The sequence below is a fragment of the Chanodichthys erythropterus genome, chromosome 16, assembly GCF_024489055.1.
Source record: "Chanodichthys erythropterus isolate Z2021 chromosome 16, ASM2448905v1, whole genome shotgun sequence".
Lineage (NCBI taxonomy): Eukaryota > Metazoa > Chordata > Actinopteri > Cypriniformes > Xenocyprididae > Chanodichthys > Chanodichthys erythropterus.
The window spans coordinates 28,090,213-28,212,108 of record NC_090236.1 but is presented as its reverse complement, the minus strand read 5'-3'; the positions used below and the strand labels follow the sequence as shown (position 1 = coordinate 28,212,108).

The 121,896-nt window shown below is 38.8% G+C and overlaps 4 protein-coding genes across 4 annotated transcripts in view; 1 reads left to right on the top strand and 3 right to left on the bottom strand.

Moving 5' to 3' along the window:
- The first annotated feature begins 13,712 nt into the window (after positions 1–13,712).
- Positions 13,713–16,571, top strand: cldn11a (claudin 11a). The gene is made up of 3 exons (XM_067363454.1): positions 13,713–14,117; positions 14,788–14,952; positions 15,799–16,571. Exons 1-3 carry the CDS (start codon positions 13,892–13,894, stop codon positions 16,053–16,055), a joined length of 648 nt encoding a protein of 215 aa, XP_067219555.1. The 5' UTR covers positions 13,713–13,891; the 3' UTR covers positions 16,056–16,571.
- A 4,843-nt stretch (positions 16,572–21,414) lies between these two features.
- On the bottom strand, positions 21,415–52,670 carry slc7a14a (solute carrier family 7 member 14a). Its single transcript, XM_067362840.1, has 8 exons — positions 52,556–52,670; positions 37,413–37,902; positions 33,786–34,022; positions 31,862–32,079; positions 31,591–31,737; positions 29,435–29,643; positions 25,128–26,005; positions 21,415–21,944 (listed from the first exon to the last, which is right to left on the bottom strand). The coding sequence occupies exons 2-8, from the start codon at positions 37,714–37,716 to the stop codon at positions 21,568–21,570; spliced, it is 2,370 nt and encodes a 789-aa protein (XP_067218941.1). The 5' UTR covers positions 37,717–37,902; positions 52,556–52,670; the 3' UTR covers positions 21,415–21,567.
- A 56,475-nt stretch (positions 52,671–109,145) lies between these two features.
- Positions 109,146–115,416, bottom strand: eif5a2 (eukaryotic translation initiation factor 5A2). The gene is made up of 5 exons (XM_067364195.1): positions 115,081–115,416; positions 113,924–114,113; positions 113,694–113,798; positions 113,366–113,497; positions 109,146–111,081 (listed from the first exon to the last, which is right to left on the bottom strand). Exons 2-5 carry the CDS (start codon positions 114,089–114,091, stop codon positions 111,019–111,021), a joined length of 468 nt encoding a protein of 155 aa, XP_067220296.1. The 5' UTR covers positions 114,092–114,113; positions 115,081–115,416; the 3' UTR covers positions 109,146–111,018.
- Positions 115,417–115,865: 449 nt separating this feature from the next.
- slc2a2 (solute carrier family 2 member 2) overlaps positions 115,866–121,896 on the bottom strand; it is a 15,607-nt gene continuing 9,576 nt past the window's right edge. Inside the window, exons 9-11 of the mRNA XM_067364194.1 lie at positions 117,481–117,582; positions 117,110–117,313; positions 115,866–117,014 (exon numbers count right to left, since the gene is read on the bottom strand). Coding sequence (XP_067220295.1) covers positions 116,811–117,014; positions 117,110–117,313; positions 117,481–117,582 — 510 coding nt within the window. The 3' untranslated portion in view covers positions 115,866–116,810. The remainder of the gene's footprint in view (positions 117,015–117,109; positions 117,314–117,480; positions 117,583–121,896) is intronic.

Here is a 121,896-nt window from a genome sequence, read left to right as displayed (position 1 = left end):
ATCATTCTGTTCTCATGTTGTTGCAAATCTTGACTTTATTTCCGACAAATAATCAATAGTAAATGGGTGCTGGGTCTTTTAAGCTTCAAAAAGGATGCAAAACTTACCATTCATTGTACAGTAATTGCATGAACAAAGGCAACTAAAACATTCTTCAAAATAGGGCCTAATTTCATCTCCTTTTATGTTATACTGAGGAAAGTCATGTATATGAATATTGCCAAAAAATACTGTTCAAAAAGTTGGGGTTGGTAAAAATTTTTTATGTTTTTGAAAGTCTACTATGTTCACCAAGGCTGCATTTATTTGATCAAAATACAGTAAAAACAGTAAAATTGTGAAATATTTTTATTGTTATTTAATACAAATATTTTATATTTTAATTTACGGAAGAGGATTAGGGCCAAGCAATAATAAAAAAAATAAAACCATCTCAAGATTAAAGTTGTTAAATTTCGAGAAAAAAGTCAAAATAAAATGTTGAGAATAAACTCATTAAATTACGCGAAAAAACTCATTACATTTCGAGAAAAAATTTGCGATAAAATGTAGAGAATAAACACGTTAAATTACGAGAAAAAAACTCGTTAAATTTCGAGAAAAAAGTCGAGATAAAATGTTGAGAATAAAGTCATTAAATTACGAGAAAAAAGTAATTAAATTACGAGAACAAATTCGTTAAATTATGAGAAAAATTTCATTAAATTTCGAGAAAAAAGTCGAGATAAAATGTTGAGAATAAACTCGTTAAAATTACGAGAAAACAACTCATTAAATTTTGAGAAAGTCGAGATAAAATATTGAGAATCTCATTAAATTATGACTTTATTCTCAACATTTTAACTCGACTTATTTCTTGAAATTTAACAACATTTTTCTCGTAATTTAATGAGTTTATTCTCAACATTTTTTTTACTTTTTTCTCGAAATTTTACGAGTTTTTTCTCGAAATTTAACAACTTTAATCTCGAGATGGTTTTAATTTTTTATTATTGCTTGGCCCTAATCCTCTTCCGTATTAATTTAACGTATCCTTGCTGAATAAAAATATTATTTTCTTTAAAAAAAAAAGTCTTACTGATCCCAAACTTTTGCACAGCAGTGTATATTTAAAAACACATTTACTCAAAATAAAATTTTAGAAATAAAAAATTACATTTCAATTGTAAAACATTTCATATAGCTGTTTACAAAATAAATATATTCTGGTAAATAAAAAAAAATTGCAGTAGGAATAGCAGAATTTCTTTTTTTTTTTAAATGAAATACTCCTGTAATGAAGAATAAAAGAGGTAAAGTAAGTCACGAAGAAAGACAGTGAAGGAAATTTCATGGAACAGGATTTTTAACGTTCACTGCCAAACAAGTGCACAGGTTACAAGCATGCACAGACTTCCTATGATAAGCACCTTAAAGTATATGAATAAATTTCAGTGTTCCCTTTGATGTCACTGCATCTTTGGGGTAAACATTGTTTGCATACCTCAGCAGGGTTGTTTCAGTAGAAATTCTTAACATGCAGCAGCCTTTTTTTTTTCCAAAGCAGAGTGTTTGTTATGCTTGGCATTGCCCACACCACGCCACAGTCTTCCAATCCTTTGGTGATTAGGCCGTTGATACGGGCTGCTTAATGACTACACCTGAGAGGTTTAGATTTAAGCTCCTGACAGTGGTGAGGGATGGATGAAGAGATCGAGAGGAGCAATTCCTCAGCAGAGTGCTGCGTCAGGGGATTGAACTGCCAAGGACGGTCAAATGCTCACTAACAATACCAACACGTTGATGTATAATGTCAAACTTACAATGTTAATCCAAAGGTTTGGTAACCTTTTTAATGGGTTTGGCTCATTTATGTCTGTACAAAGAAGATTAACTTTATAGAAAATGAATCTCAGGAGATAAATAGAAATACTTTATGCTCCCAGAGGATAAATTCAATGAAACATTTTAGTAAGACAAACCACATTCTATGAATCTGAATACAACCATTCTGTCACAGTTCTGCACTCTATATATACAGGCTTTGACATCAACACGGTGGATTTCAGCAGTGGCGTGTAAAGCAGTCACTCCTACTAGCCACTTTGGTGGGTTGAATGTTATATAATATACATTTTTCAGTTGTAGTCTTTCAAAAAGGCATCTGAAATAATAAACTAAGTGAAATATTTTCTGTATCGATATAGCGATACAGAAATATCTGAAACGCTTCCAATACTAATTTTCAGCAGAACAGATACACTTTCTTGCTCTCTCATCTCTTTGATAGCAAGTTGTTGCACAAACCCGCCTCCCCTCACTCACTTGTTTCATTTGCTCTGGATGAATATATTTGGTGTTACAGGGACGTATTGCTCATAATTTTACTCATTCTCACAGATGTTGTGCTCACACCTAAAGTATGCACACATAACGCCACCTCTCAGTACTAAATTGAGTTCTTTTTTGCTGCTTATTGCACATAAACAGTCAAATATACACACAAAACAATAATGACAAAATGCTGGTCTTGGCGAGTATTCACGTAAACACAGTCAGTTATATTTTAAGTGAACATAAACAGTTGAGAAAGAAAACCCTTGTGTAACAGTATAATGGGTCCGTGCGTCAGGTCTTAAAGGAACACTCCACTTTTTTTGAAAATAGGCTCATTTTCCAACTCCCCTAGAGTTAAACAGTTGAGTTTTACCGTTTTAGAATCCATTCAGCCGATCTCCGGTTCTGGCGGTACCACTTTTAGCATAGCTTAGCATAGTTCATTGAATCTGATTAGACCGTTAGCATCGCGCTTAAAAATGACCAAAGAGTTTTGCTATTTTTCCTATTTAAAACTTGACTCTTCTGTAGTTAAATCGTGTACTAAGACCGACAGAAAATGAAAAGTTGTGATTTTCTAGGCTGATATGGCTAGGAACTATACTCTCATTCAGGCGTAATAATCAAGGAACTTTGCTGCCGTTCCATGGCTACAGCAGTGCAATGATATTACGCAGCACCCGTGAGCCCCTGCTTGCACAGGGAACGTGCCTTGCAACCATGGAGACGTTTGTGAGAGACGCTGCGTAATATCATTGCGCCTGCTGCAGCCATGATACGGCAGCAAAGTTCCTTGATTATTACGCTGGAATGAGAGTATAGTTCCTAGCCATATCAGCCTAGAAAATCGCAACTTTTCATTTTCCGCCGGTCTTAGTACACGATTTAACTACAGAAGAGTCAAGTTTTAAATAGGAAAAATATCAAAACTCTTTGGTCATTTTTAAGCGTGATGCTAACGGTCTAATCAGATTCAATGAACTATGCTAAGCTATGCTAAAAGTGGTACCGCCAGAACTGGAGATCGGCTGAATGGATTCGAAAATGGTAAAACTCAACTGTTTAACTCTAGGGGAGTTGGAAAATTAGGCTATTTTCAAAAAAAGTGGAGTGTTCCTTTAAAGTGACAACAGCCTAATTATGAGATAATATTTAAAATATCTGTATGGCAGTTTTTTCCCTATGGCATGGATTTCAAAATCGTGGCCAGTGAAAATGCCAAGTGGCTAGTAACTTTGGAAAATCACTAGCCACAGTGGCTGGTGAGCAAAAAAGTTAATGCCAAGCCCTTTAGAAGCCATACTTCAGTGTTCAGTGTCACATGAGCCTTCAGAAATCATACTAATATACTGATTTGCTGCTCAATAAGCATTATTATTATCAATTTTGAATAAAATTGTGCTGCTTAATATTGTACTTAAAGGGTTAGTTCACCCAAAAATGAAAATTCTGTCATTTATTACTAACCCTCATGCCGTTCCACACCCGTAATCTTCGGAACACAAATTAAGATATTTTAGTTGAAATCCGATGGCTCAGTGAGGCTTCCATAGGAAGCAATGGACACTTCCTCTCTCAAGATCCATAAAAGTACTAAAAACATATTTAAATCAGTTCATGTGAGTACAGTTGTTCAATATTAATATTATAAAGCGACAAAAATATTTTTGGAGCGCCAAAAAAAACTAAATAACGACTTATTTAGTGATGGCCAATTTCAAAACACTGCTTCAGGAAGCATAGGTGAATCAGTGTGTCGAATCATGATTCAGATCGCATGTCAAACTGCCAACGGTTGAAATCATGTGACTTTGGCGCTCCGAACAGCAGATTCGACACACTGATTCAATGTGCTCCGATGCTTCCTGAAGCAGTGTTTTGAAATCGGCCATCACTAAATAAGTCATTATTTTGGGTTTTTTTGCCACTCCAAAAATATTCTCGTCGCTTTATAATATTAATATTGAACCACTGTACTCACATGAACTGATTTAAATATGTTTTTAGTACATTAATGGATCTTGAGAGAGGAAATGTCATTGCTTCCTATGGAGGCCTCACGGAACCATCGGATTTCAATTAAAATATCTTAATTTGTGTTCCGGAGATTACGAGTGTGGAACGGCATGAGGGTAATTTTCATTTTTGGGTGAACTAACCCTTTAATATATACAGTATATAAAATAGGGTTCCTCTAGCATTTTGGATGGGCTTAAACAGTAAAACTGTCACAGGAAACAAATATTCTTAGTTATTTTGCACTTTCAGAAAGTTTGTATTTACCCAATATTGGAATATTGTGTTTTTAAACTATGTATTGTTATCTCAATACATACTTAATGAACTCTCTATGCAGCAGGAGACAGAATGTACCATTACAATGTGCAATCTGAATTGTTTTTAATTTCAAGACGAAAAACATATACTGTGTCCTTTAGTGTACTTATTACAATATACACTTGCATTACAAGTGAAACAATTGTTATCAGTAGAGAGAAATATACACATGTTGCTAGCGTTTTCAGGCAACACGAGTTAATTAATAATACAGAGCAGCAGCGGAAGGAGGCAGGCAGTGTAATTTGAGTTTAATCTCTAATGTGAGGAAATGACATTCAGAGTTATTCTTACCTCAGTGTTTCCGTCCGCCCTCAACAGGAAGCTCAGGACTTACTGATGTTAAGTTTTTCTTTTCTAAATTACTTAGAGCCTTGCGTTATTATTATCAAATATTGATGGACCATCTTAAAACAAGAATATTGCTAAAATAATAAAATCTCTGAACAACCCTTCGGTTACAGGAAGCGGCAAAAGGAACTCCTTAAGAAAAACAGACGTCAGAGAAGCATGAAAAATTTTCCAGACGGTTTGATATGCTTGAGGAAAGATGTAACTTTTTTTTTTTTTCTTTGATCCGAGAATAACTTTAGTGTTGACAAGCGGGTAATGGTTTTAGGTTTGACTATGACAAAATGAACTCACGTCTTGCTTTCATATTGTGCCATAGGCTTTGGTTTTTCCTTCAGCTTCGTACGAGCTACCATAGCAAGGATTACTGTCTCAGTGGTTGACAGTGAAATATTTCAACAAGACTTACTGTATTGTCGACTACGGATACAAACCTGATACTAGGGCGCTATCTCAGAGAACCTGGTGCAATTGTTTTGTCCTTGTCAGAGTGAACAGAGAACCAAACCTTCACTGTATATGCCTTGTAGGATCTTCTAAGATTACAATGTCGCAGCAGACGTGAGAAAAAATGAATTGCAAATAAAACATTTTCCTACAAATAAAAAACGATGACAATTTGCTTATCCATTCCCTGCTGGCAGAGATGTATAATCAGACATGTGAATGTTAAGCAGAAGTCCCTGGAATAACTGTTTAGTTATCCATGGCAGATCCACATCGCTTTGTTGTCTCATGTGCTGAGCGAAACAAATCGCTGCATAATATGCAGTGGAGGATGGCAGCGGTAAATCTGAGGCTTTGAGAGAATGATGAACACACATATGAGTGCTCACAGACTCAACGGAGGAAGCTGCAAAGTGCATCCTGGGGGTCTGCCTCTAAACGCCCACTGTGCCCTCCATTAGCAATGAATCGTAGTTAGTGTTCATTAGGGCTCAGGTGCCTCTCCGCGGGTTGGTGGGAGCCACTGTCTTGAGCATTGATCATGATGTGTTTGGGAGCTGCTATCTCCAGTCCTGCCCATTGCCCACTGCGAGTTGTAAATGTGACTCTGGGAAAATCAATCGACCAAATGATTTCTTTACTAATCCTGATTTGGGTGCCAAGTAAAGGGAAACAAAAAGGTGACATGTAGAGGATAAAAGTTAAAAATCTAAACAAAACATTTGGTTTTAGACCAGACAAGACCAGAAATCATTGCAAAAGGTTGTCAATAGAGAAAGATTCAGGGGCTTACTTGTTAACCTGCCAATTTTTACCCCTTTGACTACAACTAACCTAAAAATAAAGTCATCCCCCTGTAGCCAGATTTATTAGGGTTGTTGTGGCATTTAAAGGTACAATATGTAAAATTTTTGCAGTAAAATATCCAAAAACCACTAGGCTAGTGTTATATATTAAGTCCAGCTGATTACTAACAATATCTCTAATGTTTTCAACTACTTGTAAATCATGAGAAAATCCCCATTCTAAACAGTGACACGGGGCAGTGCAGTCGCATGTCAATGACGTCAGTTACCTTTGTTACCGCCTTTACTGACGTAGAAACCACATGACAACAGTGACACTGTGGACAAATGCGGAAGTAGTGTCTAGTGTCCAGCAAACCACTAGCTTGCTTCAAGCAGTTCCTTATTAACTTCTTGCACGTTTTATGGTGGATTGCGTAACTTATTTATGGAACATAATTACTGTTTACCATCTGCCGCTGGTTCTGTCGACAAGGACAGCTCCCGTAAACTCATGACCGGAAAAGCGGAAGCGGTGCCGGCGACTGTGTCATAATAAAAGTCCCGCTGCTCGTGAGGCGTGTGTTGATCAATCGCTCCAGCTCCTCGTTCAGCTCCCGCAACACTCGGTCCTGCTCTGCTTCATACTACAGTAACGTTAATAATCGCATCCACGAACATGAGTTCTTCCAGACTCCAATCACTATTCTTTTGCACCGTCCGTTGAGATGGAGACCACATGTCCCAAGTTTCCGCTCTAAAACTTGGCGTCATCAAACTACGCCTTTGTTTTGAATAGGCTTCTAGCGACCTCTAGCGGAAAAAAATATCACAAATTGTACCTTTAACCACGTTCCTGGTTCTTTGCTTATTTTGAGTTAGACCTCACCAAATTCAGTGATTTGTTAAACCAGCGTTCACACTGATGGATGTAGGTAGTTGACACTGCTATCAATCTAATTTGCAATGTTATATGAGAACAGATTCAACAGGTTTATTAAAAATCTCAAAGAATGACATTGGACATCACTATCAGTTTTCTTCTTAATTTCTTCAGTTCGAATAAATGAGGAACAATGTGTTTTTTAAGTATTGGAGTAGACATTATGCTTGGGTGTAGCTTAGGGAAGTAAAAGTTTCTCCAAAATGAAAACTCTCATGAAACTAAGATCATTGGGTCAGCAATGACTTGAAAACATCAGGATCGGTCTGGATTAGTCCAGTTTGTGGATGAATCGTTCAGTGGTATTTGTGAATCGGTTAAACAGGTTCACCACAAAAATCTGCTCAAAGGATTAAATTAAAAAATAATTAAAAAAATTAAAAAAATTAACAATAAAAAAAAAAAAAAAAGAAGCTGCAGTCTGTAACTTTTTTGGGGTTAAAAATGATCCAAAATCAATTTTTGAGCAACTACATAACCGGCCAGTGTTTAAAAGTATTTCCTTACCTTAGCCCGATTCACAACAGTAAGCTTGTAATAATGTTTTTAATTTGAGTGGTACTGGTAGGTTTCTGCACAAAATTGGCAGACATGTTACTTGCTTGTTAAGATGATATTTTCCGGTGAAATATTTTGGTCATACTTCCAAGACGAAGAATCTGTGATTCCTGAGTACAGTATCCTCGCCGGTGCGTTGAGTCTTCAAAACATTAGATTCATCTGCGCTGAGGAGCCGCGCCGATGCACAACCCACGTAAAGAAGATAATTCCGCAAAAAACTGCAATTGCAGGTTTCAAACAGAGATGGCGACAAAGAGGCAAAACTTACGGACTGCAGCTTTAAATGAAATGTAGTAAATTTAAGTATTATGCTTTGGAATGGAGTGTAAGTTGCCCTAAATTAAAATAATGTATAGATATGGTTTTATATATATATATATATATATATATATATATATATAAAAATATATATATATATATATATAGTACAGTCCAAAAGTTTGGAACCACTAAGACTTTTAATGTTTTTTAAAGAAGTTTCGTCTGCTCACCAAGGCTACATCTATTTAATTAAAAATGTGATGCAAAGCTAAATTTTCAGCATCGTTACTCCAGTCATCAGTGTCACATGATCCTTCAGAAATCATTCTAATATGCTGATTTGCTGCTCAAGAAACATTTATGATTATTTTCAATGTTGAAAACAGTTGTGTACTTTTTTTTTCAGGATTCCTTGATGAATAGAAAGTTCAAAAGAACAGCATTTATCTGAAATACAAAGCTTCTGTAGCATTATACACTACCGTTCAAAAGTTTGGGGTCAGTAAGAATTTTTATTTTTATTTTTTTGAAAAGAAATGAAAGAAATGAATACTTTTATTCAGCAAGGATGCATTAAATCAATCAAAAGTGGCAGTAAAGACATAATGTTACAAAAGATTAGATTTCAGATAAACACTGTTCTTTTGAACTTTCTATTCATCAAATAATCCTGAAAAAAAATATTGTACACAAATATTTTGTACAATTGTACACATTAAATGTTTCTTGAGCAGCAGATCAGCATATTAGAATGATTTCTGAAGGATCATGTGACACTGAAGACTGGAGTAATGATGCTGAAAATTCAGTTTTGCATCACAGGAATAAATTAATTTGTGAAATATATTCAAATAGAAAACAGTTATTTTAAATTGTAATAATATTTCACAATATTACGTTTTTTTTACTGTATTTTTAATTAAATAAATGTAGTCTTGGTGAGCAGACGAAACTTCTTTTAAAAACATTAAAAATCTTAGTGGTTCCAAACTTTGTGTCTGTTCTGTATATATATATATATATATATATATATATATATATATATATATATATATATATATATATATATATACACACAAAATAAAAAATAAACAAATACAAACATTAATGTCCACCATAGTTGCTTATACCCTATGAAATGCGTGTACCAAAAGAGTCAGATAACTTTTGTGTTAAATAGTCTGATAACCTTCAGGAGGGAAGAGGTCCGACACAATAAGCAAATGCTAGTGCACCATCACTCACAAGAGAGAATACATTTGAATATAATGATGCATGAAATTATAGATTTATTTATAGAAGGACTCCTAGTGTCTAAATGCCATTTCGTTTGAATAGAGGCTAAATTAATGTGCTCTACACCGTAATATAAGATGAATTACCAGTAGCATACAGTAGATCAACGTTATGAGCGATGCTGATTGTTTAATAAATCTCCTCAATGACTGGTTATGCTGCTTTTGATATTGACACTTTACGGTTGACATTTTCTAGTGCACTAAAAATACCGCTTAGATACTCTTGATGAAGATGGTGAACTCTATCATTGAACACTGCATCGGAGGTAAAAACCACGTCAGTGTCAAGTCAATAACAAATCAGTTACTGCAGTGCCAGACTGAAGTGAAGACTAGTCCCTATATCTGCCAGAGGAATATTCACAAGCTGTTACTGATGTCTCTCAGCTGCTCACAACCCTACTGTCCATATATAAAGCATGTAATTCAGTAATAGAGATAAAAGCCTCAATGATTTCATCACATGCCTCCTCCTCCTCGGGTGATATAAAGATGTTCGGGTCCACCCAAGGTGCTTACAAAGCACAACTCAGTTATGCAATACATTTTGATCATCTTGCACTGTCAGACCAATGTCAGGACCCATTTCATTAGCTTAATTTTCATATTCCAATGCTGCCATGTTCCCGAAGCAAATGATGAATTACCTGAGATCTTTGTGTGGTGATTTCTACAGCCCCTCGAGGATTGACTGAATGACAGATATAGAGGAACAAGGGTGTTTCTGACAGCTTATTACATCCGCAAGCAGGGGTCTAATAAGGTAAACAAAAGAAGTCCTGCATATTCAGTGAACAGCAATGAATGCAGGAAATACCAGATGTTATCCACTTAATTCATTCCTGATTAGACAAAGAGTGTGAGGACTCATGAAATGAATTTAAAACTGCTTTTGTTATTCAGGTTATGGGACGTCTCCACAACAATGAGGCTGAACTGGCAGGAATGAAGTGTAAACTAAAGATAAGATTAGAACATGCTCAGAATATTTGGAGGTCAATATAAACAAGCAGAAGTCAAGGTTTGATTGTCATACAAGCAGACTCTTAAAAGACACTTATTTATTTTGGATATATATAAATAAGTAATATGTAAATATGTACCTGTAAATGTAAAATCTGTCTGTACAGTATGTGTATGTGTGCAGAGAGAGAGAATTTTCATAGACAACAAGTAATTTAGTGGGGAAAAATGGAAATGGTTAGTCATTTTTTCATGTTGTTTGTAATATTTGTTTGCTTGGTCAGTGGGTTTTGGTTCATTCGCTGCTGTAGGCGGGCTCTGGACCTTTGAAATAACTGAAATAATCTAACCTGGAACTACTTCATAGTTGTGCGTTTACTGGAAATAATTGCAGGTATTAATAATAAACGTCCTCCTTTGTGTTTGTCAGACGAGTCCCCCTAGTGGATGACTGAGGGACACATAGCTACTAATTACTTTATGCAGACATCTCTGTTGTGATGGTATAATCCGTTATGTGATGTTGGATGATTGTTAAGTGGACCTTTTTTAATATCCGTATGTGATGTCACATTCTTTACAAAGAAGAAGCCCCAAGAGAATGCACTGAACATCACCAAATGTCACATATAAAAGATTCAAGAATTTGTCCAGCAACCGTGTGGAATTATATTTAGAACTAGATACAGATCACGAACGAACCAGAGACATTTAAAAGACCTGCATCATGTCCCTTTTCTTTAACAAAAGCCCTTAGGCTTCAGAAAAACCAATTGAATTAGAGTGGTTCTACTCTCTTTTCTGCAACCATGCACTAAGGTCATACATAGCATCATAAGATCACAAGACCTTTGGATTTATCTGCAGCTTTCAACTGTCAACATCCAAGCTGGCAGTGATATCCGAGTCAGCTCTTTGATTTATACTCCACCTAGAAAACAGGTCCTACCAAGTCAGCTGTATAACTCACCCTCCACAGCCTGCATCCTTGGTCACGTGGATACTGTAGGGTACACCAGTACAAAACTGGAAAAATACATTTTCCAATATTATTCTGATATCTCTATATCCCCCCTCTGTTTCTTCATCTGGAATCTCAGAAAGGATCTTTGCATGCCTCTCTGATATGATTAACTCAGGACTGAGCTCTGAGTCCTTTATAGCCAGGATGTCCTTTATATTTCCACCATAGGTCACACAGTCAATGCAGTTATTTCAAAGCACACCTTCATTGAACACATTACGACAACCGCTGGTTCCTACCATAATATAAGGAACATGAGGCCAACTGTAGACATTTCATGCCTACATTAACCAGACTAATAGAATACATCAATATCTTAGTTAACTTAGAAAGGTTATCTTTAAGTTGTAAAAGTAATATATATATATACCACTAAGATTTTTAATGTTTTTAAAAGAAGTTTCGTCTGCTCACCAAGGCTACATTTATTTAATTAAAAATACAGTAAAAACAGTAATATTGTGAAATATTATTACAATTTAAAATAACTGTGTACTATTTAAATATATTTGACAAAGTAATTTATTCCTGTGATGCAAAGCTGAATTTTCAGCATCGTTACTCCAGTCATCAGTGTCACATGATCCTTCAGAAATCATTCTAATATGCTGATTTGCTGCTCAATAAACATTTATGATTATTTTCAATGTTGAAAAAAGTGGTGTACTTTTTTTCAGGATTCCTTGATGAATAGAAAGTTCAAAAGAACAGCATTTATCTGAAATACAAAGCTTCTGTAACATTATACATTACCGTTCAAAAGTTTGGGGTCAGTAAGAATTTTTATTTTTATTTTTTTGAAAAGAAATGAAAGAAATGAATACTTTTATTCAGCAAGGATGCATTAAATCAATCAAAAGTGGCAGTAAAGACATTTATAATGTTACAAAAGATTAGATTTCAGATAAACACTGTTCTTTTGAACTTTCTATTCATCAAATAATCCTGAAAAAAAATATTGTACACAAATATTTTGTACAATTGTACACATTAAATGTTTCTTGAGCAGCAGATCAGCATATTAGAATGATTTCTGAAGGATCATGTGACACTGAAGACTGGAGTAACGATGCTGAAAATTCAGCTTTGCATCACAGAAATAAATTACTTTGTGAAATATATTCAAATAGAAAACACTTATTTTAAATTGTAATAATATTTCACAATATTACGTTTTTTTACTGTATTTTTAATTAAATAAATGTAGTCTTGGTGAGCAGACGAAACTTCTTTTAAAAACATTAAAAATCTTAGTGGTTCCAAACATTTGGACTGTACTGTATATATATATATATATATATATATATATATATATATATATATATATATATATATATATATATATATATATATATACTTTTTTTTTTAAAGAAAATCTACATACTTCAATTTTAAATATACATGTATTTATTATCAATATATTTTCTTGATACATTTTTTGTAGGCCTATGTTTGAAAAACTATTTAAAGGGCTGAGTATTCTTAAGAACTTATGCTGGCAATTAATGTGATTTGTGCATATTATATGTGACCCTGAACCACAAAACCAGTCATAAGTTGCACAGGTATATATGGAGCAATAGTGATGATCGATTTTTCTTTTATGCCAAAAATAATTAGGATATTAAGTAAAGATCATGTTCCATGAAGATATTTTGTGAATTTCCTGCCGTAAATATATCAAAAATGTATTTTTGTGAGTGGATATGCACTGCTAAGGACTTCATTTGGACAACTTTAAAGGCGATTTTCTCAATATTTAGATTTTTTTCACCCTGAGATTCCAAATTTTATCTCGGCCAAATATTACACAAACCATACATCATTGGAAAGCTTTCATCAGCTTTCAGATGATGTATAAATCTCAATTTCTAAAATTGACCCTTATGACTGGTTTTGTGGTCCAGAGTCACTATATATATATATATATATATATATATGTGTGTGTGTGTGTGTGTGTGTGTGTGTGTGTGTGTGTGGGTGGGTGGGTGTGTGTGTGTGTGTGTTAGTTCTCAAAAATGATACACACAAATTGAGAATTAAACCGCCAGAGGGCAGCATATAACAAAAATCCAGCAATATCTTGACGCAGCCAGAGGCGCTTCACTGTTATCAAAGCCACCTGAGCAAATATTACTCTGAGATGTAGTAGTTAACATACTTAGCGAACTGATGAGTAATTTGTAAAATAAAAAATAATAATTATAATAATTCGTCAGTTTTACACATTATATAGGCCTACGTATTATTTAGGCTACTATAATATTGAACATGAAAAAAGAAAAGAGGAGAGTGAAAAACAAGAGATAAGGAGTAACCTTGGGAAGTGTCTCTACTCATGTGATTGGCTGACAGTTCGTTTGTGTCTGTAGTTCCACTATAAAAGGTCTGCTAACGGTACTCTCATACTGTATTAGATTGGAATACTGCGCTCCTTAAGGATCTACAACTCATCATGATTTTTACGCAATGGATTAACATATCTGGATTTTATCACCTATAAATTCCGCAAAGTATCCTGACTGGCTTTAGATTATCTGATTATCATCTATTTCAATAGGACTTTTCCCTTCTATTGGACACATTTTTGCGCACACTGTACACCATGGCAAATACTTGCTTACAGTTCACGGGTTTTGTGATGGGTTTTCTTGGTTGGATTGGGCTCATCATCGCCACTGCCACTAATGAATGGGTAGTCACTTGTAAATATAACATACACACCTGTAAGAAGATGGATGAACTGGAGGCCAAAGGTTTGTGGGCAGACTGTGTGATCTCAACTGCTCTGTATCACTGCATCACACTCACGCAGATTCTCGAGTTACCAGGTACGTGCAGTGAAATAATACATTAATTAATTAATAGTAGTAAAAGTCATTTTGAAGGGTTTTTTATTTTTATTTTTAATTTCTTTTAAGATTTTTTTTTTTTTTTTTGGTCGGAGTAAAGATGAAAATCATTACAAATTTAGCAAAATTATAAAACAGCCTAATGTTTAGCCTATAAAAAAGTATACAATTTATGTTATTAAATAAAATGAAATACATCAAATGTGAAATAAATGTAATAGGCTATTTGATCGTTTTAATATATTAAAACGTATTTAATTTTTAAATCTGATTATATTTTTTACACAAAAAATTATATTGTATTATATTTAAATTAAATTAAATATATTGTAGCCCATATATATATATATATATATATATATATATATATATATATATATATATATATATATATATATATATATATATATATATATATATATATATTTATTATTATTATTATTATTATTTTATTTTATTTTATTTTTTTACATTATCTATAAATTAGATTTAGGCTAAATACTAAAACCAATTTTTTCTTCCTCCACTATTTAAAAAAAATAAAATACTCGTAAATATTAATAATTGGATTACAATATAATTAACTGGATTTTACTATTACTATATTGCCATGAAATCGAGAATAAAACGAATCTGTTCTTTTTTTAAGCGTACATCCAGACGTCTCGAGCGCTGATGGTCACAGCATCGATTCTCGGATTGCCTGCTGTAGCGCTCGTGCTCATGTCCATGTCCTGCATTAACCTCGGAAGTGAACCAGAAAGCGCCAAGAACAAACGATCAGTGTTCGGTGGAATCCTAATCCTGCTGACTTGTAAGCATGTATTTGTTTTTGTTAAATTAAAGGGGTACAGAGTGTAATATGACCTTAAAGGGATAGTTCATCCAAAAATGAAAATTGTCATCATTTAGGCTACTCCCCCTCAAGTAGTTCCAATCCTGTATAAAATGTATAAAATGAACACAAAGGAAGATATTTGGAAGAATATTTGTAACCAAACACATCTCGCCCCCCATTTACTACCACAGGATAAATACATACTATGGTAGTAAATGGGGGGCAGAGATCTTTTTGGTTACTGACATTCTTCTTAATATATATATATATATATATATATATATATATATATATATATATATATATATATATATATATATATACACACACACACATTGTGTGTGTGTGTTCAACAGAACAAAGACATTTCTACAGGTTTGGAACTACTTGAGAGTGAGTAAATGATGACAATTTTACATTTTTGGGTGAACTATCCCTTTAAGGTCATATTACACTCTGTAGGCTACACTTACTAACATGTCCACTCATTAATCTGTAAATTTATTTAGATGTGTGCCAAACAGACAGATACAGGCCTACTACTGTTCCCATATAGAAAATGCATAATAATTGGACTTGGAGATAGATTTCTCTCTCCTCCTCCCAGAGGACCCATTAAAATCTAATTAGCCTTAAATACGTTCATGTAATAGCCAGATTTCCTTTGAATGAGTTAAATCTGTAATCAACAGTAAGAGTCAGCTGTTTAACCCTTTTGAGTGTATCTTTTGCTCTCCCACTTACATTTTGGTCAAAATGTAAGCAAAATAATACTAATTAAAGAATAATTTAATGCTAATAGTTTGTCTTTTTTCCCCTCAGCTTTTTGTGGCATCGTCTCCACCGTGTGGTTTCCCATCGGGGCCCATTACGAGAGAAGTTTGATGTCCTTTGGCTTCTCCCTGTATTCGGGCTGGGTTGGCACTGCACTTTGTTTTTTGGGAGGCTGTATGATCACCTGCTGTTCAGTGGACACCCCTGCCGCATACACTGACAACAACCGATTCTACTACTCCAAACAGGGCCCCGCCCATCCTGGCCCCGCCTCCACTAACCACGCCAAAAGTGCTCATGTGTGAGCTTCGGGATTACTGCTCAGATTATTCTCTTTCCTCTCTTTCTCCACTGTTTCTTGTATCTACAGTGGTGACTCTTTGGATAGTTATGGTACAGCTGAACTCCAACCCTTTGACTCAGCAGCAGGGTCAGTCGCTGGTGAAGTAACTGCACTGAAGTATTTATTGTTCAAAGGGTCTTCAGTACAATGTGCCATTTTAAGTCCTATTTTTGTAGTGGGAAATGTGTTTTTGCATTGTTATATGAATACTAACAGCATTACCAATGTAAATCTTTCAGTTTATTTCAGTCTGTTTGTACAGCGGTCTTCTCTTTTTGATTAATTTCAGAATATTTTAGAATAGCCGTTCAAACCAAACTGCACCAAAATTGGACCAAAGCAGTAACTATTTGGCAATATTATTTATTGTAATACTTGTATGCAGTTTTTATTATGTTTTTTTGTAATAAACAATATTGTCCATGTGAAAATACCTGTGAAAGTGTTTTTTTGATTATAGGTAATGTCATTTTTATAAATAAAACCCTCTATGCTGGTAAAATGAACTGAATTGCTCTCCGCAGTACTGTATATTGTGAAGCACATGGCGTCTGCTGTCAGATGGCAGGTGCAGTGCATCATCCTTAAACCTCTCATTCATTCTCACTAAAAGCACTCGAGAGACGCACATACAATTCAGGTGCCCAAGGCATGTACGTGTATCGATTTCTTTTTCTCCAATGAGGAGCTAGTCCCATTACGTCTGATGGGCAGCAATGACTGGCAGACAGCACTGATTAAAGGTTAACGGTCGCAATCAGCCATAAAGGAAGATTTATGCTCTGGTTGTGACGAGTCTCCATCTTTGTTCTCTGATTGGGGTCCTTGCACTGAATGCTTCCCTGTACACATATGGTTACAGTAGGCATACAGTCAAAAATGGCTGAATATACTGAGGATATAAGCAACATGTGAACGTTTTTGTACATTATGCAGAAAAAAAACAGTAAATTTGATTACTACAGTATGATTTATCCTATGATGGGTGCTTTTTAGATGTCAAATATTGCTTCTTATTTGTAGGTATTAACCGTTTGGTTAGAGGTAGTTTGGGGTGGAAGAAATTCAATGAAAACTTGCATTGGTCTCTACAATATTTAGCAAATGATGACCTAAAAGCAAAGGGAGAGACAGAAAAAGCAGAGATTGACCTGAGCTAGAAGGAAACAGGAAGTTGAAATGTTATGATGTTAAACCAGCCTTCGTTTGTTGCTTGGAGAGAAAAGTTTTAGGATTTCCTTTTTAAAGGGTCATGTAACACATTTTTTTTTGAGACATTAAAATTATGGATAAAGTACATAATTTAGGAATTTTTGGGCTATTTTAGTAATCCAGTGTCATGAACCCCCTTTAACATGTGCTCTATTCAGTGCCTGGTTAGAAAACTTAAACACATGATATGTTGTTTTAACTATGTAAATATGACTATACTTATCTTTAAAGTTATGTTGCTTTTGATTTCACAAAGCTATAGACTGTGAAATTAAATATTTCTCTTTCTTTAACTGCTTAGCTCACTAGCTTAGCATACCACTAGACTGTTAGCCTGCTAGCTTTATAAATCTATCATTGTTGATCATTTGTTAAGAACATGCATATAATAAAATGTGAAACTACACTTTTTATATTATATTTAATTTCAAATAAGATCACCTGTTGAACAATACAGCAGGCTACAGTAGTGCTAGCATCAGAGATAGCATACAAGATACAATTACAAAAGGCTATTTGTGAGAGGGGAGCAGATTGTTCATGACACCGGATTTGTAATTTGAAGAGAACTGATTAATGCTGGGCGTTTCATGACCCTTCAATGCTCTTTATATAATTCAGGAAAAGGTGTATCTCCATTTGAACAAACATATCTTCAATGACTAAAGTAAATCAAAGTAAATCATACTCTAATGTGGAAATACAGCAACCCTGACACACTAGTTTTAGCTCGTCTGTTTTTTCCTTGAAAAACTGATACTACTGAGCATAAAAAATGACAGAGTTGTATATTTGGTATCTGATACTCCAGTAAAAATTGTTGCTGATTAAAATATCACAGTATGAGACTGACCTTGAACTGACCAGAAAAATCTGCAATTTCCTGAATGTTCTGAAAACACAAAATGGCTTCTTACAGGAAATGTCTGATTATTTGTGCGGTGAGTTAATATCACCTTTTGCATAAAGATTAACTTTAACGCAAGGATGTATAAGTATTAAAGCAACTACTAGGGTATTGCATAAGCATAAAAGTGCAGATTATTTACATGTGTTTCTAAACATGTCAGGAAAATATAGCCATTTACCACACAGCATCAATGAATTTACCATCTTCCTTACATCCAGGATTAGCACCAGGATATTTTGCATCAGGAAAAGGGGAGGCTTTTCCCCAAACAGATGAAATACAATATAAGGACATCACATTTAAGTTTGATTCAGGCTGATGACAGATGACACAAATGACGTCCTATGAGCGACTCATAGGAATAACACATTAATGAAGACCCTCCCACAAAAGGAGTGTGCTTCAGGTTGTGTCGATGTCTGCACCATACAGACAGACGGGTCTGAACTGTATGAACTGAACATAACAACATGCTTTGAGATCTCCAAACCATATTGTACCACATCGACCACCATTGCAGAAATGATAATGGAACAGTACGTCTCGATCTGTTCATCTCATTCCTCTGCATAGCCAGCGGCGCCCCTCCCAGTATGACCATGTTTGTTTTGTGCTCAGGTACGACCCTCGGATCGCTGTTATTCTAGGCTCGCCGCTCCACCCCACAGGAAACAGAGCGGGCCTGCACCGCTTACACAAGCCACCCATGTGAGGATTTTTATTAACTCTGATTTCGGGTTGTTGTGAGACAGCCTTAAAAAGCGAAAGGAAAACCAAGAGTCACGCTTATCTGATCTGCAATAAATGACTTTCATTGTTGCATGGAAGCAATATTAACATCTCATTACACAGTGCAACGGGAGAGCAAAACCACAAGTAGAAGAAACAATAAATAGATTCTTTAAAAAAATCATTGAAACCAGAATACATCCACTTCATACCAAAATATACAGCAGAAACAAGATCAGATTTGCAAGGGAAGCCAATCTCCACATTTCCTGAACAAATACCAAACAAACTATGATAGCAGGAAAGATAGTTCACAAAGTACAAACACTGTACCTTTTCTCAGAGACAAATAACAAATAGTAGCTGACTTTAAAAGCAACAGTGGAAACATTTTTTGATTTTTTTTTTTCCAGATAGATTTTTAATAAAATATTTCTGTATGTAGATTTTAATCTTACTTAAAGGGGTAGTTCACCGACAAATGAAAATTCTGTCAGCATTTATCATCCTCATGTAACTCCAAACCTGCATGTCTTCTGCTTAACACAAAAGAAGTGGGGGTCCAAAACAACTTCCATTCATTTTTCAAAATACAGGTTTGGAGTGAATAAATGATGACAAAATGTTCATTTTCGAGTGAACTGTTCCTTTAAAACCTTGCCCTTCTTAAGCCTATTCTTATGTTCTAACATTAAACTAAATCAAAACTACTAAATCAAAATCCAAACGTCTCCAGTTATGTTTTTTAATCTAGAAAGAGGCCATTAAAAATATATGCTTTCATCACTTTTCTTCAGAAGTTCTGCTGAACCGTAAGAGAACCCACAAAACACCACCGGCGGTGGCTACGCTACCCCATCGGAGAACCTGAAGTTATGAAATGCCTGTAAAAAAATACTTCTCTTCGATATCTCACCTCTCCACACTGTTATATGGTATTCTACTCTACAGAAGTAAAATTGTGTCTTTTTGTCAGATACAGTAAACAAAGGATGCAGACTTTGGCTTGCTTTGTAAACAGAGGCCACTCAGGACGAGGAGGATTTTGAGGAGTGTACGGTGGGCAGGCTGCTACCCTCGTCTCTCAGAATGCTACATTTGAGAGTTACATCAAGTCTTTCGACGGTCACCACACATGCAAATACTCACGAACATAGTTTTACTCTGGGCCCCGTACGTCTGAACATGCTACACATTCAGCAAAATGCCACGGCGACAAAGAATCACATTATAGACCAGATGCACGGAACAAAACCAACCCAGGCCCCAAAATGAAGCTCTATGCACTGTGGGACTAATTTATGACTTAAGTCCTATTAGGACTTTTTTTTTTTTTTAAGTTTTAAAATATTTGGGGAGGGAGACACATTCAAATCAATACGTCATGATGTGCTCAGTGCGTGTAGGTCTTCCACGTGTGTGAATTTGAGGCCTGGCTTGGTTGTTTTTTTGTTTTTGGCTGGCAGAGCTGTAGCACAGATAGAGTTGGACTGGACAGATTGGTTAAACGCCACGTGAATGGGAGGAGGGAACAGCAGAAGAGCACATCCAGATAAAAAATTCACAACACGCTCTCCACCACATGCAAATTTCCCTCCCTTACCCTCTGTTTTTCTAAATCACTTCTCCTTTTTTTTTTCTTCAACGGACACACTGACCAGCCGAGAGACACAAATCGTACTGTGGTCACACCGTCGGTATTTACACAGAGCGGCCTGCTTGCAAGGATGAAGCGGAGTCACTGGCACATAGGATGAATGGATGGTCGGTTGTGACACGTGATGGCTGACAGGCACCTTCAGCGGGAAAACAAACCCATGGATATGTCGACATCAACAAAAAAATTACAAACAGACAAGCATGGACATCTTGATGGTCATATTTAAAGCACACACTGACAGATGAAGGCACTATTGCAAGCAAAGTCCAATTACTATTTGTGACAACCTACAGTCCAAACCTCACTTGGGCTAGATGTTTGAGCAGAAGATTTATCATATCATTCCCCATTGTATTTTATGGCTATCGTCTATCTTTGCTTCTCAAACTAACCTTTTTGTAGGCGATAAGAAAATAGCTGCTTACTAAAATAACTAAAGTGTGCAAATCGCTTGAAGTGTTTTAAGGGCCTCACAAGGGAATTTTTCAGCTGGTTTTATCGACCTCACATAAACATTGTCGAGGTTAATAGAGTTGAAGTGACCTGTGAACGGACATCGTCCTGATAGCTGAAAGATACTCGTATTGGAAAAAGCCGTGGGACTGTGATAACTAACAGGGCGGTAATAAATGCTAGTTACTGTAATTTGGTCGGGGAGGACTGTTGCTTTCAAGTGAAACATTAGATTATACATATTTAAGTGCTGAGGAGTTCACTAACATGATTATAATGAGAATTATTTTCAAACTGTAAAATTCATTTAAAACTTTTTAGGTGCTATGTGGTAAAAAAAAACCTTCTAAAAGTTAAATTCCTTCCTAAACATTCTCATTATCCTATCAGTATTAGAAAATGGCTGCAAATGAAGGAATAGGAGTAAAATAAAAACTCATTGCAGAGACATAACAACCTAGCCCAAGGGTTCTGCAGTCGTTGGCAGACGAGTACATTCAGATTACATTCTCATTCCAAAGGATCGTCCAAATCATCGTCGACCACCAGTGCCTCAAAGCCCGGACTGGGTTTGCCAGCTTTGCTTTTGGCTCTGCTGTGTGAGGAGGAAGAGGAGGTCCTGTGGTTGTCCACCCTATCCAGGGCGTCAGGCTGAGGCTCGCTCTGCTCCTGGTGTTTCGGTTTCTGGTGCCCACCTCTGCCCTCATGGGAGCCCCAGCTTTGGTAGGGCTCTTTGTCTCCAGGAGGGTACAGATCGTCATCCACAGCAAAGTTGTCGTCCACGCCCATGTCGTAGCGCTGGTACGTGCTAGCGTGGGCTTCCTCCTCGCGTGCCGTGATCTCTAGGGTGCTGTTCCACATGCCATAGCCAAAGTAGATCAAAACACCTGCAGAGATGAACACACAGAGAAAACACAAACAGTGCACATGTGCATAAGCCAATGCACGAATGGAAGTGAAAATTTAACTCAATTCATTTTTGACAAAAGATACATCAAGAAACTTAGCAAAGGATTGGCAGTGGAGACATAAGTCTCAGAGAGAGAAATTCCTGTCATGCAATAGTTTTGAACTATAAATTTTATTGTAAAATCAATATGATTGTGCTGTCATTTAAAGGGATAGTTCACCCAAAAATGAAAATTTGATGAATTTTTAACTCCAACCGTTGCCGTCTGTCAGTCAAGTAATGGGAGTGAATGGGAACACAATCTATAAGAGTCAAAAAAACATGCACAGACAAATCCAAATTTAACCCTGCGGCTCGTGACGACACATTGATGTCCTAAGACACGAAACGATCGGTTTGTGTGAGAAACCGAACAGTATTTATATAATTTTTTACCTCTAATACACCACTATGTCCAACTGCGTTCAGCATTCGGTTAGTAAGGTCTGATCTGAAGCCACCTTTCCACTGCACACGACATTCGCATCCGATTGTCGCATTTCGCCCCCTAGCGGCAGTCGCACGGAACTTTAAAAATTGGTAGTGAAGCAACCGTTACCCTCGGCTTATTCCAACCTAGCAACCACCATGGTAAACTGAACGATTTTAATGAATGTAACATTAATGCATTTATGAATATATCCATACAAAGCAAATGACCCTCAATACATCTGAAATAAAAACAAACTAGTAGATTTTATAGAGCTTCAACGTAAAAATGTATTTAATAATCATAAATATCTTTTTTGTTTTACATAATTATTGATAAACACCATTTTAAAGGAATAGTGTTTATATAATAACATTAAAGTGTTAAAATATTGGTAATTCTAACTTCGTGCTCATCGTTTTGACTAGAATACATCATATCCGGTCGGCCGGTCGCATACGGTCTAGCCGCAGAAGTTCAAATATTTCAACGCATCCGAAGCTCAAATCGGATCCGAAATTTCCGCATTTGCATATGATCGGAACTCCACGCAGCCCCCGTACTACTCACCATTGGAAATGAATGACTTCCGGTCCAACAGCTGTCGTTTGTCGTGTGCAGTGGAAAGACGGCTTGACAACGGCAGTGATGTCTAGCACTCATTGAAGTATAAGCGCGAGACATCACTACCGTTGTCAGAGCGCTATCAGACCTCACTAAGTGAATGCTGAACGCAGTTGGACATAGTGGTATTTTAGAGGTAAAAAATAATATAAATACTGTTCGGTTTCTCGCACAAACCGATCGTTTCGTGTCTTAGGACATCAATGTGTCGTCACGAGCTGCAGGGTTTAATTTGGATTTGTCTGTGCATGTTTTTTTGACTCTTAAAGATTGTGTTCCCATTCACTCCCATTATTTGACTGACAGATGGCAACGGTTGGAGTTAAAAATCATAATTGGTGTTCTACTGAAGAAACAAAGTCACCTACATCTTGGATGCGCTGGGGGTAAGCAGATAAACATCAAATTTTCGTTTTTGGGTGAACTATCCCTTTAAGGAAGAATTTCTTTAAAAAGGGTTTACTATACTTTCAGAAATATGCTCTGGTCGGAACTTAAACTTTATTAATTATAACTTTATTATTTACACAACGGCAAAAAATGAACAGGACTGAACCAAACAGGATGAAAATCAAGACCTAATATTAGCATTTTGATTTTTATAACTATCTTTTGAAACTGTGATATTATCATAGCGATTTCAGAAACATTCCACTAAAACAGGATGGAAAGTAAAAGGGAGACAAACCAACTAATATCACAATAAATAAATAAATAACAGAATTCATTAAAATTAATTCAGGGAACTTACTTTTTAGGAATGTTATAATTAAAAACAGTAAAATATATTGAGAACACAAAAACAATATATAATTACCAATTTAAAAAATATTTAAAATTTAGTTTTAAATATTTCAATTAGGCAAGGGAAAGATTTGCCAATTTATTATATTATTTAGAATTCTATAAAATTCAGTCCATGGTAATTCAGGTTTTGAGTTTGATACTTATATAACCAACATTTTAGGAAAAATATGAAACAAAACTACTGTTCAAAAGTTTGGGATCAGTTTTTTTAATTAAGACTTTTTTAAATGTTTTTAAAATAATTCTCTTATGCTCATCAAAATGGTGCATTTATTTGATCGAAAAACACAGTATAATATTGTGAAATATTATTACAATTTAAAATAAATTTTTTGTATTATAAAATATTATAAAATGTCATTTATTCCTGTGATGGTATAAGTCTGAATTTTCAGCATCATTACACCAGACTTCAATGTCACATGATCCTTTAGAAATCATTTTATTATGCTTATTTAGTGCACTTTAGGGTCAAATTCTCACTATTAAATAGTTGCTTATTAGCATGCATATTACTAGAGTATTGGCTGTTTATTAGTACTCATAAAGCACATATTAATGCCTTATTCTACATGACCATATTCTACATCCCCTACCCTACCTAAACTTAACAACTACCTTACTAACTATTAATAAGCAGTAAATAGGAGCTAATTGAGTCAAAATTCATTGTTAATAGTTAGTTAATAGTGAGAATTGGACCCTAATCTAAAGTGTGACCCAAAAACATTTCTTATTATCATCAATGTTGTAAACAGTTGTGCTGATTAATATTTTTGTGGAAACCGAGATAAATTTTTTTTTTCAGGATTCTGAAATTATTTGAAAAAGAAATCTTCTGTAACACTAAAAATGTCACTTTTGGTGAAGCTGAACAAAAGTAGCAGTTTGGTTACACTTTATTTTACAGTTCCGTAATTACATTGTAATTACTCAAATAAGTACTGAGTACTATTAATTACCTACATGCGCTTTCTATAGAGTTACAGTTAGGGTTAGGGTTTGGTGTAGGGTGTTACTTGTAATTATCTATAATTTACTGTTATTACTATAATAAGTACATGTAGTAACATGTAACTACAGCACTGTAAAAGTGTTACCATTAATTTCTTAAAAAAAAAAAAAAAAAATTACTGACCCCAAACATTAGTTTGAACAGTAGTGTATGAAACCGCCCTGCAAATCAGGAATAACCCATGTAAATAAGATGCTGCCTGTATCATCAACATGTCCATTTAAAAAAAAAATATTGAAACTCACCCACAAAGCACCATACGCCAAAACGGATCCATGTGATGGTGGAGAGCTTGAGCATGAGGTAAATATTTACAAGCATGGCAGAGGCTGGGACGAAGGGAACGCAGGGAGCCATGTAGGGCAGGCGCTTGGGGTTCTCCGGCTGCTGAATGATGATGAAGATCAAGAGCGTGATGACCAGCAGCAGCAGCACCAGCAGCAGCACGGCCCACCACTGGCCATCAGCGATCTGACCTGACCCAAAGATGATGAGGGAGCAGAAGCAGAAGTTGAGGATGAAGAGCAGAATGACGCAGCGAGTGACTGTGCGGCCGGTAGCCACAGTGGGCCGGTCCATTTTGCCCGGCAGGCCGAGCCGAATGCGCATAGTGTAATAGCGAGGCCCCAGCAGCTTCTTCAGCTTCAGCAGGTACACGCTGTCCGTCTCATCTGACTCAATGCCTGAGGACATGTCCACAGTGCCGTAGTTGGGGTGACTGGCGGTGTAGGTGGACTTGTCAGGCTTACCAATCAGCATCTCATTGTCTCCCAGAGACGGCAAGTTCTTGGCTCCGCAGGTGTTTGTGGGAACTCCTCCAAAATCATCACCCTCACTGACCGGTGAGCAGGCTTCTTTCTCGCACTCGGCCAGCACTCCCTCCTTACGCTTCGCGTTCTGCTCGGAGAGGAAGTTGACGAATCCGTGGATGTCTCCTTCGGGCTGGTAACGCAGCAGTAGCACACACACCGACACTAGCGTGTAGGCTAGCAGAGTGCCAATGGACATCATCTCGATCAGGTCCCTCAGACTGACGAGCAAAGCCAAGAGAGCAGACAGGAACCCCGACACCACACAGGCCACTGCAGGAGTCTCTGTGTATGTGCTCACATGGGCCAGGAACCTGCAACATACAGATGACATCTTCAATCCTCCAATCACAAGAAGGTAGAGGAATATACAGGCGTAAATGGGGTCTAAACCGAATTTGGATGTGGTCAGAATCACACATGACCTCACTGTATGAGTGAAAAGCTAATCCCTCCTTTTCTGGCTATCACCAGACCAAGCTCAATTTAAAATTGAACATTGGTCTGGGGAGTTTGAGCCGTGATCAACGGGCATTATTCACGCAGTTGGATAGTCCTTCAACCAATCAGATCAACGATCGGATGACGTACTTTTGCAGAGCGATGCGAAAACTCCAGACAGGTTTAGTTTGTATTGGTTTGTAGCATTGATCAGCGGTTTGCAGAAGCAGCAATGGCATCGAGTGATTTTTGCAAGTTGTGCAAAAACACATGAAAGTGAGTGTTATTTACACCCAGTCGAGCGATTTGTTTGCTAAACTAAAAAAGTCATTTAGAATCGTTGAGAGGTTAAAAGGAATTGGATTGACGGTCGTGCGAGAGACGTCATCGTGTTATACCCGCCCAGATCCATAGAAAGAGCTCTGTACCCGCCAATAGCGAGCAAGGTGGATAAGTCAGTCTGTGATTGGTTCCCGCAAAAGTGTAACAGATGCAGCAGAAATGAATGTACAGGTTTCCAGACTGAGTTGCTGGGCGAAATCAAATCGCCGGCAGATCAGGCTGGGTTTATCCAGTCTAAATCCCTCCCTGACACCTGAAAGGACTGATTACTCAACTGTCAATCAACGACTGCACTAAAACAACTGTTTTAAACTTTGTCAAATATGTGTGGCTAGAAAATTACTGTAAATGGAAAGACGCATTTATATAGAAACATTCAAAAGTTTTGGTCAGTAGGTTTTTTTTTTTTTTTTATGAAATACTTTTATTCAGCAAGGATGCACTAAATTGATTAAAAGTGAGAGACATTTATTATGTTACAAAAACAATCCAAGTTAAAAACAATTCAAGTTGGGTTGAAAATACACAAACCCAGCAGTTGGGTTAAATGTTTGCCCAACATGCTGGGCAGTTTTATTTAAAGGTGCCCTAGAATTAAAAATTGAATTTATTTTGGCATAGTTAAATAACAAGAGTTCAGTACATGGAAATGACATACAGTGAGTCTCAAACTCCATTGTTTCCTCCTTCTTATATAAATCTCATTTGTTTAAAAGACCTCAGAAGAACAGGCGAATCTCAACATAACACAGACTGTTACGTAACAGTCGGGGTGTACGCCCCCAATATTTGCATATGCCAGCCCATGATTGAGGCATTACACAAGCCAGTATTAATGTCTGGCTCTGTGCACAGCTGAATCATCAGACTAGGTAAGCAAGCAAGAACAATAGCGAAAAATGGCAGATGGAGCAATAATAACTGACATGATCCATGATAACATGATATTTTTAGTGATATTTGTAAATTGTTTTTCTAAATGTTTCATTAGCATGTTGATAATGTACTGTTAAATGTGGTTAAAGTTACCATCGTTTCTTACTGTATTCACAGAGACAAGAGCTGTCGCTATTTTCATTATTAAACACAATTCACAACATTTCTAATGATGCCCCAAAATAGGCAGTTAAAAAAATTAATAAAAAAAAAAAATCTATGGGGTATTTTGAGCTGAAACTTTATAGACACATTCAGGGGACATCTTAGACTTATATTACATCTTGTAAAAAAACGTTCAATGGCACCTTTAACCCAACTATTGTTTAAACAATATTATATAGCTGGCTTAAAATGAACCCAAAATTAAAATCAGACACATAATTACTAGAGGCAACAATAATAATCAATTCCGGTTCCTGTGTTCCTTTATTATGAGTTCCTGCCACTCATCAGTCTCCATGTTATGAGTTCATGTTTATTAGCTGTGTATCGTTAATCACTTTGTTATCCTCACTACTTAAGTTCCTGAATTTCATTTTCCTGAGTTTCATGTGTGTATCCCTGCCAGTTAGGATTCTGTTATTAAACCTTGTATTGGAAATTTAATCATCTTTGTATTTGTCTGGCTGCCTACAAACATTACGTAACACCCTCATGTCGTTCCAAACCTGTAAGACTTTCGTTCATCTTCAGAACACAAATGAAGATCTTTTTGATGACAGAATGCTGTCAGATTTCCTTCCATAGACTGCATTTGCAACTTATACTTTAAAGCTTCAAAAAGTTCAGAGATCAGAAAACGAATCCATATGAATCGAGTGGTTTAGTCCAGATTTTCTGAAGAGAATTGATAGTTTGTTATGATGAACAGATTTAATTTAGACTTTTCCTTGCATATAAACATTGATCAGCAAACATACAGTAATTCTGTTTATGTTTGCTGATCAATGTTTATATGCAAGGAAAAGTCTAAATTAAATCTGTCAACCAAACCTGAATAACGCACAAGAACAAACCTCTTCTGGAAGCTCAAATGTGCTTGTTTGAGCTTCCGGAAGAGGTTAGTTAGGTAAGTGGATATGTTTTCCGATCTCTTTATTAACTTTTTGAAGCATCAAAGTGTCAGTTGCAAAGGCAGTTGCAAAGTCTATGGAAGGAAATCTGACAGCATTCTGTCATCAAAAAGATCTTAATTTGTGTTCCGAAGATGAACGAAAGTCTTACGGGTTTGAAACGACATGAGGATGAGTAATTAATGACAGAATGTAGCTTTGCCATCATGGGAATAAAGTAAAATGTAAAGTATGTAAAGATTAAAAACAGTTATTTTAAATTTTATTAACATTTAACACTATTACTGTATTTACTGTATTTATGATCAAATGAATGCAGCCTCGGTGAGCATAACAGACTTATTTCAAAATCATTAAAAAATATTTTCAACCCAAAACTTTCGAATATATAGTGGCAGATTATGTGAAGCACAGTTGAAATTCATTTATTGCAGGTACTCAACTAAAAAAGGTTTTCCGCTCAAAACATCACAAATGTTGCTGTATTTGTAGTCTTTTAGAGTTTTTAAATCCTTTTTCATGCTTTTTAAAAAGAACCCTCCCTTTAAAAACGAATTACAAGTGGTCACATAAGATGCATTTGAGACACTTTGAGAGATGTTACTACCAAGTGTAAACGGCAGTGTATCTTGTCTGACACCTTCTGAACACCTGTGACTGGTGTACTGACGTTAATACCATGTGTAAACAGGGTGAATCATCCAAACATTTTATCAAAGAAGTCTTATCACATACCCATTATATTGGCTTTGATTTTAAAGGTCAGGCACAAAGTAGCGTTTCTTTTGAGACTGCATGATGGCAGGAGCTTATTCCTCCAACAGAGAATGATATTTAAATGGCATTTTAATCATTTGAAATGTATAATGGAGACTGATGCATTAGGAAGCATCATTACTTGACCCTGTGATTACTTTTTTTGTGATTTTGTTTTATAGTAGGGCCTACCTGAAGAGCAAACCATCTCCTGCCATGGCGTAGATGACTCTCGGCATTGGGAAGAGAGAGCCCAACAAACTGACTGTCAGTCCTGCAATGGAGCCGATGGCCACTATGTATTTGGCAGTTTGGAAGCCATGTAGAGAAAACATTTCCATTAAAGGAGCATCTGTGTCAATTTCAGTGTAAGGGACCATCAGGGTGAGAATCACACTGACCTGTGAGAGAGGAAGAAACAGAGTCTGATTCATTGACCTTTTAGCTGTGCCTTTAAAAAATGCCCTCATCATAAATGTGCCATTTAAGCTGTTAGGATCAGACTGAAATGATCAGGAACATTGTTAAAAAAAAACAAGTTTTCTAGTTTTTGGAACTTTTGGAAGGATATGCAAAGAAGCGACAGCCAGAAACAGTACAAGGTTTGACAGACTTTGACTCTCATTCTTATCATTATTTTTTTCTGGTGTTTAGGACTAATAGAATTTCTGAGAAAGAGGTTTCTGAACACCAAATAGGCATCATTAATGTGTTCATGTTTTCAAATATGAGGCGTTATAAAGCTGCAAATGTACAGAACAAGTTGTTTTTGCAGTTTAGTTTCAATAAATGTTCTCTTTTTGCTGTTTTCATAGTACAATGGACTTTTTATATCAAAAGATCAAGGATGCTTTGGTTAACCATGATACATTATGACACATTTAATGAATTTCAGTAAATGCAACATCTTTATCCGTAACACCAACACACACATATGCACACAAACACAGACAGACAGGGAACCAAAGTGCCTGGGCTAAAATTAGCCTCTATGACAACAAAATGAGATCTGGAGGGGCGAACGCGCCTAATTATCAAGTTTGCTCCTCATCAGACAGTCCTGTAGGTGTGAAAATGAAGAGCCATTTTAGTAAAGGGAATTTTGTTCAGCTAAAACCAAAAGAGACGTGAAAAAACTGGAGACAGATAAAGAATGCAAGAAGATCAAATAGCAGAAAACAGGGAAAATAGAAATAAAATGTATAGAATATATTGTTCTGAGATACAGGAAAGAGGTCTGTTGGTGAGTTAACACCCATTGTGTTACTATGACAACCTCCTACAGACAGACAGCATAGCATGGTGATAAAGCCAGAGAGCTTTTAATAAATTCAGACATGCTGCATGAAGAGAATAATCAATGACTGTCTGCGAACGCAAAGAAAGGAACAAAGAAAAGTTATGCTATAGTAGATTATCTTTTGCCATGCATCATTTATATTATATGGAGAAGTTTAAGTATAAATAGACTGCGAATTACATATCAAACTTAATAAAACCTTTTAAAAGCAATGCATTATGATATTGCGTTACTCCCTAAAAAGTAACTAATTGTGTTACTTAGTTACTTTTTATGGAAAGAAATGTGTTACATTACTTTTGCGTTACTTATTCTCATCTGGGCTGGGCTTGCTTGTTTCTTTTTTTTTTTTAAAGTTATATTTTTGGCAAATATAAAGTCCCTTTCACACCAAAAGTGGAATGAATAAGCTTCAGGCTGATCTCAAATGTGATGTTTTTCTAAAGTAATTTTTGCTTAATAGTATGGTTGAATTGGATCATCGAAGGTCAATGGAAAAGACACTGATTAATAAAGTAAGATTAAATACATAAAGGATTGCATTTCACTGTTTTTATTCATTTTGAGCAATACTGACTCTGTTTTTGTGCATGTGAGATTAGTCAAGTACTACAATAACCATCATGTTTACACACAACGCCTCTACTCTTACTCTCGATTTCTCTCAACATGGCGACAGGAGAGCTGTCGGTCAATACATGGGAAAATAAAGTAATTTGCATTACTTATTTAAAAAAGTATCTCAGATATTTTGTAGTAAATCATGTTAAATCATGATAAAGTCATGTGTTACTTTACTAGTTACTTGAAATAAGTAATCTGATTACATACCTCTAGTTACTTGTAATGCGTTACCCCAAACACTGAGTATTAAAGATGTAATTTAACAAAATTGAGGGTTAACTGGACAATCAAAATAGCCAAAAGATTTTTTTTTTAAATTGGGGTTGGGGTCTGGGGATCCCAGCTTTTCAGTGTGGTCTCAGACTTTGTTTATGGAGAAAAGAACCCAAAATTAGTGTACAAATGGTTAATGCTATATACTCACAGAAACATAGGCAGTGAGGCAGGTGACCAGAGAGGCAGTGATGGCATAGGGGATGGATGTGTTGGGGCTTTTGGCTTCCTCTCCCGTGGTGGCTATAATGTCAAACCCAATAAAGGCATAGAAGCAAGTGGCTGCACCCTGCATAACCTGTTGGACAGAGTGGTTGATTATAGCTTCAAGACAATGTAGTTTCCTCCTCAATGTTTATGCTGAGAGTTACTAACTGCACTAACGGATTGAACTTCAATAATTGATTTGAAATGTACTTTACCCCTGACCAGCCATAAGGCAGGAATCGTCCCTCGTCCCAGTTGCTTACACTGACGAAGAACAGGCCTGCAATCATTATGAAAACCCAGACCACAAGATTGATGACATTCAGCACGTTGTTGAACCCGACAGAATTCTTCACGCCTAGAGCAACTATCACTGTGACCAGGATGGCTATGACCAGGGCCAAGAAGTCCGGATACGACTGTTCCCCTTTACCTGAGGTGATAAAGGAGGAATTCACATAAACATGGATTTTGAAACATAACAAAAAAGGAATGAGCCAATTTTGATGCTGGCATTACAAAATATTGTCTGAAAGATTTAATGAGCTTAAAAAGCATTGAAGATTTATGGATATTTAGGCAAGTAGTTTGAATATTTATGGATGGATGGATGGATGGATGGATGGATGGATGGATGGATGGATGGATGGATGGATGGATGGATGGATGGATGGATGGATGGATGGATGGATGGATGGATGGATGGATGGATGGATGGATGGATGGATGGATGGATGGATGGATGGATGGATGGATGGATGGATGGATGGATGGATGGATGGATGGATGGACGGACGGAAGGACAGACAGACGGACAGACAGACAGACGGACTGAATGAGCGACTGATAGTTAGATAGATGTCTCTCAGATGATAGTAGTGAGTTTAGACAGTTTAGACAACATGACAGCAGACAGTCCTCTTTTGACCCCTCAGTGCAGTCATGAATAAATCATGTTTTTCTAAAAATATTCAGCATACTAACTAGGCCTTAAGCGGAAATGACTATGAACCATAATGTGTCAACTACATGTGTGCAGAGAGACACAGATGGAGGGATATTGGACTCTTAGAGAAAGGGGGTTGGTACAAGAAAAAGAAGAGATTTTACTGCTGTTGGCTGAATAAGATTATGTATTTTGGCACAAAATGCCATGTTTTTTTCTGGGTCAGACACAATAGTCTATATGTAATGTCTGTCTGCAAACCAAAGATGCTGTGCAGGAAGCAAATATCATCATTTCTAGAGTACACAATACCCTTATTTCATTCCTCCATCTGTACTGTAGTCTGAGGATCCACGGTAGATGTATAGTATGTCTTTTTGAGAACTAAACAAAGTTGTTGTAGGACAGGAATTTTGATGCCAAGGACCCCAAAATATCCCCTTGTGAGGGACTCCCTTCCTAAAATATATCTTATGAAGGAAGCTATACATTTTGATGTATAAAATAAAACCCATTATACAATGCGTAGAAAAAGTGTGTGATATTATAAAAACAAGTAATTTTGTTTTTATTACTTCACTGAAACCAACAATTAATAAATATTAAAATATTATTAATTCAATAAAGTGCATAATCAAGTAATTACATAATCAGCATTCATGAGGGGAAAACACATTTTTCACGATGAATATGTAGCAAAAACAGAAATATGTGAAGAATTTGCTTCAAATCATATCTGCTTTGAAAATATTTCTGTCCTAATTTTAATAGCAAATACCCGACCTATAAAAGTGCTTATTTTTTCTTTTGTGAGAGAGGTTTCTTTTTTCTAATAAGCTTTCTTCACACTGTCATTGTCACCAGACTACTGACTGCTAAAGTTAGAGGTGCCATTTCTTTTCTGCAGCACCATTAACTCCAATCTATTGATAAATTAAGCCTACTGTAACTTGTGTTGTAATTACTGTGGGTGTGTGTCAAGACTTTTAGTGTGTCAATTCAAAATTCTTTCTTTGAATACTGCAACACTCTGTGACATGAAGTCAATCAGATTTAATAACAGGCTGTCAAGTTTTTTCTTACAAAATGAAAATGGTCTCTTTGTCACAGTATTGAGATTAATGCAGGTCCCAGACGTTGATGATTATGCTCTAAACATAAACATAACAATGTCTAAAGTTCATGTCACTCACCCAGGCCATTGAGTGTTCCTATGTGGTTGATCATGAAGCCACTGATGCTATGATTGGCCAGCGAGTCAAACATGCTGCTGAGTGCACTGGCTCCTGCTGCTGTACCTATCAGGTACTCCAAAATCAGATTCCAGCCAATAAAAAAAGCCACAAATTCGCCCACCGTCACATAGCTGTAAGTATAGGCCGATCCTGTGGTTTTAGGCACGCGCACACCAAATTCAGCATAGCACACCCCTGTGGAGAGATAACAATGATTACTGTAACACCTGTACTCCTGAAGGTTTTCAATAAAAGCATGAACACCTCTAACTGGTTGCTGTGATGGAAACATTGATTTTTTTTTTTTTTTTTTTTTTTTTTGGTTGGAGTGGCAGATCAATTCTCAAATGTAGAATCCGTAGAATCCCAGAGGGCCAGATAACAGGAGGGAAATCCCTCTTTATAGGCCAGATCCCTGTAAGCCCCATTACAGTGGAAAAAGATAAGGATTATCTGTTTTTACGTTCAGAATCAATATGTACTTTCTAACATCAGTGCTATAGAGCAGTACATAACCCGTTAAGTTGACATAATGTGATGTATTTCTGAAGAAAACATGATAAAATATATAGGACAGCACTTGAATTTATTCACTGAGAAAGGATTTGATGGTGAAAAGTAACAGTTCCATATCAGAATGGAGCCAGATTGAATTAAAGTTCAATAAAACAATGCAAAAAAATAGCTGTTTGCTTTCTGGTTAACCACTGAATGCCATCAGAAAAGAAGATGTATTACAGAGCAAGTTATTACATTTTGATTAAAGATTATGAAGACAAAGTGTTGTTTGTTTTCTTTGGAGCAGATGAATAAATCACAATAAAACCAGGAACATGCATTAGGAAAGTAAATAGTATTCATTTCAATTTCATATTGACTTATACTGTAAGTTATCCGTTTCTTGAGACAGGTTACAGATTTTATTGTGATTCTAATTTGGTTAATTTCAGGTGTTCATAATGTTACAAAAGATTTATATTTCAAATAAATGCTGTTATTTATTTTTTTTACTTTCTATTCATCAAAGAATACTGAAAAAAAAGTTTCCACAAAAAAAATTAACCAGCAAAGTGTTTTCAACATTGATAATAATAAGAAATGTTTCTTGATCATCGAATATTTGAATGATTTCTGACCCTGAAGACTGGAGTAATGAATTACATTTTAAAATATATTTAAAATAGACAAGCGTTAATTTAAATTGTAATCATGTTTCACAATATTTCTGTTTTAATGTATTTTTGATCAAATAAATGCAGCCTTGGTGAGCTTAAGATTCTTCTTTCAAAAAAAATCTTACAGACCCCAAACTTTTAAATATCATCTGTGGCATATATCAAAATTAAAGGGGTAGTTCACCCAAAAATTAAACGATCCCTTAATTTACTCACCCTCAAGCTAGCCTAGGTGTATATGACTATTTTCTCTCAGACGAACACAATCAGAGTTATACTGAAAAATATTCTGGCTCTTTCAAGCTTTATAATGGGAGTGATTTTGAAGCCCACAAAAGCGCATCCAACCATCATAAAAGTAATCCATACGGCTCCAGGGGGTTAATAAAGGCCTTCTGAATCTATGTGAGAGCCTTCTGTGCCTTATAGGGCTGGGCAACAAACTCAAGCTCCTCTGACATTTCTCATTAAAGGTGTCCTAGAAACAAAAATTTAATTTACCTCAGCATAGTTAAATAACAAGAGTTCAGTACATGGAAAAGACATTCAGTGAGTCTCAAACTCCATTGTTTCCTCCTTCTTATATAAATCTCATTTGTTTAAAAGACCTCCAAAGAACAGGCGAATCTCAACATAACACCGACTGTTACATAACAGTCGGGATCATTAATATGTACGCCCCCAATATTTGCATATGCCAGCCCATGCTCCCAACATTATGAAAGGCATTAGACAAGGGCAGCGAGTATGAACGTCTGGATCTGTGCACAGCTGAATCATCAGACAGATGGAGCGATAATAACTGACATGATCCATGATAACATGATATTTTTAGTGATATTTGTAAATTGTCTTTCTAAATGTTTCATTAGCATGTTGCTAATGTACTGTTAAATGTGGTTAAAGTTACCATCGTTTATTACTGTATTCACGGAGACAAGAGCTGTCGCTATTTTCATTTTTAAACACTTGCAGTCTGTATAATTCATAAACACAACTTCATTCTTTATAAATCTCTCAAACAATGTAACATTAGCCGTTAGCCACGGAGCATAGCCTCAAATTCATTCAGAATCAAATGTAAACATCCAAATAAATACTGTACTTACGCGATTAGACATGCTGCATGACGAACACTTTGTAAAGATCCATTTTGAGGGTTATATTAGCTGTTTGAACTTTTTTTATGTTGTTTAAGGCAAGTGCGAGCTCTTGGGGCGTGGAGCACCGGATTTAAAGGGCTACACACCCTGAATCGGCTCATTTCTAATTATGCCCCAAAATAGTCAGTTAAAAAAATGAATTTTGAGCTGAAACTTCACAGACACATTCAGGGGACACCTTAGACTTATATCACATATTTTAAAAAAGTTCTAGGGCACCTTTAAAAAATTATCATGCTAGACCTCTCATTTGTGACCAGTGTTTTGTTTTGCTCTATCCTCGGCACTTCTGCATTTGCCAATACAACATGCGTCGGGGCAGAGTTCACTCTTCGGCCAGAACTAGACGTCGCATAACGTTATACCAAAAGCCAGTGATTAAAGTTATGAATATGGATATTTTTCTTACAAAAATTAATCACTTCACTTCAGAAGGCCTTTATTAACCCCCATTACTTTTATGAAGGATGGATGCGTTTTTTGGGGCTTCAAAATCTAAGTTATAATTCACTCCCATTATAAAGCTTGGAAGGGCCAGGATATTTTTTAAAATAGCTCCAACTGTGTTGAAGAAAGTCATATACGTCTAGGATGGCTTGAGGGTGAACAAATTATGGGATAATTATCATTTTTGGGTGAACTAAGCCTTTAAGAATTTTTTCCTTTGAATTATTTTACTTTAAATAAAGATTCGATTTTTGTGAACATTTTGAATGAAAGACAAATAGGATAAAAAGAAAAAAAGAAAAAAAAGGTGTCAATATTAATGGAGGACACTGTATATCTAATGGCTATGTGGAATGATACAAAAGCTATCTAAACTCTGTTTCTGTGTCCATTAGTAGAAGGGTCAGCTGCATGGAAAAAAATATTCCTTTCATTTTCCCCTCCCTTTTATTTTTGGGTTCTTTATGTTGGTATCCACAGGGAAAACTAAATGGATTTTTCCTCCAACTCTATTTTGGTTGCTGCATGCTGTGCACAGCTTCAACCTGTAAACCTAATGAGCCAGTTCACCATGCGTCATCACTACACGTCAGGAGGCATAGAGTTATACATGTGTTCACTCAGCTTAAGCCTGACTCAGGATCAGCGCATAAAAAATGATGTTATCCACACTACAATAACACTACCTAGGCCGTGTTTCACTGGGGGCAGGTTTACAGGAAGATAACAGATGTCTTTTTTTCTGTGTTTTTCTCTTTTGTGTCAGATTGACTGGAACAGGAAGTCGGGGCAGCACTCACCTGACAGGATGGAGGCCACAGCAGCGATGATGAAAGACACAATGACCCCAGGACCCGCCATTTCCTTAGCCACCAGTCCAGAGACCACGTACATGCCCGTGCCTACACAGCTTCCCACTCCCAGAGACACAAGGTCCACAGTGGAGAGAACGCGGGCGAGTTTGGTGCCGTGAGCCCCCGTGCCACCTGTGCTCTCCAGCATGGACTCCACCGGCTTCGTCCGGAGAACACGGGACTGGAAGGCAAACCAGGTGGCCCCCCACTGAATCCGCCGTGGGTCCAGTTTGGCAAAGAGCCCACTCATCCTGGAGCCTGGTTATGGATCAAAGGGCTTCAAGAGTTGGGGCTGATACTCTGAGGAGGTCTGAAGAAGCTCTGGATCTTGCAGTATAGGGGGTCACACAGAAACCAGCTGTTCACTGATGTCTTTCAGAGGAGCATCATTACCAGATGTTTCCACATGACCAGTGAGAGTGAAGGTGAAGCAACGCTGTGAACAAAATGAGATGAACAGTGTGATCATTAATCTTGACAGTCATGCTTTCCTCTGCTTTCCTTATACTGCTATAAAACCTGTTTCCACAAAAATATTAAGCAGCACAACTGTTCCCTTTCGTGGGAACTGTCGACGCTGCGTGGTAACGCATTGGGAACCTTCTGCGTGATGTCGTCACTGAAGCACTCATGTATCTAGCCAATCGCGAAGCGAGACGTCAGAGACGGGTGACGTCACGGACCAGGAAACTATAAAGCACACTCGGATGCAGAGCACGCCAGCTTCTGTGTCTTCAGCAAGCGCTCTATGTTATCTTGTGTGTCTTATTTGGTGTTGTTTGTCCTGCTTATTTTTGGAAAACATTATCTCTTCGTCTGAGGACAAGAGTGTTATTGTGCACCACACATATATATATATATATATATAGTGAATAAAGACACGAGTGAAATGGCGGAAGGCAGACAATTTAAAAAGTGTGTTCACCCATGCACACGGTTTGTTCCAGATGGGGACACTCATGAGATGTGTGTTGTCTGCCTGGGGGTTGAGCATGCACAGGCAGCTCTCGAGGGGGCTGTCTGTGTTCATTGTGAGAAGCTCACCCTCAGAGTTTTAAGATCACGCCGGGCACTCTTTCACGATAAAGAGAGTGCTCCGGTCGGCGTTCCCCGCGGATCGGGTCCCGCTGTTGCTGAGGCGCAGCGGCGGCTTCATTCGTGGGGTTCGCAAATGGAGCTGGCAGAGGGGGTTGAGACGGGCCCAGCCTTATCTCGCCCTTTACCTGCCAGCCCCAGTGCCTCTTCTCAGGCGGCGGAAGCACGCGCTGCGGTTTCTTCCCCCCAGAGAGAGGCACCCGCGCTTCATCTCTCTTCCTCTGAGGAGGTTGATGTGATGAGCGTGGGGAAGAGGAACCGCCATCCTCTTCCCCAGCACATGAGGAGCTCCTGGAGGTAGTGACCAGGGCTGTTGCCAAATTAAAAATTGACTGGCCAGCAGAGCGGGCAGATACTAGACCAAAGAGTAAGCTGGATGAGCGCTTTCTGCCCGCTCGGTCACTACCCCAGCGTCGGGGTTTGCCCTTCTTCCGGACCTCCACACCGAGGTCTCGAGGTCTTGGAAGAAGCCGGCATCATATCGTGTCTTCAGCCCCCAGACCTCAATGTATAGTAACATCGTGGGGCTGAAGCAGCAAGGCTATGCGGCGATGCCTCGGGTGGAAGAGACGCTTGCGGGCCTATCTCTCCCCCGAGTCTGCATCGTCGCTGAAAACCCCGACGTTGACCACCAAGCCATTAAAAACTACATCAGGCTTGGTGGGCAAGGCTTATGTGCGGCAGCAGGTCAGGCAGCGGCATGTCTACATACCATGTCGCTCCTACAGGCATATCAAGCCGACCTGCTGGGGGAAGTGGAGAATAACGGGGAGGCCACGTATGAGTGCATCCAGGAAATCAGGATGGCAACTGACCTGGCTCTCCGTGCCACCAAAGAGACGGCAAAGAAATCGGCCGCTCTATGGCAGCATTGGTGGCTACGGAGAGGCACTTGTGGCTGAACCTCTCGGACATAAGGTTGCGTGACAAAGCCTACCTTATGGACGCGCCGCTGTCTCCTGCGGGCCTCTTCGGCGACGCCGTTACAACAGTCGTCGAGAGGTTCCAGGAGGCTAAGAAACAATCTGCGGCGTTCCAGAGGTTCATCCCCCGCAAACCAAGAATCCCTCCCCCGAGGCTGATGAGCGGGATCAGCCTCGGCCGTCAACGAGCTCCTCAGCGCACCACAGAGCGCAACAAAAGATTAGCGTGGCCGCCCGTGCTCCCCCGCAGAGAGCTTGGGGATCGGGTCGGCCCGCTCAGCCGAAGCCTTCTAGGGGGCAGAACGGACCTGCGCGCCGTTATCCTGGCCCGGAAGGCTTCGAAGCGGTCCTGATGTCTGTGGGTCAGGAACCGATGAGGGCGGCCCCCTCCGAAGGGAGCCGGCGAAAAATACATCTAAAAGCCGCTTCCCTTCGGCGCCCTCAGGGATCGTTATGCCAACCCTGCCACCCAGGGTGCGTCAGGGCGCAGCGGTCTCCACCGACCCTCCGAGGAGGGCCGGCCACTTGATTCGATTGTTCTCTGCCGGTGCGCCGCTTCAGAGCGTCGAATCAGGTGCTCAAAAAACACCAGAGGCCAGTCTCGAGAGACTGGTTCCCTTAGTAAATTTTCTGGTAGAATGGAAACTTCTTCCGAATATATCAAAATGGGTGCTGCTCACTATAAAAGAGGGTTACAAGATCCAGTTCGGGTCTCGCCCGCCCAGATTCAACGGGGTTCTTCCCACAGTGGTAACCCCCGAGCAGTCTCTGGTTATGGAACAAGAAGTTGCGACACTTTTGCGAAAAGGAGCTATAGAAAGGGTTCCTCCTCCCAGCAACCAGTCAGGGTTCTACAGCCGTTACTTCATTGTTCCAAAGAAGGATGGAGAGGTCTACGACCTATTATAGATTTACGTGTGCTAAATCGCTCAATACAAAAGCTCAAGTTCAAGATGCTGACACTCAAACAGATTATACCACAGATCAGGTCCGAGGACTGGTTTGTGGCAATAGACCTGAAAGATGCTTACTTTCATGTGTCCATCCATCCTTCTCACAGGAAGTTCCTCAGGTTTGCTTTCGGGGGCGAAGCTTACCAGTACAGGGTTCTTCCGTTCGGCCTATCATTATCACCCCGCACATTCACGAAATGCGTGGACGCAGCTCTGGCTCCGCTGAGGATCCAGGGCATTCGCATACTGAATTATATCGACGATTGGTTGATTCTAGCTCAGTCAGAGCAACTAGCAGTTCAGCATCGAGATGCTGTTCTGTCCCATATGAAGAGGCTTGGGCTGAGGCTCAATGCCAAAAAGAGTGTGCTAGTTCCAGCTCAATCCACCAACTATCTGGGTGTAGTGTGGGACTCCACCACGATGCGGGCATATTTGTCTCCCGCTCGGGTGAGTGCCATTCTTATGGCTATGAAAGGGGTGAAGTTAGGCCAGTCACTCACTGTAAAACAGTTCCAGAAACTGCTGGGTCTGATGGCGGCTGCGTCCAACGTGATACCTTTTGGCCTTCTGCACATGAGGCCCCTACAGTGGTGGCTCAGGACCAGGGGGTTCTCCCCGAGGGGAAATCCCTTTCGCATGATCAAAGTCTCAAAACGATGTCTTCGTTCTCTGACCATGTGGAAAGACCCCCGGTTCCTGTCCCAGGGACCCGTGTTGGGGGCCACTACTCGTCGAGTAATGCTTACGACGGACGCCTCCCTCACGGGCTGGGGAGCGATCATGAGTGGTCGCTCAGCTCAGGGTCTTTGGGAAGACCATCAGCTCTCTTGGCACATAAATCGGCTAGAGATGATGGCAGTGTTCCTAGCTCTGAAACACTTTCTCCCAGACCTGAGAGGTTACCATGTGTTGGTTCGTACGGACAACACTGCAGTGGTTGCATATATAAATCATCAGGGGGTCTGCGGTCTCGCCGACTATATTACTTGGCCCGTCAGATCCTCCTGTGGTCCCAAGGGAAGCTGCTCTCGCTGAGGGCAGCTTACATCCCGGGACATCAAAATGTGGGAGCAGATGCCCTGTCGAGGCAGGGGCCAAGGCCCGGGGAGTGGAAACTCCACCCAGAAGTGGTGAGTCTCCTATGGAAAATTTCGGTCGAGCGGAAGTCGACCTGTTCGCCTCGGGAGAGTCAACCCAGTGTCCGCTCTGGTACTCCCTAACACATCCAGCACCTCTGGGTCTGGATGCTATGGTACAGACGTGGCCGAGGCTGCGCCTGTACGCATTTCCCCCGATCGCCCTGCTCTCGGGAGTTCTGGGAAAAAGTACGCCGAGAAGGGGCCAATCTAATACTGGTAGCCCCATTCTGGCCAACCAGGATATGGTTCTCAGGACCTAGTGTCGTTACTCAACGGCTCCCCAATGGAGCTTCCTCTCAGACAGGACCTCCTGTCTCAAGCGGGCGGCATGATTATACATCCCCGCCCAGAACGACTGAAACTATGGGCCTGGCCTCTGAGGGGGCCAGACTCATAAATGCTGGTCTCCCAACCGAGGTTGTGGAGACCATTCTTAACTCCAGAGCTCCCGCCACGAGGAAGTTGTATGCCTACAAATGGAATTTGTTTTCTACCTGGTGCAGACACAATAATACGGACCCTGTCCTTTCTTCTGTTAGCTTTGTGCTAAAATTCCTCCAGAAAAATTCTCGGAGGGCTCATCTCACTCAACCTTAAAGGTTTATGTTGCAGCAATTTCAGCATATCATGCTCCTCTTGAGGGGAATATCTCGGTAGGTCGAGACCCCCTCGTCACACGCTTCCTCCGTGGCACACTGAGGTTGAGGCCTCCAGTGCGCACAAGGGTGCCAACCTGGGACTTGGCTGTGGTCTTACAAGGGTTAGCTGAGGCTCCCTTTGAACCATTAGAGGAGGTTCCTGAGAGGTTCCTCACTCTGAAAACGATTATTTTATTAGCTATCACTTCTCTGAAGCGGATAGGAGATTTACAAGCACTTTCTGTTGCTCCCTCTTTCCTTGAATTTGCTCCAGGAATGGTGAAAGCATTCCTGTATCCTAAACCGGGGTATGTCCCAAAGGTCCCTACCAATGTCCCAGGCCCCATTGTGCTTCAGTCTTTCTATCCTCCTCCATTTGAATCTGCGGATCAGGAAAAATTGAATCTGTTATGCCCAGTAAGGGCTTTGGATACTTATGTCCACAGAGCTGCCCTGTGGCGTAAGTCAGATCAGTTGTTTGTCTGTTATGGGTCCCCTAGAAAAGGGGGCCCAGCATCAAAACAGAGAATGAGCAAGTGGGTGGTCGAGGCCATCTCACTTGCATACGAAGCGGCCGGACAGCCCTCTCCCTTGAATGTTCGCGCCCATTCTACCAGGGGTATGGCGGCATCAAAAGCTCTGATGTCAGGAGTCTCCATGAGTGACATATGTGATGCAGCTGGATGGTCATGCCAGCACACATTTATTAAATATTATAACCTTGATGTTGGCTCCACTCCGGGGTCCTCTGTCCTGTCAAGATAACCTTGGCAAGTGCTTGAGCTACGGCTCAGTTGGGATTGCGTTCCCAATGCGTTACCACGCAGCGTCGACAGTTCCCACGAAAGGGAACGTCTCAGGTTACAGATGTAACCCTGGTTCCCTGAGTAGGGAACGAGACGCTGCGTCTCTTGCCGTACCCCTGCACACTTGCAAGTGCTTGCTTCAGACTTACTTAGAAGCTGGCGTGCTCTGCATCCGAGTGTGCTTTATAGTTTCCTGGTCCGTGACGTCACCCGTCTCTGACGTCTCGCTTCGCGATTGGCTAGATACATGAGTGCTTCAGTGACGACATCACGCAGAAGGTTCCCAATGCGTTACCACGCAGCGTCTCGTTCCCTACTCAGGGAACCAGGGTTACATCTGTAACCTGAGACGTTTTCAACATTGATAATAATAAGAAACGTTTTGTGAGCAGCAAATCAGCATATTAAAAATGATTTCTGATGGATCATGTGACACTGAAGACTGGAATAATGATGCTGAAAATTCACCACAGGAATAAATTACATTTTAAAATATATTAAAATAGATTTTTTTTTTTAATTAATAAATATTTAGCAATTTTTCTGTTTTAGATCAAATAAATGCAGCCTTGGTGAGCATAAGTTGCTTCTTTCAGAAACATTAAAAATCTTACCGACCCCAAACATTTGAATAGTAAAGTAAATATATATTTAATAAAAATATTAATATTTAATAATAAAACATATAGATATAATATCATATCTGTACATGCATTATTAAATAATAACATTCATAGAATTTTTATATAAATATGAATGCAGATAAATATGAACATATCTAATACAAATAAATATTATATAATATAACTAATATACACTTTTTCACACTAGCAGTGAAATATTACACTATGTTATACATTTCTTGAATGCAAACATATATATATTACAACTACCTATAAAATGATGTATATGGCACATGCCTATTGTTATTAAAATGTGTAATTGTGATTTTTTATTTCTTTTTATTTCCTGTGAATTATCCCAAAAAGATGCATTTGCTGTTGTTCAAGTGTGTTTCATTCACTTTTTGAAGTAAATCTAAGGCTGATAAAACATTTGTTGTGGTAAAAGCCTCTTCATGCTAGCCTAAAGGAAATGTGCTGGCATACTCACAAGAGTTACATTTATACCGCCTGATTAAATACTAATGCAAGACTTCTTCCCATCGGCTATTTACTGATCTTTGTAAAAGAAAGGCCTGTTAGCTTAGGTTAACAGATGAATGAATGCTTTCCACAACATAAAGCATGTAGCAAAATATTTCACTACCATTGTGGGTCACAAAAAAGCAGTCATGGGTATCTCTGTCTGGCTAAATGACACTTTCTCAGAGAAATCATCAACCAAATCGTGTATATGCTAACAATATGTCTCATCGATTCAAGACAGTTCTTAGATTTGAAACAGAACAGAAAATTAGCATATTATCATCAGATTTTCACATAGCCAAATTGTTTATGGCATCTGTGTCCATCATTCAAATAAGAGACCTTCTTTATAAATTCACTTTCATCAGTGTCTGGTAGCTGTAGTGATGATTCATGAGTCATTCATTTCCTGTCCATCCTGATAAAACAGTTCAAAAGGATTAAATAAATATGAAAACTAAGCTTTCATAGGTGGTACTAAATGTAATGGCTTTTTGTAAGAGTTCGTTGATTTGATATCTTGAGGGCCTCTTGATAGGAATAAGCTGAAGATAACATCAAGACCCATGTTGAACACCAATAAAATGTGCTGATGAGCCCTGGTGCGCAGCCAAATAGGAACAGACAAAGAATAAAACCCAGCCTGCTCTCGTCGGCTTCATTTCCTATCTGGCATTCTTTCTCTTCTGATCTTTTCTCTCTCGAACTCTTTCATTTTACCAACACATTTTTTTACACATCATTTTATAGTCCTTTCCTCTTCTCTTTCACCACTAGCCCAGTCTCTTCCCTTTTAACTCATCAATCCTGTCACTTTGAAGGATTTTGATGGTTTCTCTTAGCTGTAATCATACTCTCTCTCCTTTATCCCATGTCTAACTGTCTGCAGGAAGACAGTGACAGATCGCAGGGAAGTCTGTCCATCACATGGCTCCTGGCCAGGATAATGATTTGTCACAGGTTTACAACCGCTCAACAGGCCACATAGACTGGGTCTATCTCAACTAAGCTTCACCTAAATGTATGATGGATTCTGGTTTCAAGCAAAACAATAAACTGAGATGATGTCCTGCAAAATGTAAAAGTAAAGGTTATTTAAAGTTCATATGCCAGTCCATAATGTACAGTTTAAAGCTAAACAGTAACATTACCCTGATGCTGGTTGTCCCTTTAGGGTGCTAGAAGAGTATATATTCAAACCTTACCAATGACCTTATGACTCACACATGTATAAACAGTGGCCTGAGGTGCAACACAGAGCATTGATATTATTCAAAGAGAAAAGATTAAGCCATAAAGAACCTACTGTACATTCACAGCTCTGTCTGTATATAATACTTTCCACATTTATTTTATGCATTAACAGGAATATTTAAAAAAAAAAAAAAAAAATTCATGTAAGCTGAAAGCATAGTGCAAAAAATGATTTTTGCCAAATACATATGAATACTACAAACTTTATAGTTCTATTTACTTAAAGGTGCCCTAGATTCAAAAACTGAATTTACCTCGGCATAGTTAAATAACAAGAGTTCAGTACATGGAAAAGACATACAGTGAGTCTCAAACTCCATTGTTTCCTCCTTCTTATATAAATCTCATTTGTTTAAAAGACCTCTGAAGAACAGGCGAATCTCAACATAACACAGACTGTTACGTAACAGTCAGGATCATTAATATGTATGCCCCCAACATTTGCATATGCCAGCTCATGTTCAAGGCATTAGACAAGGGCAGAACGTCTGGATGTGCACAGCTGAATCATCAGACTAGGTAAGCAAGCAAGGACAACAGTGAAAAATGGCAGATGGAGCAATAATAACATGATCCATGATATCATGATATTTTTAGTGATATTTGTAAATTGTCTTTTTAAATGTTTCGTTAGCATGTTGCTAATGTACTGTTAAATGTGGTTAAAGTTACCATCGTTTCTTACTATATTCATGGAGACAAGAGCTGTCGCTATTTTCATTTTTAAACACTTGCAGTCTGTATAATTCATAAACACAACTTCATTCTTTATAAATCTCTCTAACAGTGTAGCATTAGCCATTAGCCACGGATCACAGCCTCAAATTCATTCAGAATCAAATGTAAACATCAAAATAAACACTGTACTTACGCGATTAGACATGCTGCATGACGAACACTTTGTAAAGATCCATTTTGAGGGTTATATTAGCTGTTTGAACTTTTTTTATGTTGTTTAAGGCAAGTGCGAGCTCTTGGGGCATGGAGCACCGGATTTAAAGGGCCACTCACCCTGAATCGGCTCATTTCTAATTATGCCCCAAAATAGGCAGTTAAAAAAATGAATTTAAAAAAATCTATGGGGTATTTTGAGCTGAAACTTCACAGACACATTCAGGGGACACCTTAGACTTATATTACATCTTTTTTTAAAAAGTTCTAGGGCACCTTTAAAATTGGGAACATTATGTAAAAATTATGTAACTGATTACCTCAATTTTTTTGAGTTAGCCCAACTTATTCAGGTTTACAGTGTAAATTGTTAAATATTATAACAATTTAAAATATCTATTTTCTACTTTAATATATTTCAAAATGTAATTTATTTCTTTAATGTTAAAGCTGAATTTTCAGCATCATTACTTCAGTCTTCAGTATCACATGATCCTTCAGAAATCATTTTAATATAATTCTTGGAGCTCAAAAAACATTTCTTATTCTTTTCTATCTTTTGAACGGTAGTGTATACGGCAAGAAAAGTATATTCAAAGTTGGCTGTGACATTCATGCTGTACAAGAAATTATATAATTTTATGAAACAGCCAGAAAACACAAACCAAACAGGCGGAGCCCCAGGTGGATGTCAAGTTCACCTAAATCAGTCATGTCTGTCATTAAGGAATCAAGATAATTGGGTAATTGTGCGGTGTGATTGGTAAGGGAGGAGGTGATAGAAAGTGTTTGGCCATCTGCAGGCAATGTGAGAAGAATTGATTTCCATTGTGAGATCATTGTGTGGGAAAAGAAAGTGGGCGTATTCTACAGCTTCTGTCGAGGAGGTCTGATTGATTGAACCATAATGTGCATCTGATACAAACCTGCCTACTTGTCATTATTCATATTTGAGGAATAAAAAAGCATCATAGAAATGCTTCTCCTCACTGCTCTAACTGTACAACCTTATAACAAATGTTTACTTTTTTGTTCAGTTTCAAGTTGATAGTATTTGTTCTTGTATTTCATTCGAAAACACATATGCCATCATCACTAAACCCTAAATAAAATTTTGGGACCTGGTCTATCCACACCCTAATAAACAATTCAGGAGATTTTTATTTAGCTCCAACACACTGTCACATGGTCTAGTCCAAAGAAATATGACATGCGCTGTGTCATATGGTGAAACATATTTTATCTAGAGCTGTTTTCAAAGCTAATGTCCAAATTCTGGCATCTTTTATTGTTTATATGTTCATGCTATGCAGATTTTAATGTAGCCAATTCAGACAACAGTCTTGACGAGCTTTCCTTTCTCAAATTTTATTTTGAATCACTGATATAACAATGAAAGACAGAGACTGAGAGATTTGAACCCACAGTTCCAGATGAGAAAATGACACCCCAACTACTCACCTTGCTTTCACACTACATAATTCTCTTGCTAATAACAGAGTGAATTTACAAGTCAATTTAAGTCTTCTCGCCTTCATCATTTCACCTTGTGTGACACAGCTGTTGCCTGTATTCAGAATCAGAGATGGAAATCTTCCATCCCACTGTTCTGCTGCTTTAAAATTTAACCTGAGAGTACAAGATACAGCAAAACACAGCCAAGCTACGGCTGCAGCAGATGGTGTGTAGAAATGGTGAGCAGAACTGTATTGCTCATATTACATAGAAGGATTCAGACTACATGTATTTTTTAATTGCACAGCCCTGCCAATATACATCCTGGCAGAGGGATTGACTGAGAGAGTGTTCTGTCTTCAAAATTTATTTACTGTTTTAAAATACCAGGATTAGGATACCAGTCCTTGTTGGTGGGGATTACAAACACACGTCTTAAATGTAACTGAATTATGTAAATCTAAAATCTAAATTGAGGATCAGCATCAAATTAAAGATTATAAATAATGATATACTGTCAGTCAAAAGTTTTTTTAATCTTTTTGAAAGACGTTTTATGCTTACCAAGGCTGCATTTATTGTGAAATATTATTACAATTTAAAATAACTGGGGTTTTTTTGTTGTTTTTTTATTTATTCCTCTAAAGGTAAAGCTGAAGTTCCAGCATAATTTCTCCAGGATTCAGTGTCACATGATCCTTTGAAATTGTAATGCTGGTTTGCTGCTCAAAAAAACATTTATTATTACTAATGTTGAAAATAGTTTAAAGGTGCCGTAGAACGTCTTTTCAAAAGATGTAATATAAGTGTAAAGGTGTCCCCTGAATGTGTCTGTGAAGTTTCAGCTCAAAATACCCCATAGATTTTTTTAAATACATTTTTTTAACTGCCTATTTTGGGGAATCATTAACTATGCACCGATTCAGGCTGCGCTGCCCCTTTAAATCTCTCGCTCCCTGCCCTCCTGAGCTCTCGACTATAAGTGCAGTTATACAGTGCATAAACAAAGTTCACACAGCTAATATAATCCTCAAATGGATCTTTACAAGATGTTCATCATTCATGCGGCATGCATGCATCGATTCATGTTAGTATAGTATTTATTTGGATGTTTACATTTGATTCTGAACGAGTTTGAGACTGTGCTCCGTGGCTAATGGCTAATGCTACACTGTTGGAGAGATTTATAAAGAATGAAGTTGTGTTTATGCATTATACAGACTGCAAGTGTTTAAAAATGAAACAGCGACGGCTCTTGTCTCCGCGAATACAGTAATAAATGATGGTAACTTTAACCACATTTAACAGTACATTAGCAACATGCTAACGAAACATTCAGAAAGACAATTTACAAATATCACTAAAAATATCATGTAATCATGGATCATGTCAGTTATTATTGTCCTTGCTTGCTTACCTAGTCTGATGATTCTGCTGTGCACAGATCCAGACGTTAATACTTGCTGCCCTTGTGTAATGCCTTGAACATGAGCTGGAACATGCAAATATTGGGGTCATACATATTAATGATCCTGACTGTTACGTAACAGTCGGTGTTATGTTGAGATTCGCCTGTTTTTCGGAGGTCTTTTAAACAAATGAGATTTATATAAGAAGGAGGAAGCAAACTGAACGTATGTCTTTTACATGTACTGAACTCTTGTTATTCAACTATGCTGAGGTAAATTCAATTTTTGATTCTAGGGCACCTTTAATATTTGTGTATAAATCATGTGTTTATTGTCACTTTTGTTCAATGTAAAGGGATAGCTCACCCAAAAATGAAAATTGTCATTACTTACTGATCCTCAAGTGGTTCTAATTCTGTATGTGATTCTTTCTTCTGTTGAACACAAAAAAAAGTTGTTTTTTTTAAGTTATATTTATGTGCTTTTTGTGCCTTTATTTGGAGAGGACAGTAGAGAGCAGACAGGAAAGCATTGGGCAGAGAGAGGGGGGCAGGATCGGCAAAGAACCTGAAGACGGGAATCGAACTTGGGTCACATTTGCGCCATTTGTTGGTGCACTAACCACTAGGCTATCGGCACCAACCGGGAAAAAAAAAAAAAAAGAAGTTATTTTAAAGAATGTGGGTAACCAGACAGTTGATGGCACCCACTGGAACAACATAATAATGACATATTTCTGTGAACCATCCCTTTAATTCATCCTTGCTTGAATAAAAATATTAATTAATGAAAGAAAATCTTACTGATCTTAAACTGAGCACCAAAAAATTTGAATACACCTGTTCTCTACAACATAGAAAGAAACTAACCCACTTACATAAAGTGGAATGATGCTCCATTTAATTCCACCAGATCTGACTTACTTTGTTTTTAGCATGAATAAACACATATAATAACCTTATCACTTTAAAATCACCTCACATTTCACCCGAAAACAAAAGCATGCAAATAGAACACTAAATGTAGAAACTTTGCTAACACTTGACTTCACCCACACACAGTCAGACCTTTCTTCAGGGCAGTATAATGCAGCTCCTCCCTTCTTCTTGCTTTCCCTGCTCTACTCTCCTCTCCTCCCCCTCCTTCTCTAGGTCGCTGCACTGTTACATAAACTGGCTGCTGAGTGGAGTGAATCTGCCTGGCACAAACATAACACCATTTCAGGCCATCAGATTTATTGCTATCTATTTCTCAGTTCAACTCACATAAGTATCAGAGCACATTCAGAACCAAATTAAACTAAATATAATATATATATACAGCACTCTGAAACGACTGTTTTTGCCGCATGATGTTGCTAACTGTTTGACATATAGCAACAATATGGTATTAATCAGTCAGAAGGTGTTAATTAACAACAAACACTCCCGTAAGGTACTGCGTGATGCATACAATAACAAAATCTTAAACATACAAACATTACCACTGTACTTTCGTACAATACAAAATGGTTCCTAAATTGTTGCCAGGCAGTTTACTCTACAAATACTGCACTTTAAAGAATGCATTTGTGTTTTTATAAGGGAATGAGTATTTATTTATGTGTGTAGCTGTACAGACTGTATTACGTCTCATGCTCAGATGCAGTGCTGCAGGTGGTCCTAATTGACGGAAAGCCTGTAATTGTATTACAGCATGTGCGTAAACAGTACGAGTGACATCACAATTGTGGCAGGAGCTTAATGGGAGCGAGCACAAGTGCGGCTCATTGAGAAAAAAGCAAGTCATACCCATGAAGTCTGAGTCCAAAAAAAAAAAATAATAATTTAAAAATTTAAAATACAGACGTGGCTTTTCAGGAGCCAAAACTCATAAAATGCAGTCACAGGTGCAATGATAATAGCTGATCTTTATTGGCCACTAATGTGGAAATTTGTCAAAGCTACTCTGTAAAAACAAATCATAATTTTAACAGTAAAAATGCTACAGTTAAAAAGTTTTAAACTGTACCTTACTGTAGAGTGAAAATCTGGACAATACATGTAATTTTATGGTAAAACACAGTACAAATGATTGTTTTGAGGAAAAAAATAATTACCTTATTATACTTGTACTTTTACAAAAATATTTCCCAGAAGGTCATGCATTATGTATAACATTGATTATCTTTTATTGAAATAAGAAATTATTATTATTATATATTTCTGGTATCAATTATGCACAATAATGTGTTTAATGTTAAATTTTATGTTGTTTAAAGTGTACTGCTACTTAAACTTATCTTCTGCCTTGTGAAATGATGACATTTGAGCATAAAATGAATAAGATTCAGTATAATACAGTACATTAAAATACGGGTGGGGTGCGGTGTAATAAAAACATGAGTGCACAGCAATAAAATACATGACTCAATAAATCAGAATAAATAAGCTCTATAAAAAACCGAATCAATAACACCAACAAATACATAAAGATTGATTATTCAATAAAACAGCAGATGGATAATTGAACAACAGGAATGGCAATCATTTCCGTTTCTATTTAACTGTTTAGAAATCGTTCACAAGCAAAATTACCAATGATCAGATCACTTCTAAGGAGGTGGCAAACATGAATCTCAATACAACTAATTCCTACAAAGGAAAAGATAGCTTAGATTACATATCAAGCAGGTTAAAAGTACCCTTACCAACTATTTTTTAAGTAGTAGTTTAATATCATACTAAAAGAAACTAAATAATGTATAAATCAGGACGTGTATGTTTCAGCACCATGGTCAGCGCCGCTGTATTTCACACGCCCGATTATAAACAAAGCAGCATCCATGAGTAACTGCCATCATGTCATTGGAGATTAACCTCGTTTCACTGCCTAGAGCTCCGCTATAGACACATTCACAGGCGGTGTAATCAAAAGAGGCCATTGCTTATCTAAAAACTCAGTCATTAATAATGTAGACAAGCCTTTTGCCTTTCTATTGCATAAAAAGCATGTTATTGAAATGTAGACATTCACTTGATAGCGATCTCACACCGCCCCTCCCGTGAAACACAACCAGCTGATACTAAAACAAATTTTTTTCTGCTCTTCTCGTTTTTTTTAAACAACAACAACGTGGGTTTTAATTCATTGCTGACACGCATGGTTTAAAAGATTAAAAAGTTAATTGCGAAAACGTATCGCTGTTATCCCAACAGAGCTGCTTAAAAACAACCGCTTTAAAACCAGTAAAAAAGAAACTAGATATAAAAGCTTATTTTTGCGCTGTTTTTTTGCGCCTTTAAACTGTAATTTGTTCATCTATGATTCTGATTTGGGGCTGAACGGGGTCTTGTGTACATCCTGACCTAGTGTCCTGGTTTGGTCAACACTTACCTTCCAGGCTGCTGCCGCTGTCCAGCTGTGCCGATGCTGATGTGAGGTGCTGCGGCTCACAGCAGCGCGATACGGTGGCGTAGTCCAAAGGCAGGTGGATCCCAGGCAGGATGCATTTCCGTTTGCGTATCATATAATGCTTATTATATACATTAACAATGATTTATCATAACTTAAAGCCGCACTAAAGGCGAAAAAATCATCATTGTAAGGATTAAGGTCGTCGTAGGGAGGGATACTTCACTGATGCTGCAAAAGGGACGTGTACGCTCGTGTAGTAACGCAGGGGTTAAATTATTCAGACGCTGCCTCCACGTGATACGCGAGCAAATTCATTATTTATTATCGTCGTCTACGTCAATGACGTTATGATATCATTGCGTGAGAACATCTAGCCCTTTTTGCGACAGGCAAAATTAATGATCCGTCATCATTCCTTCATCAAAAGCATGACGGGAAGGAAACAGGAAACACGCTTGCTGCATCCATTGAAAAGATGCACAATCCGGGAGATGAAAGTGACATGCTAGTACTAATATTCCTAAACCGAAAGTGCTGTTTGTTACAAGCTACCATCAGGAAGCGTTGTAAAACTAATAGATTTAAAAAAAAAAAAAAAAAAACTACTATGTAGCCTATTTAATTTTTTTATGTTTTAAATTTCGTATAGGGCTACATTTATTTTCATATCATGCATAAAATCTCCATTTAGCTTTAAATATTTTATTTCAAAATGTTATAATAAATAATAACATGCAGTACAGGAAACAAATGCAGAAATACTGAAAAACATAATAATCTCACAAAAAGTTTTTTAAAGGGTTAGTTCACCCAAAAATGAAAATTCTGTAATTTATTACTCACCCTCATGCCGTTCCATACTTGTAAGACCTTCGTTAATCTTCGAAACACAAATTAAGATATTTTAGTCCGATGGCTCAGTGAGGCCTGCATAGGAAGCAATGACATTTCCTCTCTCAAGATCCATTAATGTACTAAAAACTAATATTTAAATCAGTTCATGTGAGTACAGTGGTTCAATATTAATATTATAAAGCGACGGGAATATTTTTGGTGCACTAAAAAAACAACAACAAAATAACAACTTATATAGTGATGGCTGATTTCAAAACACTGCTTCAGGAAGCTTCGGAGCATAATGAATCTGTAACGAAGGCGGGACTCAGGTAGGGATCCAAATGCAAAGCTTTATTTACAGTGAGCGTTGTCATACAGGCAGGGTCAAACGGGAGCAAACGGGAACAACAAGGAACAGGCAGAATCGTAGTCAAGGTGCAGGCGATGGTCAGGACAGGCAGCAACGGGTCAACAAACAGGAAACAGGCAGGAACGGTAACACAGGACAGGCAGACAGGAAATAACGCTTGGAAATGCAACACTTGGGAAAACAAGACCTAGCAGTGAGGTGATGTGTGTAAGAGTCTTTAATAGTCCTGGTAATGAGCTGCAGCTGGGTGTGATGATTAGTGATTAGTGTTAAGTGTGTGCAGGTGAGTGGCAGAGAGGGTGATGGGAGATGTAGTCCGGAACTTGACAGGATTCATGACAGAATGTCCCCCTCGCGCCGTAGATGGCACAACTGGGGAGGGGGGGTGGGTGCCCTGGTACCTACAGGCAGGAGATACTGGATGTGCAGGCGGGTACGGAGGTCTCCAGGGCAGGTCCAGGAACTCAGGCAGCCATAGTGGGCCGGCGGCCTCGGCGGGTCAGGTGCCACGGGCGGCCACGGCGGGTCAGGTGCCACGGGCGGCCACGGCGGGTCAGTTGCCACGGGCGGCCACGGCGGGTCAGTTGCCACGGGCGGCCATGGCGGGTCAGATGGCCTGGGCAGCCACGGCAGGTCGGGTGGCTTGGGCAGCCACGGCAGGTTAGGCGGCTTGGGCAGCCACGGCAGGTCGGGTGGCTTGGGCAGCCACGGCAGGTCGGGTGGCTTGGGCAGCCGCAACAATGAGTCCATAAATGGCCCTAGTAGTTCAAAGTCTGAAAACGGCAGTGTCCAGGCAAGGTCCCCACCCACAAGCTCCCCACCCTCAGGTATACTGCCCCCCCCCAAAAAGTTCTTGGGGATTTCAGCGGGGTCCGTAACGGGCTCGTGGGCAAGGAGTTCGGGTGGCGCCGGCAGCAGGGCAGACGTATTAGGGAGAGCGGGCAGCTCGGTGACGACCTCCGTGTCTGTATCAGGGAGAGCGGGCAGCTCTGGGACGGCAGCGGGCTCGTACTGCTCTGGGACGGCAGCGAGCTCGGGCTGGCATACAGTTTCAAAGTCAATTGCGCTCGAGTGCATCCTCCACACACGTAGGACAGCCAGAACATAAAAAGTGAAAACAGCCCTCTTGGCCATGGCAGGACTAACAAGGAGAGTGGGCTCTGGAGCGGACTCACTGGCTGCAGCCAACTCAACGGCTGGAACGACCCCTACGTCCACAGACACCGAAGGGGCGGCCATCTTGCCCGTGGGCACTGGCAAAGCAGCCATTTTGTCCATCGCGTCCAGGGCGCTTGAGTGCGTTGCAACAGGCAAGCTTGAGAGCGTTGCAACCGGCGAGCTTGAGAGCGTAGCAACCGGCGAGCTTGAGAGCGTAGCAACCGGCGAGCTTGAGAGCGTAGCAACCGGCAGGCTTGAGAGCAAAGCGGCAGACTGGCTTGAGAGCGAAGCGGCAGACTGGCTTGAGAGCGAAGCGGCAGACTGGCTTGAGAGCGAAGCGGCAGACTGGCTTGAGAGCGAAGCGGCAGACTGGCTTGAGAGCGAAGCGGCAGACTGGCTTGAGAGCGAAGCGGCCGGCTGGCTTGAGAGCGGCGCGGCCGGCGGGATTGAGAATGAGACGGCTGGTGTATGCTTGGGAATACCAGCCGCCCGTGCTGAAATCAGCGGTGGGTCAACCACACTGGAACGTAATCCTTGCCGTTCTCTGACTGATCTAGAGACGTGACGTGGCTCTGGGCGATCAGTGGCGACGTGACATTGCTCTGGGCAATCAGCGAAGGCGTGACGTTGCTCTGGGCGATCTGCGAAGGCATGACGGTGCTCTGGGCGATCTGCGAAGGCATGACGGTGCTCTGGGCGATCTGCGAAGGCATGACGGTGCTCTGGGCGATCAGCGGCGACGTGACATTGCTCTGGGCGATCAACGAAGGCGTGACGTTGCTCTGGGCGATCTGCGAAGGCATGACGGTGCTCTGGGCGATCAGCGGCGACGTGACATTGCTCTGGGCGATCAACGAAGGCGTGACGTTGCTCTAGGTGATCAGCGAAGACGTGACTTGACTCTGGGCGATCAGCGGGGGTATGAACTGGCGTTGTTGTTGTTGTAGACGCCATCTTGTGAATGTCCTCTTTAGCGGCAGCCATTATGTGATGCAACGTGGTGTCGTGTTCCTCCGCGACACCCACGGTAAAACTAGAGCCACTCAGCTGCAATGCGAGGACAATATATTGCTCCAACGACCCCTCAGGCTGATGCAATGGCATGACGGAACTGAGCAGGTCAGATAGTCCACCGCGGAAGAATATCATGAGGCACACCTCATTAAAACAAGTTAACGGTGCCAGTTCTATAAAGTCCATGACATACTCCTCAATGGTTCTCTCTCCCTGACGGAGACACATTAATTGAGCAGACGGATTCATGATAGCTGAGACTGGAACACTCACCAAGCTGCTGGATCTGAGGATGGCTAGGTCTTCTGTAATGTAGCGGGACTCAAGGTAAGATCCATCTGCAAGCTTTATTGAAGTTAGAGTGGTCGTACAGGCAGGGTCAGAGAGGAGCAAACAGGAATCACAAGGAACAGGCAGAATCGTGGTCAAAATACAGGCAATGGTCAAAGGCAGGCAGATATCAATCACAGAAGAGGATAACAAGGCAAGGGTCAAAGACAGGAACAGACAGGAAAACAGGATAACGCTTGGAATTGACACACAGGGTAATCAAGACTTCGCGATTGGATGGTGTGAGTGAGAGTCCTTTTATAGTCCAGGTAACAAGCTGCAGCTGGGTGTGGTGATTAGTGAGGAGTGTGTGCATGGCTGTATGTGGCGACAGGTGATTGGTGTGGAGTGAACATGTGACTGACAGGGAGAATTGTGGGAAGTGTAGTCCGGGGAGTGACAGGAGCAGACTGTGATCATGACAGAATCAGTGTATCGAATCATGTTTCGGATTGCGTTTCAAACCGCCAAACTGCTGGAATCACGTGACTTTGGCGCTCAGAACAGCTGATTTGACACGCTGATTCATTGTGCTCCGAAGCTTCATGAAGCAGTGTTTTAAAATCGGCCATCATTAAATAAGTCATTATTTTGTTTTTGTTTTTTTAGCGCACCAAAAATACAGGTGCTGGTCATATAATTAGAATATTGTGAAAAAGTTCATTTTTTTATTGTAAATTATTTTTAAAAATGAAACTTTCATATATTCTAGATTCCCTACATGTAAAGTAAAACAATTTTTTTTTTTTTTAAATTTTGATGATTAGACCGTACAGCTCATGAAAGTCCAAAATCCAGTATCTCAAAATATTAGAATATTTCCTAAGATCAATCAAAAAATGGATTTTCAAAACAGAAAAGTTCAAGTTCTTTAAAGTATGTTCATTTGTGCACTCAATACTTAGCACATATTACAGCAAATGACTTGCTCCCAGCACAAATTACAGCATCAGTGAAGTGTGGCATGGAAGTGATCAGCCTGTGGCACTGCTGAGGCACTATTGAGACTTCAGATCATCTGTATATTGTTGGATCGACTGTTTCTCATCTTTCTCTTGAAAATATCCCATAGATTCAGGGGTCAGGCATGTTGGCTGGCCAATAAAGCACAGTAATATCATGGTCAGCAAGCCACTGGTTTTTGCACTGTGGGCAGGTGCTAAAGTCCTGCTGGAAAAGAAAATCAGCATCTCCATAAAGCTTGTCAGCAGATGGAAGCATAAAGTGCTCCAAAATCTCCTGGAAGATGGCTGCATTGACTTTGCATTTGATAAAACACAATGGACCAACACCCGCAGATGTCACGGCCCCCCAAATCATTACTGACTTCAGAAACTTCCCACTAGTGTCAGGGTTCTGTCACTTCAGTCTTGTTTATTTCTTGGTTTTGTGACAGAGCTCTGACACTCCCGTTCTTGTCGTGTTTTTGTGTGAGCGTACGGTCTCGAGGGTTCTCGGGGCTGTGCGCTCTCTTGTCTGCATGCCTTGTTTCATGTTGGGAGCGTGGCGTTCGGATCCCGGCACTCGTGTCTAGTTTGGTTTCGGTTTCGTGTCGGGATTCGGACACTTGCGCTCCCAGTCCTGTCTTTGTTGTGAGCGCACGGTCGAGTGTTCTTTCACTTGCCGTGCGTTCTTGTCTCCTGTTTTGTCTCTTGTATTGTCATGTTGTGTAGCACGCAGTTATTTCCACCTGCCGCGTGCTTTCATGTTGTGGTGTTGTCTTGTGCAGCACGCAGTCTGTGTTTCACGGGCTGCGTGCCCTCATGTTGTCTTGTTTTGTGTGAACACGTGGCTTATGAGTTTTCATAGTCACGTGTTCATGTCTCGTCTTGTGTAAGCACATGGCTTGTGATTTTGTCTTCATTGGCCATGTGCTTGTGTCTTTGTTTTGTTTTGGTGTGAGCACATGGCTTGTCATGTGTTTCTTTGTGCCATGTGCTCTCATGTCTATTGTCTTGACCCCGCCCACCTTGTTACCTCATTATTGGTTGATTTGCCCCACCTGTCCTCCCTCATTACCTGCCTTGTTTGCTCTCCTATTTATTCTCCTTGTGTTTGCAGTCCTGTGCTGGTTCGTTGTCGTTTATTCTGTCATATTTTTCCTGGTGTTTCCTTTTGTCAAGTCAAGTCAAGTCAAGTCAAGTCAAGTCAAGTCAAGTCAAGTCAAGTCAAGTCAAGTCTTCCCCCACGGGGTTGTTTTTGTTGTGTTTTTGTTTTTATTTTTATTGCTTAATAAATGCCCTTCTAACCTGCATTTGAGTCCTCGTCCTTCCAAACCTGACAGAACGAACCAGCCAATTGAGGACTCAGCAGAAGGATGGGTATCTTCCTTTTCCCATCTCCCAGCCCCTCCGCTCAGCTGATGGTGGATCAGCACAGCAAGCTCCTTTCTCTTCAGCAAGGGGGAGCCAGCGTGAAGGAGTTTGCTCACCTGTTCGTGTTCACAGCGGAGGGGCTCAACATCAACGACGCAGCGCTCAAGGACATTTTCAACAGCAGCCTTAATGAGCCCGTCAGCGCCTGGGAGATGGGAATGCTGGGGATTTTGTCTTTCTGGCAGTTTGTGGGGTATGTATACAATCGCAGAGAAGAAGGTGGCCTTCCCCCTCTTGGTCCACCTCCCATTCCCCTCACAAGCTGCCAGGTCCCCAGTCCTCCAATGACCTCTTCGGGGAGAGGGAGGAGGAGGAAGAACAGGTCAGCCTCATCTGCCACCTGCCCAGCAGTGGCTGAACCCACTGCAGCCACTCCAGTGGTTGCTGTGACCGCTGCAGCACCCCCAGAGCTGACCAAGGAAGCTGCAGTGCCCACAGAGGAGGTAGGCACAGTGCCACCTCCTCGCCCACGTAAACGGAGGAAGAGGAAGAAGCCTTCCTCCAACCCTCAAGGCCCGGAGGCCTTCCCAGAGCCCGCTGTAGGCCCGGAGGCCTTCCCAGAGCCCGCTGTAGGCCCGGAGGCCTTCCCAGAGCCCGCTGTAGGCCCGGAGGCCTTCCCAGAGCCCGCTGTAGGCCCGGAGGCCTTCCCAGAGCCCGCTGTAGGCCCGGAGGCCTTCCCAGAGCCCGCTGTAGGCCCGGAGGCCTTCCCAGAGCCCGCTCCAGCCCGTGAGTCAGCTCCAACCCCAGAGGCCATTCTTGTGCCGCCCAAGCGCCTTGCCCTGCCGGCGCCTCCCCAGCGCCTTGCCCTGCCGGCGCCACCCGAGCGCCTTGCCCTGCCGGCGCCTCCCCAGCGCCTTGCCCTGCCGGCGCCACCCGAGCGCCTTGCCCTGTCGGCGCCTCCCCAGCGCCTTGCCCTGTCGGCGCCTCCCCAGCGCCTTGCCCTGCCGGCGCCACCCGAGCGCCTTGCCCTGCCGGCGCCACCCGAGCGCCTTGCCCTGCCGGCGCCACCCGAGCGCCTTGCCCTGCCGGAGCCACCCGAGCGCCTTGCCCTGCCGGAGCCACCCGAGCGCCTTGCCCTGCCGGCGCCACCCGAGCGCCTTGCCCTGCCGGCGCCACCCGAGCGCCTTGCCCTGCCGGCGCCACCCGAGCGCCTTGCCCTGCCGGCGCCACCCGAGCGCCTTGCCCTGCCGGCGCCACCCGAGCGCCTTGCCCTGCCGGCGCCACCCGAGCGCCTTGCCCTGCCGGCGCGTCCCGAGCGCCTTGCCCTGCCGCCGCCTGCCAAGCTGTCTGCCCTGCCGTCGCCAGCCAAGCGCCTTGCCCTGCCGCCGCCTGCCAAGCTGTCTGCCCTGCTGGAGCCTGCCTGGATGGTCCCTCCAGTACCGCCCTGGTCCTTAGCCAGGAACCCTGTCCCGCCGGTCCCGCCCTGGTCTGTCCCGCCGGTCCCGCCCTGGTCTGTCCCGCCGGTCCCGCCCTGGTCTGTCCCGCCGGTCCCGCCCTGGTCTGTCCCTCCAGCTCCTCCCTGGCCCTCAGCTGGGACCCCAGACCTGCCTGAGCCTCCCTGGCTCAACCCTCCCGTCCCTCCCTGGTTTCCTTAAGACATTGTTTTTGTTTTGTTGACTGACTTGGCTCCCCTCCCTCCCTCCCCTCTTTGTCTTTGTGTTCTGATGTTCTGTCATGTTGTCTTGTTGGTGTTTTTTGTCTTGTGTCGTGTATGTTGTCATGTTTGTCTTGTGTCCCTCGTAGGGACGCCAGGTGGCGTCCCTTTAGAGGGGGGGTAGTGTCAGGGTTCTGTCACTTCAGTCTTGTTTATTTCTTGGTTTTGTGACAGAGCTCTGACACTCCCGTTCTTGTCGTGTTTTTGTGTGAGCGTACGGTCTCGAGGGTTCTCGGGGCTGTGCGCTCTCTTGTCTGCATGCCTTGTTTCATGTTGGGAGCGTGGCGTTCGGATCCCGGCACTCGTGTCTAGTTTGGTTTCGGTTTCGTGTCGGGATTCGGACACTTGCGCTCCCAGTCCTGTCTTTGTTGTGAGCGCACGGTCGAGTGTTCTTTCACTTGCCGTGCGTTCTTGTCTCCTGTTTTGTCTCTTGTATTGTCATGTTGTGTAGCACGCAGTTATTTCCACCTGCCGCGTGCTTTCATGTTGTGGTGTTGTCTTGTGCAGCACGCAGTCTGTGTTTCACGGGCTGCGTGCCCTCATGTTGTCTTGTTTTGTGTGAACACGTGGCTTATGAGTTTTCATAGTCACGTGTTCATGTCTCGTCTTGTGTAAGCACATGGCTTGTGATTTTGTCTTCATTGGCCATGTGCTTGTGTCTTTGTTTTGTTTTGGTGTGAGCACATGGCTTGTCATGTGTTTCTTTGTGCCATGTGCTCTCATGTCTATTGTCTTGACCCCGCCCACCTTGTTACCTCATTATTGGTTGATTTGCCCCACCTGTCCTCCTTCATTACCTGCCTTGTTTGCTCTCCTATTTATTCTCCTTGTGTTTGCAGTCCTGTGCTGGTTCGTTGTCGTTTATTCTGTCATATTTTTCCTGGTGTTTCCTTTTGTCAAGTCAAGTCAAGTCTGTTTTCCCCCACGGGGTTGTTTTTGTTGTATTTTTGTTTTTATTTTTATTGCTTAATAAATGCCCTTCTAACCTGCATTTGAGTCCTCGTCCTTCCAAACCTGACAACTAGACTTCAAGCAGCTTGGATTCTGTTCCTCTCCAGTCTTCCTTCAGACTCTGGGACCATGATTTCAACATGAAATGCAAAATTTACTTTTATCTGAAAAGAGGACTTTCGACCACTGTTCACTGTCCAGTTATTTTTCTTCTTAGCCCAGGTAAGATGCTTCTGACGTTGTTTCTGTTTCAGAAGTGGCTTGGTAGTCCTTTTCCTGAAGATGTCTGAGTGTGGTGACTCTTGATGCGCTGACTCCGGCTTCATTTGACTCATTGTGAAGCTCTCCCAAGTGTTTGAATCGGCTTTAATGACAGTATTCTCAAGCTTGTGGTCGTCCCTGTTGCTTGTGCACCTTTGCCTACCCAATTTCTTCCTTCTAGTCAACTTTGCATTTAATATGCTTTGATACATCACTCTGTAAACAGCCACCACATTCAGTAATGACCATCTGTGACTTACTCTCTTTGTGGAGGGTGTCAATGATTGTCTCCTGGACCATATCCAAGTCAGCAGTCTTCCCCATTAGTGTGGTTTCAAAGAACAAGAGATACCCGTAATTTATACTGTAGGGATGTTCATTTAATGAAACTCAAATGTAAATATTCTAATATTTTGAGATACTGGATTTTGGACTTTCATTAGCTGTACGCTCTAAAACTAAAAAAAACAAAAAACGTTTGAAATGTTTTACTTTACATGTAGGGAATCTAGTATAAATGAAAGTTTCATTTTTTTAAATAATTTACAATAAAAAACGTCTTGGGTTACGAGTGTAACCCTTGTTCCCTGAGTAAGGGAACGAGACGCTACGTCAGTGACGTGATGGGAATCCTATCACGTCACTGACGTAGCGTCGATAGTTCCCACGAAAGGGAAATGAACTTTTTCACAATATTCTAATTATATGACCAGCACCTGTATTCTCGTCGCTTTATAATATTAATATTGAACCAATGTACTCACATGAACTGATTTAAATTTGTTTTTAGTACATTAATGGATCTTGAGAAAGGAAATGTCATTGCTCCCTATGCAGGCCTCACGGAGCCATCGGATTTCAACTAAAATATCTTAATTTGTGTTCCGAAGATTAACAAAGGTCTTACGGGTGTGGAAGGGCATGAGGGTGAATAATTAATGACAGAATTTTCATTTTTGCGTGAACTAACCCTTTAAGGCCCATTAAAGGCCCATTCACACCAAGGATAATAACTATAACGATATAGGCTAGTTCTAAAAACCATTCTAAATGTAAAAGAATAGCAGAGTCCACACCACAACTATAACAATAACAGCACAGAGAAACGATATCGTTGGAATCCCTTTCAGAATAATTTTCTTCCAGCTGATGAACGATCAAAACATTGACAGCCAATCAGAATCAACCCTGCTTTGTCTAAAGCAGTAAACGACAAAACTGCAGCGTGCTTACAATAAACAGAACAATATTGTCCGCTGGTGTGGACCGGCCTTTATTGCTTAAAGGGTTAGTTGCCCCAAAAAAGAAATTTCTGTCATTAATTACCCTCACGTCGTTCCAAACCCGCAAGACCTTCGTTCATCTTCGGGAACACAAATTAGGATATTTTTTATGAAATCCGAGAGGTTATTTTATCTCCCATAGAAAGCATAATTTTTGTTTTGTTTTTGCACACAAAAAGTATTCTCGTAGCTTCATTACATTAAGGTTAAACCACCGTAGTCATGTAGACTATTTTAACAGTGTCTTTACTAATTTTCTGGACCTTGAATGTGGTAATTTCGTTGCTTTCTATCGGAGATAAAAAATTAAAAAAAACTCTTGGATTTCATCAAAAAATATCTTAATTTGTGTTCTGAAGATGAACAAAGTTCTTACGAGTTTGGATGGAATGACATGAGGGTAAGTAGTTAATGACAGAAATTACATTTTTGGGTGTATTAACCCCTTAATATGGTGAAACATCATCTTCTGTCCACATTACCTGTGTCTATTATTTATTAGTTTCATTCTCTATTAATAACAATGAGTCCAGTTTGCATGCATGAGTCATGCAGTCTTACACCGTGAGTAATATTCAGTAGCTGGGAAACATTGCCTACTGCTCAGTAACAGACATGAGTTCCCCTTGTGCAGGTTTTTAAACACATGGCCTCACCTGAATGTGATGGGTCACAGTTTCAGATCTTACTTTTACTCTTACTCCTGGTGAAAATGTCAAATCCCTCACAGTTCTTAAGCCATGTGTATGTGATGAATCGAATATTTGGGGGATCTCTTCCCAGTTTTCAGCCTCTGGCCCAATTTCTCTGTCCTGACTGTCACATGTAATAAGGACAGAGGGCATCTCAGAATTGTTTTAGGCAAAGCATTCCTTATTATAAAACACGTCAGTTTGATTCAGCTATAGATGCGTTGTATATTGTATGTCAATCAATATGGAATCAACTTTTCTAATGTGTACAGAGATTGTTGTAACAAGATTATGAAAATGTGATCTTGTTACAAAAAAAAAAATCTAATCAGCAGATGCATTGACAGAAAATATCTTCCCTATCTCTCTTTTTGTCTGTCACTGCCTCTTCTCACATGAGTGTCAGTTTCAAAAAATCAATAACATCCAAATTAACGCTCATTTTCTGTGCTGCCAAATCATATTCAGTCATAAAGTCATGACAGTTTCCAAGCTCTGTCAGATGTTTCAGCGATTCATTAGGAGGAAGATGAACTGAGCATTACGGTTTTGCTGCTAATTAGCAGCGTTCAGATGTCACCCGTGGTCCTGCTTCTCTTTGAGGTACAGACTCACCTCAGGAGCGAGACCCTGCAGCCTGCTCATTATCATTAGCGGGTAGCCCTGATTGCTCAGATGGTGCCAGACAGGCCCGCACCAAGAGATTTTAATGCCAACCCTCCCGTGATGAAGAACAAGAAGAACCCTGACTATGCATGCAAGCAGGGGATAGGCCAATCAGGAGAAATGACCGACCTTTACAAAAGGGTGATGAAGCCATAAGGAAAGTGTAGATCCTTTCCTGGACATAAGTAGGATGGTCATTATTGAGAGAAACCAAAGGAAACATTGCATGGATGTCTAAAGAAGTTTTGTTTCTATTGACTTGATTTCTACAGTATTTGGTTTGTTTAATCTTTAACAAGTTTGGATTGTTATTTTTTCTTTAAGGGATGCACCAATATTAAAATTGTCTGCAATAACAAAAATTATGAATTACAGCATGAAAAAGTGGTATTAATTTTAAGATTTGCTAAAGATTACTTTTACCAGTTTTATTAATTTACTAATTTAATAATTGATAATATTTTTTGTTGTTTGTTTGTTTTTAGGTGACGGTAAATATATTGTAAATGTAAAAACAGGCAAAATGACAATGCATGTACAATCAAATATTCTTATATATTTAATTTGTGTCAACTCTGTCAGACACATTAAAAAGCATGCTATTTTAATTTGATCCATCCAAGTAGAGTGAAAAGTATTCAGTTATGTAATAATGGAGTTCAGTAAAGGAACTTTTTTCCCTGGGTTAGGGTTATTATGAACTGTAATGAAGTGGGACTGAGGCAGAGATCCATTTGCAAGCTTTTATTCAAAGTGAACATAGTCGTACAGGCTGGGTCGATCAGGGGCAAACAGGAACAGCAAGGAACAGGCAGAGTCGTAGTCAGAGTACAGGCAGTAGATCGAGGCAGGCGGATATCATTCACAGGTCGGTATACAAGGCAAGAGTCAGGACAGGCAGCAACGGGTCAATAAACAGGAACAGGCAAGATCAAACACGGGCAGACAGGAAACACAGAAACGCTCAGAAATGACACACTGGGAATCAAGACTTCGCAAACTGGTGGTGTGAGTGTGAGTCCTTTATAGTCCTGGTAATGATGTGCAGCTGGGTGTGGTGATTAGTGTGGAGTGATTGTGAAGTGAGTGCAGGTGATAAGCAATGGAGGATCATGGGAAATGTAGTCCGGGATGTGACAGGAACAGACGTTGATCATGACATGAACAATCCAGTTCCTAAATTCCTAATTCTCTTCCCTCATTTTTAATATTAAACATGTATAACCAGTGTTCTTCGGTAAATCAGATGTAATATCATGTAGTTCATTTGATGTTTTAATATTTTAACACAATAAATTGAAAACAGAATAAAAAATTTCTTTCAAAATGAACAGTAACCTTCATCTGACATTGTTAAATACTGACAGATTTGATAAAAAATGATGAAGTTGACAAATACTGAGGGTGTTGACAAAGGTCCAACTGAGATTACAACAACTGATTAACAAGACAACAAATTAAGAATTACTTATACTTAATTATTCCTGTGCATCAATCACAATTTGGCCCTTGTCAAACTCACTCAAATCCTTATACACTTGCCCATTTTTCCTGCTTCTAACACATCAATTTTGAGGACAAAATGTTCACTTGCTGCCTAATATATCCCACCCACTAACAGGTTAACGTAATGTTATGCCTGATTGGTGTATATACACACAATATTGACCAATAACACTAAATTATGAATGATATAAAAGTTACATATCAAATAAAATGACCAATATCTTTATTTTCTTTCACACAGGACAGACTCTGTGGACAGTTATAAAGGGCTCCATTGCATTACCAAAGAATCTCTGTGCACACATCTGATGGCACACTGCCTGCAACACGTTACTGTTGACGCAATTTATGGCTGTCCATAATGCTACAGAATGGAATATTATGAGGTTCTTGGTAATGGTGATTTATTCTAAAAGTATATTTGCACTCTTTTATAATTATCTCATCAGTCTCTTACTGAGTTGCTAGAGTGCAGTTCCCCTAGAACTGGGTTTTCTTACAGTAAACAAGATCTCATCTACAGATTGCATTTGTAAGACTGTTTTCAGTAACAAGTAATTTGGTACACCACTGACTCCACAATCTAGCCTGTCTCTGTGAAATCCATTAATACAATAAAATGTTCCTGATGATTTCATGCTAAATTCCCTCTTGTACATTCTCCTGCACTCTGGGAATAGCAGCAGACTTAAGTAGTTCTGGTTACCAGCGTATTAGGCAGGAATTTGCTATTGATTTACTAAACCACAAATTCATCTCAACTTCTAAACATCAACTCTGAGTGGTGCATAACAACTTCTGTCTTGATGAGAAGCTTCAGGGATACAACAGAAACCATCTATGAGGCTAAGAGTGGAACAAAAAGATTCAAAAAGAAGACAAAATCAACTCATTATGTGCCAATAATACAGTATAAAATAAGCCACACAAAATATTTACATTTGGAGTGAACAACAGTTGCAAACATTTTAAAGCACTGTTGCTTAAACGTTTTTCCTTCTACTTTTATGTGTCTTTTTGAAGCCTCTGTCACTGGGGATCTCTCTATGGAGAAGAGCCTTGCGCTGTTTCTCTCTTGGTGTCAAGAGGGAGTTCTGCAAGTCTGCTGTGATTGGATCTTTTTCATCAGTCATCCAGTGGGAGGGCCAAGCTCCTATCAGTAAAGCAGGGCACCATCTGGCACTAAAGTCATCCAGACTGAAGTGGGATGGGGGGCTCATAAAGAGGGCTAATTAACGTAATTGGCAGGATAGTCAGAAAGGCAACGATACCTCCCATCCCTTGATCGATACAAATCAGCCATTCATACACTTAGTAGATTACTACTATGCAAAAATGAAGATACAAATGTAATTCAGACAGTAGATATGTCTTTGCAATAGAGGATTTAGATAACTATAAAAGTCAATGGTGTGATTTAAAAATAAATGCTTTTACTAATGTCTGATGTTTCAGGTCTTTTTTCTTTAATACCTAAAGTACAGACAGTGTAAAATGCTCTGAGCTGGATGAGCAGAAAATTGGTTCAAAGAGGCAGCTTTTATGAGGGAAGTGGCTTTCAAAAGTGGAAATGTTTTGATGAAGGCGTTTAATTGTGCGTAGCTGATTACTGTTGACACACTGAAAGCCTCTAGGTGTACTTATGCAGGAGAATCATTACCAAAATATAAACTTGCACAAAGAGGACTGTCTGCTACAAAATGAATGTAAACAATTGGAATTACACAGAGGAAATAGTTCTCTCAACCAAATCATCAGAAATGTGAATAAACACACCAAATTACATCCACACTAGCATTACACATTTTATATGTATATATATTATATATAGGTTTTTTTTTTCTGAAAAAGTAAAAATGTGCACTGTTTCCTATGATGGGTAGGTTTAGGTGTAGGGTTGGTGTAGGGCGACAGAACATACGGTTTGTACAGTATAAAAACCATTACACCTATGAAAAGTCCCCACAATTCACAAAAACAAACCTGTGTGTGTGTGTAATGATGTATAATTTTATTATTAACATTACCATTTTTGTAATTTTTTCAGTACATTTTTATGGTAATGATCTGAATGATGTTTATTTTCCTTTTTTTTAGTCTTGCATGCCTTGGTGTCATTATAAAAGATGTTGCAGGCCTACTGTTTGGCTGACTCAGATGAAAGAGAATGATGCTGGGAATATTACCCATGATGCCTGCCAAAACAGGCTCAGACTTCAAAGCCAGTAGACGGAGAAGCAAAGTCAATGTTTTAAATCTTTATTTCTCATCCTTTCTCCCCTATTTTGACTTTGTTTTAATTGCTTTCAATTCTTTGGTAAATCCTGATGATCTCAATGCGGTTTCCATAGTAACTCTAGCTGCAGCGCATGAATGGCATTGTAGTTGCTGTGGGAACAGAAGTCGACTTACCTCGAAAAGAGATAGTGATTATATGCATGAAACTTCAGCCCTTTTATTAGAACTTACTGAGGACATATACTATACACACACACACATTTGGCTACAGTAGGAAATGTAATCTGAAAGAATCTTACTCTGTTTACTGTACTGTATATTAGTCGTATTAGGCAAAATGATCCCTGTTGTGAAAGCACTGGCCAGTGGATTGTACATACAACAGCCAATATGCAGTATTTACCCACGTTTGGTGTAGAAACAAAATTCACTATTATTAAGACTGTACTAGAAGTGGTCAGTAGGTGTAAAAAGTATCTTCTATAGTAAGTTCCTGAGTACACCTACACAGCTGTTCAAGCAGATTTAGTTTTGGGCTTCGGCCAGGTCCGATTCCCTCCTACAGGCTCATTCATCTGCCGTCCACATGGCATAACCACCCTGTTACTTCCAAGTCAACTGGACTGAACGTTCCGTTATGTTAGTGTCTAACCACCATGTAAGTTTCTCCTATTCTTCAATAATGTAAAACCTATTAAGAATTCATTTAGCCAGACCTCATTTGTTAGACTTTTTCATTTAATATTCACAATATTATGGTTGTGAAGATTTATTGTGTAATTAAAGATGGCAGTTTTTCAAGGGATTGGCGATGAAAAACCTCTTACTGTATAACTCATGCCATACACAGTAATACTCAATCATCTATGGGAGGACAATGTGAATTATGTACAAATCATGTGCTCTGCGGTCTGGCCCACAATTCACTGCTACTCTTTTATATATAAAATATGACTTTGTGCACCCTATGCAAATATCAGTATTTGTCAAGAGCCAAATGTCCCAATGAAGACAAAAGAGATTCTTCAACTAAGTGGAATTATTTGGATAGTGTGTAATGTCCAGCATCAGAGTATACTTGCAGTCAAAACAGGCTTTACATAAAATTATTTGTGTCTTCTTTAATACTTCTTGCTGTAGCTAATGTTTATGTTCAGTTTTGGTTTGGTTTCACTGTGTTCTGTTCCTGTTTGGCCTGCCTGAGTTCCTAGTTAGTTCCCTTGATTGTTAATAATCTCTCACACCTGTTTCTTTTCAGTTTGATTACCCTCTCCATGTATTTAAGCCCTGTGTTTCCTTAGTTCCCTTGTGTGTTATCTTCTAAGTTTTATGTGGTTGTTTATAATTCTTTCCCCCAGTTTCACAGACCAGGTTTAAGCCTAGTCCCAGATTAAAATGCATGTTTGAGCTGTTTTAACTGAAAGCATTAACCCTTTCGACCGTGAGTTTAAAATATTCTAACTGTCCCCCCAGAGTGAGTTTTTTTAAGGCGACCGTTATTTTAGAACGTTCGCCTTTAATGTTTCCATAGCGACGCGTCTTGCGTGTCACGAGCGCTGAATGCAGCAACAATAACACTGTATGACAGATGGATCACTATTATTTAGTTTTTCCTTTTTTATTTAAAATATTCGCAAAATTGCTTACCATGTCATCAACTATCTGATATTCCGATTCTCAAATATGTGTAAGTGAGTGTGCTTTGTCGTTTTAAAACCTTTATAAACGATCTTTATCTTGATCTATAATGCGAGATGGGCGCCGCCATCTTACTTTGCGCTGCAGTTCACGGAGTCCTGTCAGTCGGATTTACAGCAGGTTAATTCATCATTTTCTTCCGAAATATATGCAAGTAAGTGGCTGGTGAACTGGAAGAATAATAGAGTAAACTTTATAGTTACTTAGGCCCATTATGTGTGTCTGATATGAATAAATGTCGCCAAATTATATTTGTTATTGCTGCTTCCACTGATGTCAGACATCAATGTGTAAATTATAAACGCATAATGTATTGTTTTAATGGTGCTTATGCATATTTAAATGTCTGAAACCTTAAAATAAACATTATGTTCCTGAAAACACTGCATAGCTGTGATATCTGACAAGAGCTGCGCGCGTCAGTCTTGTAGCCAGAGCGCGAAAGCACAGTTTGAATCTGGCAGTTATGTGACGTCGCTGAACGTTCGAAATCCCATATGTGGTACCGTACGCCCAGGGGCACTGAAATAAAAATCCCATATGTGGGACCGTACTGATCAAAGGGTTAAAATCATAGGTTAAAATATGTCAGTGCCATTGTTTTGCCTCAAGATGCACACCAGTAATGTTTTTTTCCCTCGGGCATGCATAAAAGCTACTTAACCCTTAAAGGGGCGACGTATCCTGGGGGACACAAACATTTGAGAGGCTGTGGGGAGAGGCAGGGAAAGTTTAGGTTTCATTTCTTGGTTTCATGTTGAAAGGGTGTTTGTTGTGAATATATAGGTCTGGTGACTTTGTTCATAAATTCTTTGTTTAGCTCACAGGCAGCATTTGAAAACAACATGACTACATGTAGTGGGAAATCTACTCACCTTCAGATAAAAGTTGATATACAGTGGGTACGGAAAGTATTCAGACCCCCTTAAATGTTTCACTCTTTGTTATATTGCAGCCATTAATGTGCACACAGCACCCCATATTGACAGAAAAACACAGAATTGTTGACATTTTTGCAGATTTATTAAAAAAGAAAAACTGAAATATCACATGGTCCTACAGTAAGTATTCAGACCCTTTGCTCAGTATTTAGTAGAAGCACCCTTTTGATTTAATACAGCCATGAGTCTTTTTGGGAAAGATGCAACAAGTTTTTCACACCTGGATTTGGGGATCCTCTGCCATTCCTCCTTGCAGATCCTCTCCAGTTCTGTCAGGTTGGATAGTAAACGTTGGTGGACAGCCATTTTTAGGTCTCTCCAGAGATGCTCAATTGGGTTTAAGTCAGGGCTCTGGCTGGGCCATTCAAGAACAGTCACAGAGTTGTTGTGAAGCCACTCCATTATTTTAGCTGTGTGCTTAGGGTCATTGTCTTGTTGGAAGGTAAACCTTCGGCCCAGTCTGAGGTCCTGAGCATTCTGGAGAAGGTTTTCTTCCAGGATATGCCTGTACTTGGCCGCATTCATCTTTCCCTCGATTACAACCAGTCGTCCTGTCCCTGCAGCTGAAAAACACCCCCACAGCATGATGCTGCCACCACCATGCTTCACTGTTGGGACTGTATTGGACACATACCGCTTAGAATTAAGGCCAAAAAGTTCTATCTTCGTCTCATCAGACCAGAGAATCTTATTTCTCACCATCTTGGCAAACTCCATGCGGGCTTTCATGTGTCTTGCACTAAGGAGAGGCTTCCGTCGGGCCACTCTGCCATAAAGCCCTGACTGGTGGAGGGCTGCAGTGATGGTTGACTTTCTACAACTTTCTCCCATCTCCGACTGCATCTCTGGAGCTCATCCACAGTGATATTTGGGTTTTTCTTTACCTCTCTCAACAAGGCTCTTCTCCCCCGATAGCTCAGTTTGGCCGGACAGCCAGCTCTAGGAAGGGCTCTGGTCATCCCAAACGTCTTCCATTTAAGGATTATGGAGGCCGCTTTGCTCTTAGGAACCTTAAGTGCAGCAGCATTGTTTTTTGTAACCTTGGCCAGATCTGTGCCTTGCCACAATTCTGTTTCTGAACTCTTCAGGCAGTTCCTTTGACCTCATGATTCTCATTTGCTCTGACATGCACTGTGAGCTGTAAGGTCTTATATAGACAGCTGTGTGGCTTTCCTAATCAAGTCCAATCAGTATAATCAAACACAGCTGGACTCAAATGAAGGTGTAGAACCATCTCAAGGAGGATCAGAAGAAATGGACAGCACCTGAGTTAAATATATGAGTGTCACAGCAAAGGGTCTGAATACTTAGGACCATGTGATATTTCAGTTTGTCTTTTTTAATAAATCTGCAAAAATGTCAACAATTCTGTGTTTTTCTGTCAATATGGGGTGCTGTGTGTACATTAATGAGGAAATAAATGAACTTAAATGATTTTAGCAAATGGCTGCAATATAACAAAGAGTGAAACATTTAAGGGGGGGCTGAATACTTTCCGTACCCACTGTATTTCACATATTTACAATATTTGGAGGGGACTTACATGTTTAAAAAGTTGTTGTTCAGTGTTATCTTATTAGGTTTATGTTGAAATTTCATGAATTTAATTTTTACATTTTTCATAATGTGTCTGTAAATGTCTCAGAATACGTCACCCATTTGGGGGTATAAGGCCCCGCCCACGACTGCTGACGGACTCTGCTGTATTAGCATAATTTCTGCCCTGAGCGAGTTGTACACTGTCCGCCATTGTCTCGACGCCGGAGCAGCTGTATCGACAAGAATGTCTCGTAAGCGATTGAGGTGTTTTGTTGTTGGATGTAAGAGTGAACATAACAGTCTTCCTTTACTCCAGACATCTGAGCCACTGAAGATGCAATGAATTAGTTTTGTGCCACAGATCTAATTTACACGTGATTTCTGTCCCTGTTGTTTATGTTCAAAGACATAACCGACTGTGTTTGTGATTTTTTTTGTGTTTTTTGACATAACCTTGTGTGTATTTGACAGTTAGTTTAATACTCACAAGATGTGCCGTCTGACAGCCAGCTTTCTGTGCGTGTGCTTCAGATGTGTTCGCACAAAAAAAAGAAGTTCAAACTGATATAGCTTTAAAAAATATTCAGAAAATAAACTTTCCAGACTGTCCGCCAAAAAAAAAAAAAAAAGACCATATAGGTCGTTTTCAAGCACCTTATTACAACCTATATTTACGTTTTAAAGTCATGCGCCCTCTAGCTGGTGTAAAAATAATGACAGTGTTGTGTAATGTCTGTCGTTATGAAAAGACGTATGATTGTCGTTACCAATCAAAATGCGTGTTCATTTAAATGCAATTTGTGGACTTTTTACACCATTTTTCCTATTTCCATTTAGCAAAACTCATTTTTTTATTAACGACTACTCCCACCCCACCGCTAAACCTACCCTTAGTGATTTATAGTGCATATACATTTTATAAACACATGCGTTCCCTGGGATCGAACCCACGATCACATGATCACATGATTGCATATTGTTATATATTGCAATGCTCTGCCAATTGAGCTACGTGAAACCCAAAATATGACGCAGATAAAAGGGAACAATGCATTAAAATGAAAGTGTCCTGTTGTCGATAGGGGCGCAACTTTAGTAAATGCTCCTATGGATCGTATTTCAGGGAAGTGACAAATGTCCTATATAGACGTATTGGTTGGAGAACATGTTGAAACTTTCATGAAGAAGAACTGCAATGTCCATGAGCTTGATCGCAATATAGAGTATTTAGAGATATACAGTGGAGATATATTTGGCAGAGTTTATGATGCAGGCAGGAGCTATTGAAGGAAGTGCTGTCCTGGAAAGGGGGTGGGGAGCAGCAGCTCATTTGCATTTAAAGACACATGCATGGAAACAACATGTTTTTCCATGTTCCCTTTAAAAGATAATAATAAACTATTCAAATATATTCTGAAAAGAAAAAAAAGAAAAAAGAAAAGAAAATGTATAAAGTATGGGTTGATCATTTCTGTTTTTGGACTGCTATCATATTGGAACAGAGAGAACAGAGAACAACAACAAAAACATCAGCACCTGCCGTCTAAACACTGCACTGGTCAAACAGGAAATTAAACTAGCTAAGTAAACTCAGGTAATGTTAACACCAGCCTCTCCCAACCAGAAATGCAAGCAATATGACAATACTGAACATATGCTTCTCACACAGCAACACACTAATTCAACAGTGAATTTTCCTCTTTTTGTCAGTGAACACTAAATAATACTCCAAAAGTTCACACTAAGCACTAACACACTTTTTTAATGGGTCTATTATTTGAAAATCATTTGTCATGGGGAATTCAAACACAGGTCAGATAGAGTGTTCTGTGCCTTGAGAATAATCTCAGTGCTGTCCTTGAATAAGCTCCAAACATGTTGCCAATTATATCTGGTATCAAAGGTCACTGGCGTCCAGGGTAAAAAAAAAAAAAAAAAAAAATAGAAAGAGAGAGAGAGAGACTAAGAATGACATAAAAACATAAGTGTCTAAGCTGCAAATCATTATTTTACCAGATCATTTTTGCAATGTTAAAAATGAGTCTGAGAAAGCGTTTTGGTCTGCAGGACAGTGGGCAGCTGTTAGTTGATATAAATAGTCAGTTTACAAGAGACAAAGAGAGATTTAAAAGAAAAGGGAGAGAATAGAGAGGCAAAAGAGAGATTTCCATTTAATAGGGTATTGCTAACAAGACCCTGCATGTTCATTATTCATCCCTTATTGTGAAGTTTACATGGATCGTTTTCTTCAGGCTAACAGAGGAAACAATTAAACTGAAGGAGACAATGGATGTTTAATGACTCTTATGAGCAGAAATAAACATAACCCTACAGAGGAAGATAAATCCTGCCTGCTAACCCTGACGACTGAATAGCTGTTTACACAGTGATTTTCAAAGTTCAACATTTCATTTATAATGTGGATTACTGCCTGTGTGAAACAGAATCTTATATTAGAGCACTAAATAATTGGAAACACATATGGAAACACTTTCACTTTCAGCTCAAACATAATTTGTCTTGCATCAAAAATGGTTAATTTAATATTTAGGTTGACCTCTGCACCATCAACTTTGCCCAGGGCTTGTCATCTGTTCATCGCAAGCATTTTCCATGACTATCCCTATTGTGTCCTTCATTGCTTTCACAATGAAACTCACTGCCACAGAGGATCTTGTGAGTCGTGACCACCTGCAATCTGAATCTGCTTTATTTGGCACTATATGTTTGTGTTAGCACAGCTGGCTTTCTATGGCCAGAGATGTGCACCTCTTTTTCAAGTTGGGTCAAATCTCCTGAACCACCAGCTGTATCTGTACTCCACAGTGCCTATCAGCTACTGTCCTCATGTTACTACTGCCTCATCCTCAGGCCTGAACAAACCTAATGTGTGACCTTTTATATCAAAACAACATGAGTTTTTTTTCTCCACACAGATGCAACACAGATTCATGGGATCAGTTTGTAACTGCACACCATCTGGGCCTAAAAAGCTGCATATTCTGATAAAATAAAAACAATTGCAAGAGACATACAATCTCAAATATTTCATTAGTTTTTCCTGATTTTACATTGTACACCAAATTACAACCCAAAAATAATAAACTTTATGATATATAAAAAAATTATATACTTTTATATTTGTCAAACTGTTGAATGAAAAAGTTGATATTATATAAGACAATTTAGTACGATGAGCAACTTAAAATATTAATAAAGGGATAGTTCATCCAAAACTGAAAATTCTGTAGCTCCAAACCTGTATGAATTTCTTTGTTTTGCTGAACACAAAGGATAATATTTGGAAGAATGTCAGTAACCAAACAGATCTCGCCCCGCATTTACGACCATAGTAGGAAAATTAAATACTATGGTAATGGGGTGCGAGATCTGATAGTTAGCATTGTTTTTCGCTGTTTTCCTGCAACCCTATCAGCAAATTTCTCGGTGACTCTGGAGTGACATGGCATTTATAGCATAGTTGATTGGGTCAAAAACTCACAAGCAACTGCCCTTGAAATGAATGAGAATGCTAGCAGATAGCTTTTTCAGGTATTGTAGACCTCCTTGCACAGATCCTATGTGTTAGTTGTTCATAGTACAGCCTGATGCCAGACAGTGAGAAAGAAGATTGATGTCTCATCGCTGGCTGAAAGGAGATGTGATATTTCCTTGCCTTGTTCAGGAGATGAAATGAAAATAAACACACCATTGGTGAGTTAATAATGTGGAGCAGTGCTGATAATCACAGGAAAAGGAATTGAGTATCACTTTTTCTGATTGCCATGTGAGGAAAAAAATATAGTGCAAACAGAACCGTGAGAATGGAAGATCGTACTCTATAGAGATTGTGAGAGATTTACACCACCACCATAGATGATTGGCTGGTTAAGTGATGACAGAAATAGAGGAACAGACAAAGAGGGAAAGAGAAAGAAAATTATCTATAGAGCGAGAGACAGTGGGAGTGAGAAATGGGCGTCAGAAGTAAAAAACAAGCTGTCATACCATTAGGAAAATATTAGTTGCCTTGGCTATCTCATTTTTTCCTCTGAGGCCTTACTAGGAGGACTCTAGTAAGTGGTTATGTATAGTTAAGCACAACTGAGTTGCAGGAATGGTTGCAGACAGCAGGGAGAAGAAATACCACATGCAAACAATAAACTGCAACTATCCATATAATTGTGTTATGATAGCAAAATTTAAAGGGTTTTATAAGGGAGGAGAAAATGATTTTCTTACTTTTTGTTGTTGACATCAAAGGCATGGCATCTAATGACATGCTCAAAAAACATGATTAAAACTACACAAGTTTTATAAAAAAAAAAATACCCTGATATTATATACATATTATACACCGATCATGCATAACATTATGACCACTGACAAGTGAAGTGAATAACACTGATTATCTCTTCATCACAGCACCTGTTGGTGGGTGGGATATATTAGGCAGCAAATGAACATTTTGTCCTCAAAATTGATAGAAGCAGGAAAAATGGGTAAGCGGATAAGGATTTGAGCGAGTTTGACAAGGGCCAAATTATGATGGCTAGACGACTGGGTCAGAGCATCTCCAAAACTGCAGCTCTTGTGGGGTATTCCCGGTCTGCAGTGGTCAGTATCTATCAAAAGTGGTCCAAGGAAGGAACATTGGTGAACCGGCAACAGGGTCATGGTTGGCCAAGACTCAATGATGCACGTGGGGAGCGAAGGCTGGCCCATGTGGTCCGATCCAACAGACAAGCTACTGCAGCTCAAATTGCTCAAGAAGTTAATGCTGGTTCTGATAGAAAGGTGTCAGAATACACAGTGCATTGCAGTTTGTTGCGTATGGGGCTCCATAGCTGCAGACCAGTCAGGGTGCTCATGCTGACCCCTGTCCACCGCCGGAAGTGCCAACAGTGAGCATCATGGTTTTTTTTACATCACGTGGATGGCCGGGTGTGTGTGCGTCGCTTACCTGGGGAACACATGGCACCGGGCTGCACTATGGGAAGAAGGCAAGTCGGTGGAGGCAGTGTGATGCTTTGTGCAATGTTCTTCTCTCAAACCTTGGGTCCTGCCATCCATGTGGATGTTACTTTGACACGTACCACCTACCTATGCATTGTTGCAGACCATATACACCTTTTCATAGAAATGGTATTGCCTGGTGGCTGTGGCCTCTTTAAGTAGGATAAAGCACCCTGCCACAAAGCAAAAATGGTTCAGGAATGGTTTGAGGAGCACAATGAGTTTGAGGTGTTGACTTGGCCTCCAAATTCCCCAAATCTCAATCTAATCGAACATCTGTGAGATATGCTGAACAAATAAGTCCGATCCATGAAGGCCCCACTTCGCAGCTTACAGGACTTAAGGGATTTGCTGCTAACATCTTGGTGCCAGATACCACAGCACACCTTTAGGGGTCTAGTGGAGGGGTCTAGTCATGCCTCGATGGGTCAGGGCTGTTTTGGCATCAAAAGGGGGACCAACACAATATACAGGTGCTGGTCATATAATTAGAATATCATCAAAAAGTTGATTTATTTCACTAATTCCTTTCAAAAGTGAAACTTGTATATTATATTCATTCATTACACATAGACTGATATATTTAAAATGTTTATTTCTTTTAATTTTGATGATTAAAACTGACAACTAAGGAAAATCCCAAATTCAGTGTCTCAGAAAATTAGAATATTGTGAAAAGGTTCAATATTGAAGACACCTGGTGCCACACTCTAATCAGCTAATTAACTAAAACAACCTGCAAAGGCCTTTAAATGGTCTCTCAGTCTAGTTCTGTAGGCTACACAATCATGGGGAAGACTGCTGACTCACAGAGCTCTTTAGCCCAGGCGAGACGCTTCTGACGCTCTCTGTTGTTCAAGAGTGGCTTGACACAAGGAATGCAACAGCTGAAACCCATGTCTTGCATATGTCTGTGCGTAGTGGTTCTTGAAGCACTGACTCCAGCTGCAGTGCACTCTTTGTGAATCTCCCCCACATTTTTGAATGGGTTTTGTTTCACAATCCTCTCCAGGGTGCGGTTATCCCTTGTACATTTTTTTCTACCACATCTTTTCCTTCCCTTCGCCTCTCTATTAATGTGCTTGGACACAGAGCTCTGTGAACAGCCAGCCTCTTTTGCAATGACCTTTTGTGTCTTGCCCTCCTTGTGCAAGGTGTCAATGGTCATCTTTTGGACAACTGTCAAGTCAGCAGTCTTCCCCATGATTGTGTAGCCTACGGAACTAGAATGAGAGACCATTTAAAGGCCTTTGCAGGTGTTTTGAGTTAATTAGCTGATTAGAGTGTGGCACCAGGTTTCACACCCCAGTTTTTTCTAATTATATGACCAGCACCTGTATATATATTCATATTAGTCATGGGACAACATTCTAGTAGTCTGGGACACATGGTATTGGTAACACTTTTTGCCACTTAATGTCCACTATTAAATCTGCGTCGAGGCACTGGTTTAAAATGTCAAAAGCAGCTAGTAAAGCTACAGAACCTTAAAAGAACTAAACTAAAAGAAATTTAAAAGATGATAACAGACTGAGAGGAGGAGCCCAGAGACTCTCAGATATCAGAAGAAAAATGTGTCTGCATTTTGTGGAATAAACACAAGAATAAAGACCATTTGTGAAACCGTAAAAAGAATTCTCCAAACACGGCGAACATATCTTCAGACATGCGTGAGCTACGTTACATAACGCCTGACTTCTTGCAATGTCAGAGGCTTTGTTGAAGACATGTGGACCTCTTTAGCCCTTATCATGAATTGCTCATTGTTTGAATCAATGATACAGCCCTTGTCATAGTTGTGATGAAGGGAGTAGATCCAGACGAGGCCAGCACAAAGGGCTGTAATGTCAGCTTGAGAGAACGGGAGGATGGGAACAAGGCTGTGGAGGCTGGAGAGAGGGATAAAAACATAGCAGGCTGCCAGAGAGTGTGTTACAGTGTGATGAAGAGACCTGGCTCCAAAAACATCTGCTTGTTATTGAGGCCTTGAAATGGAGTCTATATGCCATTGTTTTATTCCTTTAAAAACGCAAAGCCTTGATCGCGATGAACCGCACAAAGTGGGTACACAATGTTTCATTAAATAAACCACTGTTACACATGAAGGAATGTCATTGCATAGTATTTTACTAAGGAGCAACATGTTCTGTTCGTTTAGAGTTGATATGATTTAGTTGCTATTGTGGGTGAGATATTGTGATGGAAAATGACTCATGAATATGCATAAACTCACATTCAAACACACACATACTGACATTTTTTTCATTATGGGGACATTCCATTGACATAATTATTTTTATACCGTACAGACTGTATATTCTATCCCTTAACTCTAACCCTAAAACTACCCATCACAGAAAACTTGCTGCAATTTTACATTTTATAAAAATATAATTTTGTATGATTTATAAACTGTTTTCCTCATGGGGGAAAAAAATGGTCAGAAATTACTGGTATTATTATTCTTGTGGGGAAATTTTGTCCTCACAATGTAGGGAATACGAGGTACACACACACACACAGAGAGAGGGGGGGGACTTCCCTCACATAAACCATTTTGCATATTAAGACATTGTGCAACACAGGAAGGTGATTTCAGGTTTTTCTATTCATAGGAAGACAATTAGCACCCACAAGGTAGGCAAAAATGCAATGTAGGCCCACACAAAAACAAAAAAATGTGTTACATTTTATGTTATTTAATTAATGTTTATTGCATTATTTGAGTGTCATGTGTGTTACCCTGAGGCTATTTTCTCTTTTACATTTATGGCCCTGTGCACTATCCTGTGCAAACACAGCTGACATTTTTGCTGTTAATAAGGCCATCTTTATTGTTGATCCCTGACACACACACACACACACACACACACACACACACACACACACACACACAGCTGATAGCAAATTCTTACAGAGACCACAGAGTCCTTTCTGTTAAACATATTGCAAGGGTTAGTCACATCTTAATCTCCAGGTGGTCAAATCTACTTGTGTGGAAACAGATATTTTTTTCCTCCTTTATTTTCGAGAAATACAAAAAGCTGACGACAGACAAAGACAATAGCCCCTGTGATTTGAGCAAAAAAAAAAATCTTCGAAGAGATCCACCGAAGACTCAAATAAAAATCTTACATCTGCATATTTAAAAGTAACAATAGTCTGCATTGTCTAGAAAACAGCATTCAGGCTTTCTTTGTTTAGGACTCATTAGCGTCACATTTAACATGTAAATATGTCCATTCTTCTATCATGCATTATCAGAGATCACATTTCAAACATCACGTCCTTGTGTGCTGCAGGATCGACCGAAAACACTGTACTGAAGGCACGAGCCAATCAGAATGAGGCCACAGGAATAAACAAACACACGCAATGCTTTCTTACCACATTTAGAAGAATATTATTCATCTCATGGAGCATCATGTACCAATTTCTGAGCATGTGAACTAGCATTGACAGTGTTGGACTCGTAGCCTGAATGAATGTGCCATAAGCAAGATAAATGAGCCCTCTACCTCCATTTACCCAAATGCTCTTTTGTTCTTTAAGCTCTCTGATGTATGAGGCACTTCATCTCTTTTCTCCAGCCGCACATCATTTTCTGTAGACTGTGTGAGAGAGAGCTAGACTGCTATTTCAAAATGGCGGAAAGGTGCTGTCAATTGAACATGCAAAAACTGAATTCATCAAGGAAATTTTGGAAAGTTAAATGACAGTGAAGCTGCTACAAACATGTATGCTTATACAATATACTAATAAAACAGTTAATTATACTTAATGGTCCAATATGATGTTTTAAATACATATAAATATCACATACATTACGGTTCACTGAGGTTTGGGGTTGGTAAGAATTTTGAATATTTTTGAAATGTTTTTTATGTTCACCAAGGACCAAAAATACATTAAAAAACTGAAATATTGTGAAATATTATTACAACTAATGTAATTTATTCCAGTGATGGCAAAGCTGAATTTTCAGCAGTCTTCAGTGTCACATGATCCTTTGGAAATTATGCTAAAATGCTGATTTGGTGCTCAATAAACATTTCTTATTATTATCAATGTTGAAAACTGTTGTGCTGCTTAATGTTTTATTTATTTATTTTTATGTGGAAACCACACTCTAAAAAATGCTGGTTTAAAAACAACCCAAGTTGGGTTGAAAATGGACAACCCCAGCGATTGGGTTGTTTTAACCCAGCAGTTGGGTTAAATCTTTTAAAAATTGCTATATGGCTAGCTTAAAATGAACCCAAAATAGTTTGGAAATTAAAAACCAGATGCAATTAGAGACAAAAATAATAGACAAAAGGTGAATGTTTATTAATAAGCTTTAATATTTTATTAATATAAATTTAATAGTTTAATAGTTTATTAATATAAATGTATTAATAAGCAATTTAATAAATGTTTATTGTTTAATAATTATTCATTGAACATTAATGAACATTTCCTTCATACTTTGGGTTAATTTTAATTACAGTTTTTTACAGACGCTAGGACACGTTTCTCAATACTTAGGTCACTTTTGCAAAACTCTTCACACAGTGAGCACAACAGAAGTCTATGTGTGCTAAACTGAGGATCAATTATCATTGCTTTGGCACAAAATGCATTCAATGACTATATCTCTCAAATGTCATGAATTATTTTCTCACTCAGACACAACAACTGCCAAAACTCTTTGTACATACAGGCCAATTTGCACATGCTTACATACTGTTTTCAAAACTGTTAAACTTATGTTCAAAACAATAACATCATACAAAACTGAATAAGGCAGAAATATGCTGCATTTCTATAGTAATATTGTAATAAAATATATTCTGAATATAAAAAATCAAATACTATCAGAGGAATTAGATGAAACTGAACACCTACACAAGCATTTGTTTTTCAGTTTCATTACCATCCATTCAAAAGGGAAACTTAGGAATAATTTTGTTCTGTAATGTAAACATGGACCATGTAACATGTACTGCGGTGAATTATAAGCAGTAGAGAGTGTCATTCTTGTTTTATAAAGAAATTTAAAAAAAGAAAACATTGTATAATGCTAACTGATGTTAGTGTTTTTAAGGTCGATGTTTTATGACTGACAAAGTGTGTTTGCTTGGTGAAAACCTTTGCTAGTGTTCTGGAAGAATGAGTTGATTTGAGACATGAATGAAGTGTTTTGGTAGATTTAGTGCATTTTGAATGTGAAATTAACTGCTGTGCCAAGATGAAAGTTGGTTAGGAGAACTGTGTGAAGAGTTTTGAAAAAGTGACCTAAGTATTGAGAAATGTGTCCTAGCGTCTGTAAAAAACTGTAAGCAATACAGTAATTTTTAAATAATAGTTGAGTTAAATAAAACTACCCAGCCGGTTGGGCAAACATTTAACCCTAAATGTTTGCCCATTTAACCTGGGTTTGTCCATTTTCAACCCAACTTGGGTTGTTTTTAACACAGCATTTTTTTATGATAATTTTTTTTCAGGATTCTTTGATGAATAGAAAGATTAAAAGAACAGCATTTATTTGTAATTAATTTCTTTTGTAACATTATAAATGTCCTTACTGCCACTGATGATCAGTCATTGCTGAACAAAAAAAAATCTTTCTGACCCCAAGCTTTTTAACAGTAATTTAATTGAATTATGCAGAGCTGTATTTGTACAAAACAAAAGGTTCTGAATCAAGAAACTCAATTCAATGTTATACATCAGAGAAAAGATAGTGTGCGGGGCTGAATATCAGATTGTTTGGCTTGGCTGTAAATCTGTAAAACTTATTGTTGGAAAAAGTAGTTGCTAGAAAATCTCATTTTGAAAAAAACTACCATCACTCTACTAAAAAAAAAAAGTGGCTAATTTATCTATGGCACAGCTTTTAAATGGTTACTCCTCAATGGAGAATTGTTTATTCACAATCTCAGTACTTTGTGAATAGAGATTGACGTTCTAATTAAGCGTGATTAACGTGATTAAATCTTGTAAACAGATCTTTGGTGAAAAAGACACGATCAAGGGTTGAATGAATGTGAGTCATTGCAAATAAATGAGTTTCACCAGAGCTCCACACCCCATCTGCAGAGGGAAAAAGTATTCTGATCTATGTGACAATGAATGTGCACTGACATGAAGTCACAGACAGATCCGAATGTCCAAGCAGGCCAAGTGGTGGGGTGGAGCCGGAGTGTACCGCCTCTGTGAACTATATGTATGCTGGGAGTGCTGGAAAATGGTGGGAGAAATGTGGCTGCACACCAGGAAAAACACTCCCCTACTGCTCAACATGAGAATAACAACCTACAAATGCAAAACAATTGAGTGTCTGTGTACAAGGGTGCAAATTGAGTGTCATGCAAGTGTGAACTGTGTGAGAATGTGTTATGGCAGAGGGTTAAAAAATAGATAGATAGATAGATAGATAGATAGATAGATAGATAGATAGATAGATAGATAGATAGATAGATAGATAGATGATAGATAGATAGATAGATAGATAGATAGATAGATAGATAGATAGATAGATAGATAGATAGATAGATAGATAGATAGATAGATACGGTGTATATTGCCATTGCATTTAAAAATATGAGAGGACTTGTAAATGTTAATGCACCTGTGCACACATTTACTCATTTTACTCTCCTAAGACTCATCTAATGTTTTGTAACAATCACCCACACAAAATGAGGGAGTACAATAAGAGACTATTTTAGAATGAATTGATTCAGGATGTTGAATAATGTCTTAAACAGCACCGGTAATGCTAAAGTCCATAAACACGATTGAAACCTACCATTTACGTCCATTTAGGCATTGTGCTAATGCCAGCCTGCCAGTCCTGGCACAGCCTGAGAACAGTTTGTGGTCTTCAGAAATTGCTTAAGGTCGTCCGTGTGCATTCAGCCCTCCATGACCAGCTCAAAACCTTTCAGACAGGGCACTTCCTGCTCAGAAGGCGGCAAAGATTAGGAATATAACTGGACAGATTTGCTGATTTCTAAAATATCTAATCGTTTTAATCCAAATGAATGTCATCTGGTGTGTAAAGACAAATACTGGCTTGATTTGATCACTGCTAGATATTTCGACCATATTTTGGATTAACAATGATTAAAGGCGTTTGTAAATGGTCCTAAGAGTAAAATGTCTCATCTTTCTGATCTTCCTGTAAGTCTGTTCTTACAGGTTGAGCTGTGGAAAGTGTTTCTCCATCAGGAGTGTGTGCTCTTTGTTAAAAAATGAAAACAAGTTGTGACATAGCCATGCACTTCCACAGGCCCCCCGTATGGGTCATATTCATATCATCCAGCAGATCAGTCACATAAGAAGAGAAACAGTCCACCCCACTGAAAATTGCAAAATATACATCACACCTCCCACATTCCTCAGGCCCCTCTTTATTCAAAGAACAATACCGGCTCTTGACCTCATCCCATTGTTGTTTTTTGTCATCTTGGAGATGCTTACACACTGTAAAACCGAACAGTGAAATTAATTAAATTAAATGAGTTTGTTTCACTCAAATAATAATGAAAGTTCATTGTACTTAATAGAAAAAAGTTGCATGAACTCAAAATTTCATTGTAGTAAGCTGAACTTATTATGATTGAGTTGAGCTGCAGCAGATTTCTAATTCCCAGCATGTTTTGCGTCAAACCATATAAATAACTGTTGAAATTAAGTGTTATTTTGTGTGTTTTTGCACAAGATTAACATATGGAGATATAAGTTAATGTTTAATGTTGTATTATGTTGGGATTCAGGGGGGTTCTGTTACGTTAGTTTTGTAGGGTTCCACTGTGGTGAAGAGTAGAGCCTCCTGTGGTTAGGTTGAGGATGAGCTGCAAAACATTTAAGACCACATATGTTGTTTGATTACAAAATGCAAGTATGTAATGACATTATCTCTGAGGCCCCGTCCACACGGAGACGCGTTTCAGTGAAACCGCACAATTTTTTTTATCGGATATGTGTTTTGTCCACACGTATCCGGCATTTTCGAAAGGTGAAACTGGTATTTTTTTAAACTGGGTCCCAGAGTGGAAAAATTTGAAAACGCCGGCTTGGCGTTGTCGTGTGGACTGGGCAATCCGTATAATTTCTGAAACGATGATGTCATCACCCCACATGTCGACCCTCGTCAGACGCGCTAACACCACAAAACAGCACCAACAACAGCAATAGCCGACTCTACATGCTTGCGTTCGTGCTGCAGAAGCTACTGAATCAAAATAAAGTGTTATTTTTAAGCTTTGCTAAAGTTTGTATTCAGCACGCAAGGTTTATGCGCATGCTCCAAGTCTTCTTTGCTGCTTTAAGTGCATTTCTGCGGCAGAATTACAGCGCCACATAATGGTCTGGCATGTATACTACATCGTTTTGAGACGTTTCAGTGGTTTCGTGTGGACGCAGATATTTTTTGAGACGAGGAAAAAAAATATCGTTTAGGGTAAGCTCCGGCTTCGTGTGGACGTAGCCTGATAGTTATAATAGCATGTGTTATTTACTATGTAACATTTAACCAAGATCTGAATGTGATGTTTATGTAAATTAACTGTATGTAATTAACATTATGATGAGTTGGGCAAGAGATGCTGGTGACGGGATTGTTAGTGAGAGACACCTATGCACCACACTGGCCTTGATCCGCTTCCATGGCTCTCAGCCCCGCCCCACTTATCACAAAATTTTTTATGTTCAACCAGCTTAAAAAAAAATTGAGTTAGTTTACTTAAATGTTTTGAGGTAATAAGTTTCCTCAAATGTTTTGAGTATTCTGAACGTATTGGGTATTACAGTGCACAAGCCCTCACTAAGAATAATAGCACTAAATCAATAATAGTCATCATGCACTTATCCTCCTGGGGCAAAAGTTGGTCAAAACCCCCCAAAACTCATACATGTCTAATTTTGTATACAAATGTGTTTTGGGAGAAACTTGTAATACAAATATTCATAGGAATATTGAATATCATATTTCACAGGAATATTATTAAATTATTTTGTCACCCCAACAGATGTAAACATATGCTCCTGATGCAAAGATGAAAAATATGTATTTCTTGTAAATAAATAAAATGCTTTGAAAATTCACAGTAATTTTGCTGAGGTGTTTACAAAGGAAAATAATGGTTATGGCCAAACTCCAAAATATCATTTTAAAAAGCCCTGGATGTCTTTTTTAAGATTCATCAGCACTTAAAAATTGTGGAACATATAGTCTCAGAGAAACACAATGAAACAAAGGACAAAAAAATAATTGCTGGGACACAGGAGGTCAATGTTTTCTTTCAGCGCATAGAAAGCCTTGATTTACACTAATAACATACACTTAGGTGATCTGACTGACAGGTTCCCCAAAACAACAGAGTGTTACAAAATGTGTAAAACCATGTGTGTATTTTCTTAGAAAGGAAAATCTCAATTACACACAGTGCCATTTCTCCAGCCTGGGCGCACAGAACACAAAGCCTTGAGTAGATAGAAATCTCCAGGTAGGACCATAAGTAGGAACGCTGTTCATTTCAAGTGCAAAACAAGCACAGGTTTCACAGCTGGTGCACATTAGAGTGGGACGTGGTGAATCAAAGGGAGGAAAAATGAGAGGGTGGGCACTGGACCATCGTGCAGATGGATAAGCGCCTATGCCAACAGAATGTTCCCAAACTAACATTCCTTCTAAAAATACACACTGCGGTGATGGAGCGCCTGAGCACTGCACACCAGTGACGTGTGAGGAGTCAGACATAAAGCTGAGCTACCGCTAGAAACAAAGTCCCGAAAAGGTTCGCTACTTTGATCATCCAATTACAAAGATCATAACACCACTGGAGCAAAACAGCAGTTGAAGGGGTTTGAGTTTCGCGAGAGCAAACTTGATCTATCTCCATCTCCAGGCCTCCAGGAGGAGCGGCTTTGATCTGCCTGCTCTGCATGTTTCAGTAGAGGTGACCAACGGAGAGGGAAAACAGTGGAATCGGGGCATGGGGCCAGAATAAGCAGGTCTGCTGGGGAGCTCGGTCAAGATCTTACATATTTATTGCACTTCAGCATTATAGGGCGTCCCAGACCCTCCTTGCTTGTCTCACAAGTACTATAGAAAAGCATGTTTTAGAGTAGTAGGGACACTTCCTGCCAAGTGACAATACACATCAACAAATGATGAACATCCCATCAGACACACAAACTATCTTAGAAATGTAAGCCATGTTTTAGAGCTCCTAGTTTTCAACAACCAAGAGGAAGGGTTTTTGCAGTGCATATATCCACTGATTGATGATTCAGTGACCTTAGGACAAGCCAGGGGTGGCCCTTGAGATCTGCTTTCCTGCAGAGTTTTGCTCCAATCCTAATCAAACACTCCTGAACAAGCTAATCAAGGTTTTCAGGATTGCTAGAAAGCTAGAGGGATGTGAGTTTGATCAGGGTTGGAGGTAATCTCAGCAGGAAAGTGAATCTCAAAGGGCTAGAGTTTCCCACAGCCCAGGATACACTGCACGATTTTTGGCTGTCCCAGACGAAAGATTGCCATCGGGAAACAATCGATTTCTGTGATCGTGGCTCTTAATCAGTGGTCCTATGCCGTACAGTGAGAGAGGTACAAAGACGGCCGTTTTCCATGTCTTGCAACCAAAGATAGCCAACAATCATTTTCTGACAGTGTCTCAAATTCAGCATGATCATTGCACAGTGTGTTTGCTGCTACGACCTACGTCTACTGACCAGCCAATAAAAATGCGACATGAAATCAATGCAATATGGCGCTAAAACTTAAAACTGCTTACCTCAAGCCCTTTCCCTTCTTCTTTCACCACTTCCTTTTTTTTCAGTACACATACAAACTACAACTGCCAAAGTGTAATGTAAGCCATACGTTCTCTTGGTTCTTTGTTCAGTCTCACTTAATTTGAATGTGATTGGGTTTTTTTATGTCTCCTGTGATTCTCCCACATGTTAGATTTGGGATTAAAGACTTTGTGTGCTTCATTACAGCCACACAACTGTTATAGAAGACTGAAACGAGAAAGGATTTAAAGGATAAGGTAAAATGGATTTGCCCACTGTCCAACTGCTCTGCTTAGGAGATCGCTCCCTTGAAGACTATGAGTTTTTAGACCTGGCTCATTTAACACACTACCCGGACTACTGCCTGTGCACGTTCTATTATGTGAGACTTAACATCTTCACCAAGGCTAGATTTTCCGGGAATGGTCCTCAAGGGAGCTTTGCCACATTTGTGGAGTGGGTGCTGGTGAAAAACAGAATGGCTTCACCATCTGCCCTGCTAAGAAGGATGCCCCACTGCTCCGCTCATCAGCCCCACTCCTCCAGAGTCTTTGTTGATCAAGCCCAGCTCTAAGATTTCTGCGTCTCCAATGATCCCTCCCAGCCTCTATCTCCTCTGTCAACCTCCTCAACCAAAGCAAGCCAATCCTTCGGCCCCAACTCTTTTTCTTTTCAATCCCTCGGCTCCCCCTCTGTTGATTCCACTCTGCTGCATGGATCTGCCTGTCTGTCTTCCGGTCTCCAGCTCCTCCTTGGCAAAGGGATCCCCTGGCTCTGGCTTCAGCTGCTGGGCCTGTCCCTCCTACTCGGTTCCATTGGGCTCTGCCTTGGTCCTCAGTCCCACCTACTTCGCCTTAGTCCTCTGGTACCCTGGCTCCACTTTGGTCTCCAGATCCATCGGTATTGCATGGTCTCATTGACTGTTGACAGCTTCCAGAATCTACATGAGCTCAATGCTAGATTTGCACAAAGGCTATTACTGAAAGATGGAGCAGTTCCCACTTTAAAAGCAGAAGCTGCTGTTTATGGGCCCCAACTGGTAAGTATGTTTTATTGTTTATAAAGTTAAATAGTTTCTGGGATGTAAACAAAGACCAACATGGTTTGGCTTCGCTAGCCAGTTAGCTAAATTCTATTTCATACTTCTCCAACAAACGCCTACAAATACCAACAAACTTCTATGTAATCACACCAGCGAACTTCTGTTGGTGTTTGTTGGCGTTTCTGTTATTAGTGTACAGCATTGTTTCACTATGGCTTTTATGTTGTTTACCCACATGCTTGTTCATGTTATAAATTAAAAAATACCTTTACAAAAATGCTACACCGTATATATCGAAAGTTAACATAAACAGCAGTAAGATTTACAAGTGACAGCATATCTAAACACTTTGACACAAATACAAACAAAAATACTTACCATTCATAAACGTCCTTTAAAAGCCATGCTTGCAGAGGTTCTGCTTGACCCTCTTCATCATTACTGCTATCTGGGTCTGATTCAGGCTCAAATTGATACAGCAATATTGACGCCATTATTTACATTTCTACTGAAGCACATGTGACTTTTGCCCATAATGCTAAGGGGCGTGGCGTTTCCGGACAATGTGAATCGTGACAACATGTGCCGGACAACAAATCAAAATACACTGGGCCAGCTAACCAATCTGAGCCCATTGCATATTTCTGAGGGAGAAGCTTCATAGAACCAGGAACTTAACAGAGCGTTTTTAGGAGAAGGGAAACAGCGGTGTAGAATAAAGGTAAAATATATGAAAAATACAGTGTTTTTAAAAAAACAGAGCATTAAGGCATGTTAAACTGTGCCCCATAGACACAATCAAGTCTAGAAAAAAAAAACACAATAAACATTGAACCACCCCTTTAAGCGATCTCTCCCATCACTATACTGTTATCCTTTCAGCCAAAGCAACAGAGGGAGCTTACGAGCAGAAAACAGGAGTTATAGATTCTACTAGTTAACCAAAGTGCATGTAATGTAATTTATGATATATACATGTGGATGCATTAGTCTGGTATCAACAAAGGCACAAGGAAGAGACAGATATTATGTGAAACCAAATAAATACATGATTATAATCTTATATGATTTGTCTACATTCTTCAAGCAGCCACTGGTATTTTCCAGAAGTGTATTTATCGCAATGGTTAGCATAAGTAGCCTTTAGCATCACAAATAAATGTATTTCTGCCTTAAACGATGATCAGAATCCCCTACCAGATCGCCAGAAAGTTATTTCAAACACTCGCTGGTGTCTGAAAGTTTTAAATGTTTTAAATGTTGAATTTAGCTGGTAGCCTGATATAATAACATGGGAAATAAGCCGTGGTGTTGACCATCTCCTGACTCCGGTAAACTCCACCTTTGTTCATAACCACTCCTCAAGCCCCAGTTGGCCCGCTTTGGACCAAGGTATTCGGCAGGCCAAAAACTCTGGCCGTTGGCACCGAGGAAGCCCGACCAAGCCCTGGAAGTGACAGCGGAAACACGACTGGCCCTGGCATGCATTAGCACACTCGCTTTTGGCCCGACAGTGGAAACACGGCTGTTGTAAGTTGATCTAGTTTCCTAGTGTGTGCCAGTTTCCAGTTACTGATTAGTTTCACCTGCATTTCATTTCCATTTGTTTGTGTGTTTAAGCCTTTAGTTTACTTTCTTTAGGTTCTTTGTTCAGTCTCACTTATGTTGGATGTGGTTGTTTGTGATTTGTTTCTCCTAAGTGCTGGATTTGAGTTTTAAAGACTGTGCTTGTACTACTTGTCTTCTTATAATAAATAAATACATACAAATAAAATTGAAATATATCATACAAATAAACTTCTTATGACACACTGATATCTTTATTAAGGAAGGTGAAGACTATAACTTCTGTCATAAATAATTAGATGGAGGTAATGAACAGAATAAAGGCAGATTCCATTGGAACGTCCTATTCAAAAGCCTCATTCAAACACATCTGTTCAAAGGAGTACCCCAGGGTCAGGAGGGATTTCACCCCAATCAAAGAATTCCTGACGTTTCTAATTCAATTATGGGATTTCAGCCCTCAATCTCACTCACTCACTCACTCACTCATCTTTCTTTCTGCTTTGTGCTGTGTCCACTGCATGAGTCAGACATGAAACCTTCATGAAAGACCAGAAATTAGGCAAATATGCAACAAAAAATAAAATTACACAATAGTCCAATTATCGTAAAGCCTTTAGCAGTCTAGGTTTCATATTCCCACACTCCCAAGCTCGAAGATGTTTTACAAATACTGATGCAAACAGTCCGATTGTTTTCACACTTGACTGATGTTTATTATTCAGTGTCGACAGTGATGAGGTTCCCAACAACGGCAGGAACAGTGAGAGATGTTTAGTCAGTTCATTCCGCAGCTGTCCGGAATATTCCAGCTGGCCTCTTTTTCCATGACTTAACATTATTTATGCCATTAATATGAAGCACACTGCACTGTAAGTCACAACACTTACTGGGAACTGATTTTTTATTTTGCTTTCATGCTTTAGGAACAATGTCCTGGCTCAAACCTAAAAGAAACGTAGTTGCTCAACACCCTCTCAATTCTCAACCTTTAGCACTTTTTTGTGTGCACAGGCTGCTGCAGTGAGAAGGATATCCTTTATCATTTCAAAACATTTTTGATGTGTCTGGAAACTTCCCATCACCAGAGCATGTGCTTTGTTGTGCTGTGTAAAAAAAAGGGGGGGGTCCTAGTTCTTAGAATTACACATTTTGGAGGGACTGAAAATATACTCATTAACATGAGACTACAATGTACAGAAACGAGTAAGCTTCATTGCAAACACCTGTAGCATGAAAACACCTCCACAGACAACATTATTTTCCCTTCTGTTCAAAAACATCTTTCTTAGAAGAAGCAGCAGCTATGTGTTCATCTGGAAAAAAGTTGTTTTATCCCCTTGAATTGCTCTGATATGCCAAGAAGATTCTTTTGATGTAGACAAACGCCTATTTGGTTAAATGGTCTCATCCTGGCCCTTATAAAACTCTTCTGTCATGTACTCACCCTCATGTTGTTCCAAACCTGTATATCTTTCTTTCTTTTGTGGAAAAAAATAAGAAATTTGGAATACTGTGATGGTCATTCATTGGCTGTGAAAATACAGTGGATTGGGGCTAAAGCTGTTAGCTTCAAAACAGACATCAAGGCATCATAAAAACATCATGAGACATTTCTGATAGATGTCTTCTTATATATTCCATAGAAGAAAGAAGAAAGGCAGTCATACAGTTTGGAATGGCATGAGGGTGAGTAAATGACAGAATAACTAGGGGCATTGGGACTAAAGCATATCAACATTTTTTCCAGGAATGTCAGCGCTAACCAAATAAAGTGAACCTAAAACACAACATCTGAAGGTTGTCTATGTCTATGAGTTAGTCAGGCACTGTTTTTCTGGAATAGATTTCTACAAAGCTGTGAGACATACCAATAGAGTCTGATAAATAGTTTGTTTAAAGTGGTGATGAAACAGAAGTAGCAAAAGATCTTTTGTTCTGTGTTGTGACACACATCTAAGTGAAAATGATTATCAGAAAAGAGAACAATTTTGAGAGTAGACTTGGTTCTGTCCACCGGTTGTTGATTGGATGGAGGCAGATTTGTATGTGAGTTTGCAGACGACTGTAAAAAAAGTATTGGAGTTAAAGTGGGCGAAATGATTGGACAAGTCAGACATGCATCACCAGAAGTTATGACATTTCAAGAGGTAAAATAAAAAAAATAAAAAATAACACAAAATTAGAAAATAGATTTCTTGCTGACTTTAAGTCTTATCATTTTCACATTTCTTTAGAAAATAACCACCTTCGCTCAAATAACCACTTAAAGATACACAGCAAAATCTCCAGAGTTAAATCAACTCTGCTCAGAGTACATATGGTCCCTCTCTAAATAGTGTTAAAATAAGTTAAAGTTAATGAGATAATTAAGCAATTAATTAAGTGATGATTGTGCATTAGTGATGAACACCTACTGTTAACAAGCAGAATCACCAAAGAAAAAAGAAACACAAGAACTATATGTTAGAACTTATTAATTGCTTAATTATCTCATTTACTTTAACTCTGCTTCAGTGTTACTTTAACACTATTAACACTATAGAGAGCGACCATATATACTCTGAGCAGAGTTGATTTAACTCTGGGAATTTTACTGTGAAGCAGATTATCATCAGCAATAACTGTGTAGAATTTGAAACATGTTTTGCTTTAATTAAGCTGGGGATTATATTCTGAATCAAGAAAAAAAAAGTAATTTGTCTCACTTCAAACAAGGGGAAAGTCTCCAAGTGCCACACTGTGAATATGAAAATTATGGAACATTCTGTTACTGTAATCATAACCGACGTATCTGATGATCCGTTAACATGACGCTTCCCGGGCGATTACCTTTCACAGATAATGTGATGACGTTCTGTCAAGGCCAAGCAAAAATATCAACCACTCCCACGAGAGCTGCGGCCTTCAACCTGGGTGTACTGTATTCCGGAGCTGTTATTTTCTTAACTCTGCACGACTCGGCTCTTCAAACAAGCACAGAGCATAACATGTGTGGTTGATTTTGCCTCCATGAGGAACATTTCATTCAGTCTGAGTCCAAACAGAGTCCGAAAGGCAGTCCTAACTAGTTTAAGTAGAAAAATAGTCTTACATACCACATTAAGCAGTCTTACGAAAGAGATGCCCTTAGAAAGCTACAGGCTATTCCTCACCTGCATTTCACAGCACTGCCAAATGTAAGAATTACTGATATAGTTTAAACTTGGACCCTCTTCAAAGAGATTAGAGGTTTTACTTGAGAAAACGTTGAAATATTCCATGTTTAATCACTCTCGTGGGTTTTTTTTTTTTTCTTCTTCTTTTTTCTCTCTCTGCTCAGATGGAGAATTACTCCAGGATATTCACAGGAGATGTTAAACCCTGTCAGCACTTTCTCCACACACTTCATCATTCTGTAAACATGAAAATCAAAAAATTATGAAAGAAAAACACATCTCATGGAGGAAAAACTCCACCTAGCCAATATAAAGTCTCAGAGATAATCTTCACATGATTGTTTGATGAAAGTGGCCTTGTTGAACTATAAGCTTTTATCTCTTTCAACGCACAAATCTGTCCTCCCCGTGCACGTCAAAGTGGCTTCCAAACGTAGGAGTTGTGCTGCTGTAGTGTTTACACTTTGACTCAGTTTTGTTATTGACCTTTTTTGCAAACAGCGGCCCAAACCATGTGAGTAAACCACAGCTTAGACTACCACTCTGTAGGGATAATTCCAAGCAGTAGGCTGTGAAAGCAACAGTAGAAATGTGTTTTATAAATCCAGGATTAGTAAAAGATGAGACCTCTCACACCAGAATCAATCTGTGATATTTGGAGCAAATGCTTCTCAGCAGCTGATGGTTTACAGCCTTTCTATCAGACAAAAAAAATAAATAAATCTGTGTACAACCTGAAATTGAGGAAATCATGGCTTATTATTGCTCTCCAGGAGCCTCATTTATAAAATGTGGGGTAGAAACCATCCTCAATGGTTTCTCAAATGTGCGTACGTGTGATTCAGAGAACGAACATATGCACAACAAAACAAAAAAGTGAATACGTCTCTCTTCCAGATGGGAAATTTATAAAATCGAAAAGGATCCTGAAATTGTGTACCGCTGAATGGTTTCAGATCTTCGCCTTGTAAACACCACCTAATTAATGTCATTAAAGGTGCCCTAGAACTTTTTTTAAAAAGATGTAATATAAGTCTAAAGTGTCCCCTGAATGTGTCTGTGAAGTTTCAGCTCAAAATACCCCACAGATTTTTTTTAATTCATTTTTTTTAACTGCCTATTTTGGGGCATAATTAGAAATGAGCCGATTCAGGGTGTGTGGCCCTTTAAATCCGGTGCTCCATGCCCCAAGAGCTTGTGCTTGCCTTAAACAACATAAAAAAAGTTCAAACAGCTAATATAACCCTCAAAATGGATCTTTACAAAGTGTTTGTCATGCAGCATGTCTAATCGCGTAAGTACAGTGTTTATTTTGATGTTTACATTTGATTCTGAATGAATTTGAGGCTGTGATCCGTGGCTAATGGCTAATGCTACACTGTTGGAGAGATTTATAAAGAATGAAGTTGTGCTTATGAATTATAAAGACTGCAAGTGTTTAAAAATGAAAATAGCGACAGCTCTTGTCTCCGTGAATACAGTAAGAAACGATGGTAACTTTAACCACATTTAACAGTACATTAGCAACATGCTAACGAAACATTTAGAAAGACAAACAAATGAGATTTATAAGAAGGATGAAACAATGGAGTTTGAGACTCACTGTATGTCATTTCCATGTTCTGAACTCTTGTTATTTAACTATATGCCAAGGTAAATTCAATTTTTGAATCGAGGGCACCTTTAACATATAAAAGAGCACCAATGTTCAAATCCTTTACTTGAGAATGGCGAAGAGCAAGAATTGCTTGGGTTTCCAAATGCCTGCAGTACAAGAAAAAGTGTCTGCTTAGTTGTCGTGTATTTTAGCTACGCATGCTCTAAGTTCAAATCTGTGCATATGCATGTTTTATAAATGAGGCCCCAGGACCATCAGATTTTTTGGCAGATTTAACAGGATGAACAGACAAAATACCAATTATTTTAGCACAGTTTGTCTAGAATGAGAAGCTTGAGAATAAGGGGGGTTGTGGGCTGGAGTGATGTTGGCTGAACCAGCACTCAAAGCTTCCTTTGAGCTATTAGAGAAATTCTGTCCATCTGTTTTCAATACAGACAAGCTTCCATCACCCCCTTCTGTCTATACCTTTCTCTTCCCCCTGAAGCCATGCTTATTGATTTGCTGGAGAATACAGAGCCACATGTGCTTGAAGGGCATCTTATAAAAGCATACCAGTGCTTCTGAAATATGGCTTACAGTCACAGGGAATAAAAAGACTATATTTATAGATGCACCAATATTAAAATTCTGACTCATAGTAATTTCGGTGATAATTATTTTCTCATTATGACTGAAATGAAAAATACTACTTTGTCTAAAGAAATGAAATAAAGAAATAAAACAAAAAATACAATCAATCATTTCAAATTCTACAATTAATATAATAATGGACAGTATGAAAAGATTTGCTAAAGATTACACTGAATAGTGTTATTAAACTCATAACTGAGCGTAAGATGACGGCAAAAGGTAATCCAACTGTAAAAACAGAGAAAATGAGCATTAAGTATCTAATATTGGCTGATACTTGGAGAAAATTACAATTTAAGAAACTTTATAAAAATTCTAATATCAGCCAATAATTAGAATGGCACAAATATATTGTGAATTCTTTAATATCCGTTAATTGAAATAAGGCTGAAATTGTTACGGTTGCTGGTGTAGAGATGAGGCTGATACGGATTTCCACAAATAGACGATACTTTAATGAACACAAAGGCAGAGTATATCCAACAAACGCTAACATAAACAGAGAACGGACGAGGAGTGAAGGGAGTGAGTGCAATATATGGGGAGTGCTGACAATAGAGTCCAGGTGCAGGTGATGAGTGATGATGAGGAACTGACGAGGGAAGTGTGTGCAGGTGAGGAGAACAGGAGGATTCTGGGAAATGGAGTCCAGGGAAACAAGGGATCTGTAACAGTACCTCCCCCTCCCGGTAGGCGCGTCCTCGCGCCGTAGATGTAACAACCGGGAGGGGGGCGGGCGCCCTGGAGACCTCAAACCGGAGCAGGGGGAGGAGTAGACTGGAGTGGAGGTCTCCAGGGCAGGTCCAAAACCCATGGTGGGTCAGGAGCCGTGGGCAGCCAAGGGGGGTCAGGAGCCGTGGGCAGCCATGGCGGGTCAGGAGCCGTGGGCAGCCATGGCGGGTCAGGGGCTGAAGGCAGCCATGGCGGGTCAGGTGCAGCGGGCAGACATGCAGCGGGAAGACATGGCGGGTCAGGTGCAGCGGGCAGACATGGCGGGTCAGGTGCAGCAGACCGCCATGGCGGGTCAGGGACCGAAGGCTTCATGCCGTAGTGCCCAGGCGGCGCTGAAGGACCGGCGGGAGATGGCGGAACCGAAGGCTGGAGGGGAGCCGGGGTGAAGGTAATCGCCCAGAGGTCCGAGGTGGAGATCTGGGCGAGGGGGCTTGAGGTGAAGGTTCAGTGCTGAGACATATGGACGGAGGCGGGAGAGGGAGGCAGGGAGGGGAAACAGTCTTTGGGCTGGAGGGTTCAAAGACACAGTTCATAGGAGCAGTTGGTTCAGCGGCGGCGGCGGCTGGAGCGGCTGGCTCGGCGGCGGCGGCTGGAGCGGCTGGCTCGGCGGCGGCGGCTGGAGCGGCTGGCTCGGCGGCGGCGGCTGGAGCGGCTGGCTCGGCGGCGGCGGCTGGAGCGGCTGGCTCGGCGGCGGCGGCTGGAGCGGCTGGCTCGGCGGCGGCGGCTGGAGCGGCTGGCTCGGCGGCGGCGGCTGGAGCGGCTGGCTCGGCGGCGGCGGCTGGAGCGGCTGGCTCGGCGGCGGCGGCTGGAGCGGCTGGCTCGGCGGCGGCGGCTGGAGCGGCTGGCTCGGCGGCGGCGGCTGGAGCGGCTGGCTCGGCGGCGGCGGCTGGAGCGGCTGGCTCGGCGGCGGCGGCTGGAGCGGCTGGCTCGGCGGCGGCGGCTGGAGCGGCTGGCTCGGCGGCGGAGACTGGAGAACTTTGCTCGGCGGCGGCGGAGACTGGAGAACTTTGCTCGGCGGCGGAGACTGGAGAACTTTGCTCGGCGGCGGAGACTGGAGAACTTTGCTCGGAGGAGACTGGAGAACTTGGCTCGGAGGAGACTGGAGAACTTGGCTCGGAGGAGACTGGAGAACTTGGCTCGGAGGAGACTGGAGAACTTGGCTCGGAGGAGACTGGAGAACTTGGCTCGGAGGAGACTGGAGAACTTGGCTCGGAGGAGACTGGAGAACTTGGCTCGGAGGAGACTGGAGAACTTGGCTCGGAGGAGACTGGGGTTGAGGGCCATTTCATCCCCTCAAATACAATTAAAATCCCCACAGGCACTGGAGCTGGCTCTGTGGGGACTGGAGCTGGCTCTGGAGATACTGGAGCGGGCTCTGGAGACACTGGAGCGGGCTCTGGAGACACTGGAGCGGGCTCTGGAGACACTGGAGCGGGCTCTGGAGACACTGGAGCGGGCTCTGGAGACACTGGAGCGGGCTCTGGAGACACTGGAGCGGGCTCTGGAGACACTGGAGCGGGCTCTGGAGACACTGGAGCGGGCTCTGGAGACACTGGAGCGGGCTCTGGAGACACTGGAGCGGGCTCTGGAGACACTGGAGCGGGCTCTGGAGACACTGAAGCGGCTTGCTTCCTCCTCCTCCGCTTACGGGACCCAGTTGAGGATTGTGGGTCCCGTGTGGGGCAGGCAGGGAGTTCGCTGGAAAGGTGTGCGGAGGAAGCCGGAGGTTGACTAACTGGCCCGGCCAACCGTGTTTCTGGATGGACCGGACGACAACACTGATCCTGAACCTCTTCTACCAAGAATTTGGAGCCATTCAACCACAAAATTAAATTGATAGTATCGCTTAAGGAGAAACAAAAAACAGGTTCATCAAAACGGATAGTGTCGTCATCCAATCCATCCAAAAACAGGGAGATCAACTGAGCGTCGGGCCAGTTAGACAAGTAAGCAAGCTCAACGAACTCCTCCACATACCTCTCCAGCGAACGTCCTACCTGCAGGAGCCCGATAATGCGTTCGCTGGCTGTTAGGGTGAGAGGCGATGGAGGAGCTGGATCCAGGGAGCTGGGGAAAGTCTCCATTTTTTTTTTCTCTGTGGAAATCCCAAGTTTTGGTCCATTCTTCTGTTACGGTTGCTGGTGTAGAGATGAGGCTGATACGGATTTCCACAAATAGACGATACTTTAATGAACACAAAGGCAGAGTATATCCAACAAACGCTAACATAAACAGAGAACGGACGAGGAGTGAAGGGAGTGAGTGCAATATATGGGGAGTGCTGACAATAGAGTCCAGGTGCAGGTGATGAGTGATGATGAGGAACTGACGAGGGAAGTGTGTGCAGGTGAGGAGAACAGGAGGATTCTGGGAAATGGAGTCCAGGGAAACAAGGGATCTGTAACAGAAATAAGATTAAAAAAAAAAAATATATATATATATATATATATATATATATATTAGAAGAAAAACTAAAATTTGAAATGTTGCTTTGGCAACTAACTGAAATAAAAGTTTAAACTTAAGTATTAGAATTACTACAATTAAAGCCAAACAGAATTATTAAAAAGACTAATAAAAATGACAAGAGCACATGACAAAACTACTAAAACTTAAACCAAATTTCAAATGAAAACTGAAAAAATATAAAAATAAATATTAATCTATTAAAATCTAAATATTAATAAACACTAGTATTAATACTAAAATAACACTGATAAATGATGTCTCTTTCAAACACAGCAATTGTTCAACGTGCCGGTGCCAGACTGATGGACGTACGCTGTAAATGTAAAAATATCTAAAATTTAAGCACAAAAACATTTACTGTATTAGAAACAAATAATTATGATAACAATAGAGGGAAAACCCTAGGCTTTGAGGATGTTAATCAACAGCAGAGTAGGTCAGTTACATACGATCATCTGGAAAAAACGAGTGAGACCATGCCTTCTCAGGAAATGCCTGGAGGCTTCTTTAAACAGTCAGGAGCTGCACTAGAGTTCATGAGGATCACATTGTACTTCAGTTGAATGTACAGCTGAAGATCCAGTCTGAGCCACTCTCAGCCCATGAAATCATTCTCTCCAGAACATCCTGACAAATAAAGCTTCTTGTCATCTGAGGTGTTTATACACCTGCACAGACAGCAGAGAGAAGAAAAAGGATTTCAGATTGGTTTAAGAATGTCTTGAAGATACAACTCAAATGTAACTCTGATTTGATTAAGCACTTCAAGTGTTGTATTTAAAAGAAAAACAGTATATCAAATGAGGCTTAAAGGGATAGTTCAACCAAAAATTAAAATTATCCCATAATTTACTCACCCTCAAGCCATCCTAGGTGTATATGACTATCTACTTTCAAACTAACAATCGGAGTTATATTAAAAATATCCTTGCTCTTTCAAGCTTTATAATGGGAGTGAATGGCGCTCCTGATTTTGAAGCCCAAAAAAGTGCATCCATCCATCATAAAAGTAAGCTATACAACTGGATGCATCTCCGATAGTGTTTGTCTGAAAGAAGATAGACATATACAACTAGGATGGCTTGAGGGTGAGTAAATCAAGGGATAATTTTCATTTTTGGGTGAACTATCACTTTAAACTGTATTTTAACATACTGCAAGAAACAAAGAAGCATTTTTTTTTTTTTTTTTTTTGTAGGGAAAACCATTTGACAACCAAATATCTATATCTATCAGAGCCGTGACCCTGCAGCGGACCTTTTCTCTCTGCCTCAACTGTCTTCCCAAAAAAAATTTGGTACACTGTTTCTCAATCTGAATACCTATCTAGGTGGGAGCATCAATGTTTTGCCATTCCCATTTTTTTCTCCCAAATATAGATTCAACAGAGAGAGGAGAAGGGAAATTTGTGTTAAACCTGATGATCATGTTCACCAGCATAATTTGACATAATCCAAAGAACATTCTCAATGGAAAAAGAACATCCAACCGTCGGTACAAAGGAATTCACGTGGTCAATGTGATTAATGGTTATTTGATTAATGACCTAAAAAGTAGCTATAAACTTTCTCTTTATTTTACGCCATTCATTTAAAATGCCATAAAAATCTTTTCCACATTTAAATAAAAAATAAATCACATATGTTCAAATTTGTAACTTCATACTTTGGCCCCCCACGTATATATAAAAAACAACCTTGTTTTTAGCTGTCATGCTTATCATCTGGTGCTTCACCTTTCATGCTTCCTGGTAGCACACTTCAAAGGGAGCCTAATGAGGGGGTGAGGGAAGTGTCAAGTCTGTTATGAGCCCGGGGGACATGTAAGCCCTCACCCCTGCATGGACACACACACACACACTGTCCAGATTAAAGAACAACGCCCCAAGCAAAGCAAGCGGCCTCTGCTTTTAAATAGCACTATCAGATCTATGACAGATCTATCCACTCACCCATTTCCCATATATTCTCTCTTTCAAGAACTCAATACTCCTTGGTTGATGATCTTATACTGCTCTTGACCCTAAGACAGACTGGCCAAGATTTGGGTCAGAATGGAAATCAGCAGAGGATCATTGAACTGCTCTATAGTACATGCTTGAAAATAGAAGTTCAAAAAAGAAGTGCCAATAAAGGACCATTTTTGGTTTCCCAAAAACCTTTCAGTGAACCATTTTTTCTTAGTGTGAGGAACATTTTAATAATCTAAAGAAACTTTTTCCTCACTATAAAGAACATTTTGTGCAATGGAAAGGTTCAGTGATGTTAAAGGTTCTTCATGGAACCATCAATGCCAATACAAAAACTTTATCTTAATACTGTAGGAACCTTACGTGCGTGTGTGTGTGTGTGTGTGTGTGTGTGTGTGTGTGTGTGTGTGTGTGTGTGTGTTTGTGACATATCAGGACACAAATTTGTATAATGACATAGGTATGACATAGGTATTACAAGGAGAGGGTGACTTATGGGGACATTACCCCATGTCCCCATTTTTCAAAAGGATTATAAATCATACAGAATGAGTTTTGTTTTGTTTGTTTTTCCGAGAAAGTAAAAATGTGCACTTTTCTGTGATGGGTAGGTTTAGGGGTAGGGGTAGTGCTGGGCGATAGAAAATGCGGTTTGTACAGTATAAAAACCATTACGCTTATGGAATGTCCCCACAATTCACAAAAACAAATGTGTGTGTGTGTGTGTGGTGTGTGTGTGTAGTTCAGAGTCATTTTGAAAGAATGTAAAGTGATGTGCTCTACATGAGTCTCTGGTTGAAAAATGAAAACATTGTTCAGAGAGTTGTTCAGCAGGGAAAAATTGACAACAAAAAAATCACTCCCTAAAACAAGGCCAGCATTATAATACAACATATAACAAGTGCATCTGTGAAAACTTGACACACTGAAGTGACTGAGACTATCTGAACTTATGGAACATAATCAAATAAAAAAGAAAATATACTGATGTAACCTGTGTGTGGTTTATTCTTCTAAACAAACAATTATGTCTATCAGATAAACATTTCTATATTGTTTTCATGCTCTAATCACGAGATCACTGTTTTATTTTCTCATACACAAAACCACCTCGACTCAACTAGATCTGAAAGCCAGTGTGTTCCAACACTCTTGTTCCTCACAGTGAAATATGAAGACGTGTGCCAAGTCTTACATTATACTGCATAGTAGTATTGTGGCAAAAAGCCTAGGAATTTGCTTACTCAAGCACCAGCGCATCTGCAGTGTCCTTTCCAAAGAAACAATAAGCAGTTAGGACACTGACAAGTGAAAGGAATATGACTAAATGTGCGCACTTGCACCACAGGAATGTGAGTTTAATCCTCCAGTAAGTTATGTTTTAATAAAAGGGGTATTTTCATATAGCAGCACACTGTGATTCCCTTGGTCCCACTCAAATCAAGAGTAATGACTTCAAAAGAAGCACAGGTTTAAAGACAAGATCCCTTTGCTGTATATGCAAAGACTTACTGACAGAATATGATCCATTACTACCCTTTCAGTGTTTCATTTACATTTTATACACAATATTGTCTGTTGCTCTATTTTTCCAGCAAAAACAGTTCCAAACAAATCCATTTTGTGTCTGGTCACTAAAGGTACTAGGTACTAGCATAAAGTGAAATCTCAGAAAATACTGTCCAATTATCGTTATCAGCAAAATCCCTCATTTGAAATTGTTTAGCTTTTAAGAACAAGCAGAGGAGATGCCGGTTTCTCCGGTAGTGAGCAGAACTAATGCGCAAATGGTAATCTCATCAGTTGTGATTTCAGCAAATCAGTTTGAGCAAACACTGACAGCGTGATTAATATTCATGAACCTAGCAGCTCATCAATCTTTAGTGTGTTGTGTATTATTATTAGTAGAATTAGTATTAGTATTATTATCTTTTAATAATAATTACTATTATGTTTTTTTTTTTTTTTTTTTACAGAAACACTGAATGACCAACAATATCTTAAGCACCACCACTCCTAAGTTTAGTTAAAATACATTCATACATGGCAAGTTTTAGTTCTATAATTACTAAAGTTATTTAATTAAATAGTGCTTATGTAAGCAATACGTTACAAGAGGCTGTGCTGAGTATTGCTTTTATAATACGGTTACCACACAATACAAATATTAAAGCCAAAAAATATGTATCAATGCAACTTTCATTGAGTAAAATCACTAAAAGCCTTCCTTCCACCAGAAAATATAGTCCCTAACCGTGAACAGCAACAGAAGTTACATTATTACGCCATTAGATGGAGGCAAATACTGTCTTTATGAGTGTATCAGTCAGTAGCATACGTGCGTCCCAATTCGCGTACTTATGCACTATTCTATGACGTTTTTAAGTATAAATAGTGTGAGTAGTGCGTTCACACTGAAAATTCCAAAAAGAAAAAGTACACTTTAAATACCCGGATGATGCACTAAATTAACGGAAAAAACGAAGTGTGGAATGTTGGACACTTCATGCACTCAACTGTCGCAGCTTTAATTACGTATGGAGGGGGAGGTGGTATCAAACTCCGATGTTAAATGACAAAATAACCTTATACAATTCACGCACTACATGGATGAGTGCATAGTGCACAAGTACATAGTGTATAAGTGCATAGTGCATAGTGCGCCATTTGGGACGCAACTAACGACTTTTATATTGAAAAGACTGAATTGCTGTGAAGGAACAAGACACAATTGACAAATGCTTTGACTAGCGCTGTCAGTCACAGGAAAACCTGTTAAAAGGACAAGATATTGAGATATTGCAGCGGACATTTAAACAGATTTTTTTAGGAAAATGCTAAATCTGAATGCAGGTAATAAACTCGCTCAATCAATCACTTTCTCACAATACTCTTCTGCATAATACAGTAAGCTTAGTGATGGTGACGTTGAAGTCGAGCGACTGTGGTGTAGTTCACCTACCTTTAGCTTTTTACTTCTGGCAACTGCATTTAGGCTTCAGACTTCATAAAAGTTATGTTCATCTTGATGGTCAAAACGTGTAAGTGTCATAACACAGAGCTTATTTTTTGCAAAAAATGCATAGGCTTTCGATCGAGGGAACCCATGCGCCGCTAACTTCCGGGTTGGCCTACAAAGTGACGTCATACCTGCACCACTCTATACTAGCTACTTTAATACTAGCCAATGGCAAATCTATTGCCAAGGTGTGCGAATGCGTAGCCGTACTTGTTTAATGTATATTTCTGTTTGTTTTTACCACCCGACAGACTTATTAACCAATAGCGTGAATTTACTGTGGCCCTACATGTTTGTACGACCAATTGAATATGGGGAAGTGTTTGGGACCCTGTTTTAAAACAGTTGTTATTTTTACAGTTCCGTTTGAAAACGCTATATTGGCACACAAATCACACACTGGTGCGAATTAAAATCCGAGAAGTACTTTATTATTAAGTGGGTTGTATCTGAACTCTGTAACTAGGTAGATCCAAAGTCCCTTTAAGACTTTAAGTGTTATTCTATAGTCTTTGGTAGATCTCCAGGAACAGGATTGGGCACTCCTGACTTATAGGCTAAACAGTCAATTATGGTATTAACTTACGTTTCTGTCAAAAGTTAGCCAGTTTTACTCCTACTGCAAAAAATGAAAAACGTTCAAAAAGAAGCAATGGCGGCAAGCTTGAAACTTCCCACATCACCAAGCGCCGAAAGCCGGTCTGGACTCCAGCGAAACAAAATGCGTGGAGTGGATCAAAGTGTTCTGTAATCAGCCGGCTCCAGCTCCACTCCAGGTTTTCTGTTCCCTCAGAAGTACGTGAAACCCACTCCGAGCGATCAAGCAAGACAGAAATTAGCATTGATATTCAAACATTTTTTCTTTCACAAAAATTAGCACTGATATTCTGCGATATATTTTTTATGATTTTTTTTTTTTAATAGGATGCTTAATTTATCCTTTTTTCATTTATAAAACATCGAATATGGTGTCTTTCTTAACATGTTCTTTACATATCTTAGAAATCACTAAGGTATTACATTACATAATCACATACTAATCGCATGCAGCATCAAGTATAGTAATCATAGCATCTATATAGTGTGCTTTGGGCTCAAACCAAATTTGTAGCAGTATACTGGATTGCTGTGAGTTTATCACTGGTCTGGGATCAGGGTGAGGTGATGAAGGCCTGGTCTACCTTTGCTCCCACTTCACAGGAGCACAATGAATTCTGTGACCCTTGAAGACGCAAATACCTTAACAGGATGAACTGGCCATTTTATTATTATTATATGTCCTTGTTTCCTGTAAAATAAAATACCTCCTCCACTCTTCAGGATGACTGGAGTTTAAATCATGGGTCATATAAGTAAACAGATGGCAGGTGGCTTTGAGAGAGGGTTCACGGTCAGCATTATTCTCTTAACAGAATATACATCAGGGAGTCTGATGACCCTAAAAAAATATATTGTAGGCATATTTTTAAACATTTTACAGTTTGAACTTTTTTAAAAACTAACTAAAGATCTAAATCATTTTAGTCTTTGTAGAGCACCATCAGTTTAATCATCCAGTGCAGATGCCTTAGATATGAAGTCCCTGCTATAATGGATACAAACTGCCACATCTCATCATAATACATATTTGTTTTCAAAGAAGAAACCACAAGAACACTCCTATATTAAATGTGACCATATTCACTTGTGAGAACAGCTGTCACAGTCTGGTGTTTCCAACAATGAAACAAGGACCAAGAAATAGATGACAGATTCTTCTCCATCTGGAAGCAATGTGCAGCTGTACATATGAGGACCAACGAGAATCACCCTTGGATTTGTGCACCATTAAAACTAATGGATGTGATGGATTTTTTTTTCTCTTCCACACACATGTACATATAAGACCATATGGACACAAAGGCATCTACATCTGCATTGAATCTTATTCTGGCCCCTAGAATGTACGTTCTTATTTCAGAGTTGAGAAATGTAAACAGAGCACTTCAATTCACAATCTGTCTCTGAAATGTATAGCAGAACACAATTTCTATATAGGAACCATTTGGCAATGCCTTAGGGCTCCTGTTAGCAGACTCGTATGTAAACAGGAATAAGGTAAAAAAAAAAAAAGTAAGATAACTTTCACATCTCAAGTTTTTTAATCCAAAGCAGGTTGGGCAAATCTGGAGTAGTTGTTTTACTGTGCTTTACTGACATCTAGTGGTTACAGTAATGTATAAATATGAAAATACAGGAGACCACTCTGGGAAATTAAAGGGGAGATGCAAAAATATGTCATAATTTCTTGTGCTAAAATGTACAGAAAATAAATCACAAAGCATGACCCCCAAGTTTAAAGCTGCCCCAAGTTGCTGACTGAAGCCTCTGCCAAAGCAGTTTAGTTATCGCCAAGGCTTGAGTCACAAAGGACAGCTGTAGAAAAAATCATAATCAGAAGCACATTATTGAAAGCTAAAAAGCTTGCCAACTTCAGACTGACATGCAAAATGACATTTTTTTTCAGCCTTCAAAGCTGGCACATTTCAACAAAATACCACAGAACTGACTATGTTGTTGGCAGCATTTGGGCACAATGTGAAAAAAGACAGAGAAAGTGGCTACAGAACAACTAAGCAATTGTCATTTCAGTATATTTCTGTGGAACTTTGCTCTTTTTGAAGAATTTTGGTTAACTAGGATTCTTTATGAGTCATCCGTTCATTGTGGCCACCCACACTGGCAAAACAAACACTGCTAATCCATACGAAATTGAATATTTGTATCTATGTAAAGCTTTGGCTGTATTTGCCACTGCTTTTCCTCTTACATTATTGTAAGAGGAACAGCAGAAGTTATTAAATGTGTATGACATTCTATAGGAAGCGCTTTAGAAAATGGTTATGTAGTACATTGAGACATTTTTTTCCCCCACACAGTCTTCTTACTACCGACATTTTTTTAAGGAATTATACAGTTTTAATAGGGGAATATAACAATTCAGAAAGACATCGGAAGAAAATCTAATTAAAGGGTTAGTTCACCCAAAAATGAAAATGTCATTAATGACTCTCCCTCATGTCGTTCCAAACCCGTAAGACCTCCGTTCATCTTTGGAACACAGTTGCATAAAGTCGTAGTTTTTGTTATTTTTGGAACAAAATGTATTTTCGATGCTTCAAAAAATTCTAACTAACCCACTGATGTCACATGGACTATTTTGATGATGTTTTTATTACCTTTCTGGACATGGACAGTATACCGTACATACATTTTCAATGGAGGGACAGAAAGCTCTCGGACTAAAACTAAAATATCATAAACTGTGTTCTGAAGATGAACGGAGGTCTTACGGGTTTGGAATGACATGAGGGTGAGTCATTAATGACATCATTTTTATTTTTGGGTGAACTAACCCTTTAAGCACACACTACACATACCTTTCAAAAGTTTGGGCTCAGTAAGAATTTAAAGAAATAAATACTTCTATTCAACAAGGATGCATTAAAGGATAAATATTAATAAATATCCTAACGCATCCAAGCTTTATGATGGCACTGAACAGGGGTCATGTGTATGATCTGAAGAAAGTGTCTGAAGCGAAGGCCTTTCTTCATATGTTGAATATGGAAGGCGATCTAGTGGAAGCTAGATATTTTACTTCATAACTTGTTAAATATGGATTTTTTTATTTTTTTTACACAAACGCATCACTTTGCTTCAGAAGGCCTTAATTAACCCCCCAGAGCCATGTGGAGTACATGTTTATGATGGATGGATGGATGTGGATGGAGACACTTTCTTCAGCACATACACGTGATCCCCGTTTACTGCCATTATAAAGCTCAGATGAGTCAGGATATTTATTAAAATATCTTCAATTGTGTTCATCAGAAAGAAGAAAGTCGTATACACATAGGAAGGCTTGGGTGTGAGAAAAGCTTGGGCTATTTTTCATTTGAAAGTCAACTAATCCTTTAAAATGTGAAAATAAAAAAATAAACATTTATATTTCAAATGAATGCTGCTCTTTTGAGCTTTCTATTCAACAAAATATCCAGGGAAAAATGTACACAAAAGATCAAGCAGAAAAACTGTTTTAAACATTGATTTTTTTTTTTTCTCTAATATAGAAAATAGTAGAATGATTTCTATAGGACCATGTGACACAGAAGTTTGGAGTAATGGCTACTGAAAATTCAGCTTTGCCATCATAGGGTTAAATTACATTTCTACAGAAGAGGATTAGGGCCAAGCAATAAAAAAATAAAACCATCTCGAGATTAAACTTGTTAAATTTCGAGAAAAGTCTAAATAAAATGTTGCGAATAAACTCATTAAATTACAAGAAAAAACTCATTAAATTGAGAAAAAAAGTCAAGAAAATGTTGAGAATAAAGTCATTAAATTACGAGAAAGTCCTTACATTACGAGAACAAATTTGTTAAATTATGAGAAAAAAAAAGTTGTTAATTTGAGAAAAAAGTCGAGACGTTGAGAATAAAGTCATTAAATTACAAGAAAGTCCTTACATTACGAGAACAAATTTGTTAAGTTACGAATTTGTTATAAATTTATCAATTTTTCTCGTAATTTAATTACTTTATTTTCAACATTTTATCTCGACTATTTTTCCCTCAATTTAACATTTTTCTCATAATTTAACAAATTTGTTCTCATAATCTTAACTTTTTTCTCGTAATTTAATTACTTTATTCTAAACATTTTATCTAAACCTTTTTTTTTTAAATTTAACAACTTTAACCTCGAGATGGTTTTATTTTTTTCATCATTGCTTGGCCCTAATCCTCTTCCGTACATTTCTATTTTAAACTATTATTATTATTTTTTTAATTAAATGTACTTTAATGTACTTTACTCTAAAGTTTGAAAATATTACCGTTTTACTGCATTTTTGATCTTGCCAAGCATAAGAGAGACTTCTTTAAAACTGACCCCAAACTTTTGAACTGTAATGCAAGTACGAGAGATTTTAAACAAATAAAATGTCTTATGCAAATGTCTTGCCAGGCTTGTTGCAAACTAAACATTAAACAAAAGACAGAAAGAAACACAAAAGCTTGAACGTTTTTCAGATGAGTTTATTATAATTGCTCCCCTCATATCCCAGTCTGTGGTTTCTTACAATTATCATTCAACTAGCCATATGAAAAACACTGAACACTATTGTCTGATTAAGCATATCCTTACAGTCTGCACTGGTAATGACCTGCGTTTCTTTCTGTCTGTATCTCATAGGTCAAGCTGCTGAATTTAAGAAATGAACCAATAATATGCATCCATTAAAAAAAAAAAAAACATGTAATCCACTCGCAAGCATGAACACTAATGATTTGCAGAGAGAGACGAAGAGGTATTTTACAGGGATATTTAGGACTAATACTACAAACAGCAAAATAACCGAACACTGGAAACCTGAGAGACTCGCTGAGTTTGATATGCCAACGTGAAATCTTTTCAATACTGTACAGTCATACAATACTTTCCACTTATTTGAGCTCTCAGATCTACGGCCACTTTTTATACGAGAGCTAGATTAACAATAACAAAAACTAGTCGAAACAGAGAACATCGCAAGATGACCCCCAACAAAGCTGAAAATACCTCTTAAGAAAAACATTCTGCCCAACCAAGAGTTTTTTTTTTCTCATTTGCTGATCCATCCTACAGTAAACAAATTAACAAAAAAAAAAAAAAAAAAAATCAGAATCAAAACACCAAGAGGAACCCAAATGCAAAGATACATTAGCAACGTTCCTCATTTCTACATCAAAAAAGGAATTTCAGAGTAAATAAAAATGCTTTACTACAAAATACTATATTTTTATGAGCCAAATGCAAACTGTGCCCTTAAAGTGGGGGAACTAATAAAGCCTTTATACCAGTAAACAAGCCAGGTGCATGTAAGATGCTATAGAGCGTGAACTCTAAAGAAATTGTTGATATTGAAGCCCTTTAGTGCACACACTGTGCCTGTCCGTAAGTACAAAAAATAAGCTAATTTATGCAGCATAAAAATTTGTTGTATAGCAAAGCTACTGTAAACAGTGTTTGTTACAGAGGGCGTTCATTACTGCTGAATCACAGCAGGTTTGCCAATGCAAAGCTCAAAGGCCCTTCTTATAATCATCTTCCCTTACTACTAAAAAGATGTAACAAAGGTATTAGGTTATTGCTTTGCTACCAAAATAAGTGTTAATTATGGAGGGACAAATGCTGTAAACTTAAACTAAAGAAAACCTGGAACGTTTCTGGAAAGTTCGGGTGGAGTAAAACTACATAGAATTAATTAAAAAAACAAAACAAAAAAAGGTTTTGCAATTCAGATCAACTACATTATATTTGGTCATTTGGTCTGGTTTAAATGTCAGTAAAATTTAGTCTGTTTTCTGCCTTAGGATCGCTAGTTGCCGGTCACCCCAACAAGTGCCAAGCTGTTAGAGCGACTTTCAGACAAACCCTAGCCTACCTGAGACACACAGGCTTTGGCACGAATGTAGATGTACCAAAAGCCGGCAAACTAGTCAGTGAGATTCATAGAGGTAATCTTCTATGGCTGCTGCCTGATTTGCAACAGTTTAAGGCCCGTTGGCATGAATAAAAAGGTTTCTGCAATAAGTAGAGCTTTAAAAAACTATTCTCATTTTTAATAATGAATGATAAAAGTGCATCTGTATAATGAAAAAGGAATGACTGAGGGGGGAAATAATAAAGAACAAGCGTGCAGGAAACCCTTTGTGATATGAAATATCCTGATTAGACAACACCTCATGAGACAGGTCAAAAGGTCCAGCATCTTTACTGTTTAACACAAATGATTCTAGGTGGTTTGTGAAGGCTGTGGCTTTGGTGACTTTTAGAACTAAAATGTAATATTTGTGGTATAGAGGCCCTCACTCAACCAGCCGTCAGCTTCTGTTCATTATGAGCTCATGGGCTTGATGGCAATGGGACACTCCTCCCCCATGGCAGCCAACACAGAGACCTGCAAGAGAGAAAGAAGTCACATAAATCAACTTTTTCAAAATGAAATGGTCAAACACTAGGATTACTTTTAAAGGTATATACACCACAATACAACAATCACTAGTCATTTTGCAAATGCCTTAATAAACGTATAGTTTATGGAGTGTGGCTTCACCCAAAAATGAAATTTCAGTCATTAATTACTCGCCCACATGTCGTCCCAAAACCGTAAGACCTTCGTCTTTGGAACACAAATTAAGACATTTTTGATGAAATCCAAGAGGTTTTTTTTTTTTTATCTCCCATATAAAGCAATGAAATTACCACATTCAAGGTCTAGAGAAGTTTCCAGGTTCTATGTCAGAACACTGGCTCATTACTGGCCGAGGCCATTCACGTGAGCAGCACGGCGTATGCATGTGATGCTGACGCAGGAACCGGCCAATACAGAGTCGGCATTCTGACATAGAACCTGGAAGCTCTGCAATCCGTCTTCAATGTAAACTGCGTAGGAGAATGACAGGGTAGAGAAGAACTGAATTGTTGAATAAAGTCATTATTTGTGTTTTTGCTCAAAAAAGTATTCTCGTCACTTAAAAATGTTGAACCACTGTAGTCACGTTGACCATTTTAACAATGTCTTTAATACTTTTCTGGATATTAAATGTGGTAATGTCATTGCTTTCTATGTGAGATCAATTTCATCAAAAATATCTTAAGGGTTTGGAACGACATGAGGGCGAGTAATTAATGACATTTCATTTTTTATTGAACTAACCGATATAACAATTTCCCTACATTTATTTTCTATTTCAAAAATCGGGATGTACATCACAATGCATAAGAGAAGATTTATCGCAACTTTAAAGTAAATACTTAGCCAATACCTGTATAACTGAAACTAAAACAGAATGTTTAAAAAACTAATTCATGTGTTTAACAGTGGGTCCACAAATTATGTTTTGACCTCAAACTATGTGAAAGTTGTATTAAGCGTTACCGCTAATAAGCTAAAAGAGGCTAAAGTTCAGCTAATGTTTGACCATGACCATTCTACATTAAAATGTATTAAGTAAAATTTAATGGCAATATAAAGCTGTAAGTACATCACTAATGGTTTTATAATTTGAATGGATATGCAATGTAGGAAGGAGGAACAATAATAATGTAAATGCATTAAATTATACTATACGCATGTTATCAAAAGGCAGCACTCAATTTTATACAATACTGCTGCGTTTACACCATGTCAATTACTAAATGACAACCTGGATGTTCTAGTTACAGACTCAGGATGTACATGTTTCCAAGGCAACACTTAAAGGGTTAGTTCACCCAAAAATGAAAATAATGTTATGAATCTTTTGTGTCGAATCGTGATTCGCATCGTGTGTCAAACCGCCAAACTGCTGAAATCATGTGACTTTGGCGCTCCGAACCACTGATTCGACACAAAAGATTCATAACGCTCTGAAGCTTCCTGAAGCAGTGTTTTGAAATCGGCCATCACTATAAACGTTTTTTTTTTTTGGGGCGCACCAAAAATATTCTCATCGCTTTATGATATTAATATTGAACCACTGTACTCACATGAACTGATTTAAATGTTTTTAGTACCTTTATGGATCTTGAGAGAGGACTTGTCATTGCTGCCAATGCAGGCCTTGCCGAGCCATCGGATTTCAACAAGATTCGAAGGTGAACGAAGGTCTTACGGGTGTGGAATGGCATGAGGGTGAGCATTTTTGGGTGAACTAACCCTTTAACTCCAAAACATATCCATGTAATTGGAGTATTCAATAGACCACAATACAACAAGCACTAGTCATTTTGCAAATGCCTTAATAAACGTATAGTTTATAGAGTGGGACTTCAGATAGTTATTCAACTGTGCTAGCTACATTAAACTACTGCATGTCTTTTGTTTATTTTTCAGGTTATTCTTGCACTAAAGCATTAAAAATAATCAAAAAAAAAGCTGTCGTTTTGATAGTTTCCACATGATGTTGTAAGATAGAGTAAGATAAGAAGTCAGAGCACTCAAATTTAGAGTTTACAAATTGTAATCACAAGATCTACGAGGACATGAATGCTTTTTACAAGTCAGAATCTCATAATTATGTTAATTGCGACATGGTGTGAACCCGTGATCAGGCTCTATATCCACTAAGAGCAAGACTGAAGACCAGTGATCTAAATTAAATTAATAAAGCCTCTCATCTAAAATGTGTATTTAAAAAAAAATTAACTAGCTCACAGCATACAAACTCATGTGAATTTGAAAGCGTGTAACAGGTACAAACCAGGAATTCATCCCCAGATTCAAATTTGCTCTCTATTTCTTTGCCTAGATCCCCATCAGGCAGCTTGAGGTCCTCACGCAGATCTCCATTATCCTTCAGCAGGGAAAGGTAGCCATCGGTAATGCCAACCAGCTGTGCCAAAGGAAAGGCAGAAAAGGCACATTATTTCAAAAAGCCATAGAATAGATCAAATATAGACATTTTCTGTGCAGTGCAAATTCCTGAAGACAATAGTTTAGTACAAATTACATTCATTATTCAATCATTAAACTCTGGATATGCAAACATTGAAAAATGAGGCCTAAGGTTGATTACGGGTTGAACTTACTTGATAGTCCAGTCTCTTGATATTCGGGACATCCATGTTGTGGGTGGAGGGACAGATATCTTCATTTTTCTTTCCAGTAAATATGTCAATTCCAACCAAGTGCACCTGAAAAGGAAATTAAGCCAATGCATTTAGGAATTTTAATGATTACCGATTCAATAATATGCAATGTATTATGAAATATGACCTTTAAACATAAGCCTTTGGCAGCAAGTTTATTAATTTGATACCTTAGCATGTCCATGCTTGCCAGTCTTGGAAGTAGACATCTCCACAATCTTACATGGACGTCCCTTTAGCACCACAAAGCCGTTCTTACGCAGAGCACTGCACTGCATGGGGAAGGTAAGAGAAGCCCCAGCATCTCCACTGGTGAAATCAGTATCAAGGTCAGCCATGATGGGTTAATAGAAAGGGATTCTGTTCGCAGAAGAAAATGGAATAATTACCAGTCATGTAATATGGTATTTACATCAAGGATTACAGCTGGTATCAGATAGTAATACTGTTTTATTTTAATATATACGGTTATTTGCATGGTACTACCATGGTGCTATGCTCAAAAAACTAGTACCACGGTACATTTACAAAAGCATTACATTTTGGTACTTTTAAATAAATATTTCACCGCGCAAAAAAATAATAATAATAAATTAAATAGTCAATTTTCATTTCTTCTGTGGAACATAAGAGAATATGAGAGAAATTACAACAGACGTCAATGATGACCAAAACTCGTGTTCAACAGAGGGAAAGTCACACAGATTCGGAACGACACGAGGCGAGGGCAAGGAAATGACGGAATTTGGGTGAACTATCCCTTTAAGTGTGGTTAAACATTCGCACATTTGCAAAAATAACGATACAAATATCAATTTGTTTGTTAATGTGTAAATATTAGACTTAGAGAGCACGTTAAAGCTAAAATAACATTTGGGTGCTCTTAATAGACCGTAACTTAAACTTGACTACGAACTCAATGCCATTGTTGTAACGTAAATATGAACAAATCCACCACTTATTAACCATCAACTACAAACTACCACGAGCTGGACACACACAAAAAGCGCGTACAGTTAAACTTCGCCGAATCTAAAGCAGTCGGAGCCGTTTAAGGGTTTGGGCTGGATGAATGGCTCACTTTACAGCTGCACGTAAAGTTAACCGGAACTAATGAGTTGACCGATTCATTTAAAGAGCGTTTATTAGCTCACAAACATATAAATCTTTCTTTTGCTCGGGAATAAACCCTTATCATGGCACATCGTTCGTAAAGGAGTAAACAGAGATGTTCGCATCGGAATCAAGAACTTTTGTCAGGCCGTTATGCTGCTCTTTCTAGCTTTGCATCAGCTTGACACACATGCAAAATAAAATAACTCCCCACCCAGACGCTCTGATCACACAATCGACCGCTTCGGGGCACCGTCTTGAATCGTCAAATCCTCTTCCAGAGTTGTATTCACCCACTGTACTGTATTCAGAGGATTCGTCTATAAATGTTGCGATGCTGTAGCAGAGAGCATTGAAAACGCCAGTCATTCCCTTCCAACAAAAGGCGGAGAGATCTGCGCATGCGCGTGCACCTTTACGGCAACGAGATTCTCATGCACGAGGAGAAACTGCCACAGCTGCGTAGTGCTCAAATTTAAGCAGAAAAACAATTATGAACCAAAAAAACAATTCACGACAGAGTACAACTTTAAGAGTCAACGTACAAAAATATCAAACCACTGTTCTGGCCAACGAATGTTGTAATTGAAAAAATAAGTTAAGTAGCCTACATTTAGCCTATCATTGAAAACACGTGGCAACTTGCTTCGACCTGTCATTTTCGAAACGTACCCTTGTCCTGACTGAGAGCACACTTTTTCTGAAACCCAACCTCATTGTGTAGTTGGATGTATGCCAGTATTGTGTTTGCTCTGCCCATCATACAAAAAATGGAGCTTATAATGGAGTTCATTATTTGCTCTGTAGGCTACTATAAACTACCAAAAAGTTCAATTCATTAGAGAAGAAATTTGAAGACTAGGCCTTGTTCCACCTTTTTCAACAATTATTAGAATATTAGCAGAATACTTTCTCAAAGACTGTGTGACACAATCCTTGTGATTAGATTTCAAAAAAGCCTGTATTAAAACACAACAGTTTTATTAAATTGATTCGCAATATTACTGTTTTTACAGTATTTTTGATGAAATAAATGCAGCCTTGGTGACTAAATAAGACACTTACCAACCCCAAACTTTTTAACAATAGAGTAAACGTAACATTCACTGCATATTTGCAATAAGCTTCCAGGTACTTTGACAATCATCAAACTGCCATGAAGTATAATAGAAACCGATTAAAAGACACAGGGTTTCAGCACCATTGTGTTTTTAAAGGCTTTCCTATATCATTTAATATAATAAAATTCAAGGGTCTTCTATTCTGCAAAATTATAAAGTAATTGTTAACAATCTTAGAATTTTTTTAGATATCTAGCAAAACAAATAATTAAGGTTGTTTTGAAGTTGGAATGGTTTACTTTAAAACATGGGTAATTTTATAATGGAAAAAAATACACAAATGTAATCCAACCATTGTAACTCTAAAACAAAATGTAAGAAATTCTTACATTTTGTCTTTGAATATTTAATTTAAAATATCTATCATACAACCATACTACCATATTAATTATGTAATGCATTGAAGTTTGTATAACATTCTTTCAGTTGATTTATATCTCACAAATCTCAGGTGACACATAGAATTCTCTCCATATTGAACTGAAAAGACAAATCACTTTAAATTTGCCACCATCAATATCACTAATTAAATACACTGAAGAAAATGATACCTTTAAAAAATATCTTTAACAGATATATAACTTTGGGAATATAAAAATAATATACAATCATCTAAATTCAACATCAGCTGCGCCAAAGCCAGTGCATGTCTATATTGTGCACCATCTCTCACGATTATGCAGTTGTGTTTAGTTAACCTCTAGACTAATTATTTCCTGTCAAATGAGTTCTGCATGAGGTTCAGTGGAATATACAGCAGTTCAGTTCTGTGACTGCAGTAACAAGGTTCATTTCACAGTTGCCATAAACTAACTGTCCTCCTTCAGGCCTCTGTAGAGCTCTTGAGCTGCACCATCTCAGCCTCTTCTTGAGGTTTGGAAGGAGGGGCTCCACGTTTGTGGTGGAAAACCGCTGCTATCTCCTCAAAAGTCTTCCCTTTTGTTTCAGGTACACGCAAATAGATAAAAACGGTGAAACCGAACAGGAGTACTGCAAAAATGACAAAGACGTAGCTTCCACAAAGACCCTAGGGACCAAAGCAAAGTTAGAGTTATTCTTATTTTGAAAACCTTATAGCATGTAATGATACTGCACAATAGTGAAGATCCAGGTAACTCTTACCTCTAAGTAAGGAAAAAACATGGCAATTATGAAATTGCATGTCCAGTTGCAACACCCAGCTAATGCTATGGCTGCTGGACGTGGCCCCTGACTGAAGAGCTCTGCCACGATGAACCATGGGATTGGTCCAGGCCCGATCTCAAAGAAAGACACGAACAAGAATATGGCCGTCATACTGAGGTAGCTCATCCATGAGTAAACATCCTGAAAAGCAGAATAAAGAGAGAGAATTATGTAACAAACACAGAACAGCAACTCAGTCCTGCTCTGTCTCATGACAATTTCAGATACTCTAGTCTAGCTCATGAATTTGAGTTTTCTCCATTGTATAAATGTTGCCTTTCTTTCATATTTAAAAATGCAAATCATACCTGAAATGCCAGGCCCACTGTCATGGCCACTGCACAGCAGCACATTCCTCCCAACCCAACCAGAGTAAGAGTTCGTCTGCCCGTTCTGTCCACCAAGATCACCTGTAGAACACGCATGCAAACACATGAATCACAAGAATTATCTATGATTGCCTAGCTATGATTCAGACCCCCGGTTTCACAGACTAAAATGCATGTTTGAGCTGTCTTAACTGAAAGCAACTTGCACTAACAAATCTTATGTCAGTGCCATTGTTTTGCCATATACTGACATCTAGTGGTTATGAAGCACTGAACCAACACATGCTATATAGGTTGTAATGCTATTTGTATATTTATCTATATGTACTGTAATTAGTTTTTATTATTAATTTAATAATTAATCAAAATATTTTATTTATTTACTGTTAATAATCACAGTTCAGCCCCTGGTTACCAAGATAAAATGAAAAGTATTTGGCTGGTCATGTGATCACAACATGAAGCGACCCTTTCCATAAATTTTTTTAAGCTGTTTTTTTCTCACAGTTCATATTTCTTTTCTAATAATTGTGTATTTATACCTCACAATTCTGACTTTTTTTCTCATAATTCTGAATTTATATCTCACAATTCCTACTTTTATCTCACAATTGTGAATTAATATCACAATTCTGATGTTTTTCTCGCAATTATGAGTTTATCTCAAAATTCTGACTTTTTTTCTCATAATTAAGAGTTTATATTTCAATTCAGATTTTTTCCTCACATTTGTGAATTTATATCTCACAATTCTGACTTTTTTTCCCTCATAATTATGAGTTTATATCTAAATTCAGAATTGTTCCTCACATTTGTGAATTTATATCTCAAAATTATGACTTTTTTCACAATTGCGAGTTTATATCTCACAATTCTGACTTTTTTTCTCACAATTACGAGTTTATATCTCACAATTCTGACTTTTTTCCCCTCATAATTACGAGTTTATATCTCAATTCAGATTTGTTCCTCACATTTATGAATTTATAGCTCAAAATTATGACTTTTTTCACAATTGCGAGTTTATATCTCACAATTCTGACTTTTTTTCTCACAATTATGAGTTAATATCTCACAATTCTGACTTCATATCTCAATTCAGATTTGTTCCTCACATTTGTGAATTTATAGCTCAAAATTATGACTTTTCTCACAATTGCGAGTTTATATCTGACAATTATGACTTTTTTTTGCTCACAATTATGAGTTTATATCTCACAATTATGACTTTTTTTCTCACAATTATGAGTTTATATCTCACAATTATGACTTTTTTCTCACAATTATGAGTTTATATCTCACAATTATTATTTTTCTCACAATTATGAGTTTATATCTCACAATTATGACTTTTTTTCTCACAATTATGAGTTTATATCTCACAATTATGACTTTTTTTCTCACAATTATGAGTTTATATCTCACAATTCTGACTTTTTTCCCCTCATAATTACGAGTTTATATCTAAATTCAGATTTGTTCCTCACATTTATGAATTTATAGCTCAAAATTATGACTTTTTTTCACAATTGCGAGTTTATATCTCACAATTCTGACTTTTTTCCCCTCATAATTACGAGTTTATATCTAAATTCAGATTTGTTCCTCACATTTGTGAATTTATAGCTCAAAATTATGACTTTTTTCACAATTACGAGTTTATATCTCACAATTCTGACTTTTTTCCCCTCATAATTACGAGTTTATATCTAAATTCAGATTTGTTCCTCACATTTATGAATTTATAGCTCAAAATTATGACTTTTTTCACAATTACGAGTTTATATCTCACAATTCTGACTTTTTTTCTCAAAATTGCGAGTTTATATCTCACAATTCTGACTTTTTTCCCCTCATAATTACGAGTTTATATCTCAATTCAGATTTGTTCCTCACATTTATGAATTTATAGCTCAAAATTATGACTTTTTTCACAATTACGAGTTTATATCTCACAATTCTGACTTTTTTTCTCACAATTACGAGTTTATATCTCACAATTCTGACTTTTTTCCCCTCATAATTACGAGTTTATATCTAAATTCAGATTTGTTCCTCACATTTATGAATTTATAGCTCAAAATTATGACTTTTTTCACAATTACGAGTTTATATCTCACAATTCTGACTTTTTTTCTCACAATTATGAGTTAATATCTCACAATTCTGACTTCATATCTCAATTCAGATTTGTTCCTCACATTTGTGAATTTATATCTCAAAATTATGACTTTTTTTACAATTGCGAGTTTATATCTCACAATTCTGACTTTTTTCCCCTCATAATTACGAGTTTATATCTAAATTCAGATTTGTTCCTCACATTTGTGAATTTATAGCTCAAAATTATGACTTTTTTCACAATTACGAGTTTATATCTCACAATTCTGACTTTTTTCCCCTCATAATTACGAGTTTATATCTAAATTCAGATTTGTTCCTCACATTTGTGAATTTATAGCTCAAAATTATGACTTTTTTCACAATTACGAGTTTATATCTCATAATTCTGACTTTTTTCCCCTCATAATTACGAGTTTATATCTAAATTCAGATTTGTTCCTCACATTTGTGAATTTATAGCTCAAAATTATGACTTTTTTCACAATTACGAGTTTATATCTCACAATTCTGACTTTTTTCCCCTCATAATTACGAGTTTATATCTAAATTCAGATTTGTTCCTCACATTTATGAATTTATAGTTCAAAATTATGACTTTTCTCACAATTGCGAGTTTATATCTGACAATTATGACTTTTTTTTGCTCACAATTATGAGTTTATATCTCACAATTATGACTTTTTTTCTCACAATTATGAGTTTATATCTCACAATTATGACTTTTTTCTCACAATTATGAGTTTATATCTCACAATTATTATTTTTCTCACAATTATGAGTTTATATCTCACAATTATGACTTTTTTTCTCACAATTATGAGTTTATATCTCACAATTATGACTTTTTTTCTCACAATTATGAGTTTATATCTCACAATTCTGACTTTTTTCCCCTCATAATTACGAGTTTATATCTAAATTCAGATTTGTTCCTCACATTTATGAATTTATAGCTCAAAATTATGACTTTTTTCACAATTACGAGTTTATATCTCACAATTCTGACTTTTTTTCTCACAATTATGAGTTAATATCTCACAATTCTGACTTCATATCTCAATTCAGATTTGTTCCTCACATTTGTGAATTTATAGCTCAAAATTATGACTTTTTTTACAATTGCGAGTTTATATCTCACAATTCTGACTTTTTTCCCCTCATAATTACGAGTTTATATCTAAATTCAGATTTGTTCCTCACATTTGTGAATTTATAGCTCAAAATTATGACTTTTTTCACAATTACGAGTTTATATCTCACAATTCTGACTTTTTTTCTCACAATTATGAGTTAATATCTCACAATTCTGACTTCATATCTCAATTCAGATTTGTTCCTCACATTTGTGAATTTATAGCTCAAAATTATGACTTTTTTCACAATTACGCGTTTATATCTCACAATTCTGACTTTTTTCCCCTCATAATTACGAGTTTATATCTAAATTCAGATTTGTTCCTCACATTTGTGAATTTATAGCTCAAAATTATGACTTTTTTCACAATTGCGAGTTTATATCTCACAATTCTGACTTTTTTTCTCACAATTATGAGTTAATATCTCACAATTCTGACTTCATATCTCAATTCAGATTTGTTCCTCACATTTGTGAATTTATATCTCACAATTATGACTTTTTTTCTCACAATTATGAGTTTATATCTCACAATTATGACTTTTTTTCTCACAATTATGAGTTTATATCTCACAATTCTGACTTTTTTCCCCTCATAATTACGAGTTTATATCTAAATTCAGATTTGTTCCTCACATTTATGAATTTATAGCTCAAAATTATGACTTTTTTCACAATTGCGAGTTTATATCTCACAATTCTGACTTTTTTTCTCACAATTATGAGTTAATATCTCACAATTCTGACTTCATATCTCAATTCAGATTTGTTCCTCACATTTGTGAATTTATAGCTCAAAATTAGGACTTTTCTCACAATTGCGAGTTTATATCTCACAATTCTGACTTTTTTTCTCACAATTATGAGTTAATATCTCACAATTCTGACTTCATATCTCAATTCAGATTTGTTTCTCACAATTATGAGTTTATATCTCACAATTCTGACTTTTTTCCCCTCATAATTACGAGTTTATATCTAAATTCAGATTTGTTCCTCACATTTATGAGTTTATATCTCACAATTATGACTTTTTTTCTCACAATTATGAGTTTATATCTCACAATTCTGACTTTTTTCCCCTCATAATTACGAGTTTATATCTAAATTCAGATTTGTTCCTCACATTTATGAAT

Coding starts and splice junctions, on each gene's coding strand:
- slc7a14a (XM_067362840.1), bottom strand. CDS start 37,716: ATGAGTGGGCTCTTTGCCAAACTGGACCCACGGCGGATTCAGTGGGGG. Junction 34,023..37,412: donor TGTGGCCTCCATCCTGTCAG/GTGAGTGCTGCC, acceptor ATCTCTCCACAG/GGGTGTGCTATGCTGAATTT. Junction 32,080..33,785: donor AGGAACACTCAATGGCCTGG/GTGAGTGACATG, acceptor TTATCACCTCAG/GTAAAGGGGAACAGTCGTAT.
- cldn11a (XM_067363454.1), top strand. CDS start 13,892: ATGGCAAATACTTGCTTACAGTTCACGGGTTTTGTGATGGGTTTTCTT. Junction 14,118..14,787: donor GCAGATTCTCGAGTTACCAG/GTACGTGCAGTG, acceptor TCTTTTTTTAAG/CGTACATCCAGACGTCTCGA. Junction 14,953..15,798: donor AATCCTAATCCTGCTGACTT/GTAAGCATGTAT, acceptor TTTTCCCCTCAG/CTTTTTGTGGCATCGTCTCC.
- eif5a2 (XM_067364195.1), bottom strand. CDS start 114,091: ATGGCTGACCTTGATACTGATTTCACCAGTGGAGATGCTGGGGCTTCT. Junction 113,498..113,693: donor TCAAGAGACTGGACTATCAA/GTAAGTTCAACC, acceptor CCTTTGGCACAG/CTGGTTGGCATTACCGATGG. Junction 111,082..113,365: donor AATCTGGGGATGAATTCCTG/GTTTGTACCTGT, acceptor TCTCTCTTGCAG/GTCTCTGTGTTGGCTGCCAT.